Source organism: Neolamprologus multifasciatus, chromosome 23 (assembly GCF_963576455.1).
Source record: "Neolamprologus multifasciatus chromosome 23, fNeoMul1.2, whole genome shotgun sequence".
NCBI classification, from domain to species: domain Eukaryota; kingdom Metazoa; phylum Chordata; class Actinopteri; order Cichliformes; family Cichlidae; genus Neolamprologus; species Neolamprologus multifasciatus.
In genome coordinates this window covers 2561300-2705478 of record NC_140460.1, presented here as the reverse complement: position 1 = coordinate 2705478, position 144179 = coordinate 2561300, and the positions used below count along the sequence as shown (strand labels likewise).

General features: G+C 40.6%; 5 protein-coding genes and 2 long non-coding RNA genes across 25 annotated transcripts in view; 6 read left to right on the top strand and 1 right to left on the bottom strand.

The window, feature by feature from the left end:
* The window catches only part of LOC146490693 (vitamin D3 hydroxylase-associated protein-like), a 35439-nt gene extending 16841 nt beyond the window's left edge, over nt 1-18598 (top strand). For 3 of the 7 annotated variants that reach the window (XM_085150169.1, XM_085150172.1, XM_085150173.1), the window contains 12 exons: nt 3593-3726; nt 3864-4070; nt 4177-4217; nt 4335-4459; nt 15218-15343; nt 15434-15531; nt 15766-15865; nt 15951-15994; nt 16100-16139; nt 16215-16323; nt 17243-17388; nt 18283-18598. In XM_085150169.1, the coding sequence (XP_085006295.1) occupies nt 3593-3726; nt 3864-4070; nt 4177-4217; nt 4335-4459; nt 15218-15343; nt 15434-15531; nt 15766-15865; nt 15951-15994; nt 16100-16139; nt 16215-16323; nt 17243-17388; nt 18283-18405 (1293 nt within the window). In that variant the 3' untranslated portion in view covers nt 18406-18598. Of the gene's footprint in view, nt 335-2179; nt 2294-3119; nt 3261-3592; nt 3727-3863; nt 4071-4176; nt 4218-4334; nt 4460-5165; nt 5292-5371; nt 5470-5706; nt 5807-5897; nt 5942-6046; nt 6087-6161; nt 6271-7159; nt 7294-8381; nt 9863-15217; nt 15344-15433; nt 15532-15765; nt 15866-15950; nt 15995-16099; nt 16140-16214; nt 16324-17242; nt 17389-18282 lie in introns of those variants that run through there. The other 4 variants (XM_085150170.1, XM_085150171.1, XM_085150167.1 and 1 more) reach the window with 4 other exon arrangements.
* A 22108-nt stretch (nt 18599-40706) lies between these two features.
* LOC146490692 (fatty-acid amide hydrolase 1-like) lies at nt 40707-67669 on the top strand. Of its 6 annotated transcripts, XM_085150186.1 has the most exons (18): nt 40807-40842; nt 40917-40997; nt 50149-50192; nt 53212-53449; nt 53796-53909; nt 54180-54320; nt 54683-54816; nt 54954-55160; nt 55243-55283; nt 55409-55533; nt 59333-59458; nt 59549-59646; nt 59881-59980; nt 60066-60109; nt 60215-60254; nt 60330-60438; nt 60625-60770; nt 67301-67669. In XM_085150186.1, exons 4-18 carry the CDS (start codon nt 53270-53272, stop codon nt 67421-67423), a joined length of 1728 nt encoding a protein of 575 aa, XP_085006312.1. In that variant the 5' UTR covers nt 40807-40842; nt 40917-40997; nt 50149-50192; nt 53212-53269; the 3' UTR covers nt 67424-67669. The 6 variants fall into 6 exon arrangements, with proteins under 6 accessions (XP_085006315.1, XP_085006311.1, XP_085006314.1 ...); XM_085150188.1 differs by lacking the exon at nt 50149-50192 and having other exon boundaries at nt 40794-40842; XM_085150191.1 differs by lacking the exon at nt 53212-53449.
* A 708-nt stretch (nt 67670-68377) lies between these two features.
* On the top strand, nt 68378-90172 carry LOC146490691 (vitamin D3 hydroxylase-associated protein-like). 2 transcript variants are annotated; one of them, XM_085150175.1, is made up of 17 exons: nt 68378-68548; nt 68623-68703; nt 83279-83515; nt 83857-83970; nt 86100-86240; nt 86599-86732; nt 86884-87090; nt 87173-87213; nt 87339-87463; nt 87694-87819; nt 87910-88007; nt 88242-88341; nt 88427-88470; nt 88576-88615; nt 88691-88799; nt 88986-89131; nt 89913-90172. In XM_085150175.1, the coding sequence occupies exons 1-17, from the start codon at nt 68414-68416 to the stop codon at nt 90033-90035; spliced, it is 2001 nt and encodes a 666-aa protein (XP_085006301.1). In that variant the 5' UTR covers nt 68378-68413; the 3' UTR covers nt 90036-90172. The 2 variants fall into 2 exon arrangements, with proteins under 2 accessions (XP_085006301.1, XP_085006302.1); XM_085150176.1 differs by lacking the exon at nt 68623-68703.
* Nucleotides 90173-97806: 7634 nt separating this feature from the next.
* LOC146490690 (fatty-acid amide hydrolase 1-like) lies at nt 97807-101294 on the top strand. Its single transcript, XM_085150200.1, has 7 exons — nt 97807-98002; nt 98818-98917; nt 98996-99039; nt 99147-99186; nt 99262-99370; nt 100517-100679; nt 100713-101294. The coding sequence occupies exons 1-7, from the start codon at nt 97929-97931 to the stop codon at nt 100768-100770; spliced, it is 588 nt and encodes a 195-aa protein (XP_085006326.1). The 5' UTR covers nt 97807-97928; the 3' UTR covers nt 100771-101294.
* Nucleotides 101295-102057: 763 nt separating this feature from the next.
* Nucleotides 102058-104559, bottom strand: LOC146490689 (uncharacterized). Of its 3 annotated transcripts, none has more exons than XR_014872208.1 (5): nt 104024-104559; nt 103456-103925; nt 102855-103011; nt 102314-102649; nt 102058-102171 (listed from the first exon to the last, which is right to left on the bottom strand). It is a non-coding gene; the product is annotated as an uncharacterized LOC146490689 (long non-coding RNA). The 3 variants fall into 3 exon arrangements; XR_014872207.1 differs by having other exon boundaries at nt 102314-102435; nt 102541-102649; nt 103456-104556; XR_014872206.1 differs by having other exon boundaries at nt 103456-104558.
* Nucleotides 104560-111593: 7034 nt separating this feature from the next.
* Nucleotides 111594-134958, top strand: LOC146490687 (vitamin D3 hydroxylase-associated protein-like). 4 transcript variants are annotated; one of them, XM_085150194.1, is made up of 16 exons: nt 111594-111958; nt 112097-112135; nt 112514-112735; nt 119608-119721; nt 119961-120101; nt 120994-121127; nt 121337-121543; nt 121625-121665; nt 121785-121909; nt 123129-123254; nt 124163-124260; nt 124450-124549; nt 124719-124762; nt 124865-124904; nt 133280-133388; nt 133853-134342. In XM_085150194.1, exons 3-16 carry the CDS (start codon nt 112556-112558, stop codon nt 134134-134136), a joined length of 1743 nt encoding a protein of 580 aa, XP_085006320.1. In that variant the 5' UTR covers nt 111594-111958; nt 112097-112135; nt 112514-112555; the 3' UTR covers nt 134137-134342. The 4 variants fall into 4 exon arrangements, with proteins under 4 accessions (XP_085006320.1, XP_085006318.1, XP_085006319.1 ...); XM_085150192.1 differs by having other exon boundaries at nt 111595-111958; nt 112097-112228; XM_085150195.1 differs by lacking the exon at nt 111594-111958 and having other exon boundaries at nt 112118-112135; nt 133853-133998; nt 134336-134958.
* Nucleotides 112745-118514, top strand: LOC146490688 (uncharacterized). Of its 2 annotated transcripts, XR_014872211.1 has the most exons (4): nt 112745-114645; nt 115606-115646; nt 116847-116905; nt 117297-118514. It is a non-coding gene; the product is annotated as an uncharacterized LOC146490688 (long non-coding RNA). The 2 variants fall into 2 exon arrangements; XR_014872210.1 differs by having other exon boundaries at nt 112750-115646.
* Nucleotides 134959-144179: the final 9221 nt, after the last annotated feature.

Genomic DNA, 144179 nt, shown 5'->3' with positions numbered 1-144179 from the left:
CACTCCTGCTGTAGACATTAAAAAGTCCATGTGAGAGATGGTAGCTGATTAAGCCTGACTAAGGCCGACCTGTCGTTTTTAAAACTGGAGTTGCAGTGACAGGACAAAGATGCAAGCCTTGCAGAACATTCAGCATTTTCTCAAGGGAGTGAAGATGGACAGTCAGACGGCGGCTCTGCTCACTGGTGTTGCCTGTGCAGTGGGATCCGTGGTTGTGTTGGTGAAAAAGTTCAGCAGCCACCGAAAGGCAGAGGAAAAGATCAGGAGAGCCAAAAACAGGAGAGAGGAGAGCTTGCAGCGGGGAGAGCAGGCGGTGCTCCGGTACAAAGAGTTGGTGAGAGTTCAGCCTTAATTTAGGTTTTTTTGGGGGGAAAGTTAAACATTGAATTTTCTGCTTTTAGTTCAAACCTGATGGTGTTTTTGACATAATTTATCAGATCACTGACAGCTTTTGTTGTCAGCAGGCTTACCTTAAGCATTAAAAAATAAACTTAGCAGGACAAACACAGCGATAATAATCTACTGCTATTTCCAGATTGTCTTTTGCATTTACACTCTGTGGAGAAGTTATTTGAAATACCTTGCCATTACTGGTTTAGATTACCTTTTCTTTTAAAGCCTCCCCCCACCCCAAAATTCTTCCTGGCAGAGATTCAACTAGTTGTTTTCTTAGAGTTTTGATCCAAATTGACACAATAACATATAGTTTTGGTGAGTTGTTGGCTGTACATCTATAATGCAAATCTCCTATTCCAACACACCATAAAGGTGTCATGAACCGAAGTTCAGTACACAAGCTGGACCCAGAAGCAGAGACAACACGCACAGGAGTACGAAAAATAAACTTTATTTCAACTAAAGGTGTCCCGGAAGGGTCAAAGGAAAACACGCGAGAAACTAGAAAAACCAAGGGACCGGGGGATGACTTACGCAGGAACGCTGTAATCGGGACTGTGGGAGGCTGCAACAGAAAGAGGATGAGAGTTACTGGGGAGCGGGGAAATAGCAGCATACGTGGGGGAGAGTATGAGTCTTACAGTCAAAGCGGGGCCGTGGGAGCCGGAGGGAGGGGTGAGGGTCCGCGGGGGAGCTCCAGGAAAGTAGAGGTGATTGGTACCGGCACAACACCTGGCGATCCAAACTCCAGACGGGCAGGTGGCTCAAAAACACGCCGAGCTGTTACCTGAGCGCAAAGGAAAAGATTAGCGTTTGTTCAGGTAAATGAGGGTTTTCACAACCGCGTGAACGTGTGTACGTTACCGCTGTGAGACGACTAACGGACTGGCGTGGAGTAGCTGGCTGGGCTGGATCAAATAGTCCACCTGCTAATCGCCTGAGATGGGATGCAGGTGTGGAGTTAACAGCTACACCCGTGGGCGTGGGCATCCCATCAGCTCCTCGGACACCGAGCCGCGGACCATGACAAAAGGTCCTCTATTTGATTCGATTCTGGTGACTTTAGAGACCAGATACAGAAGAAGAGTACAGTGAACTCAATAACACCAAGAAGAAGATTTGAACTTTGTTACATTAGTGCATTATCTTGCACTAATGTAGCAAAGCAGCCATCCGAAAATTAATACAGTCAGGTATTTGTTTTTTTCTTTAGAAGTAAATATGGTTTTTCTGTTATTCTAAGGAAACCCTTGCAGAAGCTACTTTTCTGCCCCTGATGTGATTTATAAGCATAATAAGAAATACAGGAGCCTGCCAGGAACATCAACAAGGCATTTTCAAAACTTCAGTAGATCAGTAGCGTTTAAAATACTGAGATCGGAACATCTGGCACTGTCAGTCATGCCACGTTTAGTCACATAAATCACGTTTCTTCACAATTTTGAGCAGGTCATCTTGAACATGCTTCCATTCCTAAATGCAATGAGTTACTCAAAATGCTTTTGAGCAATTCATCTCTCTGATAGGTCCATACAAAAGTCAGTGCTGAGTTTTATTGAGCCTGTTCTGGTTCTGTTCACATTGTTGTCTACACAATTTATGATGGGTTTTTCCTTCTATATGTCTTCATTGCTGTTTATTTCATTATTAGCAAGCTGTCTTTTATTAAATTTGGTAGGGAGATGCAACACTGGCAAATAAAGAATCTTGATTCTGTAGATCCATACAGTTTTAGTTCTTTGTTGCAGCTTTTGTCTGACATGGTTCTTTGTGTGTCTTCTAGCATCCAACCACTGACTCTTCTTTTATCCTGGCCCTGTCTTTATCTGAAGTGACAAAGCAACTGAAGGAAGGCTCACTTACCCCCGAGGATGTGTTTTACTCTTACATGGAAAAGGTTCAGTGTTCAGCATGACGCAAAGGTTCACTGCCTAACACAGGAGTGGGCGACTCCAGGCCTCGAGGGTCAGTGTCCTGCAGGTTTTAGACATGTCCTTGATCCAACACAGCTGATTCAAATGGCTAAATGACTTCCTCAACATGTCCTGAAGTTCTCCAGAGGCCTCGTATTGAACTAATCATGTGATTCAGGTGTGTTGACCCAGGGTGAGATCTGAAACCTGCCGGACACCGGCCCTCGAGACCTGGAGTTGCCCACCCCTGACCTAACATAACACAGAGCTTACATAATGGATAAAATAGAGCAAAAGCTAATGTCTAATAATAATAATAATAATGGATTGCATTTATATAGCGCTTTTCGGGACCCCTCAAAGCGCTTTACAATTCCACTATTCATTCACTCTCACATTCACACACTGGTGGAGGCAGCTACAGTTGTAGCCACAGCTGCCCTGGGGCAGACTGACAGAAGCGAGGCTGCCATATTGCGCCATCACCAGTAGGCAGTAGGTGAAGTGTCTTGCCCCAGGACACAACGACCGAGACTGTCTACACTAAATAATCAATTACATTTTCCAGTCTTGTATCAGTGTTCTACTTTAGGTATACTCTCAGCTAACTAGGTATTTCTTATTACTTACACTTGTGTCTTTGCTACAGTTAAAGTTTATAGACATTTGGTCATAATATTTATGAAAGCAAATCAGATTCATGTGCCAAAGAAATATTTGAGTTTCCAATAAGACTTTAATATTCCACAGAGGGCTTACAAAGATTGATATGTTTGTCTGAAACTGTCTGTGCATGTTTCCTTTCAACAGACTCTGGCTGTAAACAAAAAGCTGAACTGCTGCACTGAAATTTTGCTGGAGAGTTTGGACCAGCTGACAACTGTTGGCTCCAACAAGGATGGTCTCTTGTACGGAGTTCCAGTTAGCATCAAAGAAAATATTGCATTTAAGGTATTTCCCATCTACAGAAGAGGATTAGGACCAACGGGAAAAAAAAGTGGGCACGCCTTTTTTTTCTTCTTTTCTCAGAATTCTGGAAAAGAAGAAAAAAAATAGACGTGCCCACTTTTTTTCCCGTTGGTCCTAATCCTCTTCTGTACCCATCAGTATTAGTAAGTATGTTATAGACTAGAGCAGAATGCTTTTATTGTCACTATACAGATGTACAATGAGATACAGAGCGTCTCCTACTCAGTGTAAACAGTACTGAGTATAGTATTCTTGAGCATCATAGCTCAGGTATTTGATGTACAATTATTGTCTTTGTTTTATTCCAACACAAGGATCATGACTGTTCTTGTGGTGTGGTCATTAACCTGGACCAGCCCGTTGAAAAGGACAGTGTGCTTGTTCAAGTCCTGAAGAAACAAGGAGCTATTCCCTTTGTGAAAACCAACTTGCCTCAAGCTCTTTTGAGGTAAATCTTTTATTAGAGATTGACATAAATCTGGAGTACATTTAAATACTATGACCACTTATTTAGTTGTCTTTGCCCATTACAAGTGTGCATAATATGCAAGGACTCATTACCCATATGTCTTTGGCCACATTCAGCTATGACTGCAGTAATCCTATCTACGGGCAGACTGTGAACCCTCATAACCCCCAGAAGACCTCTGGAGGTTCATCTGGTGGGGAGGGGGCTCTCATCGGGGGAGGGGGCTCCCTGCTTGGTATAGGCACTGATATAGGTGGCAGTATCCGTATTCCTGCATCCTTCTGTGGAATCTGTGGTTTCAAACCAACTGCAGGTCGGCTCAGGTGGGTCTCATTCAGTCAGTTTCCTGGAAAATTATTATCCATTGCTGAGTTTTATGTTTTATATATTAACTTTTAAGTTTGTTAACACCTTTTGTGTAATGATTAGTTTACAGGGAGTTCGTCCAATTTATCGAGGGCAAAAGACAGGTAAGTGACATATCTACTTACTAAACAAAATAAAATGCGACGTTACATAACTGCTGTCTTGCAATATTCCACAGTCTGGGAATTTTGTTTACTGCTTTTTGTTATATATTAAACTAGTGTCGTCATCTGCTGGACCCATGGCAAGAGATGTGGACAGCCTGGCTCTGTGCATGCAGGCACTTCTTTGTGACCACATGTTTTCTTTGGACCCCACTGTTCCACCATTACCTTTTAATATGGAGGTGTGTCTGTTGATGACAGTTTTTGTAATTGCCTGATAAGCTAGCGTATGATCTTTTTTTCACTCTTAAACAACAAGATATTGTTTACATAAATAAACATGCTTTTGTTTGCTTTGGATATTTTTGTAGGTGGTTTGTTGGATTTTTCTTATTTAAACTCCTAAGACACGAACTCTTCCATGGCATGCATTTTTAATTTCGCTTTGATATTTGGGCTGATTGGGACCCGATGAATGTAAAAACAAAGAATTACCAGATTTTTTTTTTTTTTTTTACCATATTTTTGTTTTTAAGAAAAATGGCAGCCACATATGAGGATATTCATTTAAAATTTCGATAGAACAGTGGCAGGACAATACCCTTGTAAGTGGACATCAGGCCCTTATTGAGCAAAATTTAATATTTTGGTCTAGACAACCCAAAATGTGATGTCCACTTATGTGGACGCCAGGTGCTAGAAGGTGAAGTTGAAAGGTGAAGGTGAAATGAAGACTGTTCAGGATTATTTTACTGGACTTTGACCAGATAGTTACTAAATGTTCAAACTTGTAATTGAATGAAATGGCTTATTGTCTTAACACACTTATTAAATGTATTAATGTCTTAGAATAAACAATACATTAACATTTATATTTAAAAAAAAGTTAACTAAAGGCCATCTAATTATGTTTAATTGACTCAAAAAATCAAAATGATTGACCCTTAGATATACAGAACCACCAAACCTCTAAGGATTGGTTATTTGGAAAACGATGGGTACACGCATCCATCTCCAAGCATGGCCCGAAGCGTCAGAGAGGTCAAAGCTCTGCTAGAGCAGGCGGGACACACAGTAAGACGTCACCACACACACTGATTGCGGTCAAGTGTGTTGTGTGAGCCATATGTCTTTAATATTATTTATGTCTTTAGTTTGTCCCTTACTGTCCACTGAGGATGAATGAAATTGTCCCTGAGCTGTGGCTTAGGGGCTTATTGGCAGATGGAACTACCACCCTGCTACAAAAACTGTGAGTTGGACCTTTTTTTTAATATAATTACTTAATATGTTCTTGTTAACTTACATCATCTAATAGTTAGAAATGTAATTTTTGTTTCAGTGCTAACCAGTGAACATCGCCATTCTGACATTGTTTATAGGCCACATGGGCTTGTGCTTCTTTTTGGAACCATTACAGTAATTTTTACTTCAGTTTCTTTGAACAGACTACTTCCCCATGAGCCAAAGATTCCTTTTTTAATTTTAGGAAGGGGGGCCCTGTGGACCCTTGTCTGGAGCCACAAGTTTTTGAATACAGGCTTCCTAAGTGGTTGAAGAAAATAATTTCATTCCTCCTCAAACCTGTGGTGCGTTGTTTCGTTTTCTGACAGATGTATATGAATTCATACATCAGTTTGATCTTGACAGTTTAATCTGATAAAACTTTTTTTACCCCAGTCTCCTCACACTTCTGCCAAAATGAGTGCTCTTTGTGGAGTTGGGTGAGAAAGTATTCTTGAAATCGTTCATTTGTGCTCAATTCTTCGTTTCTTTGCTACATTTCCATGTGCTAGGAATTATATCCACACGTTCTGCTTCATTTTTAGATCTGTTCCAGAGCTGTGGAAGCAACATGCTGCTGTTGAGGTACTGTCAGCTGATGATGCATGGTCACATATGAAAGTGTGAAGATGAAATTGAGATTTCCTGTGTTTTCTTCAGGACTACATTCATGAGACAATAGCACATTGGAGGAGCTGCAATATTGATGTGCTGCTGTGTCCTGTGATTGGACCAGCCTACAACTTCTTATACTGTGGCAAAACCTCAGGTATGGTACACTGAGTACAATAAAACAGCATAGTCTGTGCGTCACTTTGTTTTCAACAAATTGTAATCTCAAGGTAAACTATAAGATGTTTAGTTTTAAACATAAGTCACAAATAAGATCAGAAATATTTTAGGTGACTGCTAGTTTTCTAAAATGTACATGTTCCAGAGATTACAGCTTTCCTATCATTTATCTTGGAAGAGCCATTTCTGAGATGCTAGTATGTTACCCCTGAAGGATGTCACCTGACATACAAAAAAACATGATGCAGAAAGTAGTGTTGATACTGGGATCTTTTTGTTTTTACAAGACATTCCCTCTTAGTATTCAGTGAAGTCCCGAGGAAAGCGGTGTACTGCGTTTATGGAGAGCATTCTGCTGTGGTTCAAACCTGACAAATTTTTGAAATTTTGAACCAGAGCTGACTTTGTTACATTTGCATTGAAATATACACTGGGAGGTGTTGTGACAAGAAAGGCAAAGACATTCCAAAGCCCTGCGATGCTGAATAGAAGGCATTTGTACAACTTGATGAACGCTTTCATGGGAAAGTTGCAATTACTTTCAAGCCAGATGGAGAGCAACATTCATCCAGAGCTGGTTTGTTTAAAGATTCACAAAGTTCCACTTATTAGTGCAGCCCTCCAAGGCAGTTGTAGTTTCACATGTAGCCCCTTGGGAAAATTAATTGCCCACCATTGCTATAGAGATTACTCTGTTAAGAGAATTACATGTAGATTAGAACATTAAGACAAATGGCAATGTGAATGCATTTTTATTAAAATTTCCAAATCATGAGTTGATGAAATGGCAACAAAATTTGTAAGGGTTAAAGAAAGAATTCTCTTTCAGTATTCTTCATCATTCAATGTTTTTTTTTTTTTTTCAGTCAATACCAATTACACATTTGTCTACAATCTCCTAAACTTTCCTGCCGGTGTAGTCACTGTTTCTACAGTGACTGCAGAGGATGAGGAGGAATTCGAGCACTATCCCGACAAATTTAACAAGGTTTTTAAAGAGGTAAGTGAAACATACCAGTGAGGGAAGACTGATGAAATATATGGAGCTGGATCTACTGTAAGACTAGGTTTTCATGCAGGCATAATCTCTCAGGAGACACGGATGTGAAGCCTAAACTATAGATGAATTTATTATAGAATAAATTTCTGGGGAGGTTTCAGCCACCTGCATCTTTCTGTCCTGGACCAGCCTGGCTTGTTAGTGGAAGTTAGCGCTCTTAGGTTTTCTAAAAGTGAGGTCATTTCTGAGCTTCTTTAACAGGATAGAACTGTGATGACCATGATAATGTTATGATGCCATAGAACTTACAGCTGTTGACCTGTTTCACTAACGTTAAATGTCCAATATGGGGGATCAATCAATAGTGTCAGTAAGAGATCAGTGGACCTTTTACTTAATGTCATTCCCCAAATCCTCTGTGTATTTCAAAATGGCAATTAAATTAATGCAACAGCTCTATATTGCAGCCCTGATAAGTAACATCATGTGAAACATTTGTGAGGCACGTAATTTTATTCTGAATGTTACCGATTGGGTAAGAGAAATTTAAGTGTTTTCACAGTGTTGGTTGTTTATTCCAATAGTTGGATTGAGAAACCACAATGGACCCTCAAAAGCATCTCCAATAAATAACCAACAAATTAACAAACAGATGACCAAAACGTTGACAATATGTTTAAAGTTAAAACGCCCTTAGACTGGGAACATTGAAACCAGCATTTTTTTTTCTTGCATTTTATTAAAGAAAATGCTGTATAAGAGATAGGGAAATCAGCTGCCTTTACATGACTTTACATCATGGTTCCGGGAGAATTTATGTACTTAGAGATGTCCAGTGTGGTGGTGGTGGGTATAATGATAAAACAGACCCTTTAACACCAACATGTAAAAGGCCCATCCATACACAAAACCAAGAAATGAAACATATCAGACTATTGTAACTAGAAATATTGTCACATTTCTTGTTGCCATGCAGATATACACACAATGTATTAGTAGTTTCAGAGTTTGTCAGTAGGTGGATGAAGGAGACTGTGGTGTGTCCAGCTGCCGAGCGTTAAGTGACAGGTGTGTGTTTTTGTGTTCAGGCAGTGACTGGTGGCGAGGGACTACCTGTGGCGGTTCAGTGTGTTGCTCTGCCGTGGCAGGATGAGCTCTGCCTGCGCTTCATGAAGGAAGTGGAACAACTGGTCAAAGAAAGCAAGAAGTAAAGCTGCTTTCTTTCTCAGTCTCACAGGAGAGGCTGCAGACTTCAGAGGAGACATGTTAACTTGAGTATTTCCTGTAATAATGAGCTAATCGAGTCATAAATGGTGGATGAATCTTAGTAGTACAAGTACAGTCTAATCATTTTGTGTTTATTTTGGTCTTAGATTGTTTCCTAAAGGCTTTAGGAACTCTAACTCTTTCATTTTTCATCTTTCTTTCATACATTCATTTAATAAACCATGTGGGTTTTTTTGTCTTGCTATCCCCATCTATGCTTTATATTTCTTTATATCCATAACAGCAAACATGCTAGATCTTGTTGAGAAAATAAAATGTGAAATCATTAGGCAAGTCTGCTTTATTTGTATAGACCAAAATAACCTCACAGACAATAAAAAGACCAAAAAGCATACTAAACAATATTACAAAAAAGTCACACATTTATTCAAACGGTTACAAGTAAACAAACAAACAAGCAAACTATGTGAAATACTTAAATATGTACACATACAATATATGCAGACAGGAGAAGAATGAGACAAGAAAAGCGGTCAAATATCCAGACAGAACTATGCCAGAAGCTTGTTGAGGGTTACCAAAACTTTCTGAGGTACAACTTGCAATCTGCCCACCATGGAAAAAAAGGACATTTCAAAGAAATTATTAGGCCAAAATGACCATAACATTCAATATATGTGTATTGTTCATCTGCTAATTTTGTGACAATGACATTAAAACAAACCATTTATTTTTCTAATGTAGTGGTTTGACATTGATATTTATAAATGAATAAAATAAATACCTGTAATAAGCCGTATTACATTTGATTTGATCTTTCAAACCTGCCCCGAAGATCTCTGATGAGGGGTGGGGGGGGGGTGGCTTTGTTTTTGGGTTGTTGTTGATTTTTTTTTTTGTTTGTTTTTTTTTGTTGTAAAATGTTTCATATATGAAACGGAATTATGACATGATCATCATGACAATAATAAAGGTTGAAATTGTTGTTAATATAGTTATATATTTAATAATATCAAAAGTAACTAAACTCGAAACACTAGCTGTGTCCCAATTCAGGGTCTGCACACTTGAAGTACGCATTTTAAGTGTGATTACGTCACCGCCACGCGATGACGGCTGTCCCAATTCGAAGTGTACTTCAAATGCATACTCCAAATGCGCCGTCGATTTCCCCAAATATCAAGCGTGGTCCCATATATCCCACAATTCATAGCGCTGCGTGGGTGTGGATAATTTTGCTGCAAAATACGGCAGAAGGGAGCCGCCGAAGAGTGAACTGTCAAAAGTAAGTAAGAATGTTTAATAACGAAGAACATTAAAACATTGCTGTTGGCCACATGTGGCAAACTTTCAGCGTTAACTTAGTTGTAAAGCCTAAGTTATGTACAAACCGGATTCCAAAAAAGCTGGGACACTAAACAAATTGTGAATAAAAACTGAATGCAATGATGTGGAGATGGCAAATGTCAATATTTTATTCAGAATAGAATATAAATCATGGAACAAACGTTTAAACTGAGAAAAGTTATCATTTTAAGGGAAAAATATGGTGATTCAAAATGTCATGGTGTCAACAAATCCCAAAAAAGTTGGGACGAGGCCATTTTCACCACTGTGTGGCATCTACCCTTCTTCTTACAACACTCAACAGACGTCTGGGGACGGAGGAGACCAGTTTCTCAAGTTTAGAAATAGGAATGCTCCCCATTCTTGTCTAATACAGGCCTCTAACTGTTCAATCGTCTAGGGCCTCCTTTGTCGCACCTTCCTCTTTATGATGCGCCAAATGTTCTCTATAGGTGAAAGATCTGGTCTGCAGACTGGCCATTTCAGTACCCGGATCCTTCTCCTACGCAGCCATGATGTTGTGATTGATGCAGAATGTGGTCTGGCATTGTCTTGTTGAAAAATGCAGGGTCTTCCCTGGAAGAGATGACGTCTGGATGGGAGCAGATGTTGTTCTAGAACCTGAATGTATTTTTCTGCATTGATGGTGCCTTTCCAGACATGCAAGCTGCCCATGCCACACGCACTCATGCAACCCCATACCATCAGAGATGCAGGCTTCTGAACTGAGCGTTGATAACAACTTGGGTTGTCCTTGTCCTCTTTGGTCCGGATGACATGGCGTCCCACATTTCCAAAAAGAACTTCGAATCGTGACTCGTCTGACCACAGAACAGTCTTCCATTTTGCCACACTCCATTTTAAATGATCCCTGGCCCAGTGAAAACGCCTGAGCTTGTGGATCTTGCTTAGAAATGGCTTCTTCTTTGCACTGTAGAGTTTCAGCTGGCAACGGCGGATGGCACGGTGGATTGTGTTCACTGACAATGGTTTCTGGAAGTATTCCTGAGCCCATTCTGTGATTTCCTTTACAGTAGCATTCCTGTTTGTGGTGCAGTGTCGTTTAAGGGCCCGGAGATCACGGACATCCAGTATGGATGCCCTTGACCCTTACGCACAGAGATTGTTCCAGATTCTCTGAATCTTCGGATGATGTTATGCACAGTTGATGATGATAACTGCAAAGTCTTTGCAATCTTTCGCTGGGTAACACCTTTCTGATATTGCTCCACTATCTTTCTGCGCAACATTGTGGGAATTGGTGATCCTCTACCCATCTTGTCTTCTGAGAGACACTGCCACTCTGAGAAGCTCTTTTTATACCCAATCATGTTGCCAATTAACCTAATTACTGTTAATTGGTCTTCCAGCTCTTCGTTATGCTCAAATTTACTTTTTCCAGCCTCTTATTGCTACTTGTCCCAACTTTTTTGGGATTTGTTGACACCGTGAAATTGTGAATCAACATATTTTTCCTTTCAAATGGTACATTTTCTCGGATTGAACTTTTGATCTGTCATCTACGTTCTATTCTGAATAAAATATTAACATTTGCCATCCCCACATCATTGCATTCAGTTTTTATTCACAATTTGTTTGGTGTCCCAACTTTTTTGGAATCCGGTTTGTATATATATATATATATACATACATATATGTGTGTATATATATGTATGTACTGTTCAACTTGTAGCCAAGCATCTCACTGATCACTGCTGCCGTATTGTAGATCAGCTTGTTAGTGTCGGTAATCGTGGCTGTAGGTATCGTTCGTAGTGCTGCATTAACATCATCTAGCAGACCTTCTGAGGGTACTTCACGTAATCTTGGTAACCGGCTACGGGGGGTCTAGGTTTCAAGCTTGGCCATGATCCTATCTTTCAGGTCAGTTCCTCTCGCACTCAACGATGGGGCTATGTACCCAGTCTCGGGTGGGGGTGATGATATCTCCCCCCTGACCTGGCGTCCTGACTCCTCCTTGCCGTAGCATTTATGTTGTACCTCGTCAATCTCTAGCTGTGAGAGCAGTCCCTTCTTTCGAATGTTGGAACACTCAGCTACTATTTGTTTCACCGTCATTGTGGATGTTGGGTATCGAAGAATCTATAGGTCCCTCATCCTATTCATGTAGCCCCTTCCGCCGGGGTTACTTGCGTAGTAGCATTCCAACAACGCCCTGTTTTCGTCTCTTGCCCACCGATGCCTTCTTGTTCCAGTAGCCCACTTCTCGTCAGGGTGCCCTGGTTCCTCAACACCTGACACGGACCTTGTTGATCCGGGCGACGTCAGAGCCGGCATGCCTTCATATTTATCTGTCTCGCTCATGTCTGCGGTAGGCTCGTTTAGCATAGGGGGTCTAGCCTTAGGACCCTTACTGGATACAGAAGCCCCAGGCAGGAATCGAACTTGCGATCCTCTGCTCCAAAGGCGTGTAGTTTAACCACTATGATATCCAGCTACGCTGTACATCCCCTCCAACTACCGACCAATAACCTGCCTCAGTACTACATGGAAGCTCCTGTCAGGCATCATATCGGCTAAGATGAACAGGCACATGGGTCAATACATGAGCGGGACACAGAAAGGAATTGGCAAGAATACCAGAGGCGCAAAACACCAGCTACTGGTAGACAGAACAGTCAGCCGAGACTGCAAGACCAGACTAACCAACCTGTGCACTGCCTGGATTGATTGCAAGAAGGCCTATGACTCAATGCCCCACAGCTGGATACTGGAATGCCTAGAATTGTACAAGATCAATGGGACCCTAAGAGCGTTCATCAGGAACTCAATGGGGATGTGGCGTACAACACTAGAGGCCAACTCCAAGCCCATAGCACAAGTCACCATCAAGTGCGGGATCTACCAGGGAGATGCTCTGTCCCCACTGCTGTTCTGCATAGGCCTGAACCCCCTCAGTGAGATCATTAACAAGACTGGCTACGGATACCAACTACGGAACGGAGCAGTTGTCAGCCACCTCCTGTACATGGATGACATCAAGCTGTATGCCAAGAGTGAACGAGACATCGATTCACTAATCCACACTACCAGGCTATACAGCAATGACATTGGAATGTCGTTCGGGCTGGAGAAGTGTAGTCGGATGGTAACAAAGAGAGGGAAGGTAGTCAGAACTGAGGGGATTGAACTACCAGAAGGCAACATTGCAGACATAGAGGACAGTTACAAGTACCTGGGGATCCCGCAGGCGAATGGGAACCATGAAGAGGCCGCTAGGAAAGCTGCAACCACCAAGTACCTGCAGAGGGTCAGGCAAGTCCTGAGGAGTCAGTTGAACGGTAAGAACAAGATCCGGGCCATCAACATGTACGCCCTGCCCGTGATCAGGTACCCTGCTGGGGTAATAGGCTGGCCAAAGGAGGAGATAGAAGCCACTGACATAAAGACAAGAAAGCTCCTTACCATGCATGGAGGGTTTCACACCAAGTCCAGCACCCTGAGGCTGTACGCTAAGCGGAAGGAAGGGGGTCGGGGACTGGTGAGTGTCAGCACCACAGTCCAGGATGAGACAACAAACATCCAAGAATACATCACGAAGATGGCCCCAACTGACAGCGTGCTCAGTGAATACCTCAGGCAGCAGAAACCCAAGAAAGAGGAGGGAGACGAGGAACCATCATGGAAGGACAGGCCCCTGCACGGTATGTACCACCGGCAGATAGAGGAGGTGGCTGATATCCAGAAATCCTACCAGTGGCTGGACAAAGCTGGACTGAAAGATAGCACAGAGGCACTAATCATGGCAGCACAAGAACAAGCTCTGAGTACAAGATCCATAGAGGCTGGGGTCTATCACACCAGGCAAGACCCCAGGTGCAGGCTGTGTAAAGATGCCCCAGAGACAATCCAGCACATAACAGCAGGGTGCAAGATGCTAGCAGGCAAGGCATACATGGAACGCCATAACCAAGTGGCCGGCATAGTGTACAGGAACATCTGTGCCGAGTATAACCTGGAGCTAACCGAGCTAAGATCCTGTGGGACTTCCAGATACAGACGGACAAAATGGTGGTGGCTAACCAACCGGACATAGTGGTAGTAGACAAACAGAAGAAGACGGCCATAGTGATCGATGTAGCGGTTCCGAATGACAGCAATATCAGGAAGAAGGAACACGAGAAGCTGGAGAAATACCAAGGGCTCAGAGAAGAGCTCGAGAGGATGTGGAGGGTGAAGGTATCGGTGGTCCCCGTGGTAATCGGAGCACTAGGTGCGGTGACTCCCAAGCTAGGCGAGTGGCTCCAGCAGATCCCGGGAATAACATCGGAGATCTCTGTCCAGAAGAGCGCAGTCCTGGGAACAGCTAAGATACTGCGCAGGACCCTCAAGCTCCCAGGCCTCTGGTAGAGGACCCGAGCTTGAAGGATAAACCGCCCGCAGGGGCATGCTGGGTGTTTGTTTTTTTTTGTATATATATATATATATATATATATATATATATATATATATATATATATATATATATATATATATGTCCCGCTGAAAAGGACAAATAATGGAAGTGCAAATAATGAAAATATGAATGAAAATAATATGCAAAGACTCATTAACTGTCTGTTGACAGCTATCACTGCAGTAATCCTATCTACGGGCAGACTGTGAACCCTCATAACCCCCAGAAGACCTCTGGAGGTTCATCTGGTGGGGAGGGGGCTCTCATCGGGGGAGGGGGCTCCCTGCTTGGTATAGGCACTGATATAGGTGGCAGTATCCGTATTCCTGCATCCTTCTGTGGAATCTGTGGCTTCAAACCAACTGCAGGTCGGCTCAGGTGGGTCTCATTCAGTCAGTTTTCATAAATTTGTTATACATTGCTGAGTTAATCTTTATTAACACTTTTGGGTAATGATTAGTTTACAGGCGGTTCGTCCAATTTATCTAGGGCAAAAGTCAGGTAAGAAACATATCTACTTTACATATAAAGTAAATGTAGTTACATAACCACTGTATAGCAATATTTCACAGACACAAACTGTCTCAAATATTTGAGTGACTGCTTTATATTTCGTATGAAACTAGTGCCATCATCTCCTGGACCCATGGCAAGAGATGTGGACAGCCTGGCTCTGTGCATGCAGGCACTTCTTTGTGACCACATGTTTTCTTTAGACCCCACTGTTCCACCATTACCTTTTAACATGGAGGTGTGTCCTGTACTGTGAGGTTCATATACTTTGTTAATGATTATTATTTTGTTTAAAAGCTACAAATTAAGCAGATACATAGATGTCCTAATGCTTCACTTTATATTACTCTTTACAGGCTGTAATCAATGCAAACTGATTATGTTTAATTGACTGAGGAAGTAAAAATGATTGACCCTTAGATATACAGAAGCTCCAGACCTCTAAGGATTGGTTATTATGAAAGCGATGGCTACACGCATTCATTTCCAAGCATGGCCCGAAGCGTCAGAGAGGTCAAAGCTCTGCTAGAGCAAGCAGGGCACACAGTAAGACGTCACCACACACACTATGATCACTGTCAAGCCACGTATGTGATATGAGTCATAGGTCCTCAGTGTTGATATTTGTGTCTTTAGCTCGTCCCTTACTGTCCACTGAAGATGGATCAAATTTTCCCTGAACTATTGATAAAGGGTATTTTAGCAGATGGAGCTACCACCCTGCTACAAAAACTGTGAGTTGTTCCATTTAATAAGTCAGTTATTACCATTTGTTTTCTAAACTTAAATCATCTAACATTTAGAGATTTTGTTTCTTTTTAGTTCTAACCACTAAACATCACCATGCTGCCATTGTCTTTATGAACAACATGGGGTTGTGGTTCTTTTTTAACCCATTACAGTAATTCTCAGTTCAGTGTCTCTGAACAGACTGTTTTCTCCTGTGCCAATGATCTCTTTCATTTTAGGGAAGGGGGACCTGTGGACCCTTCTCTGGAGCCTCAGGTTTTTCCTTACGGCTTTCCCAAGTGGTTGAAGAAAACCATTTCATTCTTGCTCAAACCCGTGGTGAGTCCTCTAATTCTGTGACCGAGATGTAGACATTTAGATCTAAATTGACATTGACATATTTTGGGGTGGTTTTTTTTGGCAGTTTCCTCGTGTTTCTGCCAACTTTGGTGCTGTTTGTGGAGTTGGGTGAGACAGTATCCTTGAAATTGTTCATTTGTGCTTGAATCTCAGTTTCTTTGTTACATTTCCATGTGCTAGGAATTATATCCAAACGTTCTGCTTCATTTTTAGATCTGTTCCAGAGCTGTGGAAGCAACATGCTGCTGTTGAGGTACTGTCAGCTGATGATGCATGGTCACATATGAAAGTGCGAAGATTAAATTGAGATTTCCTGTGTTTTCTTTAGGACTACATTCGTGAGACAATAGCACATTGGAGGAGCTGCAACATTGATGTGCTGCTGTGTCCTGTGATTGGACCAGCCTACAACCTCTTATACTGTGGCAAAATTTCAAGTATGATTCACTCAGTATGACAGACAACTTAGTTTCTGTATCTATCACTTTGTTTTAAAAAACATGTAATTACAGGACTTTAAAGATGTTTAAAATGTGAAGCAAAAGTCACAAATTAGATCAGATATTGTTACTTTAATAGTTTCTGAAAATTACAAAGATATGTAAAATATAAAAGGCAAAAGATAACAGTAACTAATAAAAAAACCACTTTATTTTTCCAGTTTAATTTTTATTGTGTTTAGTACTTCTATTTGTAAATGAAGTTTAGCTAAAGGTGTAGTTCATGTTGTAGTGGATTCAGAGTTTCTTCACTGGGGAACCGGATAGACATGATAAAAAACAAAAAAAAAAACAATGACAGTGTACAAAACATGTCTGTGAACATTCCCAGTCATCCAGGTCACTGTAGTCTAAGGAGCTTGGAAAGAAAAGCGTCATTGCTGCTTGTGACTTACACCCGTTTTCACACCTTGGATGGTGTGATTAGGTATAGAATCAATGGGTGGTCCATGACCCTCTTGGTGACACTCTCATGGGCCTTAAAATCTGGGACTCTCCACCAGCTGCTCCTGGAACTGAAGAAGCTACTCGAATGAGAGGTGAAACGTCTTCAAGAAACCTAAAGAAGTCCAGACACTTTTATTTCCAAGCTTCTTAGTGTACAAAACAGTTACACGTTATAACACAACTGAACTTTGAAAAGAGGAAAAAAAGAGACATTTCATCAAAGATGAGGACGACTCTCCAGACATTACTTGATTTAAAAAGTAACCTGGATCTGGATATAGAGCAAAGCAAAGGCATTACTGCATTAACTAAATTATATTTAAATTAAACAACAATTGCATTTGTAAAGGTTAAGAATAGTGTTTATGTTTCTTTATAAGTAATTGATTTTTCTTTTCTGTGTTTTAAGCTGCTGTTAGCTACACGTTACTCTACAATCTCCTTACCTTTCCTGCGGGTGTAGTCACTGTTTCCACAGTGACCGCAAAGGATGAGGAGGAACTCAAGCACTATAAGGGCTGTTATCAGGACATGTGGGACAAACTCTTCAAAGAGGTAGGCAACATGTACCAGTGAGATAAGACTGAGTGAGAACATAGAACCAGATTTACTAACACGTTGTGTCAGGACAAACTTTTGGCATGAAAAAATGAGACTTTTGTAAATGATCCATTTTCCCGTGTTTAATGTTTGTATCCACGCTGTAGACTGCGTCACTATTTTCCTCTTCTGGCATATGAACTGAAATCAGCTGATTGCAACACATGTGCAAGTGGAACCATTGAGCAGGATCGATAGGCAAGCAGACGAACAATTCCAAGGTACAGAGCTACCAAGCCACTTGATGCTAAAGTTGCTCAATAGCTTCAGAGATGACCTGGAGCCTCTAACCTAAAGGAGTCACACAATACCAGCGGCAACAAAACTGCTTCCAGCTCTTCAGTTTCACAGCCTGTGCAATAGTGTTCAAAGGGAAACGGCCAAAAAATGGAGAAACAGGCAGGAAGACAGCACTGATTTTAGACCGCATCCTCAGAAGAATCAGACCTTTGATGGACATTATACTAAACAATGTATTTATCTTGATAAAATTTATTAAGTAAAAGTGTGCTTTTAAAGTTTTATTATACTCCACTTAAACAGTTATAATTCCAGGAGTGTAAACAGCACACGGTTTTCAGCACATCACCTGTGCTCCAACACCATCACTTATTACTGGTGGATCTACACAAATTCAGCAGCATGCACTTTGACAATACATGAGATCACAGATAAACACATGTACACACATGACTTCCCCAAGAAATCAGCAAATCCATTTTTTTCTAGGTAAACACCTTTCAGCACTATTTGGGGATTGTGCTCTTTTGCCCTGTTTAGTAAATTACACATTTAGGTGGTGCGTTCAGCTGCTGAGCATTAAGTGACAGGAGTGTGTTTTGTGTTCAGGCAGTGACCGGTGGCGAGGGTCTACCTGTGGCGGTTCAGTGTGTTGCTCTGCCGTGGCAGGATGAGCTCTGCCTGCGCTTCATGAAGGAAGTGGAACAACTGGTCAAAGAAAGCAAGAAGTAAAGCTGCTTTCTTTGTCAGTCTCACAGGAGAGGCTGCAGACTTGAGGAGACATGTTAACTTGAGTATTTCCTGTAATAATGAGCTAATTGTGTGATAAATAGTGGAGTATTCTCTACACTACAAGCTTAATCTAGGCACTTTTTGTTTTTTGGCTGTTTGTTGAAGGTTAAATAAAAGGTAATTGGTAAAATTACACATTTTTTGTTCTTATTGTTGTAGGTCTTTTGTCGTATTACCATCCATTTCATGTTCAAATTCAAATTCAAATTTTATTTGTCACATACACAGTCATACACAGTACGATATGCAGTGAAATGCTTAGACAACTGCTCGTGACCTAAAGAAAAAAAAGAAAAGGCTATGAATAAGATAGGAAATAAATATGAAAATTAAAAAGGGTAAATTTAACTAGGAAGGAATAAAATAAAATATAAAAATTAAGTTAAAAATGAGATAACTGTACAACACAAATTAGAATCAAGGGTAAATTTAACTGGGAAAGAATAAGATAAAATATATAAATTAAAGTTGAAAATAAAATAACTGTACAACAAAATACACAATACACAGTATAGAATATATAAGAATGTATGAAGAAATATAAATATATATATACACAAACAGCAGCTGTACAAGTATTATCTGGAAATGAGGAATATTATGTCCAGTGTTGTGCAATCCACATTATTTAGTGTCTTGTGCAGTGCAAATATGCTTAAAGTGATTTAAGTGATGAAGTGAAAACAATGTCCAGAATGTCCAGTGTGTGTGTAAGAACTATATGTGTGGGTCAGTACTGTGTGGTGGTGTGATTGAGAGACCGTATCGCCTGCGGGAAGAAGCTCCTCCTCAGTCTCTCTGTGTTGGTCTTCGGGGAGCGGAATCGCTTTCCTGACCTCAACAGAGAGAACAGTCCGTTGTTGGGATGGCTGAGCTCCTTCACGATCTTCCTGGCCTTGGTCCAGCACCGCCTGCTGTAGATTGAGTGCAATGTAATAAAGTATGAAAAGGCACTAAAAGAACGAAAACTGGAATCATGTCAACAGTAGGCAAAGAGACAGTGCTAGTACATTTGTAAAAATGTTAAGAATTAGCATTAAATAATAAGTATGTAAAGTAATATTACTGTTTGTGCACATAACTCTATGATTTACATTGTATACATATACAAATTAGTACATGCTACATTTGCTTTTGTTTACAACAACAGCAACAAACTTTATTTATATAGCACATTTAAAACCAGTGGTGTACCAAAGTGCTTAACATACAAGAGGGTAAGATGAAGTAACAGGGAAGGATGAAGGCTTGTTCATCAAAAGAAACGGCAGCTCACCCCTACCCACTCCACTTCCACAACTTCTAAGCCGCACTGTAGCCAGCGGCTGCCACAGTTACACTGCTGGGTCATGAGGAGAAACGCGAGGACCTCTCCTGCCTTAGCACTCCAGACTCCTTTTAATGGGCGGTCCTCCAGCTGGAACCAGTCACGTCGGGGCTGTGTATCCACGCACCAATCGGAGCAGGGCCCTGGCACAGCTGAATTAACATAAAAAGGTAAATCACCTGCACAAAACAAACACATGAACATGCAAGTTTGTAACAGGCTATGGCAAAGTACCAAAATGCTAGCAGGTTAAATGGCATTAAAAACATAGAAGCAAAAGAAATTCATATAAAAGCATAAAAGAACAATATATGTAAAGGATAAAACAGTCAAAAATTTTAAAAATGATTAAAAGTAGTTAAGAATAGACCAAAGATAGAAATAAGCATTAAACTAACTAACAAGAAAAAGGTGGGCTTTTAACCGCGATTTGAAGGATTGAATGGAATCAGTTATTATTGAGTACCATCATCTTTGGAAATCAGAGCAAAGGTGTAATCTGCCAGAGCAATGGACTTCTGCTCCATCACCATTTTTTTCCTACCAATTGTAAAGCTGACAGATATAGATATGTAAATTCACATTCAGCTAATCTGATTAAAATTCAATCATCTCAAAAGTATATTTCAATAATTGCTCTCAACTGGACCCTACTGACAACCCCACACATTTCTCTGGATTATCCGATGACATATAGACAATATTTTATGACGTATGTCAGTCTTAACAGCACAGAATGAAGATTACATTGATCTAACATCAGGCACACAGAATTATTCAATGTGCAATGGGTATGGTGAAGTGACAATTTTACCTTGTTGAAAAAAATTGACATTCTAATATCTTCCAGTCGGAGCTGCTATCCTGCTTCAAATTTCCCATGATCAGAGAGCATGTTAATACTAATGCTCAGAAGAGAAACAAGCGCTCCGACTTGTTGTACACAGGTTGTTTTAGGTGTTTCAACCGTCTCTGTGTTCCAACTATACTCCACACACACACAAACGCCTGAGCTCTCACGTTACAGTAAATATTTAGACGATACCCAAAACTAGTCTCAAGCATTACTGTTATGGTTCTGGGTCATTTGACCCAACTCATTGAGTTTATTGTGCTTTTGCGATTCTATAATTTAGCATTGAGCTTAGTCCTTTCCATGACACTGAGTTTACTCGAATTTTCTGGTCTATGTTCTGTTGTTGCCCATTTCTTCATGTCTCCTTTGAGAACCTGTTTTGCCGACTGTGTTTACATTTCTGAGCATATCACTCCCTGATCCTCTGCGTGTCTTAGTCAGGTTGTTGTGTTTCATCTTTAAATGTTTCCCTCCTCGTGTTTCATTCTACATCTCCCCCGTCTGTCATGTGCATTCATATACAGTCCCGAAATGACAAAAAAATGATATTTTGCATGGTTGGATCTTTACAACGTTCCAAGTAGAGCTTCAACATGCAACAAGAAGAAATGGGAGTGAGACAAAACATTTTTTTTGAGAATGCAATTTATTGAATACAACGCTTAAACTGAAACAGGCTGTTTTACAGCTGATCAAAATTTAAGACCACATGCCTTTAAAAGCCCAAATCTGTGCAAAAATGTGGATTCATTGTCATTTTCTGTCAGTAGTCACACTGTCATGATATTCTACTGGCAAAGGCAAAAAAAAAACTTTCCCTTTTTGAACTTGGTATGGTTGTTGAACTGCATAATCAGGGTCTCTCACAGCACGCCATTGCTGCTGAGGTGGGCGCAGTAAGACAGCCATTTGGAATTTCTTAAATGATCCTGAGGGTTATGGAACAAAACAGTCAAGTGGAAGACCCAAAAAGATTTCCCCAGCACTGAGCAGAGAATCCAACTGTCTGTCCGTCAAGACACTGGACGATCCTCGACCCAAATTAACGGTTTTAGTGGTGCAGACTGCAGCCCCATAACCATCAGACGGCATCGGAGGCCGAAGGGCTTAAAAAACAAAAAATGTCTTTAAAGGCCTCGTCTCCTTGAACGGCAAAGAACTGACCGTTTGGACTTTGCAAGAGAGCACCACACATGGGACATTGAAAGCTGGAAGCAAGTTTTATTCTCTGATGAGAAAATTTTTTACCTTGATGGTCCTGATGGTTTCCAACGTTACTGGCATGACGAGTAACGTAGGTTTTCAACACGTCACAGTGGAGGGCGCGCTATAATGGTCTGGGGTGCTTTTTCCTTCAGTGGTAAAATGGAGCTTCCGGAGGTGCAAGGGCATCAAACGCTCGCTGGCTAAGTCCACATGTTGCAGAGAGCATCCCTCATGACAGAGGGCCTTCGTCTATGGTGTAACGACTGGATTTTTCAACAGGACAATGCTACACTATACAATGCCCGCAGAACAAAGGACTTCTTAAAGGAGAATAACATCACTCTGTTGGACCATCCTGCGTGTTCCCCTGATCTAAATCCAGTTGAGAACCTTTGGGGATGGTTGTGGAGAGAAGTTAACAAAAATGGACAAACAGTTCCAGACAGTAGATGCACTTCCCATTTCCTTTGTGTTTTGTGTGCTTTTGCAGCGTTTTGCTTATTGCTGGTGTTTTCTTAAGTTGCAGTCCGTTTGGCCTCTAAGGGCCACCGTACATTTCCCTCGTTGCTGGGTTTCAACAATGGCGGTTTTGATTTTTGTGAATGAGAGACTCTCGTGGCTCATCGAGCGACGCTACTAACCAGCCAATCGGTGAAACGTGCCGAGTCGAATGAGTAGGTACTAATGGAAAAGGAGCTTAAGAGTCCTTCTACTTTTTGTTTTGTTACCCTTTGTCAGCCAATAAATCAGCTCGCTTTTTTTTAAGATCCAGTTTCTCGCCTTCGTTAGTGTGCATTTGGGTCCATACCACGCACAAGCCACCTGGTCTTAAAATTAAACAGAGAGCTTAACTGAATCTAATGTGGAGCATCGGAGGAAGAAGTGCTGATACAAGACAGGTAAAATGATCATTAGCCAAGGATGATCAAATAGCCAAGTTAAATTTTAAATTGGACTTTGCAGTGTTTAACAAACTGTGTAACGAATAAAGATAAACATTTTAATTTGATAATATTTAAAACATTATTAAATTACACCAGCTATAGTAGTGGGATTTTACTTGTTTATTGTTCGACAGAACAGAGTCCAGTTGGCTGATCTTTTTTGCAGTTGAAAATAAACATTGGGCTGATTTAATTACAACAAGTGTTTTTGTTTTTTAATCATCATATTATTATTGTTGTTGTGTTTATACTGATTAAGTGTTGTTGTGCTAGAAATCTCCAAGAAGTCCAATAATGATAAAAATTAAATGTGATTTATTTCCATTCAATTTGTATGTATGCAAAATGAAAATTATTTATTTATTTATTTATTTCACACTTGGTCAACAGTTTCCACAGTTAGTTCTTTCAAACCAACCAACTACACTTTCTGTCAGTAAAGCACTGCAACCACGTGTGAAAAGGAGCAGGCAGAAGAATATATTCTTATTAAACCCTGCCCCCTATCTACAATCCAACTTATATTGCAAGTGGGCACCAAAAGTCAAGGAACAAACTAACATTAACACTTATTTCCAGTCCTAACTCAAACCAAACAACAATTTACAATCAGAATATACCACTCCACATAGTAACAAGGAGAAAAGATAAGGGAAGTTACAGCAACCTGTTTTTTAAATTTGGTTACGCTGGAAATGTTTATGTCAGCGGATAATCATTTAGTATTGCTCACTCAGAAAATTTGAATTATTTTTAGTACTGTGTACTCACAATGACTCACAATGAATTATTTCTTGGAGCTAATTAATTTTACAGTGTAGAATGAAGTTTATTATTTATGTTCTTGTGCATATAGGCTAAATTAGTACTGTGTTATGCGATTAATTACATAGCATATTGATTTTTGTTAGTGGGTTAATCACTCTTTCTCACGCTCATATTAGTTGTTGGTGGCTACTGGTTAATGAGTAAATAAAAAAGGCTTTTTGTCTGTCCTGAAGTTAATCGACCCTACATGCTCACAGTGTTGGGGAGTAACGGAATACATGTACCGCCGTTACGTATTTAAAATACAAAATATGAGTAACTGTATTCCGTTACAGTTACCGTTTAAAAAGGTGGTATTTAGAATACAGTTACTTTGTTGAAATAAATGGATTACACGGCGGTACTTCTCTGTTTCATATTGTGGCGGGTCAGGACTGTTTGGGTTTGCTTGACAGCTACGTTCTGTTGTTCCAGGCGGCAGCGTTACGGTTGCCATGGTTACAGGGTGACGCTCTCTCTCTGCGTGTTTCCTGGGTGAGAGAGCGCCTGTTGTTGTTGTGCTAAGCTAATAGGCAGAATGCTACAGGTATAGCTCTAAAGAATGTAGCATCATAGGCAGTGTAGTCCGTGCTGCAGGGAGAATGGACTGCCATACCCGTTATGTGTCTGTGAGCGAGGGAGGGAGAAAAAGGAAAAGTACGAGCTGTCATCGAGCAAAAACGGGAGCTGGAAGCATGTAAATATAATAATAACCACTGCAGCCAAGAAGAGAGCCTGATGAGCCCAGTTGTAAGTAAGCTATTAAGACTCGACTGTACACCGTGTTCGTGTTTTCCTCCAAAAACAATAAGTTCTGTTGGAGCAGCCTTTCAACGCCTCTCTCTGTCTCTCGTTAGCAAAGTTGACCCAGACAACAAAGTAAAGCTAGTTTTCGGCTACGAGCCTGACACAGAACCCACCGTATTAGCCAGAGGTCCCTTTACTACGGTTCGGAGCCGCGGACCTTCAGTAACAGTAATAAATCACAGCAATAGTACATTCACAGCATGATAATATATTAAGTAATCCAAAGTATTCAGAATACGTTACTCTCATTGAGTAACGTAACGGAATACGTTACAGAATACATTTTGGGGCATGTAATCTGTATTCTGTAATGGAATACATTTTCAAAGTAACCTTCCCAACACTGCATGCTCACCACGCCCACTTTAGTTCACAGCTAAAACAAGGCAGCTGTCGCGTTTAGGCAGCTGTCGTGTTTAAACAGCTGTGTGTTAGGTCCATGTGGCATTTAAACCAATTTGCAGCCCCAGGACAAAGACGAAAATCACGCAGAACACTGAACCGTTTATTAAGAGAGTGAAGATGGACAACTGGACAGCAGCTCTGCTCACTGGTGTTGCCTGCGTTGGGGGATACCTGGTTGTGCGGGTGAAAAAGATCAACAGCCTCCGACGGGCGGAGGAAAAGATCAAGAGAGCCAGAAACAGGAGAGATGAGAGCTTGCAGCGGGCAGAGCAGGCGGTGCTCCGGTACAAACAGTTGGTGAGAGTTCAGAGCTTTGGGGGTTTTTCTACTTTGTCTTTATCAAGAAATCTCAGCTAATGATCTGCTTTTAGTTTAACCTGGTGGAGGGTTAGTCACTAAATATCAAAATACTGGCACTTTTCAATGTCTCCATGCTTGGGCCTACTTGAGCATGAAAATTAAAGTTATGACTTTGCAGACCATTTAAGTGCAGTGAACTCATTGCTGTGTTTGAGAAAGTTTGTAAAAAAAAAAAAAAAAAGTGGAAGGAAGAATCCTGAATCTGTACATTGTGGAGATGGAAAATTATTTTACTGTTACTATTCATAATCAGTATTATTACTGTTGCATCACTTATGATTTATTATCACTTATGAGTTATCATTATCATTTGATTAGAGCATTTATTGAAACGCATTTATTGAAACTGTTGATGTTACATTAAAGTCTGTATTTCAGGTGTGAGCTGAATTACATAATAATCTTTTATTGCAGGCGCAGCTGTAATCATGTTATACACATATTGCATTTTTGTGCTAATTAAAGAGTTGAAGCTCAGTTGATAAGGGTCGGAAGCTTCAGTCAGCGTGAGTTTGATCGATCAATTGGCATACCTATTGGGCTAATGAAAGACTGCATACATGCTTACAATTCACCACATATTATATAGGAATATAATAAAGGCCTGTGTGCCCTCGTGTTGCACTGGAGTCTGCCTGGGAACACATGACTCAAACGGAGTCAGGGAGTATGCTTCTGAAATGTCTTTGTTTGTCGAGTAAGGTCATGCACTGAGGTCAAGACACACACAGGGTGCCTGCACACATACATACTGTATATAGTATTTAGATAGATACTGGTTTGCTCGAAACTGCAAGTTGTACCTGCATACGTGACAGCTTAATTCCACAGATAAGTGAAGTGAAATAACAGGAAGCATCTGGCGATAGTGGAGGAACATAGGAAGAAAATGTTCTTTTTTAGAATATGTCCTAGGCCCTGGAAACTTACTGGAACTTATGCTTGTTGATTATCTGCTTGTGACGCACTATTTTCATATATATACAGTGGGGCAAAAAAGTATTTAGTCAGCCACCGATTGTGCAAGTTCCCCCACTTAAAATGATGACAGAGGTCAGTAATTTGCACCAGAGGTACACTTCAACTGTGAGAGACAGAATGTGAAAAAAAAATCCATGAATTCACATGGTAGGATTTGTAAAGAATTTATTCGTAAATCTGGGTGGAAAATAAGTATTTGGTCACCTCAAACAAGGAAAATCCCTGGCTCTCACAGACCTGTAACGTCTTCTGTAAGAAGCTTTTCTGTCCCCCACTCGTTACCTGTATGAATGGCACCTGTTTGACCTCATCATCTGTATAAAAGACACCTGTCCACAGCCTCAACCAGTCAGACTCCAAACTCCGCCATGGCCAAGACCAAAGAGCTTTCGAAGGACACCAGGAAAAGAATTGTAGACCTGCACCAGACTGGGAAGAGTGAATCTACAATAGGCAAGCAGCTTGGTGTGAAAAAATCAACTGTGGGAGCAATCATCAGAAAATGGAAGACATACAAGACCACTGATAATCTCCCTCGATCTGGGGCTCCACGCAAGATCTCATCCCGTGGGGTCAAAATGATCATGAGAACGGTGAGCAAAGATCCCAGAACCACACGGGGGGACCTGGTGAATGACCTGCAGAGAGCTGGGACCAAAGTAACAAAGGTCACCATCAGTAACACACTACAACGGCAGGGAATCAAATCCCGCAGTGCCAGACGTGTTCCGCTGCTGAAGCCAGTGCATGTCCAGGCCCGTCTGAAGTTTGCCAGAGAGCACATGGATGATACAGCAGAGGATTGGGAGAATGTCATGTGGTCAGATGAAACCAAAGTAGAACTTTTTGGTATAAACTCAACTCGTCGTGTTTGGAGGAAGAAGAATACTGAGTTGCATCCCAAGAACACCATACCTACTGTGAAGCATGGGGGTGGAAACATCATGCTATGGGGCTGTTTTTCTGCCAAGGGGACAGGACGACTGATCCGTGTTAAGGACAGAATGAATGGGGCCAAGTATCGTGAGATTTTGAGCCAAAACCTCCTTCCATCAGTGAGAACTTTGAAGATGAAACGAGGCTGGGTCTTCCAACATGACAATGATCCAAAACACACCGCCCGGGGCAACAAAGGAGTGGCTCCGTAAGAAGCATTTGAAAGTCCTGGAGTGGCCTAGCCAGTCTCCAGACCTCAACCCCATAGAAAATCTGTGGCGGGAGTTGAAAGTCCGTGTTGCTCGGCGACAGCCCCAAAACATCACTGCTCTTGAGAAGATCTGCATGGAGGAATGGGCCAAAATACCAGCTACTGTGTGTGCAAACCTGGTAAAGACCTATAGGAAACGTTTGACCTCTGTTATTGCCAACAAAGGTTATGTTACAAAGTATTGAGTTGTATTTTTGTTATTGACCAAATACTTATTTTCCACCCTGATTTACGAATAAATTCTTTACAAATCCTACCATGTGAATTCATGGATTTTTTTTTCACATTCTGTCTCTCACAGTTGAAGTGTACCTCTGGTGCAAATTACTGACCTCTGTCATCATTTTAAGTGGGGGAACTTGCACAATCGGTGGCTGACTAAATACTTTTTTGCCCCACTTTATGACACCCCATTTATTGTTCTGGGAAGATCGATGCTGTGTGAGGGATCGTGCTCGGCTTCCCATATGTACATGTGTTAATAAAATCATCGTTTTGACGCACCTTACTGGGACTTTGCAGTCGTTTGTCTTCACCTCAAATCACGAATTCAGGACAACATGGATGTGGTTGCGTCTCTTTGTTGCAGCCTTTAAAAGAAACAATAATAACATAATGATTCTGTGTGGGTCTGTGTCTCCTAGCATCCGACAACTGACTCTGCTTTGATCCTGACGCTCTCCCTGTCTGAGCTGACACAGCAGCTGAACGAAGGTTTCCTGCACCCCGAGGATGTGTTTTACTCTTACATGGAAAAGGTTCAATATCCAGCATGACACAAACCTTTCATAATAGATAAAATACAGCAAAGCTAATTTTAACACTAAGTAATCATTTACATTAGTCAGGCTTATCCAAATGTTATTTATTTTTGACATTAGTCCTACTGACAAATCACTTTTTTTTGTTTTAGTTCTTTTTACACAGACTTGTGTCTTATCACAGTTTAAGTTTAGACACACTGGAAAATAATATTCATATAAGCAACACTGACTCATGTGTCACATAATACTTGTGTGTCTCCAACATGAGTTTAATATTTTACAAAGATTAAAATCCCTTTAGGTGAATAAATTAATCTCAAACTGTCTGTGCTTGTTTCCTTTCCAACAGACTCTGGCTGTAAACAAAAAGCTGAACTGCTGCACTGAAATTTTGCTGGAGAGTTTGGACCAGCTGACAACTGTTGGCTCCAACAAGGATGGTCTCTTGTACGGAGTTCCAGTTAGCATCAAAGAAAATATTACATTTAAGGTATTACAAAGGTTATGCAATGCAAATATCCCATCAGTATTTATAAGTATGGTACAGTATTCTCGAGCATCATAGCTCAGGTATTTGATGTAACATTATCATCTTTGTTTTTTCCAACACTAGAATCATGACTGTTCTTGTGGTGTGGTCATTAACCTGGACCAGCCCGCTGAAAAGGACAGTGTGCTTGTTCAAGTCCTGAAGAAACAAGGAGCTATTCCCTTTGTGAAAACCAACTTGCCTCAAGCAATTTTAAAGTACATCTTTTGTCAATTACTCACATAAAAATCTACAGCACATTTAAAACTGTGTGCATGTGTTAAGTTGCCTTTGTCCATTCCAAATGTGCAAATAATGAAAATATGAATGAAAATAATATGCAAAGACTCATTAACTGTCTGTTGACAGCTATGACTGCAGTAATCCTATCTACGGGCAGACTGTGAACCCTCATAACCCCCAGAAGACCTCTGGAGGTTCATCTGGTGGGGAGGGGGCTCTCATCGGGGGAGGGGGCTCTCTGCTTGGTATAGGCACTGATATAGGTGGCAGTATCCGTATTCCTGCATCCTTCTGTGGAATCTGTGGTTTCAAACCAACTGCAGGTCGGCTCAGGTGGGTCTCATTCAGTCAGGTTTTGGAAATTTATTATACATTGCTGAGATAAGCTTTATTAACACTTTTGGGTAATGATTAGTTTACAGGGAGTTCGTCCAATTTATCGAGGGCAAAAGTCAGGTCAGTGACATATCTACTTACTAAACAAAGTAAAATGTGACGTTACATAACTGCTGTCTTGCAATATTCCACAGTCTGGGAATTTTGTTTACTGCTTTTTGTTATATATTAAACTAGTGTCGTCATCTGCTGGACCCATGGCAAGAGATGTGGACAGCCTGGCTCTGTGCATGCAGGCGCTTCTTTGTGACCACATGTTTTCTTTGGACCCCACTGTTCCACCATTACCTTTTAACATGGAGGTGTGTCCTGTACTGTGGGACTCATATAATCTGTTAATGATTATTCTTTTTTTGGTTAAAAGCTACAAATTAAACTGATACATAGTTGTCCTAATGCTTCACTTTATATTACTCTTTACAGGCTGTAATCTTAAACTTTGCAAACACATCTGATTATATTTAATTGACTCAGGAAATAAAAATTCTTCACTCTTAGTTATACAGAAGCTCCAGACCTCTAAGGATTGGTTATTTGGAGAGCGATGGCTACATGCATCCATCTCCAAGCATGGCCCGGGGTGTCAGAGAGGTCAAAGTTCTGCTAGAGCAAGCAGGGCACACAGTAAGACGTCACCACACACACTAGGATCACTGTCAAGCCACGTATGGGATTTAGGACTGTGCGATATCACCAAAATCTCATATCCCAATATAGGACATTTTTCATCCCGATAACGATAGATATCACAAAATAGGGCATTTTCTGTAAATTTCGGGCAACTCGACTTGCGTGAAGTATTTTCAGCTGGGCGTTGTGTACCTGGAGTCGAGTACTTTGACCGATGCATGAAGCTATACATTTTTAAACATAAGTTGTAACAGGGGCTCCAAATTCTATTTGTATGTATTTATTACATGGAAAAGCCTGTTCTAATGTTTGAGTCTAAAGTTTATTTTGAGCACCTGACGGCTCTTTTTTGCTTCCCATCCATAAACTCACTCCATACGCTTTCACATGATTCTTGTGTAGGTGGTAGAAGAAGTTTGTCGTGTTCGAGTCTGTGGTGGTGAGCGGTTTGCAGCGTAATTTGCATAGTACAGTTTTCTGGTCCGCGTCACTTCTTTCATAACCAAACCATGTCCATGCTTCAGAGGTAGCCCCTCGTTGAGGAATAAGGTCCTTGATTTGTTTTGACTGGTCCTTCCATTTGGAGCTACCTGGTGTTGCCTCATTTTCACTGGCTAAGCTGGTATTCTCTGTGCCCCGATGAAAAAATATTGCTGTAAACAGTGTATTTTGCGACACCTTGACAAACAATAGCATATAATTTGAAATGATGGATGTTTTCATATCGTCATCTGATATATTTTGATATATCGCATAGCCCTATGAGTCATAGGTCATTAATCCTGTCATTTGTGTCTTTAGCTCGTCCCTTACTGTCCACTGAAGATGGATCAAATTATCCCTGAACTATTTTTAAAGGGTTTATTTGCAGATGGAGCTACCAACCTGCTACAAAAACTGTGAGTTGTTCCATTTAATAAGTCAGTTATTACCATTTGTTTTCTAAACTGAAATAATCTAACATTTAGAGATTTTGTTTCTTTTTAGTTTTAACCACTAAACATCACCATGCTGCCATTGTCTTTATGAACAACATGGGGTTGTGGTTCTTTTTTTAACCCATTACAGTAATTCTCATTTCAGTGTCTCTGAACAGACTGTTTTCTCCTGTGCCAATGATCTCTTTCATTTTAGGGAAGGGGGACCTGTGGACCCTTGTCTGGAGCCTCAGGTTTTTCCTTACGGCTTTCCCAAGTGGTTGAAGAAAACCATTTCATTCTTGCTCAAACCCGTGGTGAGTCCTCTAATTCTGTGACCGAAACATTAATTTAGAGATTGGTTTGAAAATTAATTTTACACCTCAGTTTGTCTTCTTCTTTTGGCAGTTTCCTCGTGTTTCTGCCAACTTTGGTGCTCTTTGTGGAGTTGGGTGAGAAAGTATCCTTGAAATTGTTAATTTGTGCTTGAATCTCAGTTTCTTTGTTACATTTCCATGTGCTAGGAATTATATCCAAACGTTCTGCTTCATTTTTAGATCTGTTCCAGAGCTGTGGAAGCAACATGCTGCTGTTGAGGTACTGTCAGCTGATGATGCATGGTCACATATGAAAGTGCGAAGATGAAATTGAGATTTCCTGTGTTTTCTTTAGGACTACATTCGTGAGACAATAGCACATTGGAGGAGCTGCAACATTGATGTGCTGCTGTGTCCTGTGACTGGACCAGCCTACAACTTCTTATACTGTGGCAAACTTTTAAGTATGGCAAACTGATTATGATAGCTGTAAACTATAAAAAGGTAAAAGATTGCAGGGACTAAGAAAATAACCACTTTATTTTTCCAGTTTAATTTTTATTGTGTTTAGTACTTCTATTTGTAAATGAAGTTTAGCTAAAGGTGTAGTTCATGTTGTAGTGGATTCAGAGTTTCCTCACTGGGGAACCGGATACATATAAGAAACAAAACAGAATGACAGTGTACAAAACAGTTACATGTTACAATACAAGAGTGTGACAGGACTTAAAAAAGTGAAGAAAAAAAGAGTCATTTCATCAAAGATGAGGACGACCGCTCTTGTCTACTGCTGAGAAAACTGGGCATTACAGGACAGAGTGCAACACAGTAAGGGTCATGAAACTGTCTCCAGACATTACTTGATTAGAAGGTAACCTGGATTACAACATCTGGATGAAGAGCAAAGCAAAGGCATTACTGCATTAACTAAATTATATTTAAATTAAACAATAATTGCATTTGTAAAGGTTAAGAATAGTGTTTGTGTCTTTATAAGTAATTGATTTTTCTTTTCTGCGTTTTAAGATGCTGCCAGCTACACGATGCTCTACAATCTCCTAAACTTTCCTGCGGGTGTAGTCACTGTTTCCACAGTGACCGCAAAGGATGAGGAGGAACTCAAGCACTATAAGGGCTGTTATCAGGACATGTGGGACAAACTCTTCAAAGAGGTACGCAACATGTACCAGTGAGATAAGACTGAGTGAGAACATAGAGTCAGATTTACTAACACATTGTGTCAGGACAAACTGGGTTTTAGCATTAAAAAGGCATAAAGTAGATTTTTGTAAAGAAAGTGCAGTAAGAGTAAAATTTGTGCTGCGTATTGATTTTGACTCGAGTCGATTCAGTTTTAACTCAGATATCCAGAAATATTATAATTCTGATCACTTATCAGAACATATCCCTATTTTTATATCTATGTATAAAAACAAAGTTGACACATGTGAGACTTTATTAGAGATGTAAGCATCACAGCAGATGCCTTTGTGTCAAAGTAACTGAGGATAAAATACAGAAAAATGTGAATGAATTGAAATCAGCTGATTGTATCTCATGTGCGAGTGCAACCGATAAGCAAGATCGATAGCTAATCAGACTAACCATTCCAAGAAACTGACTACCAAACCACTTAATGCTAAATTTATTCAATGAAGTCAGAGGTGACTTTTAACCTTCAAGCTAAACGAGTCACACAATGCCAGCGGCAACAAAACTGCTTCCAGCTCTTCAGTTTCACAGCCTGTGCAATAGTTTTCAAAGGGAAACGGCCAAAAAAATGGAGAAACAGGCAGGAGGACAGCACTGATCCTCAGAAGAATCAGACCTTTGATGGACATCATACTAAACAATGTATTTATGTTGATAAAATTTATTAAGTAAAAGTGTGCTTTTAAAGTTTTATCACACTCCACTTAAACAGTTGTAATTCCAGGATCATGAACAGCACACGGTTTTCAGCACATGAGCTGTGCTCCAACACCATTACATTATTACTGGTGGATCTACACAAATTCAGCTGCATGCACTTTGACAATACGTGAGATCACAGATGTACGTGCGTACACATAAATCTGTTGTATTAGACTCAGTGTCAGGCTAGCTTTTCATGCAGCAGCAACAAGTCAGGAGACCCTGATGTAAAGTCTAAAATATAGATTTTTTTTTGATTACTTGTGAATGTGCGTCAGTGTACTTTAATGTGGTTTCAATCAGCTGCTGTAGCACATCTGTCTCGGGCTATAGAGCTCATTGTTTGATGTTCCATATTACTCATCTGTGCATGTTGAAGTAATAATAAACATTACTTGCTTGAATCTAATTTTCCCCTTAGTATCAGTTTTATCTTGTAATAGCTAAATTAAGAAATGCAATTTAATGCAATTTTTTTCTGTGGAATGTTATTTAAAAATGTGATGTATTACTCTGAACATTCACTTCAATTCTATGTACTTAACATGACTTTACACAGAACCAAGAACTGAACCACATCAGTATATTTCTGCTCCAATATTTATAGATGTTTTTTTTATTACAGTAGGTGGATGAAGGAGACTGTGGTGCGTTCAGCTGCTGAGCATTAAGTGACAGGAGTGTGTTTTGTGTTCAGGCAGTGACCGGTGGTGAGGGTCTAACTGTGGCGGTTCAGTGTGTTGCTCTGCCGTGGCAGGATGAGCTCTGCCTGCGCTTCATGAAGGAAGTGGAAGAACTGGTCAAAGAAAGCAAGAAGTAAAGCTGCTTTCTTTCTCAGTCTCACAGGAGAGGCTGCAGACTTGAGAGGCAACGTGTTAACTTGAGTATTTCCTGTAATAATGAGCTAATATGTCATAAATGGTGGAGAATTCTTAATCTAGATGCTTTTTTTGGCTGTTTGCTAAAGGTTAAATAAAAGTTAACTGGCAAAATTATACATTTATGTTCAATTTCAATTCAATTCAATTTTATTTATACAGTGGGGCAAAAAAGTATTTAGTCAGCCACCGATTGTGCAAGTTCCCCCACTTAAAATGATGACAGAGGTCAGTAATTTGCACCAGAGGTACACTTCAACTGTGAGAGACAGAATGTAAAAAAAAAATCCATGAATTCACATGGTAGGATTTGTAAAGAATTTATTCGTAAATCAGGGTGGAAAATAAGTATTTGGTCACCTCAAACAAGGAAAATCCCTGGCTCTCACAGACCTGTAACGTCTTCTGTAAGAAGCTTTTCTGTCCCCCACTCGTTACCTGTATGAATGGCACCTGTTTGACCTCATCATCTGTATAAAAGACACCTGTCCACAGCCTCAACCAGTCAGACTCCAAACTCCGCCATGGCCAAGACCAAAGAGCTTTCGAAGGACACCAGGAAAAGAATTGTAGACCTGCACCAGACTGGGAAGAGTGAATCTACAATAGGCAAGCAGCTTGGTGTGAAAAAATCAACTGTGGGAGCAATCATCAGAAAATGGAAGACATACAAGACCACTGATAATCTCCCTCGATCTGGGGCTCCACGCAAGATCTCATCCCGTGGGGTCAAAATGATCATGAGAACGGTGAGCAAAGATCCCAGAACCACACGGGGGGACCTGGTGAATGACCTGCAGAGAGCTGGGACCAAAGTAACAAAGGTCACCATCAGTAACACACTACAACGGCAGGGAATCAAATCCCGCAGTGCCAGACGTGTTCCGCTGCTGAAGCCAGTGCATGTCCAGGCCCGTCTGAAGTTTGCCAGAGAGCACATGGATGATACAGCAGAGGATTGGGAGAATGTCATGTGGTCAGATGAAACCAAAGTAGAACTTTTTGGTATAAACTCAACTCGTCGTGTTTGGAGGAAGAAGAATACTGAGTTGCATCCCAAGAACACCGTACCTACTGTGAAGCATGGGGGTGGAAACATCATGCTATGGGGCTGTTTTTCTGCCAAGGGGACAGGACGACTGATCCGTGTTAAGGACAGAATGAATGGGGCCAAGTATCGTGAGATTTTGAGCCAAAACCTCCTTCCATCAGTGAGAACTTACATGTCTTCCAACATGACAATGATCCAAAACACACCGCCTGGGCAACAAAGGAGTGGCTCCGTAAGAAGCATTTGAAAGTCCTGGAGTGGCCTAGCCAGTCTCCAGACCTCAACCCCATAGAAAATCTGTGGCGGGAGTTGAAAGTCCGTGTTGCTCGGCGACAGCCCCAAAACATCACTGCTCTTGAGAAGATCTGCATGGAGGAATGGGCCAAAATACCAGCTACTGTGTGTGCAAACCTGGTAAAGACCTATAGTAAATGTTTGACCTCTGTTATTGCCAACAAAGGTTATGTTACAAAGTATTGAGTTGTATTTTTGTTATTGACCAAATACTTATTTTCCACCCTGATTTACGAATAAATTCTTTACAAATCCTACCATGTGAATTCATGGATTTTTTTTTTCACATTCTGTCTCTCACAGTTGAAGTGTACCTCTGGTGCAAATTACTGACCTCTGTCATCATTTTAAGTGGGGGAACTTGCACAATCGATGGCTGACTAAATACTTTTTTGCCCCACTGTATAGCGCCAAATCACAACAAATGTCGCCTCAAGGCGCTTCATAGATACAGAGAAAAGCCCAACAATCATATGACCCCCTATGAGCAAGCACTTTGGCGACAGTGGGAAGGAAAAAACTCCCTTTTAACAGGAAGAAACCTCCGGCAGAACCAGGCTCAGGGAGGGGCGGCCATCTGCTGCGACCGGTTGGGGTGAGAGAAGGAAGACAGGATAAAAGACATGCTGTGGAAGAGAGACAGAGATTAATAACAGATATGATTCAATACAGAGAGGTCTATTAACACATAGTGAGTGAGAAAGGTGACTGGAAAGGAAAAACTCAATGCATCATTGGAATCCCCCGGCAGCCTACATCTATTGCAGCATAACTAAGGGAGGATTCAGGGTCACCTGGTCCAGCCCTAACTATATGCTTTAGCAAAAAGGAAAGTTTTAAGCCTAATCTTAAAAGTAGAGATAGTGTCTGTCTCCCGAATCCAAACTGGAAGCTGGTTCCACAGAAGAGGGGCCTGAAAACTGAAGGCTCTCCCTCCCATTCTACTTTTAAATACTCTAGGAACAACAAGTAGGCCTGCAGAGCGAGAGCGAAGTGCTCTAATAGGGCAATATGGTACTACAAGGTCATTAAGATAAGATGGGGCCTGATTATTTAAGACCTTGTATGTGAGGAGCAGGATTTTGAATTCAATTCTGGATTTAACAGGAAGCCAATGAAGGGAAGCCAAAACAGGAGAAATATGCTCTCTCTTTCTAGTCCCTGTCAGTACTCTTGCTGCAGCATTTTGGATTAACTGAAGGCTTTTCAGTGAGTTTTTTGGACATCCTGATAATAATGAATTGCAGTAGTCCAGCCTGGAAGTAATAAATGCATGAACTAGTTTTTCAGCGTCACTCTGAGACAGGATATTTCAAATTTTAGAGATGTTGCGCAAATGGAAGAACACAGTCTTACATATTTGTTTAATATGTGCATTGAAGGACATATCCTGGTCAAAAATGACTCCAAGGTTCCTCACAGTGTTACTGGAGGCCAAGGTAATGCCATCCAGAGTAAGAATCTGGTTAGATACCATATTTCTAAGCTTTTCAGCGCCGAGTACAATGACCTCAGTTTTAACTGAGTTAAGAAGCAGAAAGTTAGTGGCCATCCAAGTCTTTATGTCTTTAAGACATTCCTGCAGTTTAACTAATTGGTGTGTGTTATCTGGCTTCATGGACAGATAGAGCTGGGTGTCATCTGCATAATAGTGAAAATGTATGCTATGTCTTCTAATGATGCTGCCTAGGGGAAGCATGTATAATGTAAACAGAATTGGTCCTAGCACTGAACCCTGTGGAACTCCATAATTAACCTCAGTGTGTGAAGAGGACTCTCCATTTACATGCACAAATTGGAGTCTATTAGATAGATATGATACAAACCACTGCAGTGCAATACCTGTAATACCTACAGCATGTTCTAATCGCTCTAATAGGATATTATGGTCAACAGTATCGAATGCTGCACTAAGGTCAAGAAGGACAAGCACAGAGATGAGTCCACTGTCAGAGGCCATAAGAAGATCATTTGTAACCTTCACTAAAGCTGTTTCTGTGCTGTGATGAGCTCTGAAACCTGACTGAAACTCTTCAAATAAACCATTCCTCTGCAGATGATCTGTCTTTCGAGGATTTTTGATATGAAAGGAAGGTTGGAGATTGGCCTATAATTAGCTAAGACTGCTGGGTCTAGAGATGGCTTTTTGAGTAAAGGTTTAACTGCAGCCACCTTGAAGGCCTGTGGTACATAGCCGATTATTAGAGATAGGTTGATCATATATAAGATCGAAGAATTAATCAATGGCAGGACTTCTTTGAGCAGTTTTGTAGGAATGGGGTCTAAAAGACACGTTGATGGTTTGGAGGAAGTAATTATTGAAGTTAACTCAGAAAGATCGATTGGAGAAAAAGAGTCTAACTTAACATTAATGGTACTAAGAGTAGCTGTAGATAATATTACATCTGTGGGATGATTATTGGTAATTTTTTCTCTAATGATAAAAATTTTATTTGTGAAGAAGTTCATGAAGTCATCACTAGTTAACGTTAAAGGGATGGTTGGCTCACAAGAGCTCTGACTTTTTGTCAGCCTGGCTACAGTGCTGAAGAGAAACCTGGGGTTGTTCTTATTTTCTTCAATCAGTGATGAGTAGTAAGCTGTTCTGGCTTTGCGGAGGGCTTTCTTATAAAGCAACAAACTATTTCTCCAGGCTAAATGATGATCCTCTAAATTTGTGACACGCCATTTCCTCTCCAGATTACGAGTCATCTGCTTTAGGGTACGTGTTTGAGAATTATACCACGGGGTCAGGTACTTCTGATTAGAGGCCTTAGTTTTCACTGGAGCTACAGTATCCAGAGTCGTACATAGTGAGGAGGTGAAATTATTAACAAGATAATCGACCTCTGTTGGGGTAGCGTTCAGATAGCTGCTCTGCTCTGTGTTGGTACAGGGCATTGACGATGATAACAGTGGCTGGATTATATTCTTAAACTTAGTTACAGCGCTTTCAGAAAGGCATCTACTTTGATAAAGTCCACTCTCCACTGCTGCGTAATCAATTATTGTAAATGTAAATGTTATCAAGAAATGATCAGACAGGAGAGGGTTTTCAGGAAACACTGTTAAATGTTCAGTTTCTATGCCATATGTTAAAACAAGATCTAGAGTGTGATTAAAGTGGTGGGTGGGTTCTTTTACATTTTGAGAGAAACCAATTGAGTCTAACAACAGATTAAATGCCATGTTGAGGCTGTCATTTTTAGCATCAACATGGATGTTAAAATCACCCACAATAATTATTTTATCTGAGCTCAGAACTAAATTAGATATAAAGTCTGAGAAATCAGACAGAAACTCTGTGTAAGGCCCAGGTGGACGATAGATGATAACAAGTAAGACTGGTTTCTGAGTTTCACAGCTGGGGTGGACAATGTTAAGCATCAGGCTTTCAAATGAATTAAAAGTCTGTCTTGGTCTTTCATTAATTAATAGACTGGTGTGAAAAATTGCTGCCACACCACCCCCTCGACCTGTGCTTCGAGATTTCTGGTAGTTAGAATGACTCGGGGATGTTGATTCATTTAAACTAACATAATCATCCTGCTGCAACCAGGTTTCTGTAAGGCAGAGTAAATCAATTTGTTGATCAATTATTAAGTCATGTACTAACAGAGACTTGGAGGAGAGAGACCTAATATTTAATAATCCACATTTCACTGTTTTACTCTTTGGTTCAGATGTGGATACTGTATTATTCTTTCTTTGTAAATGTTTAAGTTGTTTGTTGCTGGTTTTTAGTTTGTTTATGTTTGTTTATGTTTTTTGTTGTTATATTTTAAAGGCGGGTCTTTTATATTGTCTTGCTATCACCATTGTTAGCATGATCATTTATCCACTTTTAGGAACCAGCAGTCAAAACGCTTCATCTTTTGGTGTATTTATTAAAGTATTGGATGATCAAAAATCAGCACATACATGAATCTCTTCTGTCCAGAAAACTACAGTCTGCAAGCAGTCAACGTCCAAAAGAGAGTAAACTATCTTAGCAGTTATAGAAAGATTTACATTTTTTTACATTACATTTTTTAATTATATTTTAAAAAAATGATAAATTACTCTTTCTGGACTTTAAAGTGGGCTAATTGCCTGTTGACCGCTCCTTTCTGATAGTTAACATGTTCCCTGACAGCACTCTCTGAATTACTTTGAACTAAAATTATTGTAAAATAATAATAAGAAACCCCCAACTTATTTTCATTGATGGTGATATGAGTTAGTACATTTGCTTTTGTGTCGTATGTCATTCATTATGTAAACTTTTGGGAAAATATTTTTTTAATTTTATCATAAATAAATAATCAAAATGTTGCATTCTGAGCAGAAGATGATACAAAACTGAGAAGGCTGACAGAAAGTTCTATTTGCCAGGCCTAATATGATGAACCACATCCCCTAAAATCGAGAGAGTCACAAGCTCAAACTGAGTAAAAACAGTCAGAAGCTGTATGAGAGCCCGACAGTGCAGAGCGACACCTTTAGCTTCAGCAGCCGATATCATTAATGTAAATTGCAATACAAAGTTATGTGAACGTAGTTTCAAAAGGATTACATCGGAGGCTTTTATTCATTGTAAAGTTATTAAAGTTTAAATTGTGTAACAGATACATATATAAAATAAAAATATGAAATGTTGATTTGAAAACATCTAATAATAATACTAATAATGGATTGGATTTATATAGCGCTTTTCAAGGCACCCAAAGCGCTTTACAATGCCACTATTCATTCACTCTCACATTCACTCCACCTGGGGCAGACTGACAGAAGCGAGGCTAACATATTGCGCCATCGGCCCCTCTTGCCAACACCAGTAGGCGGTAGGGTGAAGTGTCTTGCCCAAGGACACAACGACCAGGTCAGAGAGCCCGGGGATTGAACCGGTGACCTTCCGGTTACAGATACGCTTCCCAACCCCCCTGAGCCACGGTCGCCCGTTAATTAAAACATTAAATAACACCAGCTACAGTAGTGGCTGTTTGTTGTTCAGGAGAACAGCTTCCAGTATGTTGGCTGATAATTTTTTTGCGTTTAAAAATAATCGTTACGCTGATTTAACGCTTTACAAGAAGTGTTTTTCATTATTATTTTGTCTTCATATTTACATACACTTTTTATATTGTTTATTGTGTTGTTGGACTAGAAATCTTTTAAGTCACAGTGATACAAATTTAATGGGATTTAGTTGCATTTAATTTGTATGTAAGTGTTTCCGGATGGGCTACTCGCCTTTCTTTTTCTTTCTCTCTCCCTCGCTCGCTCTACTGCGCTTGCGCTCGGCTGCGCCACTAGGTTAATTAGTAACCGACCTGCATATTGATTCCAAGGTGGCACCAGTCCATATAAAGTTAAGCCGGTGTTCTCCTGGTTTATTCCTCCCATCCGTTTGGCAAAAAGCAGCAGTCAATGCTGGCACACCACAACGGATTGATCAGCAAGCGAGTAGATCATATGAAAGCTACAGCGCGGCAGTTTATGTTTTATTCCGGCGTTGCGGAGAGAGGTGCTCGAGTTATCTCCACCAGCGCCTCCGGTCCTGGGGTAAGCCGTTAAAACTATTTTTATTAGCATTCACAATTAGCGGAGGCTAAAGTTATATTTATCTGTTGTTTTAGGGTTTGATTGCTGCCAGGGGCGATTCTAGGATCAGAGATTTGGGGGTGCTGAGCACCCAGAGAGCTGCCCATCCAGGCAAGGTAAACTTTACTCATCACAATGAGACTTCTTCCCCGTCTCTGTCAGTCCCTGCATCCCTAAATGTCTCCAGTTGTCCCGAGTTCTCTCTGACTGTCTCCTTGGTGCATTTAAACCCCTGTTCCTCCCTGTCCTCATCTTCTGTTGTCTTCATCTCCATTATCAGTCATCATAATTTTACCCTCTCTGTGCAAGTCTGCAAATTTCTTTATTAAATCATAAGTTTCTTAAATTCATCAAGTCTCTCTGTGCCTATGTAGCAGATTTCAAATGGTCGACTGCGTTGTGACGACAGACACAGACTGGCTGGAAACTGGATTTATTTCTAAAAGACAAAGTGCAGCAGCAAAATCAGTGTCACACAGCAATAGCAGGCCTCTCCTCATTCCAGTGTGGAATCCATGCCGCTCTGCTTACAATATATAAAAGAAAATACAATCTATCAAAACAACAGCCACTTTAAAATCAAATATTATAATGGGGTAAAACAGAGACAAATATGAAGCCACTAATAATAACTTCTAATATTTAAATCCCCACTAAGATGGATTAATTACACAATACATATTCAAACAACTTCAGTGTGCAGCCTCAGGTCATGAACTCATTATACACATAAAACAAAACCTATACATTTACACATACCTAAAAGACAAAGTGCAGCAGCAAAATCAGTGTCACACAGCAATAGCAGGCCTCTCCTCATTCCTGTGTAGCACAAGTAAGCAACACATAAACGGAAGGTGTAACAGATAAAACGCAGTTCCAATTACTATTTTCCTCGTTCAAAGCAATCAAAAACACTTTGGGAGCTTTTAGCCATAAGAACTAATACTTAGCAAAGACAACTACACCAAATTTAAACTATAATTTAGTACAGGGAGAGGAGCTGCAGAAAGTGTGCCTCACCAGTGTGGAATCCATGCCGCTCTGGCTAGGAAACCCCACACATGCAACACGTTTACAAGTGGCGTCACACTGATTAATGCCCCACTTCAACAGTGACACGTGGAACCTTAGTTTTACAAAAATTAAATTTACGCAATAAAAAAAAATAAACTATATACAATACAGTTTTGAGAATGTTCACACTCAGTATATTATATCTCAGCTACATACTCCCGCCTGAACTTCTCAAAATTCGTTAGGTAAGGGTGAGCAACTGAGCATCGCAAATAACAATTCGTAACTGTCAGTGATCTGCAAATTTACTGGTGATAAATGCAACAAATATGTTTCCCAACTCATTGGGAGAGTAGACAAAAGAAAGCTGGCCAGACCCCCTAATGTTTACTCGCAAGAGAAAGTGCCTTATACACTATCCTGAACAAACAATACAACGACAGCTACTATGTAATGAATATTACCCTGAGCTTGAAACAATCTCAAAATAAATGATGACATCCAACATGAAGATCACCTAATATATGGAACAAGTAGTCCTCACAGAAACAGATTCTTGGCAAAGCTGCTGACCACATTGCCTGTTTGTAGATTCCTTTGTGTCATGTTTTGGATCAGCCTATTCACAGGCTTCACCATTCGGCCCACTCTTGTCCTGATCTGACCTACTGCATTACTTGGGGGCACACTGCCAGGTTTCTTGAGGCTCCCAACCTCACTGGCTGGCTGACTTTCAGGATAACTGGTACTTGGTGGTGCTCTTTCCTCAACTGGGGTAGCGCAAACCCTGCTGTCATTGTCATCATCTACTTCAGGGTAAGCAGCTACTTCATTGTCAACACTGTGACTGTACTGATGCTCCTCATCATCAAACTGCGCACAGATACTGTCCCCAACACTGTCACTCTCTTGGGGTCCTCTAAGAGCTGGGACACAATCATCTGCCATCTTAGCTACCCAGTGAGCTGTGCGTTCAGTACAGTCAACCTCAGAATCAGCAACAGGAGATTCTCCATCAGATTGACTCTGCTCCTGGCCGAGTTCTGATTCACTGGCAAAAGACATCTCTGGTTCACCCTCAGATTCAATGGGCAGGAAATTAGCTTGCAAAAGCAAGTTCCTATGGACAACTTTCTCCTGTCCACTCTTGGTATTCCTGATGCGATACGTATGGCATGTGGGGTTCTTGGAGACCACAGTATAGATGGTCGACTCCCATCTATCAGCTAACTTCCTACGGCCCCGCTCGCCCTTGTTTCCCAAAAGAACACGATCCCCTTCCTCAATGTCAGCACCTTTCTGCTTTTTGTTATACAGGTCTGTTTGACGCTGCTGACTGATTCCGGTGTTAGTTTGAGCCAGTGTGAGTGCTTCTCTGAGGTCATCTCTCATCCTTTTTACATAACTGTCATAATCTGCTACATCATTGTCCCTTGCAACATTGTGGAACATGACATCCACTGATAACCTGGGGACACGCCCGTACATTAGGAAGAACGGTGCATAGCCAGTGGACTCATGAGCAGTACAGTTGTAGATAAAAGTCAGTGTCTGCAGCATTTGAGGCCATTTGTGTTTCTCTCTTGGAGGTAAGGCTCTGATCATATTTCCCAAGGTTCTGTTAAACCTTTCAGTGTGACCATTACCCATAGAGTGATAAGGTGTTGTTCTTGACTTTTGCACTCCAGCTACCTGCAGCAACTCTTGAATCAACTCAATCTCAAAACTGGCACCCTGATCTGAATGGATCCTTTGAGGGAAGCCATAGACACAAAAATATCTGTCCCACAACTGACGCGCAACTTGTTTTGCCGTCTGATCTGAACACTGGAAAGCATGGGCCATCTTGGTGAAATGATCAGTCACTACTAAAACATCCACACTCTTGCCTTTGTGATCTTCCGCGGACCAGAAGACTATGCAGACAAGCTCAAGAGGACTGGTAGTTTTAATACTTTCAAGAGGGGCCCTTCCTTCAGGCTCAAGTGTCTTACTGATAACACAACGTTTACAGCACTTGACATGCTCACGGATGTCATGCTTCATGTTGATCCAGAAAAATCTCTGCCTAGCTAGATACAGAGTTCTGCTTTGACCCTGATGGCCAGCATCATCATGGACACCTGACAGGACTTGACTGATTAATGTGGATGGAGTCACATACTGATGGCGCTTTTTGCCAGTGAGCGGGTCTTTACTCACTCTGTACAGGATACCATCCAGCATTTTCAATTTCTCCCACTGTTTCATTGTCTTTTGCACTTTATGTGACAGGTGAGCTCTTTCTCTACGTGATGGGCGTCGACCACGTATGACAAACGGAATGACTTGGGACAGTGTCACATCTGCTCTCTGCTCCTCCTGTAGCTCCTGAAGTGAGAAGGCAGACAAGGTGTTCTGGCTTAGTGAGGGAAGCCGATCTAGCTCTTGAGACAACCAGGAGATTGCTCTCTGTTTTGGACCTTGGTCCCACTCAGTGTGACCTGTGAAAACTGCGGAAACTTCATCATTAGTCAGGGAACAACATCCTAGACTCTCTGCAGGGGCTAAACACTCAACACTTTGGTGGTTGGCACTGAGCCTGAATGCATCCTGAACTGAGATTTCTTTGACTTGTTGTGACTCCTCTAACAGAGTTGCATAGGGTTCACTCATGAGTCTCTGACTAACACGGTTATGAATGAACGGCTGCCTGCTCAGTGCATCTGCAACGACATTTTTACTGCCAGGAATATACTTGATGCTGAAATTGTAGGGGGACAACTTTGACACCCATCTTTGTTCACATGCATCAAGCTTAGGCTTTGTGAGAATATATGTTAGAGGGTTATTGTCTGTCCAGACTGTAAAGCTATGCCCCTTCAGCCAGTGGCTAAATTTGTCACAGACAGACCACTTTAGTGCCAGAAACTCAAGACGATGGGCAGGATAGTTTCTCTGTGCACGGGCAAGGGCATTGCTGGCAAATGCAATGGGACGTGCTTTACTCTCGCCCTCTTGGACCTGTGACAATACAGCACCCAAACCGTCCTGTGAAGCGTCTGTTGACAAGATAAATGGTTTGTTGAAATCAGGGTGAGCAAGCACAACAGAGCCAAGGAGTGCAGCCTTCAGGTGTTCAAACGAGTCAACATGTTCCTTTCTCCAGTCACTTGGGCTGAGCCTCCGGAAAGAAGCAGCACCTCGGGCGTTTACTTTTTTTCCTTTCGGAGCAGCAGTCAGGGTGAAAAGGGGCCTGGCAATCTTAGAACAGTCTTGTATGAAATGCTGGTAATACATTACCATGCCCAAAAATGACTTTATCTTCTTCTGAGATGGCGTAACCCCATCCTCCATCATGAGGTCAGCCTCTGAAATAGCAGTGATCGCCTTAACCTTGTCAGGATCAGTCGAAACCCCACCTTCAGTCACAACATGACCCAAAAATCTCACACTCCTCCTAAGCAGATGACATTTTTTAGGAGCTAGCTTCAGTCCGTGAGCACGTAGTCTGCTAAACACAATCTCTAACCTCCTGAGAGCCTCTGCTTCACTGGGTGCATAAACAAGCAAATCGTCCAAGTAGCACAGCAGGGTTAGGAAATTCTGGTCACCAAATATGCCCATCATGAGACGCATGAAGCTTGCCGGACTGTTGCACAGGCCTTGGGGGAGTCTGTTAAACTCGTAGAGCCCCATTGGTGTTGTAAATGCCGTTAGTTTTTTATTCTCCTCTGCCATCTCAATATTGTAGAAACCAGAGGTGAGATCCATGGCACTGAAAATTGCATTACCTCCCAGGGCTGCCAAGCAGTCTGACTGGTGGGGCAAAGGATGGGCATCCTTGATTGTGCGTGCATTCAACCAGCGGTAGTCAACGCATATTCTGAGATCTCCATTCTTTTTCCATACCAGTACCAGTGGAGACGCCCACTCACTGTTGGATTTGCGGATCAGTTCACGCTCCTCCATCTCTGTGAGCACCTGTCGCAACTTGTGATACTGCCCTGGGGGGACGCGTCGATAGGGAAGTCTGAATGGCCGGTCATCAGACAGGTGGATGCGATGGACAAAATCCTTTGCCAGCCCACAGTCTAGTTTACTCTTGGAAAAAACATCCTCATATCTGTGGATCAGCTGTAGTACCTGAGCCTTCCAGTGGTCTGAGACTTCACAAGAGTCGAGATCTAAATCTTCCAACCCCACCTTCTGCAGGCTGTCACGAAGGCTAGTGGAGGAGGGAGAGCTACTCTGTGTGTCGCTACACACTGTCTGGTTCTGGACTTTAAGTGTCTCACCTGGATTTTGATCAGAAGCCACTTCAAGATCTTCAACAGCTACACAAGTGGAGGCATCTGCCACCTTAGTGTTTCGTCTCAGTGTGATAGGTTTATCGCAGGTGTTCAGGATTCGAACAGGGACCCACCTATCGCCACTCATAGAAACCACAGTTCTGCAGACAATGACACCTTTTTTATGAGTCTGAGATTTTGGTGGTTCAATCAGAATGGCACTGCCCTCAGAGAGGGGTGATGATGCTGGCAGTCTGCCCCATACAAGGTGTTCTTGCTTGGGGAGTAGAGTCACTGCCTGAGCTAGTTTGACAGTGCCAATGACATCTGGCATTCTGTCACCCCTCCACCTATTAATGCCAGACAGCATATTCAGAAACTGTACTATCTCGGGCGCTTCTGCTGATTCGGGTTTACTCAGGACTTGCCAAAAATAGGGAGACAGCCTGAAGTGTCTGAGAAGGTGTTTGATGACATTTGTCCCCAAAATTAACTGGTCTTTCTGACCCGGGACCACTAGAGCGGGCACTCTGAACGTACAATCATACACCTCCATCTTCAGCTCACATATACATTTGGGTTTAACCTGAACTCCACCACAGCCCACTAGCATAATGTCAGTGCGAATGTCGCTTAATTCCAGTGCAACCCCAGCGCTCTTTAACTCTTGCTCCGCCTCTTCGCTCAAAGTACACGCCATGGAACCTGTATCAAGAAGAGCCTGCAAAGAGACTTTATCATTCACCAATGCATTCGTGTAAAATAGGCTGTCTGCTTCATCAAGTCTTACTATGTTCTGGGAAAGTACAACAGTACCAGGTGGGGCACACTTCAAGCTTTCTTTGTATACAGTCTGTATGTCATCACTGGGATTGAGGGTCTCACACTCCTCGCTCACACTGTCCCCTCTCAAGTGCAAGCATCCTAGTTTCCCTGGGGACTGCTTTGTTGGGTAATGGGCTCAGTTGCTCTGGGGCAGTCTTTTCTCTGATGCCCAACCTCCAGACAACCTAGACATCTCCTTTCTCTCATGCAGTGAGTGCGTGTAGAATGTGAGCTATTACCACAAACCTGGCATGAAGGGAACCTGGCTGAGACTGGAGGCTGTGGTTTGATTACGGGATGGGCAGGCTGGTTAGTGCGTTAGGTTAGTCCTCTCTAGCATACTGAGCACGCGGTCTAGAGCACCTGAATCTGAAGCGACAACTCCAGTGGTCTTAACCGGGTTATCCAGGGAACACTTTACTGTACCTACTTGGGCATGGTTCAGTTCAAGTTCAGGTGATTCACTTGTGGTTGTTGCAGTGGCCACGAGGAGGGGATGTGGTCTGGCAGAGCTCGGACTCTTCTTCTTTACATGGCACTCTCTTTGATGTTCATCAATGGCTTCCTGAACTTCCATTACTGTCCATTTACTGATGGGCTTACATTTGAAAACACAGGCGAGGCTGGGATCAGGACAGTTTCTGATAAACATCATGGCTATTTCCGCCTCCATGTTCTCCATTTTGCCTCCCTGGCGCTGTAAGTGCCTGTCAGCTGTCTCAGCAGCGATATTAAGTCTCACCCAATAGTCTACTGGTGTTTCTTTTGCAACTGCTTGGGTGGCATAGAAGTCAGCCAGTGGTTGACAAGAACCAGGGCTATCACTAAAATAACACCTGAGTATGGCATAGATGGTCTCAGGGTTGATCACTGCACCAGAAGATGAGTTACTTTTCAAACCCACCCTAACAATGTTTTTAGCTCTGCCGAGGAGGTGGTTCAAGATTTCATCCACTTGCATGGCTCCAGACAACCCTGTCTTCTCCAAATACACTTCCATCATATCTATCCACTCATGAACAGAGTACTTATCTGCATCATCACCTCGGTACATAGGTGGGTTTTTGATATCTTGTCTGACCACTAGGTTCATTTTGGAGAGGTCGAGAGTGGTATCAGGGCCCTTAACTTTGGAGGACTCAGTTGGAGCTGTCTGGTTTGGACCAAGCGGGACTTGACTGGATAATAACCGACTAGCGATTGATTCACCTATCTGAGTCCCCAGCTCACCAATAAGCTCTCGTAGCTCCTTGTGTGTGCTGTCATCACTCAAAGCAGGGGTTGAAAACTGGCGCCCATGAGCATTATTTTGGATAATGTCATCTGATTCTGATGGCTCATCATGAGACATTATGGATCTGTCCCTAACTTCATCTGCCCCAGACAGTCTCCAACCTCTCCCAGCAACTGGCGTGAAAAGGTTAAAGGAGCCTTGGCCCCTACCAGTCATGTTACTTACAGGAAATTAACAATAACTACAAAAAGAATTGGAAACAAGAAAAATACGAAAGTGCTTATCACCCAGAAAAATACAACACATGTAAATGTAGCCCAGTTAAACTCTAACACGTGTATCTTGGAGAAATGCCTACTAACAAAACACTGAGGTTTTTTTTTTCAAAAGGATCCACAAGATAATTTGGCTGATATCGCAGGTGTCAGAAGTGTCCAGCTCAACCTCGGCGATCGGCAGCGGCTGATCAGATGAATCCGGGTCACGGCACCACTTTTATGTAGCAGATTTCAAATGGTTGACTGCGTTGTGACGACAGACACAGACTGGCTGGAAACTGGATTTATTTCTAAAAGACAAAGTGCAGCAGCAAAATCAGTGTCACACAGCAATAGCAGGCCTCTCCTCATTCCAGTGTGGAATCCATGCCGCTCTGCTTACAATATATAAAAGAAAATACAATCTATCAAAACAACAGCCACTTTAAAATCAAATATTATAATGGGGTAAAACAGAGACAAATATGAAGCCACTAATAATAACTTCTAATATTTAAATCCCCACTAAGATGGATTAATTACACAATACATATTCAAACAACTTCAGTGTGCAGCCTCAGGTCATGAACTCATTATACACATAAAACAAAACCTATACATTTACACATACCTAAAAGACAAAGTGCAGCAGCAAAATCAGTGTCACACAGCAATAGCAGGCCTCTCCTCATTCCTGTGTAGCACAAGTAAGCAACACATAAACGGAAGGTGTAACAGATAAAACGCAGTTCCAATTACTATTTTCCTCGTTCAAAGCAATCAAAAACACTTTGGGAGCTTTTAGCCATAAGAACTAATACTTAGCAAAGACAACTACACCAAATTTAAACTATAATTTAGTACAGGGAGAGGAGCTGCAGAAAGTGTGCCTCACCAGTGTGGAATCCATGCCGCTCTGGCTAGGAAACCCCACACATGCAACACGTTTACAAGTGGCGTCACACTGATTAATGCCCCACTTCAACAGTGACACGTGGAACCTTAGTTTTACAAAAATTAAATTTACGCAATAAAAAAAAAAAAAACTATATACAATACAGTTTTGAGAATGTTCACACTCAGTATATTATATCTCAGCTACACCTGGGTCCTCGTCACAAAACATGACATCACTGTTTTGTACGTTTTAACACAATTTAATCCCCACATTTTTGAAAGAATAGCAAAACACTTTTTTGAAAAGTCTGTAACAAAACCATCAAATCTGATCAAGGTTATTTAAATGCTGCCAAAGAAGAATGGATTGGAATTAAAAAAAAAAAAAAAAAATATCCTAACCTTAATTACTGGGGGAAGATGATGAATGATGCTCATAGTGAGTAAAAAGTAAACTGTGTACATTTTTCGGACAGAGATTCACTTCTAAAGTGTATGTATAATACAATACAGATACATAAAAAATACGCTCCAAAAGTAGAAGAGTCCTTGAAATATACAAAATATTATTAGAAAATGGAGACACTTGGCCTTTGGTACAATGTATACAATGTATGAAAAGATCTTTACTGCAGATACTACTATGGCTCTGCAGATTTTTTCTTTTCTTTTAACCTATGTCGCCTCACCTTGAGGTTGGTAAATCTGTCTGTCACATTTTGGTGGTCAAGTCTCTCACGCATCTCTTTCTCAACTGACATCACAGCCAGGTGCTGGAGTCTGCTTTGACCCATGGTCCTTCTCAGCCAGGTATGGAGCTGACTCAAGACACTAAAAGACCTTTCACAGCTACAGCTGCTAACTGGGTTTGTTAGGGCAACCTGAATAACAGTTTTCAGTTTGGGGAAGATCTGATTATCCAGAAGATTGTACAATGTTAACATATCTGGAATGGCACCAGCTTCACTCTTGAGCTTCAAAAAGTCTTTGGCAACCGTGACTTCCTCTGACTGAAGCTCAATATGGTAATGCAGTGCCAGGGATGACAACCCAGTTTGTTTTGCAGATTCTGTATAGCAGCTTTAATATAGGGAGAACACAACGTCCAGATTATATGAGTAAATTTGGTTGTTTGTCTTTCTTTTTCTTTGCCAGTTTAACAGTTCCTGTTTTGCCTGTTAGTACTCCCTGTCTGTTTACTTACCTGGTACTTCCTGATCTTGTACTTTGTCCTCATGTTCCCCTCTTTCCTCTCTCCCTCTTTGGAGTGACAATCTGTACACACACACACACACACAACAGGAGTTATAAGGTTAATGGGCATCGGGTCAGTTAGCTAGTTAGTACCTTGGGTTCAAGATCGGCACATATGACAAAATAACCAGTTTCTCTCATTACATTTCAAACAGGAAAGTGGTAACAACAGCAGGCTATGGACAATGTTAAGTTTTAGATTTTAAATAGGCTGTATACATTTCAATGAGATCAACAGGGCAGTCAAATATCGCTAATTTTACTACAGAGCAAACATCATCGGAAAACACGTTTTCAACACAGCAGGTTACCTGGTGTAATGTCTTTCAGTTAAAAGAAACATGGTCTGACTCCTACCCAACTACATAAAGAGTAACTGAAAGTTAAATGCAGCTAATATGTCCTGTTTTAAGCCAGGCACTTCCACCTCCGCTCTGCTCCGTCTCAGCCACCATCGCTCTGGCAGCAAAGGCGCTAGAGTGAGTATGGGAGAGCCGAGTTGGAACAAACCATTTTGGGAGGGGGGGAGGGGGGGATCTATACTTTTGTTGTTAAAATGTTCCATCTCAATTAAGTACTGTAGCTTTTTATACTTTTAGTAGTGTGTCCCACAAACAGCAAATATTTTCAAAAAAAGTAAGACATCCTTGGGGGTGCTTTGATTCATTTTGGGGGTGCTGAAGCACCTCCAAAACTGGGCTAAAATCGCCCCTTCTGCCTTCACATCTCCGTGGCAAACTGCCCGACCTTAATCGGAAGAGTGAAACGCCTTCCCAGCTGCTGTTGTGAGGGCTCCACCTCGGTGGAGCCTGCTGTCTTGTCTTGTCTTTTCTCATCGTGAAACTGTAGGCTTAACTTTTTCTGGTTCGCCTGGTTTTATTTTATTCTGGATTGTTGCTTGTACCCACGCCTCTGTCGTGCTGGGAACCGTAAACTGCCTCAGTTGCCGATCTCAGCCTGTGGGGAACCAGACCGGCTTGTGATCGAGGCCTGGACAATTACTACCAGCACGAGTTTTAGTTGACTCGTGGGGCGTAAGCCTTCCAGTATGGTGTGTGTGTGATTTCTTTTATTAAGGTTATTAAAGTTGGTTTTAGTTTTTTATGATCTGTAGCGAGCCGGACGCTCAGTGTCCTTTTATTCTTTTAACGTATTTCTGTGTTATATTTCTGTCAGGGTCCTGGGTCCCCTGACCCAGCATGTTTAGTTCTTTGTGCTTTTTGTATTATTGTACTTGTGCGAGTTATTCTATGGTTTCTAGTTTCGATCCCCTGCCCTTCATGTTTCTCTGTGTACCCTCTGTTCTGTGGAAGTCTGTGTCTGCATGTTTGAGTTTACCTCTGTGTCTTTCGGTTCTTAGAGTCCTCTACCTTATGGTTTGTCTCTGTGTTTCTTAGTTGCTATCTCCACCGTGTCAAGTTCGCGTCTCTATGTCGTACTTCCTGTTTTACTTTGAAGGTCCGTGTCTTATGTGAATGCGTCCTGCTTTCCTTGTCTCGTCAGTCCTGATTTCTCCCAGCTGTGCCCTCCTTCTGTGTCTAATTCCCCTCGTTACTTCCCAGTGTATTTAAACCCTCTGTTTCTCTGAGTCAGTGTTGCGTCGTCCCTCTTGCTGTGTGGATCTCCCTGTGTGTTTAGTTTGTTGTTTCTTAGTTTAGTTTGTATGGTTTTTCCTGCCAGCCAATAAAGCTGTGACTTTGAGTTAACACCTTGAGTTTGAGCGCCTGTATTTTGGGTCCTACTCCTGCCTGCCACACTGCACTCCTTGACAATTTCGGTGAACGGAGGACGTGCCAGTGGCCTGGGACCTCAGGTGGTGGGTCATTTTCACACTTTTTGTACAGCACCGGGTGGGCTGTAGTGATTTTCTTCTTGTGTTGCGTCGTTGTTGACAGTGTCCTAAAGTTTTAGGACACTGTCAACAACGTCGCTACATTTGGTTTTCTAATATTTTATTTATTTTTACTATAAATAAAACAGTTTTAATATTGGAGCCAATCTGCCTCGGTGTGCATCCTTGAATCTGTGCGGCCTCTCTTTATTCCTTTTATCCATTTTTCTTAAATATATATTTCCTGGGGGTGAAATTCCCCAAGGTAGCGTTGTCATTTTATTATTCTTTTATAACTCCGCCGACCACTTGGTCACATAAGCAAAATGTTAAAATGTAAGTTACCACAAACAATTTTTTAATTTAGCTAAACAATAAATGTTTATGTCAGTGGTTACCATTTAGTATTTTTCACTCAGAAAAATCAAGCTATTCTTACTGCTGTGTATTCACAATGAATAAGTTGCTCTAACTCAGCAATCTTAAGTAAGCTGTACTTTTCTTTAAGGCAACGATTTTGCATAATTTCTTTACCTTCTGAGAACTAATTAGATTTTACATTTTAGAATGTGGGTTATTATTGAAATGAATGGCCATGTTGCTGTGCATGTAGATTAGGAAAGCTATGGCACATGCACAAGAGGCCACACCTAAAACAAGACAAGCCTGTCATCGTGTTTAAACATCTGACTGATTTATCCACTGATTTATCCATTTGTCCACTTGGATTTTTGCATTTTGCAGCCACAGGGCAAAGACGAAAGCCACGCAGAACACTTAACTGTTTATTAAGAGAGTGAAGATGGACAACTGGACAGCGGCTCTGTGCACTGGTGTTGCCTGCATTGTGGGATACCTGGTTGTGCGGGTGAAAAAGATCAACAGCCTCCGACAGGCAGAGGAAAAGATCAAGAGAGCCAGAAACAGGAGAGACGAGAGCTTGCAGCGGGCAGAGCAGGCGGTGCTCCGGTACAAACAATCGGTGAGAGTTCAGAGCTTTGGGGGTTTTTCTACTTTCTCTTTATTGAGAAATCTCAGCTAATGATCTGCTTTTAGTTTAACCTGGCAGAGGTGTAGTCATTAAATACCAAAATACTGGCACTTTGTAATGTCTCCATGCTTGAGCATGAAAATGAAAGTTAGGACTGTGCAGACCATTTAAGTGCAGTGAACTCATTGCTGTGTTTGAGAAAGTTTGTAAAAAAAAAAAAAAAAAAGTGGAAGGAAGAATCCTGAATCTGTACATGGATGTGGTTGCGTCTCTTTGTTGCAGCCTTTAAAAGAAATAATAATAACATAATGATTCTGTGTGGGTCTGTGTCTCCTAGCATCCGACAACTGACTCTGCTTTGATCCTGACGCTCTCCCTGTCTGAGCTGACACAGCAGCTGAACGAAGGTTTCCTGCGCCCCGAGGATGTGTTTTACTCTTACATGGAAAAGGTTCAATATCCAGCATGACACAAACCTTTCATAATAGATAAAATACAGCAAAGCTAATTTTAACACTAAGTAATCATTTACATTAGTCAGGCTTATCCAAATGTTATTTATTTTTGAAATTAGTCCTACTTATAACTCACTGCTTTTTAGTTCTTTTTACACAGAATTGTCTTATTACAGTTTAAGTTTAGACACACTGGATAATAATATTCATATAAGCAGCAACATTTTACAAAGGTGATGGAGATGATGATGTTTCCTTTCCAACAGACTCTGGCTGTAAACAAAAAGCTGAACTGCTGCACTGAAATTTTGCTGGAGAGTTTGGAACATCTGACAACTGTTGGCTCCAACAAGGATGGTCTCTTGTACGGAGTTCCAGTTAGCATCAAAGAAAATCTTGCATTTAAGGTATTACAAAGGTTATGCAATGCAAATTTCAGTTACAGTTAATAATAATAATAATAATAATAATGGATTGGATTTATATAGCGCTTTTCAAGGCACCCAAAGCGCTTTACAATGCCACTATTCATTCACTCTCACATTCACACACTGGTGGAGGCAAGCTACAGTTGTAGCCAAAGCTGCCCTGGGGGATCGAACCGGCGACCTTCCGGTTACAGAAGCGCTTCCCAACCCCCCGTGGCTCAGGGAATTGGGAGTATTGAAGTATTTCCCATCAGTATTTATAAGTATGGTACAGTATTCTCGAGCATCATAGCTCAGGTATTTGATGTACAATTATTGTCTTTGTTTTATTCCAACACAAGGATCATGACTGTTCTTGTGGTGTGGTCATTAACCTGGACCAGCCCGCTGAAAAGGACAGTGTGCTTGTTCAAGTCCTGAAGAAACAAGGAGCTATTCCCTTTGTGAGAACCAACTTGCCTCAAGCTCTTTTGAGGTAAATCTTTTATTAGAGATTGACATAAATCTGGAGTACATTTAAATACTATGACCACTTATTTAGTTGTCTTTGCCCATTACAAGTGTGCATAATATGCAAGGACTCATTACCCATATGTCTTTGGCCACATTCAGCTATGACTGCAGTAATCCTATCTACGGGCAGACTGTGAACCCTCATAACCCCCAGAAGACCTCTGGAGGTTCATCTGGTGGGGAGGGGGCTCTCATCGGGGGAGGGGGCTCCCTGCTTGGTATAGGCACTGATATAGCTGGCAGTATCCGTATTCCTGCATCCTTCTGTGGAATCTGTGGTTTCAAACCAACTGCAGGTCGGCTCAGGTGGGTCTCATTCAGTCAGGTTTTATAAATTTGTTATACATTGCTGAGTTAAGCTTTATTAACACTTTTGGGTAATGATTAGTGTACAGGGAGTTCGTCCAATTTATCAAGGGCAAAAGTCAGGTAAGAAACATATCTACTTTACATGTAAAGTAAATGTAGTTACATAACCACTGTATAGCAATATTTCACAGACACAAACTGTCTCAAATATTTGAGTCACTGCTTTATATTTTGTATGAAACTAGTGCCGTCATCTCCTGGACCCATGGCAAGAGATGTGGACAGCCTGGCTCTGTGCATGCAGGCACTTCTTTGTGACCACAAGTTTTCTTTGGACCCCACTGTTCCACCATTACCTTTTAACATGGAGGTGTGTCCTGTACTGTGAGGTTCATATAATCTGTTAATGATTATTCTTTTGTTTAAAAGCTACAAATTAAGGCAATACACAGTTGTCCTAATGCTTCACTTTATATTACTCTTACTAGGGGTGCAACGATACACAAAATTCACGGTTCGGTTCAGTTCAATACTTTGGTGTCACAGTTCGATATTTTTTCGATACAAAAAAAAATGTTCATGCCTTTTTAATTTGTCATTTATTAAAATTATAAATATATATTTTAACGCAAAAGTACAGTTTTTAAATTTAATGTTGCTGAAACAAAAAAGTAATAAAAATAAATAAATATATCTCAGGGCTCGCAAAATTTCAAAGTCCCTGGTAGCCCTTCGGGCAGGGACTCTTCAGTTTTTGGTAGCCCAAAATAAATTTAAGTAGCCCGAATAAAAAAGAGAGCAATTTTTTGATTGATGTTTTGTTTCCTGTTTTGTTTCCTTTACAATATTATACATTAAAATATATTATTGTAAAGGAAACAAAACATTAATCAAAAAATTGTTGAAAAACAAATTACAACGTTGTATAAAAATTACAATCATCAACTCAAATACTTGGTTCTAATTGAACAGAAATTTCTATGAACTTGTAAGAACTGTGTAGAACATGAATCAGTCTGTGTCAGATCCTGAATTTGAAATTTCCACTAAAGTCACGGTGTTAATTTGGGTTGAACCCAGGACTGTATAGGCGTTGGCTGATTAGCAGTGGTGTTCACCTTGGGGTGTCGGTCAGAAAACACAGGACGCACAGATAAAGGTTATACCGTCTTTACTGTGATTCCTCTGCTTAACAGCACAGTACAGCAACACAGTAATGCAACCGCGGGCTTACAGAGTGGTGAGGGGTGTGGGTGTGTGGTCTGTGAACAGAACATATACAGAATACTGAATGTAATAAACATCTAAGTCATGAATTATGATTCATTAGCGTTCTTCGAATCTAACCAGAACTACAAATGGGAATTCCTATATGAACATCTACATGTTTCATACACTACTCCCAAACCCTTACAGTACATGACATTGATTGCCAATACACCCAACAACAATATATCACAAACATCAAATCGTTTAGCTTACAGCTAGCAGGTATGTAGCATAACAGGTAGCATTAGTAGCATGAACTAGCCACATAGCGAACAGGTCGATACACATTGCACTTCTACATCCACTAAATGTCTAATTGGCATAAAAGGCTAAAACTGTCCTTTCCAGGCAGGGCTCCACGTCTACTCACAGTTCTTTAGCGACGCACACAACTCACACAGTGTGTAGACATCCCCTGCTGAGTCAGTCTGCTGGGTGGCTGTTGCTATGTGTTAGCTCCAACTCTGATCACTGGAACATGTGCTCAATAGTGCAACTGTGCTCTCTCGCCACAAGGGGGCTCCCCCACACAGCTGACAGCCTTTCCAACACACGGGTAAGAGGCAAGTGGAACCAAGATCGAGGCCATTTGCTTTTTGAAGTTTGCAAAGACTGCTAAATTGTGCCAGTGGTAGCTCACTCTTTGCAACATAGTATGCTGTTTTAAACTGATTTTCAGGTTTATTTTTAGTATGTTATTTGCAATTGGTGTTTGTTCTGGGAAAGATATTGCAGACTGAGCAATTATGCATTTCTTGCATTTCTCATGGGTTCTAAAATTACTGGTCCCAGTAACAAAGGCGCTTGTCGACTCAGAAATCGAGGGAAAACCAACAACACACCCGACAGAAAATTATGTTATTTACACGGTTGCACATAAGATGTCCGCATGTGCACATTCGCTGTCAAAATAAAAGACGCGCACCAGATAAGAAGTTGCAACGGGAGTTTGCGTCCATATAAAAGGCAGTGTTTTTGTCCGCTAGAGTGGGATTTTCACGACACATTCTGCACCACATGTCTGTGCATTCATCATTTGTTTGAAGCCAGCTCACCTCCTGCAACCACTTTTCCGAGAATACGTGCTTCTTTTGTGGTTCGGACTCCTTCTGACATTTCTTTGGAGGTGGAGGAACACCAAAGTAATTGCTTGAAGGATTTTGCTTCTTCGACATCTTTAAGAGTTCTAAACACATGTCTGTCCTCCTCCAGAAAATCTTATGTATGCAAACACGCGCTGCAACTTCTTATCTTGTGCGCGTTTTTTATTTTGACAGCGAATGCGCACCTGCGGACCACTTATGTGCAGCCCTGGTTGTTTAGCTCGTCATATTGCAGCCACAGAAATTCTTTTGTCCATGAAACCTATAAAGCTGCACTTTCTTTTTGCCTTATAGTCTGATTTGTCATAACTTTTCCGTTTTGTGGTAAGCTTTTCTTTGGCTGTCACTTCTTCACCCTGACCTGTCTTATTTGGCTCAGCAGAACTAAAATATATATCCTGCTGCTTTTACACACGCACTCACATGACACTCAGCGATTCTCTGCGCGATCAACCTCTCACATGTTTAAGCTTGCTGCGGGAGATTTCACTTGTCATGTTTGCATGGTAAGCTAACGATTGATAAGACGATGTCAGAGGAATTGGTGCGCAAATTATGATCACTCAGCAATCAGTGCTGCCGCTCTCTATACACAGTTTGCGCGATTGCAAAGTGAAAGCAAAAAACAAGCGCAAATTCAAACACGATTTCAATATGTCACATATTGACAGTGGCTCACCGATGCCAATGACATAATTACCCAGCTACATTTCTGAAAGAATGCAAAAGCATTGACATATATTTTTCCTTCTTACAATAGTCCGACGGGCAGGGCAGAGATAGATTTTGGTAGCCCGACTGGAAAAAATCGCTAGCCCCGGGACGTCGGGCTAGCGATTTTGCGAGCCCTGTATCTGATTGAGGAATCACTCATCTTTGGAAAAGAGAGTTTATTACAGAGAAATGGCTCTTTCCAAAATAAAAGCTATACTATACGCTTCTTCTGGGCTATAGTCTCAGCAGCATATTAAACATATCAGGTCCCCATAAGAAGAATCATGTGCTAACGGCTGTCTAAATGACTCGGGTAAAGTTTGTAGCATGCGTGCTTGTTGTTTTTGTTTGCTTCCACTTGTCTTTGCACTAGGATGATGTCGGAGTAAATGTGCAGTCATATTCGTTGTGTTCCCACTAGTGCTGTCAGCGTTAATCTCGTTGAGATGACATTAACGCCACAACACGGCAAATCTCCGTTAACGAGCTACCGCAGATCGCCCCGTGCGTGGGGCTGGACGGCCAACACGTTAACAAGCTAACTGCGCTAACACACTAGTTCCCACCCATGTAATCGAGCATTGCGTGGCACATCCAACATACTGTTTTACTTTAGTCCATGACGCGCTTACCTTCAGGGTCATACGTCACATGAAAACCAAAATAGTTCCAAACGCCAGATCTGAATGAGGGTGGGGGAGGTTCAATTTGCCATGTTGCAAGGAGAGCTTAACTTCTGTCTCGCTAGTTTTCCCTGCACTCAGTGAATCTGCGTTTGACTACTCCGCCTAGGCTGCACTGTCAAGCGCAGATCCACTGAGCGTTCAACACAGACAGTATCGTCAGAAGGAAAGTTGATAAAATAAATTAAAAATTTTGTATTGTTCGATACATATGCATACCGAACCGAAAGCACTGTATCGAACGGTTCAATATTGATACGAGTATCGTTGCACCCCTAACTCTTACCTCACCTGTTATTAATCTCCTGAGATACAGAACTAACTTTACAGGCTGTAATCTTAACCTTTGCAAACTGATTATGTTTAATTGACTGAGGAAGTAAAAATGATTGACCCTTAGATATACAGAAGCTCCAGACCTCTAAGGATTGGTTATTTGGAAAGCGATGGCTACACGCATCCATCTCCAAGCATGGCCCGAAGCGTCAGAGAGGTCAAAGCTCTGCTAGAGCAAGCAGGGCACACAGTAAGACGTCACCACACACACTATGATCACTGTCAAGCCACGTATGTGATATGAGTCATAGGTCATTAATCCTGTCATTTGTGTCTTTAGCTCGTCCCTTACTGTCCACTGAAGATGGATCAAATTTTCCCTGAACTATTGATAAAGGGTATTTTAGCAGATGGAGCTACCAACCTGCTACAAAAACTGTGAGTTGTTCCATTTAATAAGTCAGTTATTACCATTTGTTTTCTAAACTTAAATCATCTAACATTTAGAGATTTTGTTTCTTTTTAGTTCTAACCACTAAACATCACCATGCTGCCATTGTCTTTATGAACAACATGGGGTTGTGGTTCTTTTTGAAACCATTACAGTAATTCTCATTTCAGTGTCTCTGAACAGACTGTTTTCTCCTGTGCCAATGATCTCTTTCATTTTAGGGAAGGGGGACCTGTGGACCCTTCTCTGGAGCCTCAGGTTTTTCCTTACGGCTTTCCCAAGTGGTTGAAGAAAACCATTTCATTCTTGCTCAAACCCGTGGTGAGTCCTCTAATTCTGTGACCGAAACATATTAATTTAGAGATTGGTTTGATTAATTTTCAAACCAATCTTCTTCTTTTGGCAGTTTCCTCGTGTTTCTGCCAACTTTGGTGCTCTTTGTGGAGTTGGGTGAGAAAGTATCCTTGAAATTATTCATTTGTGCTTGAATCTCAGTTTCTTTGTTACATTTCCATGTGCTAGGAATTATATCCAAACGTTCTGCTTCATTTTTAGATCTGTTCCAGAGCTGTGGAAGCAACATGCTGCTGTTGAGGTACTGTCAGCTGATGATGCATGGTCACATATGAAAGTACGAAGATGAAATTGAGATCTCCTGTGTTTTCTTTAGGATTACATTCATGAGACAATAGCACATTGGAGGAGCTGCAACATTGATGTGCTGCTGTGTCCTGTGACTGGACCAGCCTACAACTTCTTATACTGTGGCAAAATTTCAAGTATGATTCACTCAGTATGACAGACAACTTAGTTTTTGTATCTATCACTTTGTTTTTAAAACACTGTAATCTAAGGACTTTAAAGATGTTTAAAATGTGAACACTTTAAACATCAACATTCAACAACATTTTTAAAGGCTAAGAATGGTGTTTATGTTTCTTTATTTTTGTTTTCTACACTTTCAGCTGCTGCCAGCTACACGATGCTCTACAATCTCCTAAACTTTCCTGCGGGTGTAGTCACTGTTTCCACAGTGACCGCAAAGGATGAGGAGGAACTCAAGCACTATAAGGGCTGTTATCAGGACATGTGGGACAAACTCTTCAAAGAGGTAGGCAACATGTACCAGTGAGATAAGACTGAGTGAAAACATAGAGCCAGATTTACTAACACGTTGTGTCAGGCCAGGCCATCCAGTACATTACTTAATTATTCCCAGGTGAAGCCAATTTGTTACACAACTCATTACATTACATTCGTATTTCTCCATAAAATTAGTGCTGCGTATCGATTTTGACTCCAGTACTCCAGAAATGTTATAATTCTGATCACTTATCAGTACATATCCCTATTTTTATAATTGTATAAAAAAAGCTGACACATGTGAGACTTTATTGGAGGTGTAACCATCACAGCAGATGCCTTTGTGTCAAAGTAACTGAGGATAAAATACAGAAAAATGTGAATGAGATTTTCCTGGCCTGTCTTTTTATAGCAGATCAATGTTTAAAATATTGTGCAGTAGATTAAAAACTGTTGCAGTTGTTTCTGTTCTGGACGTTTTCACTGTACCTTAACGCTTGTTTTTTTCTGCAATTTAAAATAAAAGTAATGTTTATATCCACGTTGTATACTGTGTCACTATTTTCGCCCTGCGGCATATGAATTGAAATCAGCTGATTGTATCTCATCTGCAAGTGCAGCCGATAAGCAAGATCGATAGCTAATCAGACTAACCATTCCAAGGAACTGACTACCAAACCACTCAATTAATGTTCCCTCTAAGCTGCGCGCGTGCGCAATTGCACACTGCTGGCACGGTCTCTGCGCACAGAAAATCTGCGTTGCGCACAAAAAAATCTAACCTGAATTGAAATTAAAATAAATACTTCATCAGTAAGTGACTGGTTGCTCCCGTATGGGATTAGAACGATGCCACCTTATCCCATAGTCCAGCCAATGATGCGATTCACATTCGTATATACGCAGCTAATCAACGTGGTTGACAGGCTATGACAGCGTCCTTATGTGCCGACACCGGTGTTTTAGCTAGCAAAGCGGCGTGGCTGATGTGGAGTGAAGCCACGTTAATGACAATGTGTACAACCATTGGAGATGTGAGCAGGACAGACGGAGCAATTGACGGAAAAAGTGACGACTTTATACCAGTTTTTACATTGTGTTGATCGGCCACGTAAAACCAGAGTTATAATAAAAATATCTGCAATGTTTGGTTTTCTTCCTGAATACTGTCGTTGTTTATATTTACTGTGGGAATAAATGGTAAAAACGGCTTTCGAGCCTTTTTTATAAGAAAAAAGGCTCGAAAGGAGTGGTTCTCCTGAACCTGAACTGGAAGATGTGAACAAACATTGGGCATACGTGGAACTGCTCTGGGGTTGGAAGTCTGTGATTGGACCTTGGAGTGTCCATCCTAAGCGGGTTTTGACTGCTGCAGGAGATCCAAATGGTCCATGTCTAACTGGTGCAATAGGCGTAATAAGGTGGGTATGATCAGAGCCTTTGAGCAGTAGTGGAGCTGCTTTGTTAATAAAGGTTAATGGGATACCTTGAAGATGCTTGTATCTCCGTTGAAGAGAGGAGACGGGGTAGGTGTGTTCTGAAAGTGCTAAGTGACTTGTAGCGAAGGCATTATTAATTGTGTAAGTTTTCTCTGGATGTGCGATAGGAGAAATCTGGAAACTTACAGAAGAACCTTGAATAGTTTCAACTTCTTGATGGACAGTTTTGAGTGATAATTTTTCAGCTTTCCCAGTTAGGTGGAGATGCTGAGCTGCTGATGTCAGAAGCATGTACGTTGGGAGCCATCGTCAAGTACTGCATATGTTTCCAGGGTTCTTTTGCCATTACGCAGGAGCACTTTCACAACTTTTAATAGTACACTAGGACAGTCACTAGGTTTATCAAAGTACAGTATCCTCACTACAGGATTAACTTCAGTTCTAGGTCTCTGATTCACCTCACATAGGATCTGTAGATGTCTTCCCATGCAGGTGGCACATAATTTCCTCAGATCACACTTCGCAGCCTGATGAGTTCTAGCACAACGCCAGCACCGTTTGTTTCTCTTTATCCAGTGTATTTTCTCATCCTTTGTCTTGTTAATGAACTCAGGGCACTTGCTAATGTGGTGTTCAGGTGAGCAGCAATATGCACATCTTGCCTTAGTCATTATGATGGGTTGTGCTGCCTGTACAGGATCGGATGCATTGTCCCATGTAATATTGTTGTGAGTGGAGAGGTGTACTTATGGGCAGGTCGTGGCTGGTTAAAGGATGAAATGGCACTGTCCTTTCTTGGTTGACACTTGCATTCCATTTGCAACCAGGATGAGAACAAAGATAAGTCATACATCATTGGGAAGCATATCTGTAACCGGAAGGTCGCCGGTTCGATCCCTGGTTGTGGGATCGTTGTGTCCTTGGGAGCAAAGTTATCCAGAGTCCGACCATCACCTGCTCTGATAGGAGGAAGCTCCAGTATATTACGTAGCTCTTTCAATGTTAGCTGTCTTGGTTGCCCATAACGCTCATCAAGAGGTTTGATGGCTTGAGTGTATGGGTCAGGAGCATAGGAAAAGGAAATAGGTAACCGTTTAGCTTGGTCTACTTTCAGATGATCGAGAAGGACATGATATTTAAAGTGCTCTGTCTCATGAGGGTCAAGCAGGTTAGTAAGGGCCATTCGTAACAGCCTATACTGGATTTCATCTTCTCTGGTAAGGTCTGGGAAAGAAGGACCCTCAAGCTTATACACATGTGTTCTATTCAATTCAATTCAATTCAATTTTATTTATATAGCGCCAAATCACAACAAATGTCGCCTCAAGGTGCTTCATAGATACAGAGAAAAGCCCAACAATCATATGACCCCCTATGAGCAAGCACTTTGGCAACAGTGGGAAGGAAAAACTCCCTTTTAACAGGAAGAAACCTCCGGCAGAACCAGGCTCAGGGAGGGGCGGCCATCTGCTGCGACCGGTTGGGGTGAGAGAAGGAAGACAGGATAAAAGACATGCTGTGGAAGAGAGACAGAGATTAATAACAGATACGATTCAATACAGAGAGGTCTGTTAACACATAATGAGTGAGAAAGGTGACTGGAAAGGAAAAACTCAATGCATCATGGGAATCCCCCGGCAGCCTACATCTATTGCAGCATAACTAAGGGAGGATTCAGGGTCACCTGGTCCAGCCCTAACTATATGCTTTAGCTAGTGCTAACAGGGTGACTAGAACTAGCAGTAATGGGTACCGAAGGTTTTTGTGCATGCAAACCATCAGATGTAGCTGGTTGCTGCTTTACAGGAGGGTGCTGCCTTGGTTCTTGAATGCAAACAAGAGGTTGAGCGGATCTTCATCTAGATGAACAGCAGGTTGAACACAGGAAATCTGGTGCGGACCTTGCAGTGGCGTGACCAGGAAATTAAAAGCAGTCTCATCTGGTGTAGGAAAAACTGGTCTAGGCAAACCACTTGAAGGAACTGCAGCATCTAATATTGTTGAATTAGGGACAGGAGGGCTAGCAGCCGGAACTGCACCAGAGTGACGGCTAACCTGTGGGGGCTGAGTGGGTGATTGACATGTTGCTGGATCAATCACTGGGAACTGCTCGTGTTGCTGATGCGTTTGGGGAATGGCTCGTAAACCGCATACAGAGGATTTGCTTTCATCAAATGAGACAGTGTGAATTGAAGATCTGGAGGAACTGTGAGAATGGGGAGGAGATAATTGAACCATAAGTTGCCTAATCGCCCTCATCGTCATCAGGAGTTCCCTCATCACCTCATTTTGATTTGTGGGTAAAGGAGCAGGGGATGTCTCTGGTTGACTTTCTGACTCCCCGTCAGGATCCTGCAGCCCATGTGTGTCTGGTTCACTATGCTGGCATTCTGTTTGACTCTCTGCATCACATCTAGTACTTCTACTTCCAGGATACTGAACGTCATACTGCTGCAGGTGGGCAGGAGGTCTCCTTTCACGACCGGAACGTCTCAAATCTTCAGTCAATGGCTACTGTGAATCCATGACGCTAACACTAATCCGGCTCGAAGGACCATGTTTTGGAGGAAGGTTCAGGGTTTAAGTAGTCATCATCATGGGCTCATCCGATTAGAATGACAATAAGCAGTCAATCATTTACAGGTTTATTTGTTTTATTGAATAATGGGTAAAGGAAGGAAAGACACACATGGACTGCTATCTCTAAAAAAGGACAAAGTATGATTTAAGTAAGTCGAAACGATACATGAACTCAGGAGACTCAAAGAGATACTCACCTCAGCTGCCACCCCATGTGGGAGTGAAGAAAGAGTGAGGGGTAGGTGAGTGCAGTCCTTATATAACGAGTGACAGGTGAGTGCAATTAAGGCCAAGCACCACAACCAATCAAAGGTGAGGAAAAGAAACAAGGTGCATTTGGTGAAGTGAATGTGCTGAAAGGTGAGCCTTTACAACACTGTGGGAAGGAAAAAGTGAGGCAGAAAACGCTGCACAACGAGAAGAAGTGACCGGACCCTGAGGAAGATTGTGGAGAAGGACCGATTCCAGACCTTGGGGGACCTACGGAAGCAGTGGACTGAGTCTGGAGTAGAAACATCCAGAGCCACCGTGTACAGGCATGTGCAGGAAATGGGCTACAGGTGCCGCATTCCCCTCAAGCCACTTTTGAACCAGAAACAGCGGCAGAAGCGCCTGACCTGGGCTACAGAGAAGCAGCACTGGACTGTTGCTCAGTGGTCCAAAGTACTTTTTTTTGGATGAAAGCAACTTTTGCATGTCATTCGGAAATCAAGGTGCCAGAGTCTGGAGGAAGACTGGGGCGAGGGAAATGCCTGAAGTCCAGTGTCAAGTACCCACAGTCAGTGATGGTCTGGGGTGCCATGTCAGCTGCTGGTGTTGGTCCACTGTGTTTTATCAAGGGCAGGGTCAATGCAGCTAGCTATCAGGAGATTTTGGAGCACTTTATGCTTCCATCTGCTGAAAAGCTTTATGGAGATGAAGATTTCATTTTTCAGCACGACCTGGCACCTGCTCACAGTGCCAAAACCACTGGTAAATGGTTTACTGACCATGGTACTACTGTGCTCAATTGGCCTGCCAACTCTCCTGACCTGAACCCCATAGAGAATCTGTGGGATATTGTGAAGAGAAAGTTGAGAGACGCAAGACCCAAAACTCTGGATGAGCTTAAGGCCGCTATCGAAGCATCCTGGGCCTCCATAACACCTTAGCAGTGCCACAGGCTGATTGCCTCCATGCCACGCCGCATTGAAGCAGTCATTTCTGCAAAAGGATTCCCGACCAAGTATTGAGTGCATAACTGAACATAATTATTTGAAGGTTGACTTTTTTTGTATTAAAAACACTTTTCTTTTATTGGTCGGATGAAATATGCTAATTTTTTGAGATAGGAATTTTGGGTTTTCATGAGCTGTATGCCAAAATTATCAATATTAAAACAATAAAAGGCTTGAACTACTTCAGTTGTGTGTAATGAATCTAAAATATATGAAAGTCTACTGTTTATCAGTACATTACAGAAAATAATGAACTTTATCACAATATGCTAATTTTTTGAGAAGGACCTGTACATAACTTTCATGTGAACTCTGCAAAACCTTTTTTTTTCTAGGTAAACACCTATCCACACTATTTGGGGATTGTGCTCTTTTGCCCTGTTTAGTAAATCTGTTGTCTTAGACTCAGTGTCAGGCTAGCTTTTCATGCAGCAACAACAAGTCAGGAGACCCTGATGTAAAGTCTAAAATATAGATTTTTTGATTACTTGTGAATGTGCGTCAGTGTACTTTAATGTGGTTTCAATCAGCTGCTGTAGCACATCTGTCTCGGGCTATAGAGCTCATCGTTTGATGTTCCCTATTACTCATCTGTGCATGTTGAAGTATTAATAAACATTACTTGCTTGAATCTAATTTCCCCTTAGTATCAGTTTTATCTTCATCCATCCATTCGCTTCCGCTTCTCCTTTTCAGGGTCGCGGGGGGCGCTGGAGCCTATCCCAGCTGTCACAGGGCGAGAGGCGGGGTACACCCTGGACAGGTCGCCAGTCTGTTGCAGGGCCAACACACAGAGACAGACAACCATTCGCGCTCACATTCACTCGCACATTCACACCTAGTGGCAATTTGGATTTTCCAATTAACCTATCCCCACAAGCTGCATGTCTTCCGACGGTGGGAGGAAGCCGGAGTACCCGGAGGGAACCCACACAAACACGGGGAGAACATGCAAACTCCACACAGAAAGACCCCGGCCTGATGTTGGAATTGAACTCAGGACCTTCTTGCTGTGCGGCAACAGTGCTAACCACCGTGCCACCGTGCCACAAGTTTTATCTTGTAATAGCTAAATTAAGAAATGCAATTTAATGCATTTTTTTTCTGTGGAATGTTATTTAAAAATGTGATGTATTACTCTGAACATTCACTTAAATTTTATGTACTTAACATGACTTTACACAGAACCAAGAACTGAACCACATCAGTCTATTGCGGCTCCAATATTTATAGAGGTTTTTTTATTACAGTAGGTGGATGAAGGAGACTGTGGTGCGTTCAGCTGCTGAGCATTAAGTGACAGGAGTGTGTTTTGTGTTCAGGCAGTGACTGGTGGTGAGGGTCTACCTGTGGCGGTTCAGTGTGTTGCTCTGCCGTGGCAGGATGAGCTCTGCCTGCGCTTCATGAAGGAAGTGGAACAACTGGTCAAAGAAAGCAAGAAGTAAAGCTGCTTTCTTTCTCAGTCTCACAGGAGAGGCTGCAGACTTCAGAGGCAACAAGTTAATTTGACTACATTCTGTAATAATAAGCTAATCATGTCATAAATGGTGGAGAATTCTTAATCTAGATGCTTTTTTTGGCTGTTTGCTAAAGGTTAAATAAAAGTTAACTGGCAAAATTATGCATTTATGTTTTTTTGTTCTTATATTTTAAAGGCGGGTCTTTTATATTGTCTTGTTATCTTACAGTGAGAGATCTCACTTGACAGAGTGCCCAGTGTGAGAAAACACCTTACCTCAGTTGTTATCAGGGATGTTTTATTGTCATGCTGATATCAGCGTTAACCGACACGATAAAGTCTCTTTCTTATTGCAGAGAACACTATGTTATCACACCCAGGGCCAAGAAGGTTTCTCCTGTATGAAACTGTGTTACACACACACACACACACACACACACACCTACCTTTTGGCAACAACAAGTTGTGGAATGGCTGATTCCACTTTCCTTTATCCCTGCAATACAAAAAATATAGAAGTATAAAAGGACATTTTAACCATACATGAAAATATTTCTCCGTAACACCATCCATTTCATGTAATAAAGCATGAAAAGGCACTAAAAGCTTGAAAACTGGAAGCATGTCAATATTAGGCAAAGAGACAGTGCTAGCACAAGTTTAAAAATGTTGAAAATTAACATTAAACAATAGGTATCGAAAATAATCTGCACAAAACACACCTATATCTCTTTGCTCTAAGCTGTCTGTAACATTAGTTTTATGTATTTTACTAAAGTCAAGTCAGTTGTATTTGTACAGGCTAAAGCCATGTGTGTTTAAATAGGGTTAGGTTAGGGCGCTCTACTTCGCTCCCTCTCGGCTGCGCCACTACGTTAATTGGTAACCGACCTGCATATTGATTGCAGGGTGGCGCCAGTCCATATAAAGTTATATGGTTTATTCCTCTCATCCGTTTGGCAAAAAGCAGCAGTCAATGCTGGCACACCACAACAGATTGATCAGCAAGCGAGTAGATCATATGAAAGCTACAGCGCGGCAGTTTATGTTTTATTCCGGCGTTGCGGAGAGAGGTGCTCGAGTTATCTCCACCAGCGCCTCCGGTCCTGGGGTAAGCCGTTAAAACTACTTTTATTAGCATTCACAATTAGCGGAGGCTAAGGTTATATTTATCTGTTGTTTTAGGGTTTGATTGCTGCCAGGGGCGATTCTAGGATCAGAGTATTGGGGGTGCTGAGCACCCAGAGAGCTGCCCATCCAGGCAAGGTAAACTTTACTCATCACGATGAGACTTCTTCCCCGTCTCTGTCAGTCCCTGCATCCCTAAATGTCTCCAGTTGTTCCGAGTTCTCTCTGACTGTCTCCTTGGTGCATTTAAACCCCTCTTCCTCCCTGTCCTCATCGTCTGTTGTCTTCATCTCCATTATCAGTCATCATAATTTTACCCTCTCTGTGCAAGTCTGCAAATTTCTTTATTAAATCATAAGTTTACTTATGATTTACTTAAATATTATTAGAAAATGGAGACACCTTGGCCTTTGGTACAATGTATACAATGTATGAAAAGATCTTTACTGCAGATACTACTATGGCTCTGCAGATTTTTTATTTTCTTTTAACCTATGTCGCCTCATCTTGAGGTTGGTAAATCTGTCTATCACATTTTGGTGTTCAAGTCTCTCACGCATCTCTTTATCAACTGACATCACAGCCAGGTGCTGGAGTCTGCTTTGACCCATGGTCCTTCTCAGCCAGGTATGGAGCTGACTCAAGACACTAAAAGACCTTTCACAGCTACAGCTGCTAACTGGGTTTGTTAGGGCAACCTGAATAACAGTTTTCAGTTTGGGGAAGATCTGATTATCCAGGAGATTGTACAATGTTAACATATCTGGAATGGCACCAGCCTCACTCTTGAGCTTCAAAAAGTCTTTGGCAACCGTGACTTCCTCTGACTGAAGCTCAATATGGTAATGCAGTGCCAGGGATGACAACCCAGTTTGTTTTGCAGATTCTGTATAGCAGCTTTAATATAGGGAGAACACAACTTCCAGATTGTATGAGTAAAATTAGTTGTTTGTCTTTCTTTTTCTTTGCCAGTTTAACAGTTCCTGTTTTGCCTGTTAGTACTCCCTGTCTGTTTTCTTACCTGGTACTTCCTGATCTTGTACTTTGTCCTCATGTTCCCCTCTTTGGACTGACAATCTGTATACACACACACACACACACACACACACACACAACAGGAGTTATAAGGTTAATGGGCATCCAGTCAGTTAGCTAGTTAGTACCTTGGGTTCAATATCGGCACATGCACATATGACAAAATAACCAGTTTCTCTCATTACATTTCAAACAAGACAGTGGTAACAACAGCAGGCTACGGACAATGTTAAGTTTTAGATTTTAAATAGGCTGTATACATTTCAATGAGATCAACAGGGCAGTCAAATATCGCTAATTTTACTACAGAGCAAACATCGTCGGAAAACACGTTTTCAACACAGCAGGTTACCTGGTGTAATGTTTTTCAGTTAAAAAGAAACATGGTCTGACTCCTACCAAACTATATAAAGAGTAACTGAAAGTTAAATGCAGCTAATATGTCCTGTTTTAAGCCAGGCAATTCCACCTCTGCTCCGCTGCGTCTCAGCCACCATCGCTCTGGCAGTGTCACTACCCGATCCGTACCGGAAACCCAATTGGTACCCCGCATGCGCAAATCTTACGTCACTTCCTCTCTTTGCCAACATTGTGACATTCAATATATTTGAATGATGCGGTTAGCGCCCAGTTAGCTCCTAGCATTTCTCAACAGCTCTGCCTCCTTTTCGACTACCGGGACATTTAAACAGTGGATAATTCGTATACAAAAAATTCACGCTTTTCTCCTCAACAGAGAGCGTTCCCCGATTGAACAACAGCACCGTAAAATAAGAAGAATGGCGCGTAATTACAGAGTTAATAATACAGACTTTGCAATATGTCACGTGAAGATTCATCAGCCAGATGAAGTATTTATACTGACAACTGACAGTGATAGCGGACATCATCATCACTATTCCAACAATCTTCTCCACACAGACAAGCATAAACACACTCGACTATCACTAAATCAAATTTAACACACGTTTGTAATGACGCCAATTCAGTTTACAATAGGGTTCATTCGCTCGGTCAGCAGGTGGCGGTATCCTCATACACTGGGGAGTAAACTGCCATTAAACGAACAGAGGAAGAAGAAAACATCTGCACATGCGTAATCCAAAGACGGCAAAGTGGGGGGAAAAAAACAAAGAATGGTCCTACCGGCTCGCCACTTCAATATGAAGAAGATCAATCAAAGGGGGAACAAAAAACCTGACCTGTTTACTGGTAAACAAATTAAACAAATACATTTTTCTGCAAGTCTATGTAACAATGCAAATCATGAATCATCATCATCAGTCACAAATGTTCAACAGTTAAATTATTAATTATCTTGGCTACGTAGCTTAATCTATATATTCCAGTAGCGTTCGCTACAAACAAATACAAAAACAACAATAAAGAAAAACAACTGTCTAACAGACAGCATAGCCGAATTCAAGGCAACACATACCAATAATCATTCAATCGCACTTTGTTTCAAAGTAAGCCCATTAAAGTGCGGTTCAAAAACAGCGGTTTTTGAACCGGAGTTCTGCTCGTGGTGGGAACGCCGCCGAACAAAGTCATTTTTTTAATCGTGAAAACGATCGACTGCTTACTGACAACCAAAAGGTTGTTTTTGGTAGATATTAAGGACACTTACCGCTGAGGTGAAATAAGTTTATAGATGAATTGAGGGAAGAAAACGCTTTGTTTTCCCAACGCCGTTCTTAACGCCATAAGCTTACAGCCACAGCAGGAGTCGAACCCAGAAGTATCCCTCCACAGCCGGTTTTCAGAGTTGCCGCAACTGGAAGGAGCCAATCAGGAGAGGGACCTCAAATCAGCTGACGTGGGTCATGTGACAGGGAGTAGTTGATATGGGTTACACTTACAGTGGTTATTCTCCTGAACTCCTCCTTTATCTGTAGACCACACAAACAGAAGAATTAAACCTTGCACACTATTAGCTATATTGCATTGATGAATGCTCTAATACATTATTTAAAGAGGATAGATGTGATCTAAGGCTACCCCAAGTTTTGAGGGAACAAAAACAATCTTGGTGAAGACAAGGGAGACTTCCCCACCATAACCGTGGTGTAATCTCTAACGTTTTAGCAACCCTGTTTTTGCAGAAGTTTCGAATTTACACATTGTTCACTCCCAGCCCATTTTGTAAAAAATGTGTCCCAACTTAACAAAGCACTAATGACCCTAGATTATCACACTATACTAACTGCTTACATAAAGTCTTAATGTTAAGTAGATTCACATAGCCTATGCCAGAATAATGCTATTGGAATGACATTAACAATATTTCACACAGTCTGATTTTTAAAAAAAACAAACAAAAAAAACCAAAGATAGCTACAGCTCTTAGGATCAAGAACAATAGGGCTTTGGAGCGTGATGTCATGGGGGTGGGCGTGGAAAGGATTTTGGCCTGATCCGCCATGTTCGGGGTCTAAGCGCAAGCGATGAAGGAGCGAAGGCAAACACAACAGCCACGGTTCGTTCTTGCTGTGTGGTCGGCTGCAATGTTCGATCGCACGACCGGCAAGAGAATAAGCTTGAAAATGGTTTATCTTTTCATTCTTTCCCAACCTGGAAGCAACATGAGGCAGCTCATGTATCGATGTTAGCAAACGAAGGCGTGTAGCCTGGATAGCAGCTGTGAGACCAGCTGATATCCAGTTCTCTTCCATCTCCAAATATCTGTTGGTGCTCCAGACATTTTCATTCCGGTAAGTTCTAAATATGTTCATATCACTCTTTATAGCCTATTAGTTTTATTTTCGATGCGCTCTGAGGTCATAGCAAATTAGAACAAACATCCTACTGAGTGATTTTGCAGAACTACCTTCTATTTATAGAGTTGCTAATTATTTGGCATTATTGCAGCAAACCAGCCTATGAAATGGATGAAACATCATGACTGGGTTCCAGCGCTACACAAGGGACCTGCTTCAAACAAACCACCATGCCAATCAGATTACTTTTTCCATGTGAGGGTGAAGAGGTAACCCTTCTGGATAAGATGGTGAAGGTTTGCTGCGTTTGGTGAACAGTGTGTTAATAAAACCAGAGAAAAATGAAACCTGCTCCTGTTAAACATTCCTAAGTCTTTTGCTGTATAAATAGCGGTATTTTTTCAAAAGATACAGTAATTAAAGTAATATCATGTAAACACTTGTAAAACCTTGTGCCATGATCCGCACTGTTGCTTCTACATTAAACAGAAGAGCAGTGACATGGCTGCAGGTCTCCACGACTCCGGCCTTACAGGTGCAGTGGGCGGCTTCAACCTTCCCTGTGATGCTCACAGTGACCCATGGCTGCAATGCTGGTTCATTCAGTCTTTGAGAGTGCAGGACCTGAAACACACACAGACAAAGTTAATTTAAAGACAAGAACTATGAGCCCAGGCCGACATAAATGTGTTTAATCTACTTTATCATAAATGTAACAAAGTGTTTAGAAAGTTAGCACATACATGTAATTTTTCATTTCTTTATGTGTCCATCTATAGAACGCCGCAGGTTATAGTGTAAATCTGCCTGTTCTCTGTCAGAAACCTGCCTGCAGAAAATGAACCTAAAGTATGTAATGCAAGGATGTCATCACTTTAAAGATGGAGAAAGCATAAAGTGACAATTATGAATCACTTAATATGATAAGGAGATGCTGCAGGTCATTAATCAATGTATAAAGTTAAAATAAAATGTATTTTTAGTGACACAGGATACAAATATGGAAGCAAGATGTATAATTAGAATTATTTATAATAAATATGAATAAATCATTGCAATTTCTTTAACCATAGAGAATAACTAAATCCTTCAGGACAATGTCTCATCAATGCACTGAACTCACTATGTTATCCCTCTAACAGCCTCCACATGTTCTCACTGTAATTTCCCCTCATGAATGAATTTATGCTGCACTAACGTGAATGTTTGCAGGGAAATCAAACGCATTTCACACGCAGTACTCGAGCTGACTTACCTTTGTTTGAATGACGATTTGTACGCGCTGACTCCACAGATAAGGTATGAAAATATGTCAGGCTACGTCAGTAGAGGTTGGTCTTCAGGGTTTCTACTCCACGGCCGTATTTCATATGGGTCCACATTTCCAATGCACGCTATTTTCTGCAAGTACCGCCGCTTCGCCTCTGGATGCAATCGGTCTCTATACCGTCCATTTCTTTGGAGCTGCTTTTAAGCATCTTGTAATCGTCGTTCCACCACAGTGTGTTTGTTTTGATTCGTAGACCCCGAACATGGCGCCGTGCTCCCACAATGCTTTGCGGCGTGACGTCAACTCCAAAGCCCTATACTTACTTTAAGCTGTATCACAATACTAACCAAAATCATTTACAATGTAATATTACGTATAGGCAGTGTTGGGAAGGTTACTTTTAAAATGTATTCCATTACAGAATACAGAATACATGTCCCAAAATGTATTCTGTAACGTATTCCGTTACGTTACTCAATGAGAGTAACGTATTCTGAATACTTTGGATTACTTAATATATTATCATGCTGTTTACAACTACATGAATGTACTATTGCTGTGATTTATTACTGTTACTGAAGGTCCGCGGCTCCGAACCATAGTAAAGGGACCTCTGGCTAATACGGTGGGTTCTGTGTCGGCTCGTAGCCGAAAACTAGCTTTACTTTGTTGTCTGGGTCAACTTTGCTAGCAGAGACAGAGAGAGGCGTTGAAAGGCTGCTCCAACGGAACTTATTGTTTTTTGGAGGAAAACCTGAACACGGTGTACAGTCCAGTCTTAATAGCTTACTTACAACTGGGCTCGTCAGGCTCTCTTCTTGGCTGCAGTGGTTGTAGCATCCAGTCGAACTGAGAAGGCCAGAACTGATGGTTGTTGAATGACCTTTATTATTTCTTGCCGTGTGTCAGACAACGAACCAACGTAAGAGCTAGACAAACAAATAAAACAATTACCATGTTATTTATGTAACACCATTTTAACTGCTCATTACGCTGGTCTAACCGTTTTCTATTAAACTATATAATACATATTTTGCATTTCAGATTGCTCAAATTAAATCATATACATTACAAACCTTGTTCCCCTGTCGACTGTAGCTAGAACCATTCGTTTTTGTACAATTTAACCATGTTTTTCTCTCCCTTTTCTCCGTTAGCATTAGTTTTCCGTTTTCTTCCGTCTTTTTGTACGTCAAGTTGGTTACCGTTACATCGTTCACTTCCGGTCACACGGGAAGTTACCAAAATAAAAGCATAAACGTTATATTACGTGTATATGAGCTAGCTTTACATATCCGCCGTTACACTCCCACCAAATTATTTGCTGTTACAAACAAAATAAAACACAAATAATTTCTAAACAGGTAACTTAACAATGATAATACCTTTGTATATGCACCAACAAATTTCCATTGCATTTTAACTTCGTGCATCTTGCTTTTCACAACTTTCTAACAGTAGAACCAACTTATGAACTGGGCGTTCCACTGTAGACATCTTATGCAAACGTTCACCCTTTTTACTAAGGTTACTGTCTGCAAAGGTTATTTTGACCTTTCTCACAAGTCCGTCTTCATCTGTTATGGTGTCCACAACTCTACCAAGTCTCCATTGGGATTGTGGCTTTTGTTTTGTCTTCTTGCTTGTTTGGTTAGGAACGGGCCGAAAACATCCATACCACAGTATGTGAAAGGCGTAGAGTGTTCAACTCTTTCTGTGGGGAGATCTTTCATTTTTTGTCCTTCCACAGCTCTCCTTAGTCTCCGACATGTCACACACTGACGGATGTAGTCTGATACTGTTTGACTTAGCTTAGGAATCCAATAACCGCTGGACCGTATTTCGTTCATTGTGAAGCTCTTTCCTTGATGATTTATTCTTTTGTGACAGTGAGCGATTATGAGTTTTGTAATATGATGGTCCCTTGGAATGAAAGTTGGGTGTTTGAATGTGTTAGGAAGCGATGAGTGTTGTAGCCTTCCTCCCACCTTGAGCACATTGTCTTCATCCAAGAAAGGATCCAAGTTGTACATTTTGTTGCTCTCATGTAGTGCCTTTCCTTTGCTTAATGTCTTTATCTCATCTGAAAATGTTAGTCCTTGTAAGTTTTTGATAATCACCATTTCAGCGTTTTGTCTTTCAGTTACTGTGCTGAGTGACTTTGATTTGTCTCTGAGTAGGAAACGTTTGAGACGTGCTATGGCACTGACAGCGCGTGACCAGGATGAGAACCTTGTGAGACGGTCACAGAGACTTCTGTGTTCTGTAGTTTGGCTGTTGAGTGTTTGCACTTTTCTCGCCTCTGGATCTCCCACCAAAAGTTCAATAGACTCTTTAGTTGGAAGATTTAACTTCTTTTCCCATAAGAACTGAGGGCTTGTCAGCCAGTTTGATGATAGCAGTTCCGCTACTGATGTGCTCCTTGATGTTATGTCAGCGGGGTTTTCACTCGTCGGTACATAGAACCATTGCTGTGGTGTAGTATTGTTTTGTGTCTTGCCTTCAGGTCCATTATCATCAGTCTCTTCGGCATCACCCCTTTGTATAATGTCATTCATGTATGTGACATAGTCTCTTTTGTATTTTTCATCACGCATTTGTAGCCTTTCTTTAAATGGCAATGGTATTTCATAATGTCCCTTTTCTGTTTGTGTTATGCCTTGTTCAAGTTTCTCAAGAAACCTAAGGTCGTCTTGAGACACCATCTTTTTGTTTATTTCGTTTTCTTTGAAGTCCTTTTCTAGTGCACGTATTGCATCTGCGGGAGTACATGGAGGCATTTCTTTAACAGTTATTCTGTGACAGAGACTCCTTGTTGTCTCTGATGCATTGCATGGCACTGAGTTGCCAACTATGCTCCATCCTAAATCAGTATGGATGGCATATGGCTCATTGTCTTTACCTAAGAGTACTTGTCTGGGCGCCAGAGCTTGGGGACAAGTATAACCAATCAGGAGACTCACCTCACAACTGAGGAGCGGTGGGATCTCGTCTACAATGGACGACAAATGGCTCCACAGTTTTGCTGTGTCACATGTTGGTATGTGTTCTCTATTTGCAGGTATGTAGTCCTTTGTGTAAGCAGTTGGGAGCCTTAGCACTGTTGCTGAATTGTAACCTCACTAGAAGATCACACACCTTTCCGCTGCTTACTACTGCGTTTTTACCCATCATTGTGGTTAGTCTGAGTTTTACAGGGCACACATTTGCTTGCAGTTTCTGTGTTACATCCTGATCTATAAAAACAGTGTCACTCTGTGTGTCTAGTAGCGCATAGACTAGTTTTTCCCTTTGTGGATTAGCAGCCGTTGAGACCCATACTGGGACTATCATGGAGGTGCTGACTGTGTGTTCTGCTCTAGCGACATTTAACGCCATGGCTGTTGCACTTTCAGGTGAGTTCCCTTGTGTTGCGTTGTCTATACTCACTTGAGCTTGCTTTTCTCTTTGCAGACTAATGCTGTAGTTCTCATCGTGAAGACAGGTCGGGTGTCTCTTAGAGCAGGTTTCACAAGTGAGGCGCTGTTTGCAGTCCTTAGCACCATGACCTTGCCTTAAACAACCATAACAATGTTTATTATCCTTTACATGTTTCTTTTTCATTTCCAGGGTCATTTGCAGAAAGTTTGGGCACTTTATAAGTGGATGCGACTCTTGGCACAGTGTGCATGAAGAACTGTTGTATATTTTAGTCTTTGCATCTTGTTCAGTTGTGTTAATGTTGAATACACTTGCCTTGTTTCTTCTCTTGTGTTTCTTTTGTCATCATTTGTTTCCGTGGAGCAAAGTGCATGTATGGAAGTGACTGGATTGCATGCTACTTCTGCTTCAAGCGAGAGAAAGGAGGCAAATTCACTGAAGCTGGGGAATTCACCACCACCCATGAGTGTCTTTGTTACATGCCTGTTCCATCTTGTGTTTATCCAGTCTGGCAGTTTATGCAACAGTTTCTGATTTTCTTCACAGTCATTGAGTATTTGCAGTCCTTTCACGTGAGGCATAGCAAGTGTGCATGCATTCACAAAATCAGCAAAGTTCCTTAGACCATCAGCATCTCTCGACTGTATTTTAGGCCAACTAAATAACTTCTCTCTAAATGCCCTTTGTAGCACGAATGGCTGGCCGTACCTTTGGTTTAACTTTGCCCAAGCGTCGTTATACGCTTCTTCATCATTTCTGAAGAAAGTCCCTTCAAGGCACTTGCGAGCTGAGCCAGTTACATACCTTTTTAGATAGTACAGTTTATCTGCTGCTGACATGCCAGTTTGTTCAATAAGTGACATGAAAGTGGATTTCCATTCAATAAATTTTATTGGCTCACCACTAAACATCGTTGGTTCTGGCGTGGGGAGTCTATTTATTCTTATGCTGTCTTGTACTGCCTGTGCAAGCTGGCTGACACTAGGAGGGGCTGTTGGCGCCGGTATGGAGTATGATGGTACAGTGTGTTTGGGTGTGTGCTCTAGGTTCACCTTTTCCATCTTAACTGAATATGCATCATCAAGTTGTGATAACTCTCTGTTGTAGGCGTCCAACCTGGCGTGAGCGGCTTCCACCTCCCTTTCGGCTTTCAGGCGTTCCAACTCTGATGTTTGAACTGCCATTTGTTTCTTATGCTCCTCTTCTGGAGCCTTTATCTTTTCCTTTCATATTCTCCATCAAAATCTCCATCTACTCCGCTTATTCTTTCCAGGATGACTTTCACGATGTCGTGAGTAACTGCTTCACATGCATCGGTTTTTCTTCGTATGTCTGATGAAGGTGCAATGTGACTTCTCATTTCAGTGTACAACTTTAGCAGTTCATCTTTTCTTTGCTCTACATCATCTGCAAGATCTGCCATTTCTTTCTCTGAAATGTCCAACCTTAATCTTTCTCTTGTTTCTCGCACTCGTATTTTCCATTGTTCATAAAGAGTTAATAGTCTTTTTTCTTTTTTCTTTATCTCTTCTTTCTGATGAGTTAGCATTTTTTCGGTTGGCACCTTGGCTCTTTCTGGACGCCTTGGAATTGCGGAGTCACTTTGAGCTTTATCTTGTGGCTCATTTAATATTTGTTCTTTGTTTGCAAACTGTTCATTAATGTCTTCTTCTGAATCCTCCATTTTAACTTTATTTTCCTTATGCCTTTCACCGTTTTATTCTCTGACCTGCTTCTGCCATCTGCTGGACGTTGTGGGAATTGCCGTTAAACCTCGAGCCCTCGTGGTGTAGCAAAATGGCGGCAGTCAAGCTCTTACTGTAGCATCCAGTCGAACTGAGAAGGCCAGAACTGATGGTTGTTGAATGACCTTTATTATTCCTTGCCGTGTGTCAAACAACGAACCAACGTAAGAGCTAGACAAACAAATAAAACAATTACCATGTTATTTATGTAACACCATTTTAACTGCTCATTACACTGGTCTAACCGTTTTCTATTAAACTATATACATACATATTATGCATTTCAGATTGCTCAAATTAAATCATATACATTACAAACCTTGTTCCCCTGTCGACTGTAGCTAGAACCATTCGTTTTTGTACAATTTAACCATGTTTTTCTCTCCCTTTTCTCCGTTAGCATTAGTTTTCCGTTTTCTTCCGTCTTTTTGTACATCAAGTTGGTTACCGTTACATCGTTCACTTCCGGTCACACGGGAAGTTACCAGAATAAAAGCATAAACGTTATATTACGTGTATATGAGCTAGCTTTACATATCCGCCGTTACACTCCCACCAAATTATGTGCTGTTACAAACAAAATAAAACACAAATAATTTCTAAACAGGTAACTTAACAATGATAATACCTTTGTATATGCACCAACAAATTTTCATTGCATTTTAACTTTTTAGTGCATCTTGCTTTTCACAACTTTCTAACAGTAGAACCAACTTATGAACTGAGCGCAGTGTTGCCAACTCCTCAGTAAGGAAAATCGCTATTGGCTGTCCTAAAAGTCGCTAGAAGTCGCTAAATGACGTCATCACCTAATTTGCATAATTGGACATGCTAATGTAATTGTAATCTATGTTGTTGGAGAGAGAAATAACATCGTGGAAGAGACATAAAGTGAGTAAAAAACGTCCTAAATGCATTTAGAGTTTATTTAGAACTACAAATTAAATTTCTTTTAGCAATTATTGTTTTTTTTTAATCTCACAATTCCAACCCTGCTCCTTTACCCAGGCTTGGACCGGCAAAAGTGACCCAAAATAGGCACTCTGGTGGAGTTACTTTGTGTGTGTGTGTTTATAAGTAGTTTTAAACCTTGTGTTCCACAAAACAGCATAAGAGTAAAAGAGTAAAAGAAGAACTGACTGCGTTACAGCACCCGCTGCTTGTTGAGAGTAAAAGCGATATGCGCTTTCACGTCTTTTTTTAGCGACTTTTTTTAGAAAAAAAGTCGCTAGGGGGTCTGAAAACTCGCTAAATATAGCGACAAAGTCGCTAAGTTGGCAACACTGACTGGGCGTTCCACTGTAGACATCTTATTGGCTGCAGTGGTTATTATTATATTTACATGCTTCCAGCTCCCGTTTCTGCTCGATGGCAGCTCGTACTTTTCCTTTTTCTCCCTCCCTCGCTCACAGACACATAACGGGTATGACAGTCCATTCTCCCTGCAGCACGGACTACACTGCCTATGATGCTACATTCTTTAGAGCTATACCTGTAGCATTCTGCCTATTAGCTTAGCACAACAACAAAAAGGCCTCTCTCACCCAGGAAACACGCAGAGAGAGAGCGGCACCCTGTAACCATGGCAACCGTAACGCTGCCACCTGGAACAACAGAACGTAGCTGTCAAACAAAACCCAAACAGTCCTGACCCGCCACAATATGAAACAGGGAAGTACCGCTGTGTAATCCATTTATTTCAACAAAGTAACTGTATTCTAAATACCACCTTTTTAAACGGTAACTGTAACGGAATACAGTTACTCATATTTTGTATTTTAAATACGTAACGGCGGTACATGTATTCCGTTACTCCCCAACACTGCGTATAGGTCATGCAAGTTTTATAAAGATATAAAATAGGTGAGCCAGACGGAAAAAAGAAGCCTCTAGGTTATCCCTCTGACAAAACTATTCACAGTTTAAAGGCTTCTAATTTTGGTAAAAAGAAAAACAAAATCAGCCTATGATCGAAATTAGATTGCACTGTGTAGCAAAACTTTAACCATGCTTTTCCTAGCCACAGTTGCACTCTCTAGCTGAAGACTTTTGCCAAATGAAATTTTATGAGTCTTATCCTCTCCTGTGCTAAAGTTTAGAATGGCTAGCATTAGCTACATGTGGTAGTGCAAAGTATTTCCTTATCTGTATGAGCATCATACACAAATCCACTACAGGTGACTAGCACAAATGCTTTGCTTTGGTAGAACTGTTATTTGTAAATGAAATGTTACTTACCTTGAAATGTCTTTTACAAAAGCTTGCACCATGCAACGCAACATGTATGAATTTGCCCGGGCTAGTTAAGTCGGTAGGGGAGGGAATTTGAAATCAGAAGTTACAGTGGAAAAAAATAAGTTATCTATTCAATTTCTTTAAGTAATTACAACTTGAATTTTATTTTGAACCCACTAACATTGGGATTTAATTTCAAATTACATATAAAATTAATTTAATGTAATTACCAACATTATTAGTTCAACACAACCCCAAAAAATAAAGTTTGCAACTTAGAAGGTCTATCTTAATCAATAAATTTGAATTTTTATGTTGCAGCCATGGATTTAATCAAGTGGTGGTAAAAGGCCTGATGAATTACTTTTTAGAGTGTATGCTTTCTATACCTTTAGTAGTGTGTCCCACAAACAGCAAATATTTTCAAAAAAAGTAAGACATCTTTGGGGGTGCTTTGATTCATTTTGGGGGTGCTGAAGCACCTCCAAAACTGGGCTAAAATCGCCCCTGATTGCTGCCTTCACATCTCCGTGTCAAACTGCCCGACCTTAATCGGAAGAGTGAAACGCCTTCCCAGCTTCTGTTGTGAGGGCTCCTCCTCGGTGGAGCCTGCTGTCTTGTCTTTTCTCGTCGTGAACCTGTAGGCTTACCTTTTTCTGGTTCGCCTGGTTTTATTTTATTTTATTCTGGATTGTTGCTTGTACCCAGGCCTCTGTCGTGCTGGGAACTTTAAACTGCCTCAGTTGCCGATCTCAGCCTGTGGAGAGCCAGACCGGCTTGTGATCGAGGCCTGGACAATTACTACCAGCACGAATTGTAGTTGACTCGTGGGGCGTAAGCCTTCCAGTATGGTGTGTGTGCGTGTGTGATTTCTTTTATTAAAGTTATTAAAGTTGGTTTTAGTTTTTTATGCTCTGTAGCGAGCCAGACGCTCAGTGTCCTTTTATTCTTTTAACATATTTCTGTGTTTTATTTCGGTGAATGGAGGACTTGCCAGTGGCCCTGGGACCTCAGGTGGTGGGTCATTTTCGCACTTTCTTTTGTACAGCACCGGGTGGGCTGTAGTGATTTTCTTCTTGTGTTGCGTCGTTGTTGACAGTCAGTGGCGGTCCTAGCCTGTTAGGCGCCCTGGGCGAACACTCCCTCTGGCGCCCCCACCCACCCCCCCCCCCCCACCCCCCACCCCCACCACCACACACACACAGGATTGTACATTAACATAGAACTTTTGTCGGAACCATACTGAATTTCACAAGAGAAACATACACACACAGATATGAAGAGAGAGAGAGAGTAAACAGCTACCAAACAGCCAATTCGTCATACAATGAGAACAGGACAAATCAACAATTGACAATGACTAATTAATATTAAAATCTGTAACATAATATATTGTTTGGAGTTTAGTCTGTTACTGTTACTATTTTTTCCATTTCTTCTTGGAGCACCTGTAACTCACATAATTTCCTTAGGGATTAATAAAGTATTCTGATTCTGATTGTTTCAGGATGATCTGCCATTATCCAATGACACATCTGCTTACCTGTATCTTTTGCTCATTTCTCCTCCTCTTCTTTTCTCTTTTTTCTAAACTGAGCACCTGATGGCTTTGAACCCAGGATTCAAATCATGAATACATAATGGGCTTTACAACATTATGAATGAAATGTGCTCTATTTGGAAGCAGCAGGTCTCCCTCCCCGTTCCACAGGTTGTGTGTGAGACTTTAAATCATTTAAAATATAAATTTGTTATTGATCCCTTTACCCCTGGTCCTAAGTGTATATTTATTTTCTTACTCTTCTTATATTTATTGTTTGTTTACTTGCACTGATGTAACTGGAGCTTCGTCGTCTCCTCTCTCTATATACTGGACTGTAGCGGAGATGACAATAAAGTTTACATCTTAGAATGTGGGTTATTATTGAAATGAATGGCCATGTTGCTGTGCATGTAGATTAGGGAAGCTAAGGTAGTTTCTTTTTTCTTTATGTTGTTGTGGGTTCTTATGAATGACACCATTACTTGAAGAGAAGGTATTTTATCGAACTGTGGTTCACATGTAAACAAAGCTTCGCCATCACAGTCTACTCCGAGGTAACTCCCTCTGGCTCTCTAGCTCCCCCTACAGTCTAGGAACATTAACAACATAAAACATGATACTAGGCAAACAAGTATTTGCTGTTATCATTACACATGCACAACACGGCCACGCCTAAAACAAGACAAGCCTGTCGTGTGTTTAAACATCTGACTGTTAGGTCCACTTGGATTTTTGCATTTTGCAGCCACAGGGCAAAGACAAAGCCACGCAGAACAGTGAACTGTTTATTAAGAGAGTGAAGATGGACAACTGGACAGCGGCTCTACTCACTGGTGTTGCCTGCATTGTGGGATACCTGCTTGTGCGGGTGAAAAAGTCCAACAGCCTCCGACAGGCAGAGGAAAAAATCAAGACAGCCAGAAACAGGAGAGACGAGAGCTTGCAGCGCGCAGAGCAGGCGGTGCTCTGGTACAAACACTCGGTGAGAGTTCAGAGGTTTGGGGGTTTTTCTACTTTGTCTTTATTGAGAAATCTCAGCTAATGATCTGCTTTTAGTTTAACCTGGCAGAGGTGTAGTCATTAAATACCAAAATACTGGCACTTTGTAATGTCTCCATGCTTGAGCATGGAAATGAAAGTTAGGACTGTGCAAACCGTTTAAGTGCAGTGAACTCATTGCTGTGTTTGAGAAAGTTTGTAAAAAAAAAAAAAGTGGAAGGAAGAATCCTGAATCTGTACATGGATGTGGTTGCATCTCTTTGTTGCAGCCTTTAAAAGAAATAATAATAACATAATGATTCTGTGTGGGTCTGTGTCTCCTAGCATCCGACAACTGACTCTGCTTTGATCCTGACGCTCTCCCTGTCTGAGCTCACACAGCAGCTGAACGAAGGTTTCCTGCACCCCGAGGATGTGTTTTACTCTTACATGGAAAAGGTTCAATATCCAGCATGACACAAACCTTTCATAATAGATAAAATACAGCAAAGCTAATTTTAACACTAAGTAATCATTTACATTAGTCAGGCTTATCCAAATGTTATTTATTTTTGACATTGCTCCTACTTATAACCAGGGGCGGATCTAGAGAAATTTTCTTAGGGTGGCATGAGGGTGGCAAAGAAATCAAATGGGGTGGCAAAATCAAAGCCTTTCTTCCCCCCCCCAAACACACATGCAGGTGGTTACATATGGTTAAAATGATTCAAATGCAGTAAGTTTACACGTTTTTCATATAAATATAGTCTATAACTTAATTATTGTCTGTAGCCCACATAATTACACACTTTAGTTACATAAAACATGTGAGTTTTGATCTTATGTACTGTATAGCCTGTATAATAAATAAATATGTAGCCCAATAAGTATAAAATCCAGAAAGCTACACGACATGGGGTGGTTCGTTTACAAACACAAGTCTAACTTAAGTTTCACTGTTTTTTGTTAGAAAACAGTCACATTGTTACAGCTTAAATTACACAAAATGTCAGAAATCTGCACTGTCATGAACAAAAATGTAAACCTAATTTTTCATGATTTGTTGGATTAACCCACTGAGGTCTGAAATACAACCGGCGATTTTTGACTCCTTTTGAGTTTACGTTTGTATTTCACCCTCAAATTGTTTCATTTAATTTTTTCCCCCTTGCCTTGTTGGGTGTCATTCTTTTCAGCTAAACTGAATTTAGTTGTTTTTTCACTGACATACTGCATTAGTATTACTGATCTGAAATCACACAAAGAACTTAAAATCCTAGTAGTGTTTTTTACTGTAAAAAAAAAACCCACAGACACGTTGAGTAAATTTTTATAACTTGAAAAACAAATATAAATTGTACATTTTGTAAACATATACAACTATTTATCTAAAAATGCAGCCAGTACACCTGCTGTTATTTTTTTCATTTTCTACAACCATTTAAAAGTATTACTAAAACTAAAGTGAGAGAACAATCAGGTGTTGCAATAAGATGCCCCACAAATGATGTGTGCCAGTACAAAAAAAAAAGTTTGTCCACCAAAAGACAGAACAGCACAGGGATAAACCTGCAGGCCTGACAACAGGAGGTGTATCACTCCGCTGGTTTTCTACTTAGTGACAGTTTTTACGTTGCAAATGTGCCTTTGTAACATTCGTTAGTGCCCTCACTGACACACAAAACAAAATGACTACACAACACAGTAAGTATACACTCCACACTAAACGTCACAAATCTCCCACATCTAAAAACTCTCTCTCGCTCTGTCTCGCTGCCGTTACCGTCACTCCCCAAACTTTTCCCTCTTCCTAAACAACCAAATCCCACATGTTGACTTTTTTTTAAATTGGTCGACATGGTACATTTTTCCATCGATAGGAAAGAGGCGGCTTTTCTTCTTTTCTTTACTGTTTTCGCGCTGTCCTTAGAAAACGCTTAAAACACACACACACAAAAACGTGATGACAGTATTTAGAAAAAAGCGTGGCTTATATATATTATCATAAATCTGGATTTACTGGCCTGTAATTAAAATGAAAAATCTTTGAAGTCCGAACTTTCAATGTGGGCTGAAATAGAGACTCAGCGTGGCTGCAGCTTGTTGCTATGTCAGCTTACATCAGTCATGTGATTTGGAGGTGCAGCGTGTCCGTGGACCACAGAGGGTTAATAACACTCACCTTCCTTCCATTTACAGAGTGTAACATCCACCCACCTGTGTAAAATCTGAAATTCCCATGGTGTTGTTCAAAATGTGCTCTGACACAATCATAAGCATCGCTTGCTACTTAATGAACAACACTGTCATATGCAAAACTGGGGTGGCACTTGGGGTGACAAGGGATCATTTTAGGGTGGCACTTGCCACCCCATGCCACCCTTATAGATCCGCCCCTGCTTATAATTCACTGCTTTTTAGTTCTTTTTACACATAATTGTGTCTTATTACAGTTAAAGTTTAGACTCACTGGATAATAATATTCGTATAAGCAACACAGACTGATGTGTCAAGTAATGTTTGTGTTTCCAACAAGAGTTTAATATTTTACAAAGGTGATGGAGATGATGATGTTTCCTTTTTAACAGACTCTGGCTGTAAACAAAAAGCTGAACTGCTGCACTGAAGTTTTGCTGGAGAGTTTGGACCAGCTGACAACTGTTGGCTCCAACAAGGATGGTCTCTTGTACGGAGTTCCAGTTAGCATCAAAGAAAATATTGCATTTAAGGTATTACAAAGGTTACGCAATGCAAATTTCAGTTAATAATATGGATTGGCTTTATATAGCGCTTTTCAAGGTACCCAAAGCACTTTACGATGCCACTATTCATTCACTCTCACATTCACACACTGGTGGAGGCAAGTTACAGTTGTAGCCACAGATGTCCTGGGGGATCGAACCGGCGACCTTCCGGTTACAGATGCGCTTCCCAACCCCCTGAGCCACGGGGTGACCGTGGCCCCTCTGGGGATTGGGAGTATTGAAGTATTTCCCATCAGCATTTATAAGTATGGTACAGTATTCGCGAGCATCATAGCTCAGGTATTTGATGTAACATTATCATCTTTGTTTTTTCCAACACTAGAATCATGACTGTTCTTGTGGTGTGGTCATTAACCTGGACCAGCCCGCTGAAAAGGACAGCGTGCTTGTTCAAGTCCTGAAGAAACAAGGAGCTATTCCCTTTGTGAAAACCAACTTGCCTCAAGCTCTTTTAAAGTACATCTTTTATCAGTTACTCACATAAAAATCTACAGCACATTTAAAACTGTGTGCATGTGTTAAGTTGCCTTTGTCCATTCCAAATGTGCAAATAATGAAAATATGAATGAAAATAATATGCAACGAGTCATTAACTGTCTGTTGACAGCTATGACTGCAGGAATCCTATCTACGGGCAGACTGTGAACCCTCATAACCCCCAGAAGACCTCTGGAGGTTCATCTGGTGGGGAGGGGGCTCTCATCGGGGGAGGGGGCTCCCTGCTTGGTATAGGCACTGATATAGCTGGCAGTATCCGTATTCCTGCATCCTTCTGTGGAATCTGTGGTTTCAAACCAACTGCAGGTCGGCTCAGGTGGGTCTCATTCAGTCAGTTTTTATAAATTTATTATACATTGCTGAGTTAAGCTTTATTAACACTTTTGGGTAATGATTAGTTTACAGGGAGTTCGTCCAATTTATCGAGGGCAAAAGTCAGGTAAGAAACATATCTACTTTACATATAAAGTAAATGTAGTTACATAACCACTGTATAGCAATATTTCACCAACACAAACTGTCTCAAATATTTGAGTCACTGCTTTATATTTCGTATGAAACTAGTGCCGTCATCTCCTGGACCCATGGCAAGAGATGTGGACAGCCTGGCTCTGTGCATGCAGGCACTTCTTTGTGACCACATGTTTTCTTTGGACCCCACTGTTCCACCATTACCTTTTAACATGGAGGTGTGTCCTGTACTGTGAGGTTCATATAATCTGTTAATGATTATTCTTTTGTTTAAAAGCTACAAATTAAGCAGATACATAGTTTTTCCTAATGCTTCACTTTATATTACTCTTACCTCACCTGTTATTAATCTCCTGAGATACAGAACTAACTTTACAGGCTGTAATCTTAACCATTGCAAACTGATTATGTTTAATTGACTGAGGAAGTAAAAATAATTGACCATTAGATATACAGAAGCTCCAGACCTCTAAGGATTGGTTATTTTGAAAGCGATGGCTACACGCATCCATCTCCAAGCATGGCCCGAGGCGTCAGAGAGGTCAAAGCTCTGCTAGAGCAAGCAGGGCACACAGTAAGACGTCACCACACACACTATGATCACTGTCAAGCCACGTATGTGATATGAGTCATAGGTCCTCAGTGTTGATATTTGTGTCTTTAGCTCGTCCCTTACTGTCCACTGAAGATGGATCAAATTTTCCCTGAACTATTGATAAAGGGTATTTTAGCAGATGGAGCTACCACCATGCTACAAAAACTGTGAGTTGTTCCATTTAATAAGTCAGTTATTACCATTTGTTTTCTAAACTTAAATCATCTAACATTTAGAGATTTTGTTTCTTTTTAGTTCTAACCACTAAACATCACCATGCTGCCATTGTCTTTATGAACAACATGGGGTTGTGGTTCTTTTTGAAACCATTACAGTAATTCTCATTTCAGTGTCTCTGAACAGACTGTTTTCTCCTGTGCCAATGATCTCTTTCATTTTAGGGAAGGGGGACCTGTGGACCCTTCTCTGGAGCCTCAGGTTTTTCCTTACGGCTTTCCCAAGTGGTTGAAGAAAACCATTTCATTCTTGCTCAAACCCGTGGTGAGTCCTCTAATTCTGTGACCGAAACATATTAATTTAGAGATTGGTTTGATTAATTTTCAAACCAATCTTCTTCTTTTGGCAGTTTCCTCGTGTTTCTGCCAACTTTGGTGCTCTTTGTGGAGTTGGGTGAGAAAGTATCCTTGAAATTATTCATTTGTGCTTGAATCTCAGTTTCTTTGTTACATTTCCATGTGCTAGGAATTATATCCAAACGTTCTGCTTCATTTTTAGATCTGTTCCAGAGCTGTGGAAGCAACATGCTGCTGTTGAGGTACTGTCAGCTGATGATGCATGGTCACATATGAAAGTACGAAGATGAAATTGAGATCTCCTGTGTTTTCTTTAGGATTACATTCATGAGACAATAGCACATTGGAGGAGCTGCAACATTGATGTGCTGCTGTGTCCTGTGACTGGACCAGCCTACAACTTCTTATACTGTGGCAAAATTTCAAGTATGATTCACTCAGTATGACAGACAACTTAGTTTTTGTATCTATGACTTTGTTTTTAAAACACTGTAATCTAAGGACTTTAAAGATGTTTAAAATGTGAACACTTTAAACATCAACATTTAACAACATTTTTAAAGGCTAAGAATGGTGTTTATGTTTCTTTATTTTTGTTTTCTACGCTTTCAGCTGCTGGCAGCTACACGTCACTCTACAATCTCCTAAACTTTCCTGCGGGTGTAGTCACTGTTTCCACAGTGACCGCAAAGGATGAGGAGGAACTCAAGCACTATAAGGGCTGTTATCAGGACATGTGGGACAAACTCTTCAAAGAGGTAGGCAACATGTACCAGTGAGATAAGACTGAGTGAAAACATAGAGCCAGATTTACTAACACTGTCTCAGGACAAACTGGGTTTTAACATTAAAAAGGCTTAAAGTAGATTTTTGTAAAGAAGGGTGCAGTAAGAAGACTCTGGTTAAGAGGTGGAAACTCTTTTGCATGTGTGTCTGGAAGTGAAACTTTTGTCCACTGGTCAGTTTATTTGGAAAACTAAGCGAAGATGTGTTTAAAAAGATACAGATTACCAAGTATGAATTGGAACAATGGTCCCTCTAAGCTGCTGGCACGGTCTCTACACAACATGTACCAGTGAGATAAGACTGAGTGAGAACATAGAGCCAGATTTACTAACACGTTGTGTCAGGCCAGGCCATCCAGTACATTACTTAATTATTCCCAGGTGAAGCCAATTTGTTACACAACTCATTACATTACATTCGTATTTCTCCATAAAATTAGTGCTGCGTATTGATTTTGACTCCAGTCGATTCAGTTTTAACTCAGATATCCAGAAATGTTATAATTCTGATCACTTATCAGTACATATCCCTATTTTTATATTTGTATAAAAAAAGCTGACACATGTGAGACTTTATTAGAGGTGTAAGCACTCGTTTGATGTTCCCTATTACTCATCTGTGCATGTTGAAGTAAAAATAATATTATTACTTCAATATTTATAGAGGGGTTTTTTGTTACAGTAGGTGGATGAAGGAGACTGTGGTGCGTTCAGCTGCTGAGCATTAAGTGACAGGAGTGTGTTTCGTGTTCAGGCAGTGACTGGTGGCGAGGGTCTACCTGTGGCGGTTCAGTGTGTTGCTCTGCCGTGGCAGGATGAGCTCTGCCTGCGCTTCATGAAGGAAGTGGAACAACTGGTCAAAGAAAACAAGAAGTAAAGCTGCTTTCTTTCTCAGTCTCACAGGAGAGGCTGCAGACTTCAGAGGAAACAAGTTAATTTGACTACATTCTGTAATAATAAGCTAATCATGTCATAAATGGTGGAGAATTCTTAATCTAGACACTTTTTTTGGCTTTTTGCTAAAGGTTAAATAAAAGTTAACTGGCAAAATTATGCATTTATGTTTTTTGTTCTTATATTTTAAAGGCGGGTCTTTTATATTGTCTTGCTATCACCATTGTTAGCATGATCATTTATCCACTTTTAGGAACCAGCAGTCAAAACGCTTCATCTTTTGGTGTATTTATTAAAGAATTGGATGATCAAAAATCAGCACATACATGGATCTCTTCTGTTCAGAAAACTACAGTCTGCAAGCAGTCAACTTCCAAAAGAGAGTAAACTATCTTAGCATGTGAGAAAACACCTTACCTCAGTTGTTATCAGGGATGTTTTATTGTCATGCTGATATCAGCTTTAACCGACACAATAAAGTCTCTTTCTTATTGCAGAGAACACTATGTTATCACACCCAGGGCCAAGAAGGTTTCTCCTGTATGAAACTGTGTTGTTCATATACAAACACAGGCCCTGAACTTTATACATCTTTTGGCAACAACAAGTTGTGGAATGGCTGATTCCACTTTCCTTTATCCCTGCAATACAAAAAATATAGAAGTATAAAAGGACATCTTAACCATACATGAAAATATTTCTCCCTAACACCATCAATTTCATGTAATAAAGCATGAAAAGGCACTAAAAGCTTGAAAACTGGAAGCATGTCAATATTAGGCAAAGAGACAGTGCTAGCACAAGTTTAAAAATGTTGAAAATTAACATTAAACAATAGGTATCGAAAATAATCTGCACAAAACACACCTATATCTCTTTGCTCTAAGCTGTCTGTAACATTAGTTTTATGTATTTTATGTTTAAAAAAATAAGCTCACTAACATGTAAAACAGAAACTATATGTGTGTGTGTATTTTAGTTAATCAATGGCAATGAGCAATCTGTGTTGCAACATCTGTGTCCTGAATGTGCAGCAACTTATAGATACTAATCTTTGAGGTTTTGAGGTCAGCTGGTGCAACCCAGTTTATTTTTAAATCTAGTTAGCATACCATGATATTTACCCAACAGCATATGTTTCAATGTTTGTGTTGAATGATCCCATGTTGGGTTTGTGAATTTGACACCTTAAGGTTTTGAAGTTGGGGATACATACTCCTGGTGAGCACAAGATGTCTGATATCAGCTTGACATCTCAGTTATAAATGGAATTCAAAATGTTTTTGGAAGTATGACTAATGTATAATCTGACTTCTAAGGTACGCACGCCAAGGCCTAGAAGACAAGGGGACAGTTTACTTTGTGCTATAAAAACACAAACCTTAATCTTTGACCTTCCAACTTTATCTTTCTGTTCTGGTTTTAGAGTCTCTGTTTATTGAGTCGTACTTTGGGAATCACCCTGTTGTGAGACAAGGGAGAGAATATGGCATTATACAAGCAGAGTGTTTTGGCTGTATCAGTACATCTAAGAAATACACCTGTTATTGGTTATTAAAAAGAGTTAGCTGTGGTGCAGGTTTAATTTATAATTGTTGCATGAACTGTTAAAGAATTACAGACAGCTTTATACCAATAGTGCAGGCTTTTTTTTTTTTTTACTTAAGTAGAAGTATCGCTGCTAGTGTCAGAAATACTCAAGTAAAAGTTTGATAATGTATGGGCTCAGAAATGTGCTCAAAGTAAGAAAGTCAAAGTAGTAACCTAGCTGAATATTGTCCTGTAATAAAAGAATATTAGTAGGTGAAACTACAAACTTAGTCTGGTGGTGAAAAGGCACAAGAGGGTCAGAGGCACATTTGGCAGCCAGGGTTAGAGTTCAGAGACTCTGAGCCTGGTGGTTGGGCTAGCAACATGGTCTGGTGAAAGAGTCTAACATCCATGCATTACATGGTGTTGCAGCTGATAAACAAAACAAACAAACAAACAAACAAAAAGCCTATAAACTAACCCCCTTGTTTAGAGGTGATTGCCAGTTTGCTGGGTTTTTTAGAGACGCTGAGAGTGAGAGAAATCATGTTCTACATTACTTTAAAAGTGATTTTCAGAGCTGTTGATGTATGAAACACTGTCCATAGAAACATGGATCAACTCTGTTTATGGCATTGAGTGTTAAATTGTGACAGTTTCAATAAAGTCTGCAAAATTCTTGCATTTATACTGGGGAGCAAGGAAAAGTTAGACGTTGGTTGTACTATTGAAAATCAGTTTCATAAAAAACCAATTAAACCGATATGAAGAAGCACGTGTTTGTAAAAGTAGCGGTAAAGTATGGGAACTATAAGACAGACTGTGTTGTTAATCCTGAATGATTCTTGGTCACAACATTTTACTCCACACACATTTGGAAAATCGCATAGTTTGACAATAAATATCCCAGTAAAGACGCTTCATTTCTTAAGAAATATGCAGAGGGAGTGATCTTTATCAAAAGTAGAAGTTATATCTGTAGCTAAACCGTTGTACACAAGAGCTTTAAAAATCGATAGTGTGTGAGGTTGTGTAAGTGAGGGGCGGCTTGCCCTTCTCGCCCACGTGTGACAAACCATCTGTTGGATCATGGATTTGATGCCTCAGCATTATGAAAGTGGGGAAACATACTCCTGGTTGAGCATAAGATTTCTGCTTACAACTTAGAATCTCAGTTCTAAATGAAATTAAAAATGTTTTTGTAAGTATGGCTAATGTATACTTTGACTTCTAAGGCATTCACACACACACACATGCACGCACACAAACAACATAAATACAGAGAAGAAGAGGGTCTAGTTTACTACGCATCATAAAAGCAATCACTAATCTTCCAACTGTATCTTTCTGTTCTGAGTTTAGAGTCCTTGTTTGTTTACTGAGTCATACTTTGGGAGTCATACTGTTGTGATACTGGGAGAAAGGGGTAAGGTGTGAGAGGCTAAACCATCACACACAAAACTTCAAAAACCTAAAGAGTGTGTGAGACTGCTAGCTGTGTCGTTCAGCAATAAACTTATCTACAGTGTGTTAGTAAAGAGTGACTTGTACTTCTGTCCCATTAAACAATGGTTTAACAAATTTCACTGCAAACTATAAAAGGAATCTGGATTTAAATAGAACATAGCAGTGTTGGATTAAGTGCAGGAAACGCTAGTGTAATGTGTCTATGCAACAAATGTCCTTCAACATTCACAATGACCAATGTGGATGACTACAGGCATTTCTCTCAGCCAACTGATTGTGTTTAGGGAAAAAGCAGCTAAATACACTGAGATTGCTCCACATAGTTAGTGAGCTGTGGGTTTTGTCAAACTTGGAGTGAACAAAAGCAGAAAAAACGTAAAAGATTCAGATATTTGAAATTCTGGTTTATTTCATGAATACAATGAAACATTTTACAGTTTACAGAGCAAAGCACACATGAGAAATAGATAATAATAATAATGGATTGCATTTATATAGCGCTTTTCAAGGCTTTACAATGCCACTATTCATTCACTCTCACACTGGTGGAGGCAGCTATGGTTGTAGCCACAGCTGCCCTGGGGCAGACTGACAGAAGCGAGGCTGCCATATCGCGCCATCGGCCCCTCTGGCCAACACCAGTAGGCGGTAGGGTAAAGTGTCTTGCAAAGGACACAACGACCAGGACAGAGAGCCTGGGGATCGACCCGGCGACCTTCCGGTTACAGATACGCTTCCCAACCCCCTGAGCCACAGTCACCCCACATAACAGAGACAGTGAGAAGTAAAAACTCATCGTCTTACCAGATGTTATATTCTGTAAACTTAAAATAACCACAGAAATTAGAGTTTAGTGTTTTAAGTCTTCTATTAAAATACATGAGTCAACACTTCTTTCTCCCGGCAGCATTGCTGAAGTGACACTTTAACGATGCTTAAATTGGCAGTCGTTATGATGATAAAACATGTTCTCTCGTTAGCAGATGCCTGCACTGTCACTTGTCATGAAAATGTCCAGAGCCAGGGTTCAAGCTTCCTCTTCAATTACCACTGATCATTATTAGAGCCCGCAAAAGATTTTTCACATTATCCCCATAAACAACATGCTTTTATAGAAATTTGTGCCGTTTTTAAAATAAAAGGCATGCACCGCAGCATGCTGGGGCATCAGAATCACAAATAAGTGTGATTAAAACACAATTAGTTTGAAAGAGCGATACTGCTTGCTTATAGCATTTATTTTCTAAAGGACTGAATGTTATTTGTGACCATTTACTGTGTTAAAAAAGTAACTGGCTCTGTCTCCCTCTTAGTTCAACATTCCGAAATCCCGATTTTGAAATAAAATGATCGCATCAACCCGTGAAAGAAACCCCAGTAGATGCGTAAAAACTAGTTAAATTAAAACTAGTGGTTTTATTAAATGAAACGTTTGTGAACAGGCTGACTAAAAAAATTGTTTGTAATTCAGCTTCACTGGGATTAAATTTCTTTTTTACTATGGATTTAATTTGTTGATATTCCAAAAATCGTTTCTTGTTGATCCCATATTGTGTAACTAGTTTGTCGAACGAAATAAAGTCTGTTCCTTCCAATATATGTTCTAAGTATTTAATTCCTTTGCAACTCCAATCTGGAAAGTTTATCATATTATTGTTTTGTAATATGTCAGGGTTGTTCCAGATAGGTTTAGGTTAGGTTAGGTTTAGGATAGTTTGCATGGGATTAATGAATTAATGAAAAATGTCGCTCTTTTAACGTGCCGCTCTTCTGATGCCCTTTTGTTCATTAGGAATGGTGAGGCAACAGGATTGCAAACTACTTTAGCTTCGTTTTGTATGAACTTTGTAAAGCGAGCGAAGTTGGGGTAGTCTTGGCTTTTGTCTAGCTCCTCCACTACAATGCGGCTCCATCTCTGTACTATCCACTCAGGCAGTTTTTTTAGAAGCTTGTGATTTTCCTCACAATCAATAAGGATATCTAGGCCTTTGACTTGAGGGATAGCCTCTGCACAGCTTTGGAGAAAATCTGCAAACTCCCTCAGTGCTATAGGATCCCTGGCAGCTATTTTAGGCCATTTTGTGACTTTAGCCCTAAAGGCTCTTTGGATAACGAATAGGCTGCCATACCTTTCCTCTAGAACGCTCCAAATGCCTGCGTATGCCTGCTCACTGTTGCAGAAGAAATATCCCTCTACTGCCTTTCGTGCTTCACCTGCAAGATAGCTCTTTAGATACAACATTTTCTCACACACAGGTAGAGGTTTGTCACCAATTAGTGCCATAAAGGATACCTTACAAATCATAAACTTTAGGGGGTTGCCACTAAAGATGGTGGGCTCAGGTACAGGAAGCCTGTTTAGGGTAAGAGAGCTGGCAAGGGCTTGAACTAAGCTAAGTTCTTCTCATTCTGGAGTAGTATTGTGAGGTCTAAATGTCGATACTCTTTCCTTTTCAAGGCGATCATTAAAGAGCTGATCAATATTTTCCTGTTGTTTAGCAATAACTTCACAAATGTCAGTTGTAAGCACTGCACAAGCATCCATTCGCTTAACAATGTCTGGCGTCATGGATTGGCTGCGGCGAATGGGTTCATAATGCTGTTGTACTACAGCGTGCTTGTCTCTTATGTCATGACTGACATTATTTAGTTCTTTAGGTGAGCAGAAAGTTTTCAGCTTTGTTCTGATTTCTTTAGCTGCCTTTTTCCAAGTGTCATAAGCTTTGTTAAATGCCTTCTCATTTTTCTTTGCCTCATATTCCTGCATTTCTTTACCTTTTTCAGTTAAATGCCTTTCCCGATTGCTGGTTCTCACTCGTTGTTGCTCTGAGTAATCGGCTTCTTCAGCAGGGTTCAACATTTTGTTACTGTAATGTGTATGTTGCTCTATGTGATAACGTCTGGACTTACTTTAACTTTTTGGAAACAATGCTCACATCAGACGTTTACATCACATAAATAAACAGATTAGCACCCACATATTAGACAAAATGTAACTGTAAATCCTGCTGATACACCATAACGTTACTTTCAAGAAGAATAAACCCATACAATTTAAAGATTGTAATTACTTAGTGCAATGCAGTATACCTTTAAGGCTGTAAACCACAAAATATTTAAGGCAAGTAACTCTGAATTAGTGTGCAGACATTTTAACTTTGTTATCAGCAAAGTCCTTAATGGGCCTAACACCTGCACCTTTGTAAAGTGACCATCAGAGTTCAAAGTGACGAAGCAATGATGATGTTGACTGGTGTAGAAATCTCTCACAGCTGACACATGGACCCAGCTCGACAGGCACGGGCTGCACTCATCTGGCATGGCAGCTAGTAGTCTTCACTCAGCGACCGAGTTTTCACTGTAGCAGTCCCCCGGACCAAGGAAGAAATAGAGAGAGCCTCAATGGGTGCATTCATTTTTACATTGAGATTCATTCAGAATCTAACAGTGCTGAGGTGCGCCAATGCACTGTGAAAAGTAAACAAAAACACAAAATACATTTTCTTAGACGCTTATTACAAATATGAACTCAAACAAAGCAGAAAATACAATAAAATATCAACTAAGCAATCAAATACAAGCTGGAAGTGCAGCTTGCCGCTAACTAAGCGACAGCGCCCTCTACTGGAAACTACGCGTAGCTGCTCAGGCTTAGATCAATAAACAAAACTGGACCTTTACAACAGCCAATATCATTAATGTAAATTGCAATACAAAGTTATGGGACGCTTAAACCTAGTTTCAAAAGGATTGCATCCGAGGCTTTGATTCATGGTGAAATTATTAAAGTTTTAAATGTTGTAACAGATACATATATAAAATAAAAAATATGAAATGTTGATTTGAAAACATTTAAAACATTAAATAACACCAGCTACAGTAGTGGCGGTTTGTTGTTCAGGAGAACAGTTTCCAGTATGTTGGCTGATCAATTTTTTTGCGTTTAAAAATAATTGTTACGCTGATTTAACGCTTTACAAGAAGTGTTTTTCATTATTATTTTGTCTTCATATTTACATACACTTTTTATATTGTTTATTGTGTTGTTGGACTAGAAATCTTTTAAGTCAACAGTGATAAAAATTTAATGGGATTTAGTTGCATTTAATTTGTATGCAAGCAAAATGTTAAAACGTAAGTTACCACAAACTATTTTTTAATTTAGCTGAACAATAAATGTTTATGTCAGTGGTTAACCATTTAGTATTTCTCACTCAGAAAAATCAAGCTATTCTTACTACTGTGTACTCGCAATGAATAAGTTGCTCTGACTCAGCAATCTTAAGTAAGCTGTACTTTTCTTTAAGGCAGCGATTTCGCAAAATTTCTTCACATTCTGAGAACTAATTAGATTTTACATTTTAGAATGTGGGTTATTATAATGTGGAGCTGTCATCGGGGGAGGGGGCTCCCTGCTTGGTATAGGCACTGATATAGGTGGCAGTATCCGTATTCCTGCATCCTTCTGTGGAATCTGTGGTTTCAAACCAACTGCAGGTCGGCTCAGGTGGGTCTCATTCAGTCAGGTTTTGGAAATTTATTATACATTGCTGAGTTAAGCTTTATTAACACTTTTGGGTAATGATTAGTTTACAGGGAGTTCGTCCAATTTATCGAGGGCAAAAGTCAGGTAAGAAACATATGTACTTTACATATAAAGTAAATGTAGTTACATAACCACTGTATAGCAATATTTCACCAACACAAACTGTCTCAAATATTTGAGTCACTGCTTTATATTTCTGGCTCAGCCAGAAATATAAAGCCTGGCTCTGTGCATGCAGGCACTTCTTTGTGACCACATGTTTTCTTTGGACCCCACTGTTCCACCATTACCTTTTAATATGGAGGTGTGCTCGTCCCTTACTGTCCACTGAAGATGGATCAAATTTTCCCTGAGCTTTTGATAAAGGGTTTATTTGCAGATGGAGCTACCACCCTGCTACAAAAACTGTGAGTTGTTCCATTTAATAAGTCAGTTTTACCATTTGTTTTCCAAACTTACACCATCTAACTCTTAGAGATTTTGTTTCTCTTTAGTTCTAACCACTAAACATCACCATGCTGCCATTGTCTTTATGAACAACATGGAGTGTAACTAACAGTGAAGTGTTCCAATGTTTTTCTTGTGTTTATATTTGTAAGTTTCCTTTAATTATGGAACTTTGTTTTGTAATTGGTGGTAGCGGAAGTAACGTGCAGCACGGACTGAGTTTGTGGTGACACAAGAGCAGAGAAGTATGGCGCTCTGTGAGTTCTGCTGCATCGTCCTACTGCTTTAAACTGGACTTAAGTTTTAAAGAACACATAAGTGTTAAATTAAGTTAAATTAAACCCAATTGTGGACTTACCGTTGAGAGGAGTAGCGGCTCGCGCGAAGAACGGACTTTCTCCCGTTTGGCTACAGCAGGCAATGAGGTGTGTTCAGGGTGCCTCTGTTAATTTCATTTTCAATGAAAGTGCCATAAAAGGGCATTTATGTGTCTATACCTTTGTTGTTTGGATTTACTGTGATAAGAGTTATTGTAAACATGTTGCTTATTGTAATTGTTTTGTTTGGGTAGTTCTCACGATGTTGATGATGACGACGCTGAGTGATCTTGTCGCCGAACATTGAATAAATCATCTGTAAACAAGAACTTGTCCGCGTGGTGGCTGACGGGAGCTACATGGAGTTGTGGTTCTTTTTGAACCCATCACAGTAATTCTCAGTTCAGTGTCTCTGAACAGACTATTTTCTCCTGTGCCAATGATCTCTTTCATTTTAGGGAAGGGGGACCTGTGGACCCTTCTCTGGAGCCTCAGGTTTTTCCTTACGGCCTTCCCAAGTGGTTGAAGAAAACTATTTCATTCTTGCTCAACCCCGTGGTGAGTCCTTGGTTTAACAGTTAACTTGACAGTTCAGTCTGATAAAACATTTATAATGATGCTGATTTTTTTTGGCAGTTTCCTCGTGTTTCTGCCACCTTTGGTGCTCTTTGTGGAGTTGGGTGAGAAACTATTCTTGCTATTGTTCATTTTTGTGCTTGAATCTCAGTTTCTTTGTTACATTTCCATATGCTAGGAATTATATCCAAACGTTCTGCTTCATTCTTAGATCTGTTCCAGAGCTGTGGAAGCAACATGCTGCTGTTGAGGTACTGTCAGCTGATGATGCATGGTCACGTATGAAAGTGCGAAGATGAAATTGAGATTTCCTGTGTTTTCTTTAGGACTACATTCATGAGACAATAGCACATTGGAGGAGCTGCAACATTGATGTGCTGCTGTGTCCTGTGATTGGACCAGCGTACAACCTCTTATACTGTGGCAAAACCGCAAGTATGATTCACTCAGTATGACAGACAACTTAGTTTTTGTATCTATCACTTTGTTTTTAAAACACTGTAATCTAAGGACTTTAAAGATGTTGTTAAGGGTTCAATATTGAGGAGGAGAGTAAAAACAACCATGGTCCAGAACAGCTTGGTCAAACTATGATTTTAATGACCACACGCAGCGTGGTGAGATGTACACTGCATAACATCAGCTGTAGATCTCCGCCCAACAAGACACTTCAGATTGCTTTTGATTCATCAGGGTTAACACCCCCTCATGCGTCATCAGATACAATACATGCATACGTCAAATCAAAACCACAATGACTTTTAACACAGTTTGAAAAGAACATTGTCTCCGTCTCCACGGCAGGTGCTTCCTGTCCATCTTCTGACTTTCACTTCTCGTCTGGAACACCAGACCCACATCCTGCAAGAAACTGTTCCTCTTTTTGCAGAGACAATTTTCCAGTTGCAAGCAAACATGACTAACTCACCTATAAATGAGTCTATCTACTGTGTGTGTGTGTGTGTGTGTGTGTGTGTGTGTGTGTGGCTCGACCTCACACGAACTTTGTCTTATGAGAAGAGAGGCCAATTCTCCTGTGCATAATAACCTAACTGAAACTATATCTGTAATATGTTGAATAAATGTTTTAATCAAGAACCTCTGCTAAAAGCTTAATCAAAAGATATAAATGAATAAAAGACAATAATGAATAACCTGGTTATTCAAATAGCATCCTCCCAACAGCTCCTCAAAGTAATTTTCACTTTCACAAACACACTCAAAAGCCTGCAGTTTCCTGTCTACTTTTCTGTCTTGTCTGTCTATCACTTTGTTTTTAAAACACTGTAATCTAAGGACTTTAAAGATGTTTTAAGTGTGAAACATCAGTCACAAATTAGATTACAGATATTTTTACTTTAATAGTTTCCTAGAGAGAGCTGTAAAATATAAAAAGCAAAAGACATAATTTAATTTAAAAAGGTAACCTGGATTACAACATCTGGATAAAGAGCAATGCAAAGGCATTGTTGCATTAACTAAATTATATTTAAATTAAACATCAACTGGATTTGTAAAGGTTAAAAACAGTGTTTATATTTTTCTTTATCTTTAATCTATTTTTGTTTTCTACACTTTCAGCTGCTGGCAGTTACACGGCGCTCCACAATCTCCTAAACTTTCCTGCGGGTGTAGTCACTGTTTCCACAGTCACCGCAAAGGATGAGGAGGAACTCAAGCACTATAAGGGCTGTTATCAGGACATGTGGGACAAACTCTTCAAAGAGGTAGGCAACATGTACCAGTGAGATAAGACTGATTGAGAACATAGAGCCAGATTTACTAACACTGTCTCAGGACAAAGTGTTATTAAAAACAAAGTAAGAACAAAGTAGATTTTTGTAAAGAGAGTGCAGTAAGAAGACTGTGGTTAAGAGGTGGAAACTCTGAGTCTTTTGGAACTGATCATTTTGCATATGTACATATCAACAATCAGTGAACAGACAAACAATGATACCATACATGAACAGTCATGGTCACACACTGCATGTGGTTTTAAAAGCAACATGTCTGTTCACCACAACGATCGAGATGTGTAATATTAGTGCAGCTACGGTTTGTTCTTGAACATCACTTCTGTTTTCTACTTTGATCACGTAGACCAAAAATGTGTTGTTTTCAGATTCTTTCTTTTAAATCTATAAAGCACCTGCTCATTTTTTATTACAATTAGTTTCACATAAATGTTAGTTTTTCCCTTATGATCTTTTAATGCTTACACTACACTGTACACGTCTACATTAGAGACATTTCTGTTACCTGTTTCTGTTGACTCAGAGTTGTGAAATGTTCTTTTATTTGATGCACAATATGAAGTTCATAATTTTCTTACAAATAAAACTCTAATGACAAACATGAACAGCTGTGCTTATTTCTGAGACATTTTGAATGTGTTCATATTTAGACAGTGTGCATCTGTATGCTGAAACTGTAACGGTGAACCTGAGGTGATGGTCAACAGAAGGCAAATATATATCAATATAAAACAATATTGAAGTAATGTCTTTACCCTCTGCAGCGTGTGGACGCTGTGCACACAATCACCTTATTTACTGTAGTAAACGTACACCGCTAGCTCACGTGACTGACTGTCTCCATGGTTACATCGTATATTATTAGCTATTGTTGGATTATAATATTATTTTATGCCATGTTAGACCCCTAATTAAAGATTGTGAATTATTATGTAGTTTTAGTTTGCATTATTCTCCTGAATTAGAAGAAGGTGATAACTATTACATTTGTTAAACTGATCTGCATTACATTAGACTGCTGATTTATTGTGAATGAATGATATTGTTTTATGATGCATTATACTGCTGAGTTAGAAGAAATACTGTTCGCAGAAAGTCATCGCCTTATTTGTCTGATTAGAAGAGAACAGAGCGTACTGCCCCATCTCAGCAGGAGCAGATAAACAGGGAGCCAAGGTCGTAGCTTAGGCGCTGTGTGAGAGAAAGAATGTGAATGTTTAGGCTTTTATGATTAGGTGGGGGCCACTAGAGGCTATAAGAGTTTGATCAAGGCTCCACCATTTTGAGATCTGATGCTGTCTGCTGTATGGTGTCCATCTCCCACGCGTGTGTTCATTAAATTATCGTTTGACTTGACCCGGCCGGACCAGTGTTGTTATTTTGGTTTTTCCAAAACAAAACAAGGAACAGCATCTGGCACGTGTTGCTGAAACATCCCAGTACACTGGTGTAGTTTCCTCTCCAGCTGTTTGACATGTGACCCTTCAACATTAAGGGGAAGAAGAAGAAACAGTGTTAGGTCAGGTGACCACATGATTTCTAAAGTAACTGACAGGAAGTAACCAGGCCGTTAGAAATGGATGGCATGTGTTTAGAGTTACTGGAGTTGGGTAACTCTACTTACCAAAAGCAGAAGCACACAGATGAAGGATCAGATGCTGAATGTTGCAGGAACATGCTCATGTGTGGTGATCATTCAATGCTGCTCCGGCAGGTTAGACAGTCCAAGACTGATATGCTGCCCATCTGAGAGTTTGAAAACACACATGCAAAGATTTATTTTGTATTACAGTCAAAGTTGGATGTTCATTTTTGTCCTTTAAAAATGTTTGTGTATTTGAAAGCACTAACATTTAAGGATGACTTGGATCGTCTCCTTTAAAGGGGAGACAAGTGTATCCACTGATCCACGTCACTTTACCTGGATGATGACTCCTCTCCCCCTCACTCAGAAACACTCCTAATATAACCAAGCAAATAAATAATATTGAAGATTTACTTACATCATTACAAAAACAGCAAAAACAAATATCTCAATAAATCACAGTAAAATGTAAAGCACATCTTTTCTCTGCTTTGTCTAACCTCTGCAGAGCCTCTGTCAAGAAAAACATATCTGTAAGCATAAAACAAATATACATTTCATAACACGTTACTGGACAAACCGCGGTCAGTTGATTTCCTCTGTGCAGTGCAGACGAGCATCAGTCAGCAAGTCAAGGTGGTGAGATGGACTGGTGTCCTTTGTGACTCTGCTGGTTCTTCTGAGGAAACACCACCGTCTCTCCACACCGTCACCATCTGTGAGCACAAACTGCCGCTCTGCCAGCATGTAGGAAATCACATATCACACACACAAGGGTGAAGAAACATTAGAGCTCAACTTTGGATACTTTAGATCTAAACAGATCAAAGTAGCTCTTAGTTTCAACAATCAGTGAACAGACAAACAATGATACCAAACTGATTCTGTATGAATACAATATAGTATTTTCAATAAAGGTGTCAAATTAATTTATTAAACTAATACAGATATATGTATATATATTTTTTTGATAAATTAGTTTGCTAAATTATAAGAACATTTTTTTTCATTTAACAATTGAAAGAAATTAAATATTGAACAAAAATATATTGTCACATTCTGAGCATGCTCAGCACGCTGACAGATTTTAAGAAGTGATAATTTTATTTTTCATCCGTTTAATCAAACATTTGATGCCTTAAGCTGTCTCAGTCCTATAGCGTTCTGCAACTACAACTAACCTGAAGCTTGGATTTGGCTGCAGGTGCCCCTGTACATCCTTCTCAACATCTGGGTACCATTTAATCACACTTCTTCCTGAGCTTTGCTTCATCACAAGACCAAAGGTGGCATCCCGTGTCACGGTCTTATCATCATCCAGAAGAAACATTTGAAGAAACATTTAGGCGCCTCCTGGTTTTGTTTTCTGATCCTGCAAAAAGACTGAGGACAACAAAGCCCAGAGAACACGAGATACACAACATCCAACATTCAGACTCAACAGCCTCCATAAATGAAGAGCACCAGGTTGGTTCAGTTATAGTAGATATAAGCATACTTCACATTACTGGGTATAAATAATAATGAGGAGGTAAACTTTGAAGATGCAGAGCATGATGTCCCATCATCAGACTGTAAACAAACATGCACCAGGCTTCTTTGTTGGCAGAGGTGATGATTCTCCTATCAGGGATCAGTAGAGTGTATTAACCTGTGGTATAAGCAGCAGTCACTGAAATATTACTGTTTCAGATAAGAAATCTAGCACATAAAAGCCAGGGTGGGAGGGATCTCTGCAAACTGACTTACCTCTGCAAGTGTGAAGCTCAACAAAAATCTGACTCTCCAGTCACAGACAAACAAAAAATTCCAGCTGGGAGATAGAAAACGCTGTCTGGGTCTTGCTGGATGTTGCTGGTCAGAGTCCACACATTAGCAGAGTGCTTCTTGATCCCACTGACCCATGTGGACAGTGACTGTGGAGAACTGTTCTGGAAAACAGAAAAGAGAATTAAAATAACAAAAAGCCAAACAGGATTTCCACAAAGACTATTTTGGAATCAGCAATCAAAAAACAAAACAAATCACTGGTTCATATTTCAATTAAATATGAACAGGTTCCTTAAATGTACGCAGTTCAGATCTGATTTAATTTAATTTCCTTCACACAGCACATTTGTCCAGGCTGACAGGTAAACATAGAATTAATCTCAGGTAACATGACTCAGAGTAGAGATTCAGTAAGAAAGATTGTCAGCTCTAATATTATTACCACACAATCCAAGGACACACCAACAGCTCAGATTTCTAGAACTATTTAAACAAATGTCTTCTGAACATTCAATTCAGGTTCACAGTGGGGGGGTGGGGGCTGTTGTGGAATTTTTTTAATAAAGTCTGCAACACAGAAAGAGCTGTGATCGAGCAATTTATTACTGCGCACAGGAGAGCCAACACACATCAAACATCACAGTTCAGTCATGTCAGCTCTGCCACAGAAGTGGTGCTCCTACTCCTTTATGCATTCCAAGGAAGAGGGAGGAAGTTACAAACTGATCCTACCACACTTCACGTGTCTCGCTATGAAACCTAACGGATCAGTGGTTATGCTGTTTTGTGCCCTTGGCCTTATCAGCACCTGTAAAGGGAGTTGTTTTCTCAAACTGCTGACGGTGAAGTAAGTTCATCTAGTTTTAGAAACTTTCACTGAACAGTCTATAACAGTGTCACAACTAAGCATACGCATAAGCACTTAAATACTTTAAATGAGAATAACAGAAAATTTCTTTTACAGAGGTTAGAGCCTGTCCCAGTAGTCATAGGTAGAGCACACCTGGACAGGTCACCAGTCTGTCAGAGGACTAACACAGAGACAGACATCAGAGTAACAAATCTATTTAAAATTAATGTAAGTTTGCTGCAGCTGTATGTATGAACATGTGTTTCTGTGCTCACAGTCCACCTCTCAGGAACCTGCAGTTCATTTTTAGTCTACTTTAAACAGACCTCACAAAAGGCTGATGTGGCTGGATCAGTAGTCTGATTTAAGTACGATACCTTTGGCCGGGGATTTACATTATATAATTTATTGTGTTCAGGATACGTCACTACAATGTGATTTCGGAAATATATAAATACACGGACAACAGGCTCTTCCGCGGCAATCTCTTGTCGTCAATAAGAAACGTTTAGGGAGCTCTATAGTATTCAATGAGAGGACCCTGCACGTCAATTCTCGACGCGAGGGGGGTACCCTGCGTGTCGATAAGTGAAGAAGAGGGAGCCTGACCATGCGTCAATCATTTGACGAGTTGGGAGTGAGAACGTGTTGGTTGGGAAGGTTACTTTTAAAATGTATTCCATTACAGATTACAGAATACATGCCCCAAAATGTATTCTGTAACGTATTCCGTTACGTTACTCAATGAGAGTAACGTATTCTGAATACTTTGGATTACTTAATATATTATCATGTTGTTTACAACTACATGAATGTACTATTGCTGTGATTTATTACTGTTACTGAAGGTCCGCGGCTCCGAACCGTAGTAAAGGGACCTCTGGCTAATACGTCGGTTCATGTCGGGCTCGTAGCCGAAAACTAGCTTTACTTTGTTGTCTGGGTCAACTTTGCTAGCAGAGACAGAGAGAGGCGTTGAAAGGCTGCTCCAACAGAACTTATTGTTTTTGGAGGAAAACACGAACACGGTGTACTGTCGAGTCTTAATAGCTTACTTACAACTGGGCTCGTCAGGCACTCTTCTTGGCTGTGTGGTGGATCATAAATTTGATTAGTTTTGGAGTTGTACATCTCTGTTCCTTACGTTTCATGTGATGCCTTTATTAATGTTTTATTTGTTGCTTTGACTGTTTTCGAATAGAATATGCAGTGGGAATATAGAGGGAGATATGTAGTGAAAGTTTTGCCTGGGTTGATTGTGCGTTGATCCATTGGTAATGCCTCAGGGCTCCAGTAGGTGGGTTCGCGCGCTTCCTCCTTCACTCAATACAGACGAGTGAGAGTGAGAGCTGCGTGTCTGTGCCGTTCTTTCACCTCTCCTCACTATTTCCCCTGTTTAAGGTAACTGTCATGGACAAATCTGTATAAATGTGTGTTACTATTGATTATTACGTTGTTATCATTGCAGTGGTTATTATTATATTTACATGCTTCCAGCTCCCATTTTTGCTCGATGACAGCTCGTACTTTTCCTTTTTCTCCCTCCCTCGCTCACAGACACATAACGTGTATGGCAGTCCATTCTCCCTGCAGCACGGACTACACTGCCCATGATGCTACATTCTTTAGAGCTATACCTGTAGCAGTCTGCCTATTAGTTTAGCACAACAACAACAAAAAGGCCTCTCTCACCCAGGAAACACGCAGAGAGAGAGCGCCACCCTGTAACCATGGCAACCGTAAGGCTGCCGCCTGGAACAACAGAACGTAGCTGTCAAACAAAACCCAAACAGTCCTGACCCGCCACAATATGAAACAGGGAAGTACCGCCGTGTAATCCATTTATTTCAACAAAGTAACTGTATTCTAAATACCACCTTTTTAAACAGTAACTGTAACGGAATACAGTTACTCATATTTTGTATTTTAAATACGTAACGGCGGTACATGTATTCCGTTACTCCCCAACACTGAGCATAGAGAAAACAGGCTTAGAATCATTTCTAATGTAAGCTCCAATAAGTTTTTATTAGTGTACATGCTGTGATACGCTGGCCTGCTCCTCTTTTGCGGATTTACACAACTGAATTCAACAAGATGTCAGCAGTTTCACCAGCTATCATGGCTGATTTACTGTGAATTTACCACATTAAATCTTGCTAACCTGTTTATCCCGGACAAAACTAATCAGTTTTTTCATGCAACATTTGAATAACACAAAGTTAGTATGGCTTTGTTTGTTTTGCATTTCTACATCTTTCTCCATCTCAGAGTGAAGTTTGCTCTCATTCTTTAGTCTTCTGGTGAAATACAGCTGCTGGACCTTTAGCAAGCAACACACTGTGAGACAAACTGCACACAAACAGTTTGTGTGTTTGCTGATATTTGTTGAGCTGAGAAACTTTGAACTTGAAATTAGATAACGGCACTCCCCTCATGGTTCCTCCTCTTCTGTAGCTCTAACAAGATTTCTGAAGAATCTTAAACCCAACATACGGACAACTCCTTCCAGCCAACTTTAACTCCCGAGCATAAACAGCAGGATGATACCGCCAAACCAAGAGTGACCTGTCCGCTCTGAAGATGTAAGAAGTAGAAAGTACAGATATTTGTGTTAAGATGTAGTCAGTAAAAGTAAAAAAAGTGTCAGGAAAAAAAAGTAGGTACTCAAGTAGAGTACAGATACCTGAAAATTCTACTTAGGTAAATCTGGTTATGAACACAAAGCTGACAGCACATAGCAAAGGTTAAAAACCAGCAGAAATAGACTTCTAACTGATCGCCACTGTGATTCTACTTTAGAAACATGAACGACTAGAAACAGAGGCTGAAGTCTCACTGATCATCAGTTTGATACCTGCTGACGTTAAGAGCCTGGCAGCTGAGTTCAGCATTCACTCAGCTTTAACATTTCCAAGGTACTGAATTACAAAGACACTTAATACTGAACTTACTCAATGAACTCAGAGATGACCTGCAGCCTCCAATCTAAAGGAGTCACACAATGCCAGCAGCAACAAAAACTTTTCCAACTCTTCAATGTTGCAGCCTGTGCAATGGGGTTCAAAGAGAAATGGCCAAAAAATTGAGAGACAGGCAGAGAAACACTGACTTTGGACCCCATCCTCAAAAGAATCAGGCCTTTGAACGACATCAGTCTAAAAAAATGTATTTACGCTGATAAACTTTGCACTTTGACAATGTGTGAGATCGCAGATGTACTCATGCACAAACATACATAACTTCCCCATGAAACACCTATCAGCAATATTTGGGGACTGCGCCTTTTTGACCTGTTTGGTAATTCTGGTATTTTGGACTCACTGTCAGGCTAACATTTTGTGCAGCCACAACAATCTCCTACAGCAGCATTTCTAATTTTGATTGAAACTGTCAGAGAAAACGGCAGCCTCGAGTAAGCCCGGATATTAGTTTACAGAGGCTGTTAAAATTATATGTCTAATGTTAAATGTTGGTGACACAATAATTTCATCCTAATGGTGCTGACATATTCATAGGGTTAATTTTTGAGACAAAATATCATGAGGTAGTTATGATTTTGCAAATATTCCAACCAACAGTGGTGATACAAGATCACAGGTGAAATTGGATGATGACTTGTTGGTTCATGACTGTATTTGAAGCACATGTGTGACTGCATGTATGTGAATGTCTCACTGTTATTTATCAGGTGACAGAGGCAGCTCTGCCATGTTGTAGCTCAGACAGAGGTGAAGAGGCGAGGTCACAGGTGACTGACTGATGATTTGGTGCTATAGATTAACTAGTATTTATTATCATGACAATTGTTAGGCTGCCGATGTAAATTGATTCATTAGTGTATATTTGACAAAGAATCTGAATTGACACGTCTCACTTTTTATATGGCACGAATCAATGTGTTATTTTATCAGGTGGCAATATGTCCCAGTGCAGTCAGAGGGGAAGAGCCAGGGCCAAAGGTGAGGCACATCAAGCACAGAATAATAATAATTGTAATCTGAGGATAAAACACATGTACTGAGGCTAAAAGAAGCGTCAGTGCTCTCAGAAGACTAAAAAGATGGGAAAGGTTAACAGTGACTCGAATGAGATTAAACAATGCTGCTGTATGTCCACCAGGAGAGACTGGACAGTATAGATGGAAAACAAATATGCCAGCAGTTTATCTCAGTTAACGAGAGGAGCAGGCATGTGTTTGGCTCCTTCACATAGTGGACATTGAGTTGTTGTGTGGGACACCAGTAGTCCATGTCTGTTGCTGTAACAGTAGTTCATGTTTAGAATAAAAAAATCCCAGCTCACTGATTTGATCGGGGCAATTGTGCCTAAAATGTTGCATAATTTTGCTGAGAGATCTTTTACTTTGTGGTAATCTTAGATGAGTAGTTTTATGGACAAAACCCACCAGGTCATTCAGTGTTCCCTTAGTGCCAAAATATAACAGATGTTGGTGTACTATAACTGAAGTAATGTTGTTAAGTCCTTAAAGTCGTATTCTTTTATTGTCATGACTGTATTTGAAGCTATTTTTATGTTTGTATGATACCTGATTTATATGAAATATGGCTGAAGTAAACTAAACTCTAAAATACTTAGTCAGTCATTTGTTTAATAGTAATTTAACATTATATAATTCAAATGTAAAACTATGAATTGTAATTTTAAATGTTTTAAAAGCATGTAGAATAGCATATGTAGGCAAGTATATTTCTCCTTTTTTATCAAGAAGCAAAGACAAAAAGGGGAAAAAAAGAAACAGGGCAGGGTTGGGTGGTTGAATCATCCGTCCCCACCAATGCCAAAACCAAATCTACGCCCTTGGCAGGAACACTATACATGCGAGATTGTTCTTTTTTCAGTCAGACGGTTATGCAAGCTATAACAGATCCTCATGCAGATTAAAAGTAGCACACCTGCAGTAGGGTTGTCCTTATGTAACTTTCAATTTTTGTCAGAATCTGTTTTTTTAATCACCACAAAAAAAAATCCACTTTTTCTTATAATCATTATCATAACAACCAATGTGATGAGAGCGGACAGAAAATCTACCTGGGTGCTATTTTTAAATCTTAAATTCTGATATTGATTTTTCTTGTTTGGCTTTTACTTTCCCCACAAAGTCTTACTCAGAAGAGTGACTGTGATGGTCATCATGTTCAACGGGGTTTTAACACAAGGAGGCAAAACACACGACTTCAGCTCAGCTTCGACAGAGAAGCATCTCCAAAACACCCAGACCTCATAATCAGACAACAAGCTATACGTTTGAAGCCAGGCACAGCCATGCAAATAAGTTATTTTGCCTTCTTGGGTTTCTATTTTAAACACGAATACGACTGTTAGTGACATGAAACCATTTATTGTGAACCCTACCTTACAGAACAGATCACCAAGTGCTCCAAATGTTTGAGTTCAGCTATTTCATAAAAACAAAGATGGCAAACTAAGAAGAAAAAGTGTCACTAGAACAATCAGAGCAGGTCTGTGCACTTCACACGGCATAACATGTCAATACCAAATACCTTACAGGTGATGGTAAAGGTCATAGGACACGATTAACTTAATTTTCTTCCTCATTCATCCCACATGCTTCACGGAGGGGGGAATCCTGAAACATCATTCCCATGAGGATAAAAATGTGTCATCAGGACAAAGCTGATCAGCTGGAACAACTTTGTATTCGTTTATATGCAACCGACAACATAAAATAAGCTGGTTTATGTTTTTCCTTCAGTATTTAATTTAATTTATTTATTTAGGACAGTGCATGTTAATGAACATGAATGTAAAAAAAAATTACATGAATGTAAACATACCAGATTATAGCCAAGGGCTAATTTCCATCTGTTGTCCTTAAACATAAAAAATAGACATAATAATTCATAAAAATTCATCATTCATTTATAATAAAGACTCCATCACCAAACTCACACATACACACCATTCTGTTCCCAAATAAAACATTAAAACTATACAACTTATACATGATCACACACTTTCAATGTATGTCACTCATAGATGTACAAATCATTCCAGGAATTTTTTTATTTTTATGTTGTTAATACTATACATGCGAGATTGTTGTAACTTAACATTAACTTAACATTATATAATTCACATATAAAACTATGAATTGTAATTTTAAATGGTTTAAAAGCATGTAGAATAGTATATGTAGGCAAGTATATTTCTTCTTCTTCTTTTTTTTTTTTTTATCAAGAAGCAAAGACGAAAAGGAAAAAAAAGAAACAGGGCAGGTTCGGTGGTTGAATCATCCGTCCCCAAATCTACGCCCTTGCTTTTTACTATTTGCCTGTGGCACTTCTCTACTGATAGGTATCATGTTATGTACACATGTAAACAAACACACACACGTGTATATATACGCCTGTGAGGCAGTGGCTGGTGCCACAGCTGATATGTCTTTTAACGTCACACATTGTGCTGAATTCATTTTTACGTTCATTTTCTTTTTCTGTCGTCGCCTTTCAGCTTAAAGTTTTCACACTCAACTCTTCAATAAGTCACAGCGAAGGTAGGAGAGGCCCACGTGTCATTAAGAGATTTGATTGGGTGTCGGAAATGAAAATGAACGAATGGGCTGCCAGTGCGTGTATGGTACAGTGCGTAACGGTGTGGGCCAGCGGGTAAATTAACTGTCCACCCATAAATTAAGCCACGGTACATGCACAACACGCCCACAGCTAAAACAAGACAGCCTGTCGTGTTTAAAAAGCTGTGTGTTAGGTCCACTTGGATATTTGTGTAGTCAGATGGGCTACTCGCCTTTCTTTTTCTCTCTCACTCTCTCTCCTGCGCTCGTTCTCGTCGCTGCGCAACTGGGTCAATTGGGAACCCACCTGCATATTGATTGCAGGGTGGCGTTAGCCCGTATAAAGCTAAGCCGGTGTTTTTCTGGATCATTTTGGTTTTATTCTATTCTATTCTGGACTGTTGCTTGTACCCACGCGTCTGTAATCGGGCTGAAGCGATCGTCTGCCCGAGTGTTGTGCTGGGACTTTAAATCGCCTCGGTTGCCGGTGGGGAGCCCTAACTACCAGGTAGTTTGACGTGTGTGTGTGTGTGAGATTTCTTTTATTAAAGTGTGCTTTAGTTTTTTTTTTTTTTATGATCTGTAGCGAGCCTGACGCTCAGTGTCCTTTTATTCTTTTAACATATTTTTCTGTGTTTTATTTCAGTGAACGGAGGACGTGCCAGTGGGTCTGGGACCTCAGGTGGTGGGTCGTTTTCACACTTGCTTTTGTACAGCACCGGGTGGGCTGCAGTGATTCTCTTTTTGTGTGATTTTTCTTTTGGGTCCACGGCTGCTGGTAAGTTCCATGATTGTTTTATTTTCACTTTAGGACACTGTCAACAATGACGCTACATCTTGGTTTTTAATATTTTATTTATTTTTACTATAAATAAAACTGTTTTAATATTGGAGCCAACCTGCCTCAGTGTGCATCCTTGAATCTGTGCGGCCTCCTTTTATTCCTTATCTATTTTTCTTAAATATATTTCCTGGGGGTGAAATTCCCCTCGGTGGGATTGTCATTTTATTATTTCCTTTTATCTAACCCCGCCGACCACTTGGTCACATTTGCATTTTGCAGCCCCAGGACAAAGACGAAAGCCTGTCTATTAAGAGAGTGAAGATGGACAACTGGACGGCGGCTCTACTCACTGGTGTCGCCTGCATTGTGGGATACCTGGTTGTGCAGGTGAAAAAGATCAACAGCCTCCGACAGGCGGAGGAAAAGATCAAGAGAGCCAGAAACGGGAGAGATGAAAGCTTGCAGCACGCAGAGCAGGCGGTGCTCCGGTACAAACAGTCGGTGAGAGTTCAGAGCTTTAAACACTGAAATGTTTAACTTTTTCTTTAGATAGAAATCAAAACAAATTGTGCTTTTAGTTTAAGCCTGGCGGAGGTTTAGTTATTAATTTCCAAGTTACTGACACTTTTTGTTGTTAACATGCATACAAAAAGTTAAACACATTAATATTATGCTGCTCTTCTGGATTTGTTTTGTTGGCCCAAGTTGACAGATAACTTCACACACGCGGTTTGTCAGCTGCACGTCTCCTGTTCCACCTCACCCTAAACACTGTAAAATGTAATATTGTGTTTAATTAAAAATATTAAATAGGCTGAACTCAGTTTTTATCAATTTGTTATTAGAACTAGATTTTAATAAGTTACCAGTGCATTTTATGCAAAAACGCTGATAAACTCAATTTATTTGAGTTGTCTTAACTTAGAAAAACTAAGTAAGATGGAAGTTTTGCTTCTCAGTGCGGAAGGATGAAAGATGTGTTTTGAAAATGCCATGTCACCGTCCTCCTCCCTCTCGGATCAGTCCGCATTAGTGATGGGATTTCCGGCTCTTTTTAGAGATCCGGCTCTTTCGGTTCGACTCACTAAAAAGAGCCGGCTCTTTCGGCTCCGAACCGGCTCTTCAGGTTGTTTTGTTGCTTTAATTAATTTATTATTAACAATAATATAAAATTATGCACAAAAGGAATTACTAACGTAAAAAAAAGTGGTTTTATTTATATATGTTTATATATAAATATATGCGGTGGCCCCTAGAGACAAAACACGTACAAACTCCAAAACACATTTCTAGCATTAACTGAACTTCCAAAACAGAGCTACTAGATCACTTAAATTACACAATTGAAAGCATGTGTGTATTGTTTGTGTATTTATACACAGGCACTCATATATATTCAAATAATTAAAAAAAAAAAAGATTTACCTGTTACTACCACACACCAAATCCGGTCGTTGGTACTTGCTGGCTTGTGTAGCCACTAGGTAACAAAAGCTCAACACTGCGCCCAGCATCCTGGAGCACTTCTGTTGTCTTTTGTACGTGTTTTGAGTTTTTACGTGCTTTTGAGTTTTTACGTGCTTTTGAGTTTGTACGTGCTTTTGAGTTTGTACGTGCTTTTGAGTTTGTACGTGCTTCTGAGTTTGTACGTGCTTCTGAGTTTGTACGTGCTTCTGAGTTTGTACGTGCTTCTGAGTTTGTACGTGATTTGTCTGTAGGGGCCACCGTAAATATGCTTTTATTTATTCACTCCACATAAAATGTAATAAGTAAATCATATAATACAAAAATCAACTATTCACATTTCAAATTTTAACTATTTAAATTTTCAGCTTTTTCCTTTTACAAATTTAAAGTGAAACAACACAAAACACTGCAAACCACAACACAATTAAATATAAATTAAAATATGAAAACAAAAAGAAGATGCATATTCTCTGTCATATGGACCTGCATGAATAAACTTTCTGAATCCTTTATCATCTGCAACCGAAAATAGTTGTGGATGATTACTATACCTTTCTAATGTGATGTTGTTGTCCCTGGCTCTCTTTCTCTTTCTTTCCCTCCTGTGCTACTGAGTGTAACTACCGCCCCTCTGCCCAGCATAAAGCACAAGGCTCGCGTGCATTGTGAAGCGGGAAAAAAGTGCGAGAGAGAGAGAGAGGGTGAGAGAAAGAGAAAAAAAAAAAAAAAAACCACGTGACGGCTCGCGATAAGGAGCCGGCTCGCGTCGTTCACGTCAAAGAGTCGGCTCTAAGAGCCATTTCGTTCGCGAACGACCCATCACTAGTCCGCATGTTCATGGCGCCAGCATTTGTTATGCAATATGTTGAGCAAACCTGGAAAAGCATCAGCTCAAGATATTATTGTTGTCATTGCTGTGAATCTTTACCTGATACACTGACTTGGTGAGTAAATGTTTACTCTTATTCAAACTGATTTTGCGGCTTCTCTTAGTTTAGCACCAGGTTTATAATCTTGCTAGCTAGCTAGTGTTAGCCTAGCGTTGCTGCTGCCGCTGGGCTCATGTTACTTAAAAATTAACACCACAGCCTTAAAAACATTACATAAAAATATGTCTGTGAAATTTTCTGTTGATGGTTTGAAATAAAAAAAGTGAGATAAGGTGGGGTGTGGGGGGTATTTTCAATCCATAGCCCTAACTAATTATAAATAGATCATGTTTAACCTGAGTAGCAAAAGACCGCAGGGGGTTGAAAACAATATGCCATGAATTAGCTGTGCTCGCGGACTCTTATCAAGCCTTAACCTCCCAGTCAGCTATTGCACTGGTGGATAACAGAGCTCTCCGAAAACGTGGAAGCACTTTTGCAAATATGTGATATTTTGATAAATTAAGTAGATATTTGAGCATTACACAGCTACATTCTCGCCTGAAAATATCTTAAAAGGTTATTTTGTGACCCAGAAAGGGTAGTCTGGGGAAAAGGAGGATCGCGTTTGTCGGCCACAGTTGTCAGAGCCTGTCTGTACTTGTAAGCACGGCAATGGCGGAGGAGCGCGGCTAAAAGCATATTACTTTTTCTGGGTCACAAAATAAAATTTTAAGATATTTTCAGGCGAGAATGTAGCTGTGTAAAGTTCAAATATCTGTTCATTTATCAAGACATCACATATTTGCAAAAATGCTCCGACGATTACGGAGACATCCATTTTTTTTTTTTTTTTTTTTTCATGCTTTGTGGCAGCTTTTGAACATCTGTGGCATCTATTAATGTCAAATCTAGACTTTATTTAACAACATAAGCAAACTCTGTTACAATAATTGCACAGCCATTAAGGATCAAATCAGTTTCTGAAAAATGTTCTGCTTTTTCTCCCTCTGCTTGCTTCTTACTGTCTTTGAGGCTCGGGACCAGCACTCCTGTTGTTGGACAGAAAGACATCAGTAAGTATTTTGGTCTTCCAATATATTAGCGTGTTTGGGAAGGTTACTTTTAAAATGTATTCCATTACAGAATACATGCCCCAAAATGTATTCTGAATACTTTGTATTACTTATTATATTATCATGCTGTTTACAACTACGTGAATGTACTATTGCTGTGATTTATTACTGTTACTGAATGTCTGCGGTAGGGCTGCTCGATTATGGCAAAAATGATAATCACGATTATTTTCACTGAAATTGAGATCTCGATTATTTGACGATATTTATTTAACAATGTATTGAATAATGACTTTAAAGATTGTCATAAAATAGTATGGAAATACTGATAACAGTGCAAATGTTTTGCTAATACGTCGGTTCCGTGTTGGGCTTGTAGCCGAAAACTAGCTTTACTTTGTTGTCTGGGTCAACTTTGCTAGCAGAGACAGAGAGAGGCGTTGAAAGGCTGCTCCAACGGAACTTATTGTTTTTGGAGGAAAACACGAACACGGTGTACTGTCGAGTCTTAATAGCTTACTTACAACTGGGCTCGTCAGGCTCTCTTCTTGGCTGCAGTGGTTATTATTATATTTACATGCTTCCAGCTCCCATTTTTGCTCGATGACAGCTCGTACTTTTCCTTTTCCTCCCTCGCTCACAGACACATAACGGGTATGGCAGTCCATTCTCCCTGCAGCACGGACTACACTGCCCATGATGCTACATTCTTTAGAGCTATACCTGTAGCATTCTGCCTGTTAGCTTAGCACAACAACAAAAAGGCCTCTCTCACCCAGGAAACACGCAGAGAGAGAGCGTCACCCTGTAACCATGGCAACTGTAACGCTGCCGCCTGGAACAACAGAACGTAGCTGTCAAACAAAACACAAACAGTCCTGACCCGCGACAATGTGAAACAGGAAAGTACCGCCGTGTAATCCATTTATTTCAACAAAGTAACTGTATTCTAAATACCACCTTTTTAAACAGTAACTGTAACGGAATACAGTTACTCATATTTTGTATTTTAAATGCGTAACGGCGGTACATGTATTCCGTTACTCCCCAACACTGTATATTAGCAACTGTCAGTGACATTTATATTAATCAGGCTGAACTTTAATCATACTTTAGATCAGCCTGTTTTACTTGTTTTATTTGTGCTTTGGTTTGGGGAAGTTGTTTCTGTACTGATCTTTTCTTGCCTTCTGTTATTAGACTTGAGATATGGCTATGCTGTTGCTGTTGACTCCAGTTAATTCTACAAGACATGCTGTGTAAGTAAACAAACAACAGCAGTTAGGTCTGCATTTCTTGAAAGATCACATCCCCCAAACTTAGTTTAGAGGGTCTACACTGTATATAGTGAAGTCTGCAAGTTTTCTAACAGCAAAATTTGTTTTGTGCCCAAATCATTTTGCACATCATTAGAATGAAAGTTATTGGCCATGTTTGCATAGCCCTTTTTGAAATGATGCTTTCATGACATTGTGTGTTGGGTGGTGGTCACGGCGATCCAGACTGACAATTGGGACATTAAATGTCACCTCTCTGGTGGGGAGGGGGCCTGAGATTGTCCAAATTGGAGTCTGTTTTATACCAAATGCAGAAAAAAGTTTTAAGAAAGTAATTAAGTTCATGTTCCAAAAAATGATTGTTTGCTTGCAGGACAACAGGAGAGATGAGTCCTCCGTCACAGATGGTGTGGTCAGTGAAGATGGTCGCCTGCAGGTTCAAGCTCATTGCATCTCCAACCGACATCCACTGTACTTACGGGAAGTTAAAGACTTTGTCTGCACCTACATTTGGATCACCTTGATCCATGACAGTCATTCAGGCAGTAATGCCTGGACTGGAAACAAGCCATCCTTAAAATATTACAACATTCCAGCTCATGTGTTGGAATGAAAAACAAATGTGGTGTTTAAATCAGAGATTGCACTTGTGACAGAACAACAAATATTTTATTTTGATTATATAAGCAATGTAAGTACAAAACAAACTTGTGGTAGGCCTAAACTTATTTTCAGAATAATTACATCTGAGACTTTGTTTTATTGTAAGATTATAACCGTGATGGCAATATAATTGTTTGTTGTTCAGCAGAACAGTGTCCAGTATGTTGGCGGTTATACTTACTTGTGTTTGGAAATAAAAGTTGGGCTGATTTTAACATCATTACAAAAAGTGTTAATTATTTTTAATCATATTCAGGTTACCACAAATTGTTTTTTCATTTAGTTGAACTTGAAATTTTTTTTGTCAGTAGGTAAACAATTCGTATTGTACAGTCAGAAAGATCAAGTTATTCTTAATACTGCAGACTTGCAATGTATAAGTTGTCCTAACAGTCATCTTAAGTAAGCTTTACTTAGTTTTTTGAGGCAACGAGTTTCCTTAATTTTTTTTGAGTTCTGGGAACTAGCAAGGCTGTACAGTGTACTCAAAATGAGTAAGTTGCCCTAACTTGGTCATCTTACGTAAACTTGATCAAATTTTTTTTTTTCCTTTTTTTTGAGTTCTGGGAACAAATGAGCTTGTACAGAGTACTCAAAATAAATAAGTTATCCTTTTTTAGTCATTTTATTATTAGATTTTACAGTGAAGTTGCTCTGTTGGATTGAAATCTGTGGTGGCCCATAGAGACAAAGCACGTAAAAAATTCAAAACACATGCAAAGTCAAAAACGCATGTTTTGGATTTTGCATGTGTTTTGGAATTTGTGCGTGCTTTGTCTCTGGGGGCCACCATAGAAATCTGGTGATTGTGTAACGTGAGTGTTCACTAGATGGTTTGGAATCTCTCTGAATAATTAGGAACAGCAAGATGGAGACGGATAACTTTTTAGCAGCCTCTATACTCTCTCTCTTCTTTTTTTTTTTTTTTTTTTAAACTTTATTTAACAAACAATGAGTATACAACATACAAACAGATGAAGTATACAAAACAACAGAACATGAACACAAAAAGCCTGGGGTAAAAGAAAAAATTAACAATTATAAGAATACACACACAAATTCACATTGTTTTGAGAGCCTTTTTGTTGGTGGAGTCTGATATTGATTGTATGTACATTTCCACATCCTTAAAAAAATTGTTTTGTTAGTAAACTTACTTTTATGGATAAAAAGTTTAGCTAAAAGTAATAACAAATTTATCATAAAAACATTTATCATTCGTCTTGGGGAACTTAAAGAAACAGAATAAAACATTTTCCCATCGTAAAGAAAACTCCCTTAAAATATGGACAATAACAAACCTGCTAAATTCCTTCCAGAATCTGTGTAAAAGAACAGTACCAAAAAAGATGTGTCACAGTTTCTGGATGATCCCCACAGAAAGTACAATTAGTATTTATGGCCCTTTTAAATTTTACCATGTAGTGACTGGCTGGATAACATTTATGTAGAATTTTAAATGAGACTTCTTTCACCTTATTTACAATCAAATATTTATGGGGGATCATCCAGACTGTCTTCCACTTGATATCTGGAACATATCGGTTCCAATAAAATATTATATAAGAGAGACGATATCTTCTTGGAATAAACTACGTATTCTCTTATTGCTGTTCAGCCTCTTTACTCTCAGCACACAGCAACAACAACCCACACTTCCTGTGTACCGCCCTCATGAATACTTCACTGGCCTCTCAAATCTTAAACTCAGATCAGAACAGGGAAAACAACTAGGTAGATATAACACACACTTATTACTGGTTTGAACATGCATGTCTAAACATTCAAACGTGTAAACCTGTAAATATCAAAACACGTAACCACCAAATAGCTACATAACGAGCTTTATAACCTTTGTAAACACCTCTTTGTACATCAAATTAGATTTAAATTTACTTCTATACTTTACAATTGTGCAGAAGTACAGGAAGTAGGAGTCCTGAATCTATACACTGATATGGTTTTCTTTCTTTCTTACAGCTTTATAAATTTTTATAACATAATGATTCTGTGTCTTCTAGCATCCCACGACTGACTCTGCTTTGATCCTGAAGCTCTCCCTGTCTGAGCTGACACAGCAGCTAAAGGACGGCTCACTGAACCCTGACAATGTGCTTTACTCTTACATGGAAAAGGTTCATTATCCAGCATGACACAAGAGTTCACTGCCTAACATAACACAGATCTTTCAATATAAGGTCAACTGAAAGACAATATATACACCAGTTTACTTAGATTATTTTAGCTATAGCATAAACACTATTTTATTTTCCAGTGAGAGTTTAATATTTTACAGAGCGCTTACACAGGTCAATATCCCTTTAAAGTAAATAAGTTCATCTCAATCTCTCTGCGCTTATTTCCATTCCAACAGACTCTGGCTGTAAACCAAAAGCTGAACTGCTGCACTGAAGTTTTGCTGGAGAGTTTGGACCAGCTGACAACTGTTGGCTCCAACAAGGATGGTCTCTTGTACGGAGTTCCAGTTAGCATCAAAGAAAATATTGCATTTAAGGTAAGAATAATTTAATAAATTAATGTATTTGTAGTGCAAACAAATGGCAGTTACGCTATAGGCAGTATAATAATGGACGAATGCAGCTAGGACACCAACCATTGCTTTCTGGAGTCCAACCTCAAGATGAACTTTTCCACCATTGCCAAGTTGGTTGCAAAAAGCTAAACCTGACATGGAGGAGTGGGTCTAAATGTGAAACTGGGCTGGGATCGAACCACTTAGCCAGTTAGCAAGCAGTTTCACAATATCCTTGGGCAAGATACTAACCCATATTTGCCTACTGGTGGTGGTCAGAGGACCCGGTGGCGCCAGTGTCCGGCAGCCTCGCCTCTGTCAGTGCGCCCCAGGGCAGCTGTGGCTACAAGGTAGCTGCCATCACCAGTGTGTGGATGACTGAATGTAGTGTAAAGCACTCTGGGGTTCTTAGGGACTAAGTAAAGCATCATTTACCATTTTACCAAGTATTAGAATTAAAGCAGTTCATTTTATAAATCATGAGCAACACATAAATACTGACTCTACTTATTTCCACAGAACTTGGAAAAGCTGGTTTTAAATGGTTTGCTGCCTATGAATTAAATGAACTACACACAAACTATGATGTTACAATCTTTGATTTCATTTGATAATTTAAAAAGGTTTTAGGCACATGTCTTTGTTAATTTGTGATCACGTTTACTGTGTTGTTTTATCTTAATTTCTTGGCATTTTTTGTAAGCAGGTCCCTCTTTAGAAAGAGATCGCAATCTCAGTGAGAATACTGTATAAATTAAGGTCTTAATAATAATGTTATTTATGATCTCTGAATTTCACAGGTTTTCAAAATATTAAGGTTCGGCATTTGTGTAGTCTTTGATGCACTCCTGTGTTCTTTAATTTACATCACAAGGATCATGACTGTTCTTGTGGTGTGGTCATTAACCTGGACCAGCCCGCTGAAAAGGACAGTGTGCTTGTTCAAGTCCTGAAGAAACAAGGAGCTATTCCCTTTGTGAAAACCAACGTGGCCCAAGCCCTTATGAGGTACATTTTTTTTTAAATCAAGAATTCAAATTTAAAACAAATTATAACAGTTAAACTCTGTGTACTCATGGGTGAATGAGGAGAGTGCTTTAAGTCCACTGATAGAGTAGAAACGCACTATATAAGAACCAATCCATGTACCATTTTCATCTTCCATGTGTGTATTTTATGTAAAGACTCATAACCTGTTTGTCTGCGTCCACCTTTAGCTATGACTGCAGTAATCCTATCTACGGGCAGACTGTGAACCCTCATAACCCCCAGAAGACTCCTGGTGGTTCAACTGGTGGGGAGGCGGCTCTCATTGGGGGAGGGGGCTCCCTGCTTGGTATAGGCACTGATCTAGGTGGCAGTATCCGTCTTCCGTCTTCATTCTGTGGAATCTGTGGTTTCAAGCCAACTGCTCACCGACTGAGGTAGATACTTTTTAGTCATAGAAAATGATTGTAAATTGATGAGTTAAGGTTTCTTTATTAACACCTTTGGATAATGAACAGTTTACAGGGTTTTCGTTCAATTTGTCGAGGACAAAAGTCAGGTAAGGAACTACCACATGAAGTAAATGCAGATTATATATAACCAGTGTCTAATAATATTACACAAATTTTCTGGAACATCTTGTTCAAAACATTTGCTTTATGCTTGTTACTAAACTAGTGGCGTCATCTCCTGGACCCATGGCAAGAGATGTGGACAGCCTGGCTCTGTGCATGCAGGCGCTTCTTTGTGACCACATGTTTTCTTTGGACCCCACTGTTCCACCATTACCTTTTAACATGGAGGTGTGTCCTGTACTGTGGGATTAATGTCCTCTGTTGATGATCATCTTTTCTATATATTTTCAGATCATTCATAGATGTTAGAAACTAGAAATTAATCAAGTTTTCTTAACAAATCTCTCTATGCTAAAAGACGAAGTTCTAAAGGACAAAGTTAATAGTCTTCCTATAACATTTCTAAGTGCTTTTTTTTTTTTTTTTTTTTATGAAAGCAAAGGATTTTCAACATTTTCACCATTTCTAAATATACCAGTTTTCTTTTGAACACATACACTATTTCTGTTTACACACAATCTTTGAACTGTAGCAGAAATACAACAAAATTAACCTGGGCCAATAATATAATAACCCCCGGAAAAGCTGACCTTTTTAAAAGTCATTGCATTTATAATGTTCAAAGCTCTTCAAGTCAAGTTAAAACTCAGGGCTATTTTCCAATTTACAGTACAAAAACCTCAGGAAGGGTTTGAGCTGTTGAGAAAGCATCATGTAAAAAAAGCAAATACATAAAGTTTTAGACTTGAGAAAAAGAATTGTTAATCCTTGCAAAGGATGAGATGGTTATACAAAGTTATGGCAGCATTTCCAAGTGTCACAATGTGGAGTCAGAAGTATCAAGAACTTCAAAGAGAGCCACAGAGTACAGAACAAGCCTGGCAGAGGTGAAAACTGAAAGATTTCATTGATTCTGGGAAGAAAACTAGTGAGAAATATGTCTAAAGACCTTAGCCAAGACACTAGTGAATGTCTTAACCAAGCCTGGAATTGTAATCTCAAAGAAAACATTCGCTATAACCCTGCATACAGTCAGGTCCATAAATATTGGGACATCGACACAATTCTAACATTTTTGGCTCTATACACCACCACAATAGATTTCAAATGAAACGAACAAGATGTGCTTTAACTGCAGACTGTCAGCTTTTATTTGAGGGTATTTACATCCAAATCAGGTGAACGGTGTAGGAATTACAGCAGTTTGCATATGTGCCTCCCACTTGTTAAGTGAATGTTATTGACTGGCCTGCACAAAGTCATGGCTTTAATCCCATTGAAAATCTGAGTTTGACCAAAGTAAAATAATGTAACCATCCAAAATAAAATTAAGATGCTTGGAAAAAAACGTGTTAACAATCCCTTGCTCTTCTTAACAGCACTTGGGAATACTTTTAAAAAGCTGAAATTTTCTTTGGTGGGCTAATAATTCTGTCCTCATCTACAGATATACAGAAGCTCCAGACCTCTTAGGATTGGTTATTTGGAAAATGATGGCTACTTGCAACCGACTCCAAGCATGGTCCGAGGTGTCAGAGAGGTCAAAGCTCTTTTAGAGCAAGCGGGACACACAGTAAGACGTCACCACACACATGTAATCGTTACTGTCGTGAATTGTTATGAACCCCCTGTTATGTTACAGGTCAATCAATCAAGGCTTTATTCCGCCCCCCGACCTTACACACACAACACAGACATCACATGGGGATACAGGTCGGAGATCGGTAGCGTTACAGAAAAACACTGAAATATACACTACAATGGGAAAGTACAAGAGGAAAAAAAGAGACCTCTACTCATAATGGGCTCCCGGGAGGACAGCATGAGAACAGGAAACAAAAAAAACTCCTCTGCACAAAAAGCACATAAATGTCCACAGCACAACATCATGGAACACGTGACAAGCCACAGGGTTGGGTGGGAGGTGAAGAGTAATCCGAAGCAAACGCAGCAGCCATCCTGCTCTGCGCTATTATTCCAGCGCGGGCTCAGACCCGCCGTGTTCCCAGGAGGGAACAAGCATCGAAGGCGTTTGGAAAGGGAGGGGGGATGAGTGTGTATCAGTGTATGTGTGTGCGTGTCCAGAGTTCAGCTGAGACAGTGTCCAAACTGACCCTTTTTAAAAGTTAAGCAATCTAAAAAATTGTTAAAAGTATTTTTTGTTTTATATATAAAACTTCTTCTGCTTGGCTTAAAAAGTGTAATGAACTAATAAAATCTCTGCATGTTTATGTTACATAGATATTGTTGGGTCAGTGAATGAGTTACTGACGGGTCAAATTGACCTCAAAAATACCCACAAACTCGTGGGGACGGGGATTTTGTCCCCATAAGTGACCGTTGGTCCCCACAAGTATAGTCACGTGCCAATTTTCTGTCCTCACAAAGATGTTTAAATATGCGCGTGCACACACACTAATAATCACTGCCTAGTATTTGATATGAGCCATACATCTTTAATGTTCTCTTTTATGCCTTTAGTTGGTTCCTTACACTCCACTGAAAATCAGCCAAATTGTTCCTGAGCTATTAATAAAGGGTCTATATGCAGATGGTGCTACCACCTTTCTACAAAAACTGTGAGTTGTACCTTTTAATAATTCATCTAATCACTTCTCATGAACTTAAAACATCTAATAAATAATTTTTTTCAGTGCTAAGTTGCAGGTGCTAGCATGATAAACTAAAATACTGTAGAATACTAAAATCATTACATGTCATTAAGTGTCAACAGTTATTTTGTGTGTAAGTAATTCATTTCATTTTAGGAAAGGGGGACTTCTGGACCCTTCTCTGAAGCAGCAGGTTTTTATACACTCGCTCCCTAAGTGGTTTAAGAAAATCCTTTCCTTCCTACTAAAACCTGTGGTGAGTTTTCTCATTTGGTGACAAACATGTGTAAATTCAAGCACAGGACTGAACATAATCTTGGAACTTTTATCTGATAGAGCCTATGTTGTAAAGTGCCAGATTTTCAATGGGATTAAAGCCATGGCTTTGTGCAGGCCAGTCAATAACGTTCACTTGTTTTTTGCAGTCACCTCGTGTGTCTTCCAACATTAGTGCTATTTGTGGAGTTCGGTGAGAAAGTATTGTTGAAATTCATCATCTGTACATGATTCTTTTTTCATATAATACATGTGATGGGCAAAGTCATAAAATAATGCTTTATTTTTTTTTTAGATCTGTTTCCGATCTGTGGAAGCAACATGTTGCTGATGAGGTAACTTTAACTTTCAACTAATGATGCATGGTTGAGTATCACAGTACAATTTCAAAAGAGGTGGGACACTGTGTATAATGTAAATTAAAACAGAATGCAACGATTGGCAAATCGTTGCAAATATTTATCCACAATAGCACATAGAAAACAAATCTAATATTCAAACTGAAAAATTAATGTATACCATGTTCAGAAAAAAGATTCTTCTACTACAAAGCCATGCTGTTGTAATGGCTGCAATATACACTTTAGCATTGACTTGCTCAAATATCTTCAGCAAGAAAATATCATTCTAATGGAAGTTTTATGTTCCTCTAAACCTAAACCTGTACACAACTTTCAGTATTAAAAAGTGTCTTTCCAGATATGCAAGCTGCCAATGCCATGGCGCTGAAACATGCAGGCTTTTGAAATGAGCACTAATAACAAGCCAGATGGTTCCTTTTTCTTTAGTCCGAAGTCAAAGGAATTTGCAAAGAAAAGCGTCTGGACTTCTTTAAGTTGCTTGAAGATGTTTCACCTCTCATCCGAGAAGCTTCTTCAGTTCTAAGGTCAAATGGTGGGGAGGCTTCAGCCACTTCACAAGCACATGGCACAACATAGAAGAGCCACCTCCACAGGACAAGACTCAGCAGTCCATCTGCATCTTAAGGATAAAGGACACTCTTTCAAGGATGCCAATGTTCACATTTTGGACAGAGAGGACAGATGGTTTGAAAGAGGAGTGAAAGAAGCCATCTATGTCCACTGTGAGCGACCATCTTTGAACAGAGGCGGTGGTTTACGACACTAACGGTCTGCCATCTATAATCCAGTTTTGAGTTCACTCCCAGACGCCTTAATGCCCACTCACACCCTGGGCCATCTGACCTCAGGAATTCGCATGATAAGGTGGGGCCAGGTTTCACAATGAGCTCACCCGAAACCCTGGCTGATTGGGACCCACACCCAGTTAGAGGATCATCAGGGGGTCCTTTTGTCCCTCTGTGGGGGGAAACTCCCACTAGGTTTAAATCTGGGACTCCCCACCATTTGACTTTAGAACTGAAGAAGCTTCTTGGATGAGAGGTGAAACGTCTTCAAGCAACTTAAAGGAGCTTGGAAAGAAAAGCGTCTGGACGACTTTGACTACGATGACCTGGATGACTGAGAACCTTCAGACATATTTAGTCCGAAGGATGCCGCATCCATGTTTTTCAAAACTAATTTCAAATTTTGATATTTCTGGCCACAAAACAGTCTTTTACTTTGTGTCAGTCCATTCTAAAGAGGTTTGGCCTAAAGAAGGTGGTGGTGGTCTTTATGGATTATGTTCATATGAATTCCCGTTTGCATGAGCTTTAGAGCTTTGAGCTGTATTTCAATAGCGACAGCTCATTTGGAAGAATTGAACATGATTTACTGAGATACAGAGTTCAGCTACTGGTTTGGCGATTGACCCATCATAGCAGAATCTTAGAGGTGATAGGAATTAGAAGTAGAGTATGGTAGTGGTGAAGATGAAGCTGGAGGCTTGCATGGAGCTCTGAGTGGACAGGCTAGAAGATGAGTGAACTAGAACAACGCTGTCGACACTGAGTTTGGCAGTGTGGAAAGAAAAAGTTATATAACAAAGATTAGCAGCCAAACATCCAGGACAGCAGGCAGATGAGTGATCTTATAGAGACAACACATAAGATTCATTTGTGGATAGCATGGCGAACTGTGTTCGCAGACGGTGATATCTGGAAATGTTGCTGAGCCAAAGCAATGATTTCCATGACAAAATCATCCCTGTTTTTAATGCACTGCTGCCCAAAGTTTACAAACACAAACTTTTGGCCTTGTCCATGCACAGAGAGATTTAACCAGTCTCTGAATCATTTAATGATAATGTACTGTAGATAATGAGATAGTTAAGTCTTTTTGTTTGTCAATTTTACATTGACAAACATTACTTTGAAATTGTTTTCTGTAATATGTAGATGCACTTTTCTTTACTTCTGAGAAACTCTGCCTCTCTGAAATACTTTATTTTTCCATCAGAGTCATGATACTGACCTAATTAGCTGCATCAGTTTCATCCAGCTCTTTATTTCTCTTTTTTCATATATCTTTTGGCTTTTGTTGACCCCTTACACCTTTTTTAGGTCTGTTTTTGCTGTCATCAAAAACAAAATAAGGTAATGTTTTTCATGAAAAAATGAAAAACATTCAAAAAGGTGCAGGAGGCATTGTAGCAGTCAGGTGCAAGTGAAACTTAATATGCTGAATGAGAAATGTACAGTGGGGCAAAAAAGTATTTAGTCAGCCACCGATTGTGCAAGTTCCCCCACTTAAAATGATGACAGAGGTCAAAGGACAGAATGAATGGGGCCAAGTATGGTGAGATTTTGAGCCAAAACCTCCTTCCATCAGTGAGAACTTTGAAGATGAAACGAGGCTGGGTCTTCCAACATGACAATGATCCAAAACACACCGCCCGGGCAACAAAGGAGTGGCTCCGTAAGAAGCATTTGAAAGTCCTGGAGTGGCCTAGCCAGTCTCCAGACCTCAGCCCCATAGAAAATCTGTGGCGGGAGTTGAAAGTCCGTGTTGCTCGGCGACAGCCCCAAAACATCACTGCTCTTGAGAAGATCTGCATGGAGGAATGGGCCAAAATACCAGCTACTGTGTGTGCAAACCTGGTAAAGACCAATAGTAAACGTTTGACCTCTGTTATTGCCAACAAAGGTTATGTTACAAAGTATTGAGTTGTATTTTTGTTATTGACCAAATACTTATTTTCCACCCTGATTTACGAATAAATTCTTTACAAATCCTACCATGTGAATTCATGGATTTTTTTTTTTCACATTCTGTCTCTCACAGTTGAAGTGTACCTCTGGTGCAAATTACTGACCTCTGTCATCATTTCAAGTGGGGGAACTTGCACAATCGGTGGCTGACTAAATACTTTTTTGCCCCACTGTAGTTGAGTAATGAAGTGGTTCTAATACGCCACCTCCCGACCCTTTGGCGTGTGTGAGATTATTTGGGGAATGCAAACACAGCACGCAGCCCAGATCTTGTCTGAGGTCATAATGTTTGGTCTGAATAACAAAGCAAGCATTCAGATAACGTTAAATTGTAACATGTGGAAGATACAGTGAGAAAAGTATCCCTGTTTGATGAAGTTGACGAAAGTCATGTTGAAATTAATATTCATGTGACTGAGCTAATGTTAAATCCTGGTCAAGTAAAATGGCATAAACTGAGTTAAACATGAAGGGAAGTATTTCCATGTGTGATTTAATATCCATATAGAAAAGAAGAAAATGTAATAAAGTGATTTTTAATGAAGTAACCTTTACCTCATAGATACCTCAGAGATAAAAGTGGGTGAAAAGTCAGAGAGAAAGGTTCAAGGTCAACAACACTGAGTGAATGTACGCAGAGGAAGAGGGGACAAGAGAGTGGGGGATGCAAATGGGAAAATTAGTATAGAAGTTATCGTTTTTATTGTTTACTCGGTTTTCCTGGGTCTTTTCACGTGTGTTATGAACAGTGTTGGGGAGTAACTGAATACATGTGCCGCCGTTCCGTATTTAAAATACAAAATATGAGTAACTGTATTCCGTTACAGTTACCGTTTAAAAAGGTGGTATTTAGAATACAGTTACTTTGTTGAAATAAATGGATTACACGGCGGTACTTCCCTGTTTCATATTGTGGCGGGTCAGGACTGTTTGGGTTTTGTTTGACAGCTACGTTCTGTTGTTCCAGGCGGCAGCGTTACGGTTGCCAGGGTTACAGGGTGACGCTCTCTCTCTGCGTGTTTCCTGGGTGAGAGAAGCCTTTTTAGTCTGGGAGATGATTGAATGTTGGGGTGGGTACAGTTTCCTCTGCGGTGGGGTGGGGTGGGCTGCCCCGGGTCCTGTGGGGCTTGGCGGTGCTGCTGCCGTAGGCCCCGGTCTGGATGGGCCTGGGCTCCCTTGCCTTGGTGGATACCAGAGGACGGGGGTGCATATTGGGGTCAGCGGGGGAGCTGGCCCTAGGGAGGGACACACTCCCCTCCCTTCTTTTCCTCCCCATCCCCGGCTGCCTCCCTCTTCCCGCTCCACCACACCCACCCACACAGGTAGGGCTTTGGGGTGCGGGTGTGTCACCAGGGTGCAGGGGAGACATTCCCCCCCCCCCCCGTCCTCTTCTGGCCACCTGTGCCTCAATTTTATCTCACAACTTAGACATCCACATTACTTATACTCTCATAACACACACATATATATATATATATATATATATATATATATATATATATATATATATATATATATATATATATATATATATATATATATATATATATATATATATATATATTAGGGCCTTGAGGGTGGGTACGTTAACGGCGTCCAGTAGACGGTCTGTGTATTCAAACCTACCTCTGGCGCCGGTGCCCACCTCTCAATTTTAAATCCATGTAGACATTGAGGGTTCTCGGGAGGGGCCGTGCTAACACCTGCTGCTCTCTGGCAGCAGCACCATGCTCTCCCTTGTTTTAAATACACTTTAGAGCAACACGCAGCAACACTACACTTGAGCGGGAGGAGGGAGGTATGGGGTCTTAACACACCCCCGTTCTCTGCTAGCCATCGGGGCGGGGGGGCTGGGAAGAGATGCTGGCTGTCCGATTGGCCTCCCTGCTGCTGCGGAGCCTGGGGCGGTCTGCTTGCCTCCACCCCGGAGGGAAGGGTAACATCTCTTGGGTCTGGGTGCCGTTTCCATCTCTGGGGGTGAGGATACCTGGACCCGGGGTATAGAGTATGTTTGGGGAGTGTGATTGTGTGTACATGTCCATTTACGTTTATTCCTACGTTGGGTGAGTGCTGAGTGTTTGTATATGTGTGCATGAGGGTGGGAATGCATGTCTGTGTCTGTGTGTGCCTGTTTGTCTGTGTCTATATGTCAGGTCGGGTCTTAGACTCCACCTCTCTGGGAACTCCAAGGCCCTCCAAAGTGTGGAGGCCTATCTCCCCTCACCACACTCCCTGCCGGTGACTGATGCCCTCAGGGGTCGGTGCATTGTTGGTTCTTGGTGTCCAGGGCTGGGCGCTCAGGTCATGTGCCAGCTCACTCCCGGTGGCTACTTGGCGGGGCCTGGCGCCTGCTGCTCGGTCAGGCCTCTTCCGGGGCGCGGGGAGCCCTCGGGCCTCCGGCCTCTGTGCCTGCGGCTCGGTTCACTCTGGCACAGCTGGCTGCCGGCGGAGCCGGCGGGCACGCCAGTGCAGCCCCCTCTAGCTTCTGCCCGGTGGCTACTGGGTGACCCCTCGTCTGGGGATCCTCAGCCCTTCCCATGAAGGTGGCACGGATGCCCCTCCGGTGGTCCTCCTTGGGCTCTTGCACTCTGGGGCCTCTGGATGTCTGGGGCCTGGATCTCCTCCATGCCTGCTTCATGCCCTGGGGGACAGGGCTATGGCTCTCTACATCCTCTAGCAGACCATTACATGGGGAAACCATTTGAATACAAGCGCGCCGATCCACACAGGTGTGCACATGGGTGTTCACTGTTCGTAGACTTAAATCACACCTTTCTTGGCTGCTACTTCAAAGCACATTGTGCGCTGTCTGTCCTGCGTGCTGCACAACAACGTTCAATATTTAGTATTTACTGCTGTTTACACTTAGCTAGATTAATGCGATGGTGTTGTGTATAGTATGTTGCACTGTTTTGTTTTTTTTTGCTTGTTTTCTATTCTTTTTCTCTCAACAGGTGATCCCGGAGATATTTTTTCTTCCCCCCTTTCTCACTGTCCCTCTCCCCTTCTGTTTTTCTTTTCCTTCCTCTTTCTTTCTCCCTTTCCTATCCCTCACTCATGTCTGTCCCGTCTGTAACAACTGAAAATAAAATAAATAATAAAAACAAAGGTCGATCAAATGGACCAATACGGCAATGCCATGATGATCCATTTGGTAAAATAAATCCATTGGGTATCCTTGTTGGTCTTCAGACAACAATTCTGACGGCTAAAGAACCAAATGGGACAGGCGGGGGAAAAAAAAAAAAAAAAAAAAAAAGAGAGAGGCCTTTTTGTTGTTGTTGTGCTAAGCTAACAGGCAGAATGCTACAGGTATAGCTCTAAAGAATGTAGCATCATGGGCAGTGTAGTCCGTGCTGCAGGGTGAATGGACTGCCATACACGTTATGTGTCTGTGAGCGAGGGAGGGAGAAAAAGGAAAAGTACGAGCTGTCATCGAGCAAAAACGGGAGCTGGAAGCATGTAAATATAATAATAACCACTGCAGCCAAGAAGAGAGCCTGACGAGCCCAGTTGTAAGTAAGCTATTAAGACTCGACTGTACACCGTGTTCGTGTTTTCCTCCAAAAACAATAAGTTCTGTTGGAGCAGCCTTTCAACGCCTCTCTCTGTCTCTGGCTAACAAAGTTGACCCAGACAACAAAGTAAAGCTAGTTTTCAGCTACAAGCCCGACACGGAACCATGTAGTTGTAAACAGCATGATAATATATTAAGTAATCCAAAGTATTCAGAATATGTTACTCTCATCGAGTAACGGAATACGTTACAGAATACATTTTGGGGCATGTAATCTGTAGTGGAATACATTTTAAAAGTAACCTTCTCAACACTGCCTCCGTCTGAGGGCCCAAGAGAGAGTGACTCAGGAGGCATGGGTCACCCTGTGTAATGTCTGCAGGTGGGAGAAGATATCTGCACATCAGTGGAGAAAATCCCTCATTAGATGGCCAAAAGAGCAGAAGAGTTCATGTGGAAATTGTGGCAGGTCTATGACACACCGGGCCATGTAGCCAGTGAGTCGAGACAGAGAGCCACTGGCAGACAGCAGCAGATCTGCATTCCTACCTGCCAAATTAGGCAAGACTGGAAGGTCACAAACTCTGTAGTTTATGGAGCCCAGTGAAAATGATAAGAACAATAAAAATAAAAAAAGACTAGAAGCTGCGTCACAAAAACCAATCCAAGCTGGCAGAGAAGTAGGGACCAATGGCCAAGAATAACAGACCCACCACCCAGAGGGAAGCGTGATTATTCTGCAGCCTGAGGGTCACAGAAAAGTAAATATTTGGGAACGTGTGTGTGTGTGTGTGTGTGTGTGTTATTTGTACCGAGGGGGTATGCAAACATGGCACACAGCCCAGAGCTTGTCTTGGTCAACTTGACAGAGAATGTCAGATTTTAACGTGTGATTTAAAAAAAAAACAAAAACACTTATATTGTGTATATTGTGATTGGCATAGTTATAAATAAAAAGTAAGAAAAGCAGTCCTATGTGAATAAGTTGATGAAAATCGCGTTGAAATTAATATTCATATGTCATTGAGCTATTAATAAATCCTAGTGAAGAAAAATAGCATAAACTGAACGTGTACAGAAGTATATTCATATTGTGATTTAATATTCATATGTGATAGAATTTTTGATAAATCATGTTAAAGTGCAACATAGAAAAGTAGAGAATGCAATGAAGTGATGTTAATGAAGTAACCTCTGCTCTAGTTAAAAGTGGGTGAAAAGTAAAGACAGAATCATAAGGTATGCAGTAGGTATGGATATGAGATACCTATTGTGAACAGAAAATTTACAAGGTGGTAGAAAAAATGACTGTTGGTGGACAACATATATAGAAAACCATCTAAGGTTTTAAGGTAAACCAGCATTTAAGGAGTGGGTGGATACAAAATCAAACCAAAAAGTTATTTTTATTTATGGGGATTTCAACACAGATGTGATAATGTCAAATGTTCCAGAAAAACATTAATAGACTTCATCTTAACTAATGAATCAGAAAACAAAATTGCCTTCTAATTAGTGACATCAGTGATCATTGTGCGTTTTTTCCAGTATATGACAACAATCATAGTAACGACAAACAGGAAAAATTAAAATAAAACCGGTGAGAACAGAGGAATCCATGAATGCATTTAAAAGTGACCTACTTGAGGGGAAATTTGGAGGTAGTGTATAAGGAAAGTGATATTGATAAAGCTTATGAGACCTCTATCTAGATCTCTATATCTATCTCTATCTAGATCTCTATATCTATCTCTATCTAGATCTCTATATCTATCTCTATCTATAAATATAGAGATCTAGATATAGAGAGCTCTATCTCTCTATGTATATGTGTATGCGTATATATTTGTTTGTTTTGTATGTCTGAATTATAAAAGGTTATCCCATTCCCATTGCCTCCAACCTCAAGAAGGACTGGGCAGTTCCCCTCAGCCATCGGTTCCATCCAAGCCCTACAATTTCTCAGTTTAAATATTTCAAAATTTCTAAATCACTGCATTTTGTTTTTGTTTACATTTTACAGTCTCCCAAATGTTTTGGAATCGCAGTTGTATAAAGAAAATTTCCTGTTTTTTCTTTAGGACTATATTCAAGAGACAATAGCACATTGGAGGAGCTGCAATATCGATGTGCTGTTGTCCCCCATGATAGGGCCAGCCAGCAGGTTACTGCACGGAGACAAAGTTCCAAGTATGGTATACTGAGTATTTAAAAAAAAAAAAAAAAAAAAAAAAAAAAGCATTATTGTCAATCTAGCTCTCTCTTCTTCTTCTTCTTCTTCTTTTTTTTTTTCTTTCATTATTGTAAGTTTGTGGATGTATGAAATGCTCCTAGGTGGCAGCATAGTTCCTGGGATTTGAGATCACATAAAAATTATCTCATAAAAAATTAGGATTGCTGCCCTTCTCTAGTGCTAACACGCATGATTAAAAAAGGCAGAGAGTGAAGAAAAACAATATCTCCAGACATTAGTCAATTAGGAAAGTCACCTGTAGATTAGAACATTTGGACAAATAATAATATAAAGGCACTGTTACACTAAATAAATCACATGTTAATTAAAGAGCAACAGAATTTTGAAGGGCTAAAGAAAAGTGAATCTGTCTTAAAATATTTCATCATAACTAATCTACTTGTATTTTCTGTTATTTCAGCTGCTGTCAGTTGCACGATGCTCTACAATCTCTTAAAATTTCCTGCGGGTGTAGTCCCTGTTTCCACAGTGACTGCGAAGGATGAGGAGGAACTAAAGCACTATAAGGGCTGTTATCAGGACAGTTATGACAAGTCCCTGAAAGAGGTAACACATACCAGTGAGGGGAGACAGATTGAACACATTTACTGTGAGACCAGTTTTTTGTGCAGTTTTAAAATTTCTAAACAAATGAATACAACTTTAAACTACACGCAGGAAGATTTCAGGTGTGGTGGTGCGTAGGCCCATCTATCCTACTTGGAACCAAAAGCTAAACCAGATCAGACGATTGAGACATTTTTTCTTGTGGTTCTGTAATTTATTGACTCTCAGTTATAAGTGAACTTTATTAAATGTTCCACAATTTGTTAGTCAGCTCGAGGCAGAAGACTGCGGACCAGCTGCCAAGCGTTAAGTGACAGGAGTGTGTTTTTGTGTTCAGGCAGTGACCGGTGGCAAGGGTCTACCTGTGGCGATTCAGTGTGTTGCTCTGCCGTGGCAGGATGAGCTCTGCCTGCGCTTCATGAAGGAAGTGGAACAACTGGTCAAAGAAAGCAAGAAGTAAAGCTGCTTTCTTTGTCAGTCTCACAGGAGAGGCTGCAGACTTCAGAGGCAACGTGTTAGCTTGAGTAGATCCTATAAAAGAGAGCTGAATCTTTCATAAATAGCAGAGCATTCTCTTTTTTACAAATATAATCTGGCAATTTTTGTGCCTTGACTATTTGGTAAAGTTTGAATAAATTTTAACAGTTAAAATTCAGGTTAAAGTCAAGGCAGTTTTATTTCTTTATGCCAAAATCACATGTAAAGGTTCTTCACAGGGAATGAACAAATAAATACATACAGCCATTAATAAATGGAACAGTACATTTTAAAAAAATTGAAATCACTAAGATATTAAAACCGACATAATTTATATGTATAGGAGTGTTTGTGTGCCTTCTTATTCAGTCACAATGACAGAGATATTCATGATACAATATCTGGGTTACAGAAAGCTGGAGGACGCAATGAAGTAGGTTAAAAATCAGCATCTGCTGTCAGTCAGGATAAACGTATTGATACTATTTTATGAGAAAACTTTAGGGGACCATTCGTCCTCGTCATACTCGAGAGGTCAAAGTAGATTCTGCTGCCCGATATTTACCCTGTAATATATGCTTCAGCACAGTAAGGTGTATTAAACCCGCTAAATAATGCTCTTTTGTTTTCTTTAGACTTCTAAGTCCACTAATTGTCTGTTGACAGCTCCCTTCTGACATGTAACCGTCTCCTGGCAGCTCTCACTCAATTACTTTGAAACTAAAAACTGCTATTCTTAGGTGAGCTCTACTGATTATCAACTCCTTCCCTATGAAAAGTTACTGCGTGTGCCGTTAATGCGCAGTGATTTACAATAGACATACATTTTGTTTAACATGCCATTCACCAGATGATTTCTATTTTGGAGTTTTTCTTTTAATCATAACAAGTAAGTGCTAAAATGTTTAAGTTTGGTCATGACTAGTTCAATTTTCCTTGCAAATTTCATGAATGGAAGTAGTAGACCAACATGGTTGGTCAAAGCTTTAAAATTAACATTTTGTAAATAATGTGTAATTGGCACATGGAGCCATCTGGTAAATGGTAAACGGACTGGTTCTTATATAGCACTCTTCTACTGTAAGCACCCAAAGTGCTTTATTTAACATGTGTGGAGATTAGAGAAATATTTTGCTATGGTTCATAATCATCATCATTACCATTGCATTAATAATAGTTTATAGTATTGATATTGTATTCAGATGTTTAAACATATTGGTACCCAATTAGCCTTTATTACAGGTGCAGTTATAACCACGTTAAACTATTGAGTTAAATCTATAATCTTAAATGCTTTTGAATGCTTTTCATAATCTTAAATGTTTATATGGAGATTATATTGCATTATAAAAGAAGGGCCTAACTCCGAGTACACTCTGTGCCAAAGTAGACAGGAAGCGAAAGTTACTTTGAGGAGCTGTTTGAATGATGCTATTTGAATAACCAGGTTATTCATTATTGTCTTTTATACTTTTATATTTTTTGATTAAGCTTTTAGCAGAGGTTCTTGATTAAAACATTTATTCAACATATTACAGATAGTTTCAGTTAGGTTATTATGCACAGGAGAATAGTACACACACACTTATGTTCTAGGTGAGAGTTCAGATATATTTGCTTGCAACTGCATTTTTGTGCGTGCAGAATTGCTAGTTTGTTGCCGAGCATGGGACCATGCTTCAGGTTTTGGAGAAACAAGAGTCAGAAGATGGACAGGAAGCACCTGCCGTGGAGACGGAGACAATGTTCTTTTCAGACTATGTTAAAAGTCATTGTGGTTTTGATTTGACGTATGCATGTATTGTATCTGATGACGCATGAGGGGGCGTTAACCCTGATGAATCAAAAGCAATCTGAAGTGTCTTTTTGGGCGGAGATCTACAGCTGATGTTTTGCAGTGTACATCTCCCCACGCTGCGTGTGGTCATTAAAATCATAGTTTGACTTCACCCGGCCGGATCAGTGTTGTTATTGGATTACCTCCTGTATCCCTCCTTAATATTGAACCCTTAACACATGCTTCATTCATCCATTGAAACGCAGTCACACAAGCACTTTTTCTACACCTAAGGGCATTCTAGCTGACATTTACACATATTCATACTCTGATGAATGCATTGGACAGCAACTTGGGATTCAGTCTCTTGCCCAAGGATACTTAGGCAGACTGGAGACTGGAGCATCCAGGGCTCAAACCAGCAACCTTCCAATTAGTAGATGAGCTGCTCTACCTCCTACACTACAACCACCTGATGAGCCATTGTCCGGATGTCAGGGGAACATGACAGCTTCCACAAATGTTGCACACTCTGTGGTGACCCTATTTTTATAGGATTAAGCTTAAGTTTATGAAAATTTATCAGTTTGTTGGAAGATGTAATTACACACTAATTAATGTATATTTATGTATTCAAGTTTTTGTATTAAATAACCTTAAAATGACTGCCTGCACATTTAACAAACTAACCCTTCTGGAGGAATGCTACTGTCCACCCGTTTCTTGTGAATAGCTGTTTCAGGAAGACCCCCACCCCCTCAAACTTCTACCAGAAGAGTTCACCCTTTTATCACAGTATATTGAGATTCATTCGTGCACACCTGTGAGCATGATTCATTAGTATAATATGAAATAAATTCTACATGTGTCAAGTTGTGTGCCAATATTTGCTGTGTAGTAGAACTGAGACATTAGTCATTGCAAAAATGTATTTGAAATAATATTTAAAAGCAGCTGGTGTCCTACAGCTCCTGGTGGTTTGCTACGGCGTTGATTAGCCTTTCCTCCATATTGAATGAAGAATAAAGGGCTTTGGCTGGATCTGCCCTTTGACCTAGGTCAGAGCATCACGTCACCAGGCTCCTAAATGGTTGTCGCAGCGTGACTTGACGCTGGAGTTCCAATTTTTCCAACTTGAGCGATAAATGCAATACGGTCGAATGCACAAAATGCACCACACAAACAGCCGCGCGTATTTTTATTCGCGCGACCAAGTAGTGCGACTGACACGTTTTTGCATTGCAAATCTGCTTCTGAATTTTCGCGGGATGTTCCAGAGGGTGAATCGGGAGCCCAGGAGGTAATAGCAAAGAGTGACAACCACCCACTGAATGGCCAGGCACTCAACAATGCTATTACCAAGATTCACGCTCTGACAGTTTCCTGCTGATATAGACCACAGGGCAGTGAGTCCCTTTACCTGCGGGACAAAATGCCCTCCAGCCCTCTGTTCAAGGCATACAAAATACTTGTCATTTTGTATTATGATTTATGTCCACTTTGTTTGTCTTGAGTTTATTCTATAGTGCCATCGTTGTTCTGTTTAGCTTTTGATTATTCGATTCCCTCTTGTGTTTGCCCTCTGTGTCTCTTTCTGTATGTCTGTGTTTATATTTGTGAGTTCTTGTGTCTTGCTTCCCTCTTCGTGCTGACTGTCATGTTTATCCATGTTTCCCCAGTCATGTCTCTGTGTGTCCGTCTGTGTCTCTGTACCTGTTCCTGTTGCTTCCTGTTTTATTTTGGTAGGCTCCTGTCTGTGTGCACCATGTTTGTTTTTCTTCTCTTACTTTGAAGGTACCTCGTCTCATGTGTTATGTTTAGCCTCGCGTCCTCAGTCTCATTCTGTGTAATTTGATATGCTGTGTGTTTCCTCTGTGTTCCTTGAAGAGTCCTAGTCCTGGTTCTAGTTTCCCCCGATTTGGTGCCATGTCTCTAGTTTCCAGAGTTTTAGTTCGCGCTCTTTATTGCTACAGCAATAAAGCTGCCTCTTTGAGTTAACTTTTTGAGTTTGAGTCCTGCATTTGGGTCCACATCCTGCCTGCGACACAGTGACATTTACTTGTCTTATTTCTTACTTAGTTTTTCTCATATTATGTTTCCTTTCTTAAATTCTGTCATCTTGTACTATGTTTTTATGTTATTTGATTATTTTCAATATACAGGTCAACAGCTGTTATTTTAGATGTGCTATAGAAATAAATCACACACACACACTTTGACTTAATGTGTGTGTATACTCAGACTTTTTACTTTTTAAAACATGTCAGTAAATTGTGTATAAGCATTCTATTTGTATTTATAACATGTCAGTATATTTATGCTATCTAAATCTCATTTGCTGGACCACATGTTGCAGTATTCCTTATGTAATGACAATAAAGAGTCTTGGCTCTTGGATATTGTAGCTGAAATGAACGGTTTTTCTGTTAAATAAATAAGTAAAAATTATGTATAAGTCTTCAGCAATCATATCACCTCTGTTTTTTTAACATGACTTCACATCAGAATAAATGCACTCATGCACAGGCAGATTTCCAGCGTGATAATGAAATAACAGGCCCTTGAACACAGGCATGTAAAAGGCCGGTCCATCCTGCACAGAACTGAGAACTGAACCATGACGTGACTCCAATAAATTTAGAAGTTTTATATCTTTTTTTCTGCTGATTCTGTTACAGTTTTTGTCACTTGTTAGTCTCCTTGAGGTCACACAGATATATACAGTAGTTCCATAGTTTGTCAGTAGATGGAGGCAGAAGACTGTCGTGAGTCCAGCTGCTGTGTTATTTTGTTCAGGCAGTGACTGGAGGTGAGTCTGTCTGTGGTGGTTCAGTGTGTTGCGCTGCTATGGCAGGATGAACTCAAGAAAGCGGAACAACAAACAAAGCAAGAAATAAAGCCTGTTTTCTTCCTCAGTCTCGCAGGAGTGACTGCAGACTTCAGAGGCAACATGTTAACTTGAGTATATCCTGTAAATATGAGCTCAATGTGTCATAAATAGTGGAGCATTCTCAGTTTTAAAAAGATGATATGTTCAGTTGAGTCAATCCTGTGAGATTCTAGTTGCCCTTCATATTTTATGAACGATAGCATGAAAAATGTCTGTGAAGGTTCTCAGTCATCCAGGTCATCGTAGTCAAAGGAGCTTGCAAAGAAAAGTGTCTGGACTTCTTTAAGTTACTTGAAGACGTTTCACCTCTCATCCGAGAAGCTTCTTCGGTTCTAGGGTCAAATGGTGGAGAGTCCCAGATATAAAGCTGGTGGGAGTGTCCCCCCACAGAGGGACAAAAGGACCCCCTGATGATCCTCTAATCGCCTGAGCCAAGGTGTGGAACTGGGTGTGGGTCCCAATCAGCCAGAGTTTCGGGTGCGTTCATTGTGAAACCTGGCCCCACCTTATCATGCGAATTCCTGAGGTCAGATGGTCCAGGATGTGAGTGGGCGTTAAGGCGTCTGGGAAAGGATCTCAAAACTGGATTATAGATGGCAGAGAGTTGGTGTCGTAAACCACCTCTGTTCAAAGATGGTCGCTCACAGTGGACATAGATGGCTTCTTTCACTCCTCTTTCAAACCATCTGTCCTCTCTGTCCAAAATGTGAACATTGGCATCCTCGAAAGAGTGACCTTTATCCTTAAGATGCAGATGGACAGCTGAGTCTTGTCCTGTGGAGGTGGCTCTTCTGTGTTGTGCCATGCGCTTGTGAAGTGGCTGTTTGGTCTCTCCAATGTAGAGGTCTGGGCATTCCTCGCTGCACTGTACGGCATACACCACATTGTTAAGTCTGTGTTTTGGCGTTTTGTCTTTCGGGTGAACCAGTTTTTGTCTGAGTGTGTTGCTGGGTCTGAAGTACACCGGGATGTCATGCTTGGAGAAAACCCTCCTGAGTTTCTCTGATACACCGGCTACATAGGGGATGACAATGTTGTTGCGTCTGTCCTTCTTATCCTCCCTCGCTGGTGTCTGATCTTCTTTTCTGTGCCTCTTTGCTGACTTTAAGAACGCCCATTTAGGATAGCCGCACGTTTTGAGTGCTTCCTTTACATGTGTGTGTTCCTTCTTTTTTCCTTCAGGCTTAGAGGGAACATGTTCTGCCCGGTGGTGTAGGGTCCTAATTACTCCAAGTTTGTGTTCCAGAGGGTGATGGGAGTCAAACAGGAGGTACTGGTCCGTGTGTGTGGGCTTCCGGTAAACTTCGATGTTGAGGTTGCCGTTCTCTTCAATGTGCACAGCGCAGTCCAGGAAAGGCAAACAGTCGTCCTTTGTGTCTTCCCTGGTGAACTTGATGTTTTGATCCACAGCGTTGATGTGCGCAGTGAAGGATTCCACTTCTTGTGTCTTGATTTTGACCCAGGTGTCGTCTACATATCTGTACCAGTGGCTGGGTACTCTTCCTTTGAAAGAGCCAAGAGCCTTCCTTTCCACTTCCTCCATGTAAAGGTTGGCTACAATAGGTGACACGGGGGAGCCCATGGCACAGCCATGTTTTTGTCTGTAATAGCCTTCATTGTATTTGAAATATGTAGTGGTGAGGCAGAGGTCTAACAGTGTGCAAATCTGATCGGGTGTGAAGTTGGTCCTGTCCTCCAAGGAGTTGTCTTCTTGTTGTCGTCTTCTGACAGTCTCCACGGCCTCCGTGGTGGGTATGCACGTGAAGAGAGAGACTACATCAAAGGACACCATGGTTTCATCTGGATCCAGGGTAAGTTTCTGGACCTTGTCAGTGAAGTCGGTGGAGTTTGTCACGTAAAGGAATGTTATTTTTCTGTCACTGTGTTATTATTCACATGCACAATCATTATTTCATCATTACTTCATTAGTCTGCATCACTTATCATTATCATTATCCGGTTATCATCCTTATTATCATGTATCATTTACCACTTAGTATATTGGCCAGAGCGCGCAGAATAAAACACATTCACAGTAAGTCAGATGAGGACGCTGAACTTTCGTTGGCCTGGCCCTATAATAAATCACACTTTCACACTCGAGTACACAGTTGATATGTTCCCAAACTATATATGGGAAACATCTGGTTTCAAGTCTGGGAAAGGGTTGTTGTTGTTCTGATAAGATGACTCCCAGGAATTGTTCTGACGTCATAAAGGCTATAAAGCTTTCTGTATTGGGCCGAACGGGGAGTCCGGCCTCCCACACTGTATAATACGTGTGTGTTTAATAAATCACTTTTTGGACACCCCCTAGGACTCTGTCTGCGCTTACTTTTCCTTCCAAATCAAAAGAACCATTACATTTTGGTGCCGAAAACCCGGTTTGGGGGGAAAGAAGACGCGCTGCGAGGGAGCGGAGCTCCTCGGGGGTGCCAAAAGACGGGGGAATCCAGGAGGGGACCCATTGAGTGACAAAAACCCGGGACATAAAAGGTCAGTACCACCTGTTGAATAATTTTTATCCAAAGGTACTAAATGGGAAGTTAAAACTAAATTGAATGTTCACTCAGGGGGGCCTTCTGCTGGGTTCTGTCCGTAGTGATTTTATTTAATTAGGATAATTAGTGGTAAAAGTTTGATAAAATTCTCTCAAAAGTTATTGCTGTTTATTTTAGGGGGTTCTCTGTGTTCTTTGTGAGGTTTTTTGTGGTGTTAAAGCTAAGAGGCTTGGTTTGTGTGCCTTAAGTGAGATTGTGGAGTTAGATGCCAAGCACTCGTTAAGGTTAGGGGAATTCGGACTCATTGGGTGGTAGAAACGCAGTTTCGGGCGTCAGGTAATTAAAAACTGAGGGGCTGAGAGTCCCCAGGGATGCTTTTAAACAGTGTATAAATTAACCTAGACCGGGGTGAGACCCCGTAGAGCACAGTGTTCAGCGTGTAGCAGCGACAGGTAATCGCAGACGTGCGGTTGCCCCTGGTGACGCCCAGGTAGCTCGGGTGGCCTCCCACGGGACTTCGGACACCCGTTAAAGGCCAGGTAATCAAGGATTACCTTTTACTGTGCTGTTTGGCTGAAGGGTGAGACCCGGCCGTGACTATTAACGTGGGTGACAGTGAGTTTTAAGTAAAGCTGAACGCGTGAGGTTTATTCCTTGACGCGAGACGTGGAGCGACCTGTTAACCTGCGGGGAGCGGTTTTAAATTAATTAGGGCTTAGAAATCTGACCGCGGCCGGTGAGGGCGTTCCCGACGCGGGGTTATTGATCATCAAGGCTGGTTCTGTGGACCAAGGTGAAGCCTGGGCTTAGAGCTTTCAAATTAGTCAAAATTCAGGAAAAGTGGTATAGAAATAAAAAGAGAAATAAAACACGATAAGCTGTTTTGGCAGGCGGCGTGTTTATGTCTATACGGGCCCGTGTATGTAAATAGTGTGTAAATACCGGTGTAGAAGCGCTTATATTGTTTAAAAGCTTGCATGTATAGGCTTGCTTTCGTGTGTGGTGGAGAAAAAAGAAAAGCGTCTCTCTCTCTCTGTCTCAAGCAGCTGCAAAGAGGGGGGCTTGGTTAACCCCGCAGTGTGTGTGTGAGGAGAAAGAGACAAAGGGGGGGGGGGGCAGCGCATGTGCCCATCGAGTATTAAAGGAAAATGGGGGAAAAACTGTTTTCCTCTATTTGTTTAATTGTTCAACTCAGTTAGGTGTACCGGTACAGAAGTGATAAGAAGTGATAAGGAGCTAGTGAATAATTTGTCTTGGCATCTGGCGTCGTTTCTCATGTTGATACAGGCCTGTGTATATAAAATGTATATAAAATAAAGTGTAAAGTGGCTGTGTAAATTGCTTATATTGATTATAACTGCGTGTACTGTGAAAGTGATTTAATACAGAAGCTGAGTGTATGAGGATTAAACAAAATAGTGTATGTTTGTGGTGTGTAGAAATCAAACTGTGAAGTCAATTGGGGGGTTGAGTTTGGTTTTATATTTTTTAGAGGAAGAGAAACTGCGGTATCGAGTCTGTGGCGCAGTTTGAAAATTTGCGAGGTGCACAAGAGTGGATGACACCCGCTCTGTGTGCCGCCTAGGGCGTTGTCCAGAATAAGCAGAGAAAGAAGTGTCTCACAGAGAGTTTGAATGGTACTGCGACAAGCATGAAGTGAGTGTGAGCCAGCCTCGAGGGGCGGGTTCACAGGCGGACCGAACGAGGAGTAAAATGTGTGTGTGTCTGTGAGAGAGAAAAGGTGGGGGCCGAGTGACCAGCCTGTGCATGTGTGAATTCCTGGATGACAAAAGAAGGAGAAGTAGATTAGTTGATTTTCGGTGAAATAATAAGAGAAGAAATCCTAGTGATCAAATAGGAGCAAGTGAACTGAAAATAAATAAAGGAAACTAAAATAGTGAATTAGTGTTAAGGTAAAAGATAAATAAATTGACAAAATTAACAGTGACTTTAAAGGTGATCAAGTACTCAAGGATGAATGGAGAATTTGATGGCTGACTGTATGAGTGAGTAAACAGGTTAATGTGTGAGTGTGAAAGAATAAAAGAAAGAAAAGGAACTGAAATAAACAAAGAAAATAAAAGTGTGGAAGTGTGAGTGAGAAATTGTCTCCAACTGGGGAAGCAGTGATGCTAGAGGTCACCTTATTCCCCTGCTGGACACAAAATGAAAACATAATTTGGAGTGTTGTGGACGAAAATAATTAATAAAAACATCAAGAAGATTTTTTATGAACAACTAAAAATTCACATTTGGGGTTTGAAGTCAGTAGAGTTCAAAACAAAATAAGTAGAGATGTGTTGTTTTAGGAGTGATGAAAACATCTGGAGTCACAGTGTATAATGAAAGTCTCTCAGTCTGTCGTTTACAGGTGGGCAACGGACCTGGATCAATTCTCCATGGGCAGCAGTCGGAAGAAAATTATAGGTTAAAATCATTAGAAATAAAAATAGGAACACCCAGCCAGAATTTTTGGCTGAATTGTTTTGCAGCTTCCCATCCTCATCCTGAACAAGCAAGCTCCAAGGAAGCTAAT

Coding starts and splice junctions, on each gene's coding strand:
- LOC146490692 (XM_085150185.1), top strand. CDS start 40,708: ATGCTGGCACACCACAACGGATTGATCAGCAAGCGAGTAGATCATATG. Junction 54,817..54,953: donor TTGCCTCAAGCTCTTTTGAG/GTAAATCTTTTA, acceptor GGCCACATTCAG/CTATGACTGCAGTAATCCTA. Junction 60,771..67,300: donor GGGACAAACTCTTCAAAGAG/GTAGGCAACATG, acceptor TTTTGTGTTCAG/GCAGTGACTGGTGGTGAGGG.
- LOC146490691 (XM_085150175.1), top strand. CDS start 68,414: ATGCTGGCACACCACAACAGATTGATCAGCAAGCGAGTAGATCATATG. Junction 87,464..87,693: donor CATTACCTTTTAACATGGAG/GTGTGTCCTGTA, acceptor ATTGACCATTAG/ATATACAGAAGCTCCAGACC. Junction 87,820..87,909: donor TAGAGCAAGCAGGGCACACA/GTAAGACGTCAC, acceptor TTGTGTCTTTAG/CTCGTCCCTTACTGTCCACT.
- LOC146490690 (XM_085150200.1), top strand. CDS start 97,929: ATGGATCAAATTTTCCCTGAGCTTTTGATAAAGGGTTTATTTGCAGAT. Junction 98,918..98,995: donor CATTCTTGCTCAACCCCGTG/GTGAGTCCTTGG, acceptor TTTTTTTGGCAG/TTTCCTCGTGTTTCTGCCAC. Junction 99,187..99,261: donor AGCAACATGCTGCTGTTGAG/GTACTGTCAGCT, acceptor TGTTTTCTTTAG/GACTACATTCATGAGACAAT.
- LOC146490687 (XM_085150194.1), top strand. CDS start 112,556: ATGGACAACTGGACGGCGGCTCTACTCACTGGTGTCGCCTGCATTGTG. Junction 112,736..119,607: donor TGCTCCGGTACAAACAGTCG/GTGAGAGTTCAG, acceptor TGTGTCTTCTAG/CATCCCACGACTGACTCTGC. Junction 120,102..120,993: donor AAGAAAATATTGCATTTAAG/GTAAGAATAATT, acceptor TTACATCACAAG/GATCATGACTGTTCTTGTGG.